The sequence below is a fragment of the Condylostylus longicornis genome, unplaced genomic scaffold (assembly GCF_029603195.1).
Source record: "Condylostylus longicornis isolate FDR11 unplaced genomic scaffold, ASM2960319v2 ptg000038l, whole genome shotgun sequence".
Classification (NCBI taxonomy): domain Eukaryota; kingdom Metazoa; phylum Arthropoda; class Insecta; order Diptera; family Dolichopodidae; genus Condylostylus; species Condylostylus longicornis.
Window position 1 is genome coordinate 14,258,509 of NW_026578007.1, and position 144,179 is coordinate 14,402,687.

Consider the following 144,179-nt stretch of genomic DNA (forward strand, 5'->3'; position numbering starts at 1 on the left):
CATATTATATAACTTACAATATAATACATATATTTTAGATATATATGTATGTATACTATTCATTTATAAAATATATGTATATATATGTATATGTATATATATATATATATATTATATTAACGAGTAATTATATATAAGTAACCCTTATAGTAGCATTTACAGAAAGAAAAAATATTGCATCAACTATCTATACATTTCTATTTTAATACCTACATAAATACAATATTAATTTTTCAACTATATTTAAAACTTTTAAAAAATTTACATAATTTATTTCAAAAATATTTAATCTTGTCTAAATTTTAATTATGTATATTTGTGCAAAATTTCTATTAATTATATTTTCCTACATAAATTCCATTTAAATTTTATTATATAAAACGAGAATAAAAAGAAATAAATAACTAAATACATAAAAATTAAATCAATAATTCAAGTCGTTACGAAAAATAATAATTAATTGTTTAAAATACTTTCAATATTTATCAAGTATATAAAGAGTTTTATCTATATTTATATATAAATTTATGAAAATTTCCCAGCCACACATTAATATTTTCTTGTTTAATAATTTTATAAAAATTTTTTATGCTATAAAATTTTAAATTGCAAATATAAATAATTCTCGAGAAAATTTTATTTTTATTAAAAAAAAAAATAATTAAAAATTTGTTCAAAATAACTTTTTTACATACATATTAAATATTAATTATTTTTTAACACATGATGACAAATACCTAAAATATTTCGTAGATTAATGGTTTCATTTTCCAAATACATACTATACGACAAATTAAAATTAAACCTGGCATATGTACATATATTGCAAAATATGTTATTTTTCTTCTTATACTAACAAAAAAAAATTTTTTGGCACAGATTTTAAAAATGCGTCGAACGAAATTGGCTTTAAACAGCATTTCAAATAATTCTATGATTACACTGAGAGAAAATTTGTTAGTCATATTCTTTTAAAATTGTACGGAAAAGAATTTATATTATTTTTCATTATGCATTTGATTATTTCATGCACCGAATCTAAAATATTCGAAATTTTTGAAAAGATTTTCAAGTTTCAAAGTATAAAATTTTGAAAGGACTTACAATATATACAATTGTAAAGGAAACTCATGTTTTTTCAATAACACGAGTTATTTAATTTTTGGTCAAATAAAATAAAATTTTCTCGGTAACCATAAAAGATAAAACCAAAAAATTTTTTAAAAATATAAAGAAATTTAAAGGAAAATTTTACAAAACTATATATAACACAAAAATTGCTATTTAATCCAAGCATAACATGTTTATTAATTTTTTAATAGTTCGCATATATAAATAAACATAGCATTGAATCATGTACTATATAAACATATAGGTATATATATGATATATATTTCAAAAATTATAATTATACATAAATATATATACATATATATATATATATATATATATATATATATCTACATATATACAACCATACATATACCGTATATATTTATGACATAGCAGAATAATAAAATTGTAAAATCATATACAACGGTCCAATCTAAACTTTATACTTAAAAAAAAAAGAAAAAGAGAAAAAACAAAAATATAATATACATTACATACTTATATATAAATATAGGAAGAAATTCTAAAAAATAATTATTTACATACATATTCTACATTCGATACATACTTCTAAAAAATATATATATATATATATAAAACAAGCAAGAAAATATAATTCTACACATAACATTTATATATATATATAATATATATATATATATATATATATATATATATATATATATATATATATATATATATATATATTTATATAAATGTTATATATATATGTATATATGTATATACATATAAATACATATATTTATATATTTGCAAACTATAACTAAATATATCAACATATACATATGAATACATATGTATGTATTCATTTCTGAAAAGAAGAAAACAAAATATTGCAAAGGTTCCTTTTTAGAGTATTTCTAATGCTTTTCTTCTCTCAAATAACAATAGGTATATCTGATATAAAATTACCTAAAAAAATGAAAAGAAAAATATTATTTTTTTTTTAAATTATATATAAAAAGTTTTTAAACTGTATACATATTTTCACAAACATACATATATACTTGTGTGTGCTTATATATAAATATATATAAGTATTAATATATTAAATATTAATGTAATCAAACTTTAAAATACTTTCAGTATATAATTTAAATTACATTACCAAAAAACAAAAAATAATTTCATATTTCAACTTTTTGTAATATGGAAGTAAAACTTCAAAATTAAAATTATATTTCGTATCAAATAATAAAATATCGACAAAATTAAATTAGTACACTAGCTAATAGTCACGAAAACTAATTTTTAATAACCTTAATTTTGCTTTCCTTTTAATTAAAAATGCACCACCGTTTCTATATCTTACAACTAAAAGTGAGCATGATTTTCATAATATTACGTTTTTCTAATTTGGTAAACTATTTTTTTATTTAGTACATGATTATTAATGAATTGAATCAAAACCACATACAAATGATATAATAAACAAAAACTCCATGTTTCTTTTTTATTTATTTACAAATACATAAATAATATCAAACTAACCAGAACACCGAAATTTTGAAATATTGTGAAAAATAAAAAGCCCACCGCGTAAATTTTTCATATTTTCTTAATCTTGTAAAAACATCAATTGATTTATTTAATTCTATGAAACTACAAATTTATCAATTAAAATTTTTCGAAAATATCCTTAGCATATATAAATTATAAATAAAAAATCAATACAAAGAACACAAAAACTTCAAAGAACATTTATTAAAATTTTAATTTAAATCTTACATATTGAATATTGACAAAAGCAATTCAGAGTAATTGCCCTGAGCAAATTAAATTAAGAAATTTATGGTTTATTATAACAATTAAAATATTTCACCAGATATTAAAATATAAAAACAAAGTTATTATATGCGTGATATGAAATTTATCACAATATTTAGCCTTTTTTACTTTCAATTGTACTTAAAAAAAAAGTACAATTTGTATAAATGATTAAGCGTAATATGTGGCATCTAAAATTACTTTCAATATTTTTGTCATGAATTATCCATTGAAATGCAAAATATTTTCAAAAATCGACAGAATAGAGATGATCAATCGAATGAGTCATAACTAAATGGTCATTGTAGTTATGAAATTTTATCTAAATAAAAGCTATTTTTAAATATGTAAAATAATATGCAGAAAAAAATTGGTAACATTATCACCAATTTCAACTTATGTACATGAAATAAAACGAATTTAAAAAAAAAATATTTTGCAAGAGAAACTAAACAAATGATCTAAATGGATCATTATCACGCCTTAGATCTATCAAAACATTTCGTATTTAAACTTCATTTTGTAAAACCTTAAGTTGCATAGTTTCTAATACAACTTTCGACAACAACATTTAAATAAATTACAATGTCATATTGTTAATAGAAATTTTATAATTAAATGAATTTTGTTCCTGATTTTATCGTAAACTACAAACTACATTGTATGATTACACATTTTTAAATTAAAAGAGGAAAACAATATATTCACGCATAACATTTTCAAAATCAATTAAATAAAAATTGATTTTTTTTTTAATTACCGAATTCAAAAATATATAATATAAATATTAAAAACTAAATAAAACTTTAAGAAAACAAATAGTATATAGTATATTGAAGAAATAAATTATATTTACTATAATGGTAATCAAAAAACAAAAACAAGAAATTTTCATGAAAAATAAAGAACGCTTAACTAAAAAAAACTCTTTAAATATTTTTTTTATAGTTTTCTTTTTGAAATTTTTAATATATTATCTTCATTTTTCACAAAACTTCACCAAAGATTTAATTGTTTAATTATTAAAAACCAAAACAAAAAAAAAAACTGAAAGATTTTGCATAACTATATCGTACATAAAAATGAATACAAAGTAAATTTGAAATACGAACGGATTCATATTTAAAAGTAAAATAAAAATAATATATATATATATATATATATAGCAGTTAAACTAAAATTTTCAATAAAATACAATATAAATGTTGAAATAAATGAAAAAATGTTGACTAAGAAATTAAAACAAATAATATTTTAATAAAAGGCATACTTGTCGGTATTAAATTTAAATTAAAGAAAACAAAAGAAATCTTATAATTTATTATTGTCAATATCCATACGAACACATGTATGTTATAATTAAGACATAAATGTAAACTAAATCATTTTATCTGATATCCTTTTCCAACTGATTACTTGTTTTACTTTAATTACTATACTAAAATAGAAATTACTTTGTTCGTTTCTATATTTTATTATATAATATATAAAATCATTATATATTATATAAATTATATAATTATATTATTTAATTAAATATAATTATTATTGTATTTATACAATTATATAAAATAATTTATATAATATATTGTAATAGATTATATAAATTATTTTATATAATTTATCAAAAATTAATTTTATTAAAACATGTATTAAAATTACTTTAAGAAAATGTTAAACATCACTTTTCAAAATCTTTTATATCTTTTATTATAAATTTTGAGACCGCTTTAAAACTGTATTTAAATTCAAAATTATAAATACAATCTCATTGAATTATCGAACGAAAACAAATTTTTTTTTATACATTTCGAGTTACAAATTTTGATTTTTTAACGTTGACATTCCTTTTTCCGTAAGCATTCTATTGTTATAATTCCTTAAAATTTCGAGCCTATTACAAATTTTCTATACCAAAGTCAACTCAAAAAGCCAAAAGTTATAGCGCTATGTAAATTTAAATTTGTACATAATATTTATCGTCAAAAGTTTACAAATAGAATCCAGAATTTTTTTTAGGTGCACAATTTTTTTTCTCTTAGTTTTTCAAAAACATATTTCATACAATCCGGATTTTTTTTTAAGATACAATGCGGAACATAATACATCGTCAAAAATTGCGGTTCTTTTACAATACGGAATACAACCATACATATAAAAAAATTTAGTAAATTGTTAACTTTACTCGAAATTTATTTTAATAAAATTTTTTCTTATTTTATATCCTTAATAAAAAACCGAAATTAAAAAAAAAATTTTTTTTCTACTTATACTAATTCAATAAAATCAAAATCATTAAATATAATGTAAAATAATAAAAATAATAATAATAATAATAATAATAATAATAATAATAATAAGTAATAATAATAATAATAATAATAATAATAATAATAATAATAATAATAATAATAATAATAATAACAATAATAATAATAATAATAATAATAATAATAATAAATAATAATAAATCTACGTGTACACTTCTTTTTAATTACAAAGTATATACCTAATATAAAACATAAATGTGCACGGGTGTCCACCAAAATGCAGATCTATAAAAGTCAATTTGACTTACTCAACAATTGAAATTGTATATTTTGCTGAATAAATCAAATTGGCATTAGATCCGCATTTTGATAAAGATGCCCATATATTACACGTAAATACATGACATTAAAATACGAAAATATATAATGTACTGAAATATTTATTTATGTAACATAATCTTTTATAAATATATACTTATATATATATTTACAATATATGTATTCAAATTAAAAATAAAATTAAATTTGAAAATAAAGGAATGAGGATAAGAAAATTAAAAAAAAAAAATTTTAATTAAAAAAAAATTAAATAAATAAAAAAATTTTCAATGAGCGAATTTATACTGTAAATAAAAAAAATGATATATTATTAAATAAACTATATTATTAAATTCATATTATCTACAAAAGAAAAAAAAATCGATATAATATATATGATAATAATTATATAGTTAAAAAAAAAAAGAAAAAATAAATTGAAAAATTTAAAAAACAAATCCAGATTTTTTTTACATAAAAATAAAAAACTTTACACATTTTTTTTGTGAAAAGTTAAAAAATTCAGTATAAAATCTGGGAAAAAAATTGACTTTTTATTTATAAAATAAAAATTAAAAAAAAAAATACTTACAAAAAAAAACTGATAATGTATAAAATAAAAAAATTACTAATAATCAATTCAAAAAAAAATTTAGTTAAGACAAAGAACATGTTATCTGCTTTTAAGCAAACCAAAAAAAAAAGAAAAAAAAAACTAGGGAATATTAAAAAAATTGTAACAAGTTTTAAAAAATTAACAAAAAAAAAAAACACAAAAAAAATAAGAAGATTATTGTAGCAGTTGTAGTAAAAAATTTAAAAATGATACTATTATGGAAATCCATAATTATATAAATTCATAAAAAATAAACAAATAGAACGTACAATATAGTTTAATAATGTACATATATGTACGAGTATAAAATGTATTCTATATATAGTATAAAATTAATATAATAATATTAACAAATATTTATATTCAATATATATAAATATAGTATATAAACCTATTCATAGAAAGTATAACTACCCTTTTTTTAAAGGCAAACATGAATATTTATAGAAAAATAACAAAACCAAATATTGAAAATATTGTAAAACATGGTAAAAAAGATTTAAATTAATAAAAATAATTAAAATATAGATAAAAAAAAATAACATTAAATACCTTGCGCCGCCACGTAGTATCATTTTTATTTTCAAATTATATACTCTACAAGAACAGAAAAAAAAAAAACAAAAAAAAAATAAAAATTAAAAAAAACACTATTTATATTAAGTATATTAAAAAGAATAATTTAATTGAAATATTACAATAAAGTTAAATTTAAATAACAATAAAACTTGATTTTTTTGTATTATTTTAAAAGACATTTAAATTACCGGTACGTTTAAAAGTTTTTCAGAGTCTCTACCCTTTGAAACCTTTTAATTTTAATTTTAATTGCTAGGACTTTATTCGTTTAAGGCAAGCCAAGGCTTTTTGTTTAATACGATTGGAATCAATCTAAACTAAACTACAACAAAAAAAGTTCAATTTATGTATTTCTCTTCCTTTTAATCTTTTTCAAATAAACCGCGGCAAAAATTAATTTCAGTCAATTGGCTTTTATTTAAACAAATTTTAGTTTCAAAATTCCATTTTTGTATAATTAAACACAAAAATGAATATTGTATATTAATAACTCGTAATTTTGCTTTAATAACATTAATTTCATTTTATATATAGACATATCCATCTCGATTTTTCTATTAATTCATTCAAACCAATTCATTCAATTTACTTACATCGTATGATACACATATACCTCTTAATGAAGATACAAATGAATATTATCCCATATTTGAGATTTCTATTTGAAATCTGATTTTATTACTTGTAGGTAGGTAGACAACTGTTTATTTAGTTGATTAATTGGCAATTGTTCTTGTGTAGTCCAAATAAAATTGTTAAATTTTCATAATTGCTATGCCAACGTATGTATGTATATCTTTTTTCCTTTTATATACTGACTTGCCTTTAAACAATATCGTAATTATATGTATGTTTGTGTGTAGGCTGACAAGTGATGCTGGTTCTGTAATAAAGCCTTTCTGTCCAATAATTCGTTAAGCCGGATCTTATTTATATTATGTATGTATAAGCCATGGACCGAACATTATAATCTTCAATAACACCGAATATGTGCACACATATTACATACATATATATGTATGTATATGATAAATGGAAAGCCATACAGCACCAACCTCATTAATTTCACCTTTTTAAAATGCGAAAATTAAATTGTGCAACGAAATATTATTTAATAAACTCCTTCAATTTGCAACAGATATTAAGTAATTACTTATTTAAAATATACTTAATAATTCTAGTACTAAGCGATTTTGCTACGCTTTAAATTTTAAATAATAGTTGTTCACTCTTCAAGCTGGTGGCGCTTGTGTAGGATGAATGTAAAATGAGGTATGTTTGCAAGACGACTCTTTTATGAATGGTTGAAATACGTTTCATTGGCCATCTTGTGGGTATGGAGTGAATCGCATGTCAATCATACGTCCAAGACGTATTAAGGGTTGTTACCCTTTTCAAAATTAGACCACTTTCATACGAAAAATAAAGCAAGACTCATGACCTCTTTTTAAAATAAGTCCTTAATGTACTCTTTTTTATATTTCTTTCATATTTCTTCCATTTTCTTGTTATTAAATTTGGGAAAAAAAATAAGTTTTCCAAATAAAACGCTAATACCGTAATGCTAAGAAATAATGGTCTGAGATATAAACTGAAGTGTATGTTTTTGATCAGCGTCGAATTCAGAGTCGATTTAGCTTTGTCTGCCTGTCCGTTCCAACGATAACTCAAAAACTAATTGAGCTAAGTTCACCAAATTTTCACAAACGATTTATTATCATTTAAAGATTAATAATGCCAGAACCGTATTTAAATTGGATATGATCGGCGTACTGGTTGGAGCAGCTGCAAACATACGATAACAAATTCGTCCGGATAACACAGAGTTGACACGGTCAACTATATTTTTTCTCGTTTTCTTTCAAAGTATATTTAATATGAAAAAAATATCAATAAAATTATATTCTCATTGAAATTTCTTTTTTCCTTTCTTTAATAATATAAAAAAAATGATAAATATGAAAAAAAAACTATAAAAAATTTTTTCATACTATTTCTTATTACGTTAATTATAATAGTTACCAGGTATGAATGAATAGTAAATATTGAATCTTAGAGTTAAGATATGAAATGTTTATATCTAAAGTTTTTTCTGTTTCTTTTATAATTATGTAAATTATGTATGTATAAATAAATTCTATATTAGCCCCGCGCGGACTAAGTTTATGTGACTCAGTAAAAATGGCAATCTTATCGAAATTAATTTTTATTAGAAACCAAAATGTATTTACAACAGTATTTCCTTTAAATAAAAAACAAATGCAATATTAATTAAATTTTTATCTAAATCTCAGATAAAAATTTTTAATTGAAAAGTTAATTCTGCCTTCCTGCTTGTTGATTTTGTTGGGGTTGTTGTGGCGGTGATTGGTATTGAGGCTGTTGCTGAGGTGGTTGTTGATATTGTTGTTGTTGTGGTTGTTGATTTTGTTGCTGAGGTGGTTGTTTATATTGTTGTTGTTGTGGTTGCTGATTTTGTTGTGAGGATGGTTGTTGGTTTTGCTGTTGTTGTGGTTGCTGATTTTGTTGCTGAGGTTGTTGTCCAGCATTTGGATTATATTGCTGGGCAAACTGTTGACCTTGTTGTTGTGCTTGTGGTTGGTTAAATTGCTGATTTTGTTGAGGATATTGCTGCTGGCCCTGCTGGGGAAATTGTGGATTTTGCTGAACAAATTGTTGATTTGGCTGAGCAAATTGCTGATTTGGCTGAGCAAATTGTTGATTTGGCTGAGCAAATTGTTGTGGTTGATTTTGAACAACATATTGCTGATTTGGATTAAATTGAACTGGTTGAGGAATCTGCATTTGTTGCGGATGACCTTGTTGATATCCCTGGTTAATTGGGGGCTGGCCTTGCGGATATGGCCTTGGATGATACCCATGTGGAAGATTCGGATGTGGTGGCAACTTAAAAAAATAAGTTAATTTAAAAATTATAAATACATGTACTTATGTATAGTATTTTATGTAATACTAACTTGTCCTTGCGCAATCAAGCGCTGGATTTCTTCTTGGCGTCTTCTTTCAAATTCTAAATATTCTTCATGGGTAAACTGTGGTACTTTATCTACAGTATCCCATTCCGGATCCTTCTGAAACTCAGACTTTTTTGTTTGCGCCAAAAACTCTTCAAAACTAATAAGTCCATCCCGATTTGTATCTGTTTGCGCAAAGACATGCTCTCTCATCCTCTCCATTTCTTCAGCTCTTTCTCTCATATCATCTTCCGGCAGTCCAGATTGGTATAATTTATCTAACTCTCTTACAAAAAGTGCTTTAAGCTCATTTTGGTCCCATACTCTATTACTATCAACATCTGAATTTCAATTTGAAAATGAAAAAAAAATAACTAACATTCTTTATTAAAAAATATATCTTACCATGCATCATAAAGAATGTTTTTGGATCAAAGTCAACTCCTTCCATGTGATCCTGTTTCTCCCAAACCTCTTCCAATTGAGCCCTATTACCGGGATGATGTATTTTTTCGTGCTTATCATGTTTTTCTTTCTGTTTTCTGATTTCTTCTTCATATTTCTTTCTATCTTCTTCTTCAAGTTCATTTAAAACAGATTGCTTTTCAAATTCTTTTTGCATTTCATATTGTTTAAATTCTTCTCGCCTTTGTTTATCTACCTCTGCTAAATCCTGTGTCGTTTTAAAAATTAATTTTCTTAAATCCTCAATTTCAAATGTATGTTCATTCCTATGGTCCACATGTTCTGGTACTTTTAAATGATTTCTATCAATGTCATTTGATAATTCAAACTAAACATATTTAAAATTAAATTGATGAAATACATTTAATAGTCATTATACTTTACCTGTTTAGTTGCTAGAGCTCTTAATCTTTCTAATTCTTTTCGTTTGATTTCATCCAATTTTGAGCGTACATGATGACTAACATATTCTAATTCTTGAGCTATTTTCCCACTCTTATTTTAAAACGAAAATTAGAAAGAAAAATTAATTTTAATTGAAATGAAATAGTTTTTTTTATTTTACTCTTATATCTGCTTCTGGTGCTTTATCTAATTTTTTCCTAAACTCTTGATCACTTTCTAACGCTTGCACAACTTCTTTCAAATACCTTTCGTATTCCAATACACTCTAAGAGATATAGTAACTTGTTATTAGATAATTGAAGAATATTAATTTGTATATTATATTAAAATTTACCTCAATGTCATCTGCTGATGTTTCATTTTGATGCTCCTCTTCACTTTTTTTCACTTGTTGAACCGGCAGGCACAAAACAGATCCAATCAGCAATACACAAATCGCAGTTATTTTAATTAATTCAACCATTTTGGTTGAAACTTATTCGTGAATGCCTAAAAAAAAAGAAAAATCAAATGGGAATTGAAAATTACACACAAATTCCTTAAATTTAAAAAAAAAATCTGAAAAAAAAAAAAAAAAAATTTCAAAAAAAACATTGAATAATGATGTGGACCTTAGTGGCATCAGAAAACTCAAAAAAAAAAATTCAAGTTAAAAATGTAATTATCCACGAGTAAAATTCAGCCTACATGCATATATAAAGTTAAGTAATCCTCAATAGTTCTAATAAGAAAACCTGAGCGACAATGTATAATGATTGAATTTTATATTTACTTATGAAATATATATCTATCACTTTTATTTTACCGCATTTAATAATACTTAGTCACAGGTGGTCTGGCCACGTAATTTACAAAGCTTTTGCTGTGAAAAAACGGATTAAAAATCTAATTTAATGTTTTTCCTCCTTCGACAATAAATTATCATTAAAACATTTATACGATATGTATGTAAATTATTATCTCAAATTCTTAAGTTTTTTACAAAATTAATTAATTTTATTTCCGAACTTTAATAAATTTATAGCATACTTTAAGAATTTGTAAACAAAGTGTGTGAACCACTAACTCACCTTAAATTTTTCTAAATATTTTCCTTTTTTATACAACAATTTTTTTTTTGAAACTATTTAGAACGCTTTGATATTAAAGTAAAAATTTAAAATTTCAAAAAGAAATTTTACACAAATAAAGCTGATTATAATTTACACGTCTTTCTTAGGGATTACTGATATTTATAACTTTTTATAGCTAAGCTGTGTTTCTTTATAAATAAAATAAAAATGAGGTTGACATTTCTTCTCCGATTTTCGGATTTTTATAATGTGGTGCCATCTAAAACAATAGTTACCAAACTAATAAGTAATACAAAAAAAACGCAGCCTTTTATTATTTGCGTTCGTTCCAATTATGTGTTCTCGCTACCAATATGCTCATATGCGTATTTTGTAAATGAAGACATTTTAATTAGTTTTATAATTTTTATTTTTAAATATTAAAAATTATAATATTTTTGATTTAATTTATAATTTTTATTTTATTATAATGAAATGTCAAAATAACTTTGAAAAAACACAATAATTTGTTGTAAATTAGAAATACTACTTCCATCTACCGAAAAAAAAAACGTAAAAAACAAAACATGGCTAAATAATTTTTGTTTTTTCAAAATTATCTTTCTTCTATTTCATTTACATCAAAATGTATCCAAATTTTTATATGAGACTTGTTTTTGTAATTTTCTTTTACATGCGGCGTAGCTTTCTCAGCAGAGTAAAATTTTTGAACAATCAGAACGAAATGTCAGGAATTAAAATGTAGCTAAGTTATTTTTTGGTTTTTATCCTGCGTAGAGACCTGATGTTTTGATATGCATACTAGTCTTTTTATGGATATCAAAATTTTCATTTTTGGAAAATAAGTGTCATTTTAATGTGCTGTTAAAATTGTATTGAGTTCGTAATGTAACTGCACTAGATTATTATAGCGATTATCTGGCCACATTTTTTTGTTTGCTTAACACGCAACTGTCAATTGTGCTGAGTACCAAATTCTCAAAAAATTTAAGAACATACGAAAGTTTTTGAAAATTTATAAGAATTTAACTAAATATTTTAAAAGGTCTAAAATCAAATTCTCTATTTTATAGTGAATATGCCAGTTACACCATTTCCTCCAGCAATACAAGTAAGTAAAAATTAATAGGAACTATTATAACTTTTTTAATGTATAGATGTTGATACAGAATGCCATCGAGCCAATGCAAGTTGATTTACAGCCAGAAGATAACGAAAACAATGAAGAAGAAACATTTATTGTTGAAAATCCAACTATCGATTTAGAAAGCTATGCCAATTCTTTTACAGGTTTAGCTAAATTAGAACGCCTTATATTTATAGCTGATGTTTGTCCTTCTCTACGTCTCGAAGCGCTTAAAATGGCCATTAGTTATGTATCAACAACGTATAATGTAAACTTATACCAGTTATTGCATAAGAAATTAGCCGATATAACAGCTGGAGCTCAACTTCCCGATGTTGCAGCTCAGACAAGTCCACAAGAATTACCGGCATTTGACCCAATTTGGGTTGAAACCAAAAGCAAAAAGGCTGCATTGAAATTAGAAAAATTGGATAGTGATTTGAAAAACTATAAGTCAAACTCTATAAAGGAAAGTATTCGTCGTGGTCACGATGATCTTGGTGACCATTATTTAAGTTGCGGTGATTTAGCAAATGCTTTGAAATGCTATTCAAGAGCAAGAGATTATTGTACAAGTGGAAAGCATGTCGTAAACATGTGTTTAAACGTAATCAAAGTATCAATATACTTACAAAATTGGTCGCATGTATTAAGTTATGTTTCAAAAGCAGTCAGCACACCAGATTTTGCTGAAGGTGCTGTTCTTACCAAATTAAAATGTGCGGCTGGCCTTGCCGAATTAGCAACAAAAAAATATAAGATGGCTGCAAAACAATTTTTGCAAGCTAATTTTGACCATTGTGACTTCCCAGAAATGATGTCTACAAGTAATATAGCAAATTATGGTGGTCTTTGTGCTTTGGCTACTTTTGATCGTCAAGAGCTTCAAAAACATGTAATTTCAAGTAGTTCTTTCAAGCTATTTTTAGAACTAGAGCCTCAATTACGCGATATTATTTTTAAATTTTATGAATCAAAATATGCATCATGTTTGAAGTTACTTGATGAAATACGCGATAATCTTTTATTAGATAAATATATAGCACCACATGTTAACACATTATACACCAAAATCAGAAATCGAGCATTGATTCAATACTTTAGTCCATATTTATCCGCTGATATGAATAAAATGGCAACTGCTTTCAATAGAACTGTTTCTGCATTAGAGAATGAATTAATGCAATTGATTCTAGATGGGCAAATACAAGCAAGAATTGATTCTCATAATAAAATATTATATGCAAAAGATGTTGATCAAAGAAGTACGACCTTTCGAAAAGCTATAGAAATTGGTAAGGAATATCAAAGAAGAACGAAAATGCTTGTATTAAGAACAGCTATGCTTAAAAGCCATATTCATGTTAAGGTATTTTATACATAATATAATCTCAAAATCAATAATTCTAATCTATATATTCTTTTTAGAATGTGCCTAGAGAAGGAGGCACACATGCTACTGAATTATGTGTAGCTACTGGATCTAATAGCACTTCGGGGACGGCAAGAAACTGATCTTGATATTTTTTATAAAGAAGTTAAATTAATGTAATATAAAAATTAAAACTGATATACACAATAAAATATAGTAATAACTTAAACAGATCTTAAATAAAAATTAATAAGTGCATAATTCACAAAACGCTAATTTAAAAATATGTATGCATCTTAAAGGAAAACTGAAATTGCGGTTGTATGATATGTTCATATGCATATACAATTTTTAATGAATATACAATTATATATACATAGTTAATCTGCAAATTCAACTATTTAAAAATCTTTAATTCTTTAGAGCTTTGATTGTCTCAGTTTAGTATTAAATATTTATTAAAAAAAAACATAAAGATACTGGTCCAAATATAAAAATCAAAATTTATGTAATGTGAGAAAATAATTGTTTTCGGAATTCTTTTTATTTCCCAATTTAAGAAATTTAAAATTTGAAATTTTTTTTTTTATTAAAATTTAAATATATTTTATTTAATCGTCTCATATTTTACATTCATATTAACACGTTTACTAAACCTTTTTTCCATCAATTAAAACAAAAAATCAGGAAAAAAAAAAATAAAAAAAAGTTTTCTTAAAAAATTAAAATAGGATTTGAAATTTTTCTATAGTTTTGATAAGAGTATATAAAAATAAAATGTTATACATTTGGAATTTAAAATTCAACAAAAACATGTAAAAAATTTATCTATAACCACTAAATTAATAAAAATTTATGGTGTTAAAAAAATTAAGGAAAACATAAATACATATTTAATATTTTCTTCATACATTTTTTAGTATTTTTTTATTCGTTTAACAAATTCCATGCATCATCCTCAAGTTTATTAATTTTTCCTGTTGATGTTTTACTTTTTGCTGTTCTAATATCTAATCCTTCTAAGCTATCCTTTTGTGGTAATTTCATACTGCTTTTCGTTTTATATTCTGATGAAATTTTGTTATTTTGTTGACGCGTTATTTGCTGTTCATCTAATTTATTTGTGTCAAAACCCTGCCATTCCTCTTCTATTGCTATTGGTTTTACATCACCGACATATTTTGTAAATTTATCATTTTGGTAAGAATAACCACTACAATATTCATCATTCCAACCCCAATCATTATTATCATTATTACAGGACTTTGGTGATGATAATTTACTATTAGATTGAACGCTTTGATAAACATTATTATCGCTATTTTGGTAGCTTTCATTGAAACCTGAATATCCACCTCCACTTCCAGTTGGTGATGTTGCAGCACTTCCTCCTAAACTTCCCCATCCGCGTTTTCCAATATCACCAACCTAAATTTTTACGAATACATATTAATATAAAATCTATTAATAATTAACATAATATAATATAAATCTAAAGCCGGATAAATGATTAATTTTGTAATCTTATCCTTAAATTCTATACCACACATTATTGTACTTTAAATTAAAACTAAAGCAATAAAAAAAATAATAAAAAAAAAAACGAACACACCTTACTAGCAAATGAACTAACTGAATCTGACACAGTGTTCACTAACTGTGGATCAATCAAATTTCCATCTTTAATCTTAATAAATTATAAAATAAAAAAATTAAAAATCAAAATCACAAAAAAAAGTACGAATATCTAAATATCTAATACCAAGAAATGAGTGATTTCTTACTTTCGAACTTGCCAGGTTTCCATAAGCCGAAGCTTTTTCTTTTGCAGTTAGGGCTATTTTCGAGGCTCCAGAGGACAATAAACTCCAACCCTAAATTATAATTAGTCAAAACAAAATTTCAAAGCTTTAGTAAGTATAAAAATAAAAAACTTACAGATGCCAAGGAAGATAAAGTGGTATCAATAATTTCTTGTGATTGACTTTTAGGTGGAGGTTCTTTTGTGTATCCGAAACCAGAATATTTCCCGCCTTGATTTGGTGGAATGTTACTTAAAATAGAGATAAAATAGAAAAAGATTTCAATATCTTATCCACTTTTAAAAAATCTTTCAATTCAATATTAGTAAAATTATTAAAAATAGATTTATATTATTCTCATGTTTATATTCCCAGATAAAATATATTTATAGCTACTTACTCAGGTCTCATTGAGTTTTCTTCTTGTCTTTTCATAAAAAAAGCTTCCTTTGTATCACGGAATTCTTGGCTATTAAAATTCTGGTATCCGCCGTCTGAATAATTATTACCGTCATTTTGATAACCTCCTGAATAGGCCTGGGAATTAGAAATAGACCCACTGCTTTTAGAATGTGATATTCCGCCATTTCCACCATAAGATTTTGAATTCATGGAACTTAACGATGTTGTACTAGAGGATGTTTGAAAATTGGTACCAGATGACACACGTTTTTCAGCTTCCTTCAAATTCCAAGTTTTTCCTTGAGCTAAGGTTGAGATTTTATCACGATATAATGCTGCACCTTTTGTATTATATTTTTGTTGTATTGGTAAACGTTCATTCCAATCTGGTTGATCTTCAAAAAAATCTTTTGCTTTTTTATTACCACCAACTTTCATTTTTTCTAATTCAATATCTTTCCATTTATCCATTGTAACTGACCTAACAAAAGATAAATGAACACCAAGGCCACGATGTTTTCCTGAACATTCAAGGCATATCCAAATACCATAGGTTACAGAAACCCATTGTGGATTATGTGCTCCACATTCAAAACATCTCTATAATAAAAATCAAAGAAAACATTTCGTTTTTTTCAATTAAAAAAAAACTTTCACTTTCATTACTTACACTATTTTCTATGTTTTCTATGTTAGCTTTTAAGTAACTAATGATAAACTATACTTAAGCACGGCTATAACAATTAGATGAAATATCTAAATTTTACTTACCCCGTTGTCGTCACTTGGTCTTAACTCTTGTAAAACTCTTCTTGTACGTGGGCTTGCCATGTTTTATTATCTTTTTGGATCAATGTTTCCTTACTTTTGTTATTTATAATGTATGTACATAAATATTTTGAAAAACCATAGAATAGGTATTGAAACATGGACTTTTACAACTTAAATTATATTAAAAACATTATTAATTTTATTATTTAGCTCAAGAAAAATCTTAAAATTAAACGGAAAAATGTCTCGTCGTCAATTTTCGTCAGCCAGATATTTTCAATGACGTTTTTAAATATCGAAAAATTGACAGCAATGATTTCTTTCGAAATTATTAAATGAACAAATTCGTTTAACACATTAGTTTCTGTTCGATAACCACAGAGTCATTTAGGAGAAAAAATTAAATTTACTTGTTATATTTGAAAATTGCATTAGCAATGTTAAATGTCAATATTAATAATTTAACCCTGATTTTTTCTCCAATTTATATGCTAGATACCCTGTATGCCAGAAATGAACCTATAAACCTTTAAAAAAGATATGTACATACATATGTTCATCATTTCTAATAGCAATTCAAAAATATCAATTCTATCACTCACTGCTATTCTGGTAGCAGAAAGAAAATAAAAAACCCCACAATAAAGGAAAGAAAAAAACAAGTAGTTTATATTGGTTTACACAAGTTGTTTTTGTAAACCCGACTTGATATCAGGTATCGTTGATGGAATCTAGTTCTATCAGATATTATGTTAAATAATGGCGACAGTTAATTTTTGCTGGTAATTTGACTCAGCGATTAGCTGGGTCTAAATTGTCATGGTTATAATATTCGTAGCAAAATTATTAAAGTAATTTCCTTTAAAATTTTATTACAGATTCAATTTCCGTACGCACTTTATTACAGCCAATAGTTTCAGTGTATGTAGTGTTAATTTTCGGACGTACTACAAGCTAGAACCATACTAGTACTTATAAAAAACACCTTTAGTTTGTCTTGCTATTTCCGCATTTTACATAAGCCCTGATATGTCAATAATTCTGATCTGATATGATCCATTATTTGGACAAAAAGACACCAAAACCCACTACATTTCGAATTTATATTTCAAATGTTAAAGATACAACAATTTTTAGAACAAAGTCAAAATAACACCATATAGGAACAATAATTTAATATAAGCTACATACATACATATGTATGTGATATTGTGTATTGTAGAGCTTCAAAAATCAAAACTATTGTTTCAAGTATAGTTTTAAATAAAAATTAAATTATATCAAATATTAGTCATTTTAAACCTGAGGTGATGTAAGAAGTTCTTCATTTTCTTTTGTATTTCTCTTATTTTCTTTGCTATGATTAAGTCGAGCATCAGAAATTTTTAAATTTCTTTTATCTTTAAATTTTCGGTGGTGACTTTTATGTTTTCTAGCTGGAGGTTGCATGGGCGGCTTTGTTGGATCATAATGAGCATCAAGCAAATTAATTAACTCATCCTTCTCCGCATTTTTTAGTAAAGGAATTGTCTGAATAACTTCTGTTAAGCCTTCTCTTCTTTTTTCAGTCCAAATAGCTTTTAAATTTTCATAATCATAGCCACTTTCGGATAATATTATTCTAAATTTAACAGCCCTTACTCTGTGATATAACGCCGCTTCAAAATATCTTAAAAAAACAGGACGGAACGAGTTTTGACGGTCAAGACTCTTTTTTTCTTTATCGAGTTCATTAAAATCATCGGTTATTGGTTTTGCAATATCTACTATATATTTTAGCATGGCTTGTAAAGCGTTAACATTAAATTCCAAAATACCGTTTATATCATCATCTGATACATTATGTTTTTGTAAGTTACGCTCCCCTCCAGGGCAGTTCGAAACGGCTAAATATTGATATATTTCGAAAGCTAGTTTAGCCCGTACGCTTGCGCATCCTTCAAAGTAAAGTTTTTTGCCATTCCTACTTTGTTTTGGAGAATTTCTGTAGTTGGAGTGATATATAATTTCATTTTTATTTAACAATGTTTTAGATAACCTCCGAATTGAATATATTTTAAGATTACCGGAGCATTTTAATTTAGCAAATTCATACCCATTGGCAAAAGCTTTTACAATAGTCAAAAATCTTTCTGTTAAGTTATATCTCTTTATAGCTTCAATAATCATATATGGCACAAATTTCCTTTCCTCGTGGTATATTAATATTACACCGCTTGAATTTGGATCAGTTTTTACTAACACATGTAGCCAGTCTAAGAAATCGTTTAATGAGGCAATTTCAGACTTTGATTTAACTATTTTATTAGTTCTGGTGCATTGCAACATTCTGTAATATCCAATTGTTACGACTCTCAGTTGGTGCCTTTGCCTTGCAGCTGCATTAAGATTCATGTATGGCATTATATATTGCGAATACTGTGATTTGGGATTATATGCGGAAAGTTGGACGATTTCATTTATTAAACGACGGCCAGTAGCGTCAATGTCGATTCCCACTAAAGTGTACTTTTCAGCTTCTTTTATCATATTTGTAACCAGTTCAGGTTTTTGATTAACTGATTGCATCCGCACGTCTGTGCTTATTTTAATGTACTTTTTTATTTAAAAGCTCCACTTAAAATTACTCTTCGTAGCTTCCTTGAATTTTTCAAAATGAATTTTTATTGATATTAAATTTTTATAAAATTAAGCAAAGCCAACTAAGTAAATATTTTTTATTATCCCTAAAAAATCAAGAAAAATGTAAGTATGTATGTATGTGCTGAACACTGCTGCATATCCATTTGTTTTTGTCGGAAATGCTCTTTGTTTTTCTTCAAAAGTTGAACAAATATCCCCCTGCGATTTTTTCATGAAACTTGCATAAAATCTTCAATGCACAGTATTAACTTGTACCTCATGTAAGGAAATACATATGTTTGTACGTATGTATAGGTGTGTCTAGTAGCAGCACGGTTGACTAAAATTTTTGTTATAATTATGTACTTATCAAAATATTTTTATTTCAAAAGTATCATTATAATGGTATTTTACTAGAAAGGGAATTTACCAATTTTGTAAAAAAATAGGACTGTCGGAAAAAATCAAGCGTTCCCATCGCGAATTTCAACCTCGGTTGTAAAATAGCCTTAATTACATTATCTGTTTCCATGTTTGCGTAACATTATATGCGAAATACCGAACAGCTCACTTTTTCGTTCCGCAGTTGTTCTGCGTTTAATACGGGAAAAGCTCGTCGTTTTGGTTTTCCACTTTTGCTCTTCTCTTATACCTAAAGGAGAATATAACTATTTTTGACAATTTCAAAAGCACATTCCCTGAGATTTAATATGTAATTCCAAAAGCATGGCGAAAATACAGAAATTTAGTATATACAAATACATATATACCTTTTTAGACCCATTCTACCGTTTTGGTTCGAGTATGTACATACATAACATTTTAGGAAAGAGCGATTTGTATTAATATGTATGAGTCGCGTGTGGAGCCCCGTTTGGACCAATCTATGACCCTGCTTCGGGAGTATCATCGAATTATAAAAATCATATTGAATCATAAAAATGTACATATGTATGTATGTATAATACTCCTATAAAACAACATTGTACGTTAATTCTTGTCTTTTATTGCTTATTCCAATTATTTCATGGGTTAATTGCCCTTTCTATTTCTTGAAAAATGGTCACCATAATATTGTTTCCTACGTTCATTATAAAAATTATAAACATACATAAGTACATATGTAAATTTAGAAGATTCATTTATTTTCACCACTCATTATTAATATCGCCTTTGAAATTATAACCAAAAACCGTTTTTAGGTTACAATCAAAGGGTATAAGTTTGTTTATGATCTCTGTTTAATCAAAATATTAGATTTAATTAAAGTTTTCAAACCATGACAGAAAAAAGTGTAATAAAATAACCATATGCTCGTCTAACACCATAGGTATAAAAAAATTTTGTACTTGAATTAAAAATCAATTTAAACGTCACGAAAAATTTTTATTTTTTTCCAAAAATGTAATTTATCAATTTTTAATCATTTTCAAGAGAAATGTTACTTCCGAAACGGCTGTAAAGTTGAGCTTTTAATTCAGCCATTACTTTGGTAAGTTCCTGACATTTTAATTCGATCTCATTCATTTCTTGTTTAGTTTTTTTCTTTTCCGCTTCCAAAAGTTCTTGTGTTACAGATAAATTGTTCCAAATAAAAATTTCACCAAATAGAAAAGGTACAACCTCATCACTATCACAAAGTTCTAATTCTTCACTTCCATCTTCCAAATTTTGCAAAATATTTTTATTTAAATCCAATTCAATTTTGTAATCTTCTAATCGAGCATTATGTTTAGCAAATTTGTTTATTTTCTGTTGATCTTCAAAAGTGATATGCACATCAGAATCTGGTTGAAATCCTTTAGATGGTCTTTGATTTATATTTCCAGCCATGTTTACCGATCTCTTGAAAAAAATTAGGAAAAATTATAAGTCCACTCTGGAAGTCTGGACTGGTTTTGGACTCTTTAGTCATCTGCCATATGAAATTAAGCTGTCAAATAAATGTTGTCATATTTTGTCGATAAATAAATTAAATACTTTAGCACGTTTGTTTTATATCGATAAGTTTTACAATTCGGATACAATATGAGAATTGCCGTTTTACTTTAATAAAAGTAATAAGATGAACATTAAGAGATATATACATATATATAAAATTTAAAATAGCAGTGAAATATAATTTTATTTAATGTCTTGTGTGGATGATAATTGTGTTGTATTTTATTATGTGTACAAATGTTGTAAAAGGCAAGACTCGCAACTACTTTTCCCGAAGTAGTTGAAAAAATTTTTAAAATGGATTGGTTTTCTGTATTGAACTTCAGTTACATATTTTTAAAATGCAATTTATACGATAAATTAAAAAGATTTCTTATTTATCTTCATATAAATGTGTAAAGTCATCTTTCCAGTTAAAGAGGATTTCATTACGTCCCTCAATCACTTGTTTATAGCCAGATATAATTATGACAGTTTAATCAATGTAAAAACACTTAGTGGAAATTTTTAATGGAGGTTTCAATTATTAACACAAAAAAAAGATTTTTTGTATCAAAATCTCTTATCGTATTCTACAAATAATTTTTAAATGAATGCATATTATAATTTTATTGAATTGCCAGTTTTCTTCTACATTTGCATTCAATATTTTCATCAACAAGTACTAACTCTAATCACATCGCGACAGAGGCATAATAGAGCATCCTTACTTGCTGTCAACATAGCTGTCAAATGCAAACTTTATTTAGAATTTTTGTGGCGTACAAAGTATATACTATTTTTGTTCCTTTATTTAAAAAAAAAATATAAATTTTAATTGCAAAAACTAAGTATTAATTAGAAAAGTGGCATTTTAAAAATGCCACCCCAACCACACGAGCTTGTTGCTGCCAATGCTGGTGGCTTTATAAAGGAAGTTCCAAGAAGTAATTCGATCTCATTGGCTATGTTGATTGATTTCATCATACAAAAAACGTATCATGATTTAACCGTGCTAGCAGAATTGTAAAGTTTTGTTTAAAAGATTCTTTTTTAAAATGATATAATCTCAAAAATTTTCAGGCTGCCGCGAAAAACTGATATGGAACGAAAAATTGAAATCTATAATTTTTCTGCAAGAACTCGGCAATTATTTATACGACTTTTAGCTTTAGTTAAATGGGCCAATTCTGCTTCGAAAGTTGATAAATCTGCGGTAAAACTTATATTTCGAATACAATTTCAATAAAATCATTTTCATATATTTTAGCATATAATGAGCTTTTTAGACAAGCAATCTATGCTTTTTATTGAAACTGCTGACATGTTAGCTCGCATGTCGAGAGAAACTTTAGTTCGTGCACGTCTTCCTAATTTTCAAATTCCTGCTGCAATTGAAATATTGACAACTGGAACTTATAATCGTTTGCCAGCGATAATAAGGGAAAAACTTGTTCCATCGGATCCAATTACTGTTTTAGAAAAGAAACAAACCTTATTAAGGTTGAATCAAGTTATTCGTCATCGTTTAGTTACGAAAAAGTTATTCCCTCAAATGAGGAAATTCAAAATAAAAAGTGGTAGAGTAACATTTCATGTTGATCACGAATTTGAAGTATCTTTGACTGTTATGGGAGATGGAGGAACTGTACCATGGCGTTTGTTAGACATTGATATTTTGGTAGAAGACAAGGAGACTGGAGGTAATGTACAAGAATAGATGAAATTCAATAAATTTGAAAACGAAAAGATAAAGAATTTTAAAGTTAAACATAAACGAAATTGTAGTTCATAGAGCTGCGTTTTTTATTTAAAAACATTTGTAAAAAGTATCTTTTTGTCACAATTCAATATTGCTTCAAATGACCATTTGTTGCCACTAAATGAATTTTTATATCATGCGTATTTTATTTAACTTTTTTTTTTTTCAGATGGGAAAGCATTAATTCATTCTTTGCAAGTAAATTATATTCACCAATTAATACAATCTCGACTAGTTGAAAATCAAAACGCTTTAGAAGAAGTATATAACTGTTTACATTACTTTTGTCAATCTTTGCAACTGGAAGTTTTATACACTCAAACTCTTCGCTTAATAATGGATAGGCTAGATGATAACATAAAAATAGATGAATATGTGCCCGGATCCAAATTAACAGTGTCTTATTGGAGGGAATTATCGAAGCATGATCCAAAATCAGAGTTAGGATACAGATTGACAATATCAACGGATCCAAATGAAACGGCGCGACCTTTAGCGGTCATTCATATACCATCTATAGGAGCAAAAGAATCCTCTGAAGTAGCTGATCGAGCTGTCCGTTCTGATCATCTATCTATGGAACGTTTATTGGTCCACACCGTCTATATTCGATCAGTAGGACGTTTAAATGATTTAAAATTAGAATTTCAAGCATTTCTTAAAGATGTCGACTGTAAGTGTAGATTTCAACGCAAGGCATTTTAAAATATTAAAAAAAAAAATGACTTTTTTGCAGTTCATTTACAAGGGACGCCTGCTGTTCTAACGATTCCAGTTTTAAACCCTTGTTTACGAGCAGAACAAATACATATAACTGTTGATACTCATACCGGCATGCTAAAAAGTCACGTTCCAAAGCATTTAGACTGTCCAATAATGACAGAACTTCAGTCATCTTTAAACGGTAATCGTTCGAAATTACCGCAGTTAGTTTCTGAATTAAGGTAAAAATTTTATTTTTAATCAAAACTTATAACAGAATAAAATTTTATTAAAAGGTTTTGGATCACGCATAAACGATGTGAAAAGACACTTCAACATCTGCCAGCAGTAGCTGTTGAAAATCTTACTTTTTTGAATACACCAAACAATTCTTTATTACAACAAGGAAGGCAAAAAATATTTGTTAAACTTCACCGACATCCAAATGTTATTTTGGTACTTTCATATAAAATTTTCAAAAATAAGTTTAATGAATTGAGACTTAAATATTTCTTTCTTTATTCAAGGTGGTACAATTAAAAGAAAAAGACAATTCTCCTAGTGAAATGGAATATATATTTCATTTGGGATTTATTAAAACACTGGCATCTGAAACTGAACAAGCCGAAGAAAAGTCAAACCGAACTCCTAACACAAGTTCAGGCGAGGTTCCAAAAATGTATGTTGAAATTTTGCAATTGATTGAATTGGACACTTTTGTAGCCACCCACGGACCTGGAACTTATATAGAAGGTAAAAGTTTTTCATATAAAATTTACGAATTGAAAAGTTTAATGAACGATATCACAGATTTACCCCTACATAAAAGAAAATCAAATTCGGCTGATTCAGGCCCACCCTCTAAGCAAGCTAAAACAATCTTTCCTGCATATATTATTCCAGAGCTTGCTCATGTTGTTGCGATGTGTGATGAAAAAATTCCATTTTTAACTCTGGCTAGAGAATTTTCAAAACGAGGTATACCACATAGTGGTTTGCAAATAGAATCAAATGCCACATCACTAGTGTTAAAACTTTTGACATTGCCATTGCCGACAGAGTTTCCTTTGCCAGCTGAGCAAACGTCAGCTTCTCAAAAGGTATAAAAATTAAAAAAGTTTGACCTTAGATAATTGTATTAATTTTAAACTTTGTTCAATTAGAATATTCAAACGTCGATTCCACCAATAGAAAAACATGTCTGGAAAGATATGCTTAAACGTTTACTTTCTGTGTCAATTAGATCTCAAATCAATAAGATTAACCAAAATCGAACATGGATGGTTGAATTTGTTTTTTATAGCACACCTCTACCATCAACAAATCATAAAGAACAGGGATGTCGAAGAACTGTTTATTTGACATATGACCAGTCAACAAATGGGTGTGCAAAAACCGTCGATGAACTTCTTAAAGACTGGGCTAAAATTGTGTTTTTGTATACTTTAGTGTATGATTTTGCTGCTTTATATAAAACTGGTAAGAATTTTTCACTTCTACTCAATGATTATCAACCATCACCATTTTTATTGCCCTTGCAGAAAAATATAACCTTCATAACATGGTAAATATAAAATCTTATAGTTATAAGAACCTATTAATGAGCTATGGTCCAAATAAAGAAGTAATTTGTAATATTTATTGGTCTTCTCAAACTCGTGGTTTTAAAATGGTAAGCTTTATTTAACAATACGTGTGATATTTTTCTTTAAAATTATTTATTTTAGACTTTTGTCGGAGGAGCTTCTGCTATAAATGCCCATTCAATGATGAGGGAACAACTTCAATCTCATCTTAATCGGCATTATAATTTAGCAACTATTGTAAACATACTACATGAAACTTATCAACCACTCAGTTCCATTGCAAAACTACCACAAATACCACAATTGGGTGTACCCGTATGTATTTTATTGTTCAAAACCCAAGATCAAATTCATATTTAATATGTTTTCGTATATTTACAGAGACCTAATATTCCGGTTTTATCATTTTGCATTCTTCCACAATCCCCAACTTTACTACGTTTAGCTTATCAAGGTTTTTATTGTTTGGAAATACGCTTTAGAGCTGGTGGACTAGTGTCAATTAGAGATGGCGCTTATCATCGCTTTGATCGAAGTCATGTTGTAGATGAATTCACTCCTACTCAAGGGTTAAAAGGATTTCTATCAAAATATGTTGATGAAAACGCAGTATATCGTCGTCGTTCGCAGAGTGAAGATGACAATCCGCCATCCCCAATGCAAATGGAAGAATCACATAACCCAGGGGGATCTTCACCTTTCCTAAACTCAAGTATGAGGGGTCCTCAAAGTCCACGTGATGGAGGACTAAGGTTTCCCGCCCCTATTACCCCACCATCTATATCAAATCCTCATACTCCCGCAAGCCCCGCACATCCTATGGGGGGAGGCAGCTCAACAGGACCGGGTTCAGTTGGCGGTGGCAACCAGTCAAACCATCCTAGCTTTAATAGTATGACTTCACCACCTGCACCACATATGCCACATCCTTCCCCAGGAGGAGGTTTAATGCCAGCTTCTCCATTAAATCCAAGTCCGATGACAGCACATTCTCCTGGTCCTAATAGTTTATCTTACATGCAGGGTCATACAGATAGTCCATTTGCAGCTATGTCTCCAGCAACTTCAAATTGGCCTGGTTCACCCAGTATGCCAAGACCATCACCACGACCTGGTCAATCGCCAGATAATAAATCTCAAGCTATTCCCACTCCGCACTTTAATAGAGTTCTGCCAGCAAGATCATGGGCTGGAGCCGTTCCAACTTTATTAACACATGAAGCTTTAGAGACTTTATGTAGACCAAGTCCTCATCCAAATAAAGATGTCAGTTGCGCTGATATGAGCCCCTTAGAAAGGTTTTTAGGTTGTGCTTTCATTAGAAGATTATTACAAAGGAATATAAATCAAGAAGATGCGGTTAGTAATCTTAATATTAGTTTTTACATTCATTTTTAAATGAACTTTTTTTTAGTTAACTGCTATTAATTCCAACGAGCCGGGTGTCGTACTTTTCAAAATAAATAACCTTCAATATCAGGTTCACTTGAATCCAACCCACATGCAAACACTACATTTAAAAGTAAGTCCAATTATGCCTCCTGCACCATCACCCGATGGAAAACCACCTACACAGTGGAATCCCGAGGATATACAAATTTTAGAGCAATTTTTTGAACATAGGGTTGCTTTACCACCATATCGTCCGAACGCTGTTGCTGGTTTCTGTAAAGCTGTAAATGTTCCACCAGCTGTTTTAAAAGATTTTATTCAAATTATGAGGCTTGAATTAATGCCTGAACTAACTCAAGGAATGAAATGGGCTGTGCAATTTTGTATGCGTGTACCACCGTCAGCGGGCCAAATTGTTCCTATAGGACATCCTGCTGTAATGTTTGGTCGACCAAAAATATTATTCTTTGTAAGTTTAATATAATTTCATAAATTTTTTTTTTTTTGCAACGATGTATAAAATTTATATATTTCAGTTACAAATAACAAGAATACCGTATCCAAATATGGATTGGAAAGATAGTCCAAATTTAGTTTTACCAATGCTTTACGATATTTCTTCAAATTTGACGCAATTAGCTGAACGTCGTGAAGTTCTTTCATTAAATTCAAATGCAGTTAATATGCAATTAAGAAGATATGCTGAATATGCAGTTCAGCATAATCAGCATGGTGAATGTACATTATTTCCGGCCGTACGTGATTTATTAACGAATTTAGTTTTACCAAATGATGCTCCACCTCCAGCACAATCAAATCAAATAGGTGGAACAATGGGTGGAAATGCGGTATGTTTAAAAAAAAAATTCTTTTAAATATTTAGCCTTTAGTTTTCTTTCATACTTTAATTTTGTTTCTTTATTAAAGATTGCACCATCACCCGTGCAAATGGGAAACAGTCCTGGCCAAATGATTCATTCACCAATGCAAATGGGTCAAGTTAGTACTGGTGCTAATCAAGGCTATCAAATGGGCTCAAATCAAGGTCCAAATTAATTTGTACAGAAAAATATTAAGACCATTAGAATGTTAAAATGTTTTGAATATATACAAAAAAAATTGAATAATTAAAGTATTGTTTAGAGAGAAAGTTATTTGTAAAGCTTTAGTTTTTTACTTTGACGTAATTTTTATTCTTTTTAGGTTAACTTATTATGGATTTTTAAAATAAATTTTTTTTATTATAGTTCTGGTGTTGTAAAAAATAAAAGTAATCAAATTTATATTAGAAAAAAGAATCTAAACTATATTCATATACATATTTGTTATTTTTATTATTAGAAAAATGCACCAAACATCTTTTTTAAAAATAGAAATTATTGTTTCAAAAAAAATATATTTATTCTAAGATCATGCATTTTAATTTCATTTATCTTGAACAATTAATATAAATTGAATATTTTGCAAAAGTTTATCATCATATTATATGAGATTTGAGGTGTAATTGAACTTCCTCATTGACTACAAATATATTCCATGCATTCATTTGAACTAAATTGGAGTTGTGTTAGTTGGAATTGATATGAAAATTTTTCTTAAATGTCAATTAAGTTTTCTCGATTAGGATATTTGGAAAAAAATATAACGGAGGACTTTTAAATGCATCTACAAATTAAATTTAGAGTTTGTGAAATGCAGATAAGACTGCATTTCAACAAGTAAAAAACAATGTTAGAACTAAAGTAGTTCCCTAGTTTTTTTTTTTTTTTGAATTTAAGAAGGTATAAAGAAGGATTTAGAACTAGAAATTCTGCTCAAATTTTATCTCTAAAATTTATAAAAAAAAAAACACAAATTAAATTTTGTAACTTAATTTTTCTTTTATAATTTTTTTTATATTTTTAACAAAAGTTTTTTATATTTATTTAACAGTTTTATTTTACTTTAATGGATAAAACACAACCAACCATTTATTTTATATTTACATTATTTTTTTGCTTTTTTTTTTAAATTAACAATTCTCAATTAAAAAACGAAATAAAGAAAGTTTTTTTTAATAAATTTTATATCACATAATTTTTTTTATAATTGTGTTGTTAACATTTCTTCACTTATTTGTTCGATTTCTTCTAAACCTCTTGTTAAATCTACATTATATCTTATTTTTTTTGATTTTAAGTAGCTGTAAGAATTATCGAATACAACAATATCTAAAAAAAAACAAAAAATAGAATAAAAAAACATTTCAGATTTAAGTTATCAAGCATAGTTGTCAGGGATTATACTCGTATTATATTTGTTATATTAATTTCCTTACATTTTGTATTAGGACGGCAATTAATAAAACCAATTTCATCGATTTCATGTGATGACACCCTACCCAAGGGAACTTCATCTAATTTTTCTTGAGTTTTATTATCAATACTACGAATTCCAAATTTAATATCATGTTCAAATGTTCTAAATTCCCATCTTAAAATTGTACCATTTTCATTTTCAGTCATAAATTCCAATTTAATTTTTCCACCTTTATTAATTGTAGCATCAACAAAATTTTCATTATCATTTTGTTCATCATCATCACGTTTATTATAAAGTTCTTTTGGTATTTTACCAGCCCAACATATCTTAATAAAATATAAAAAAAAATTTAAATTTTGCAAAATTTCAAGTATCGAAATTTAATATTTTTTTTAATATTGAATAAAATATAAATATTTTATATATTTATTAAAATTTTCACCTTTGATTTACATTTCGGATCACCATCTTCATCGGTTAATGTACCACCATAATATTTTGGTATTTGTGAAGAATCACAGTGACTAAATAAATTTTTTTGCCATTTTTCAGAACCTTGTTTATGTATTTGAATTTTACTCATAGTATTTTCATCCAAGAATTTCTTAACAAAATTAAAAGCTACCGAGAATATTTTCGGAGCTGAAAATAAAATTAATAGAAGATAAAATTTTTTTTTAAGGTTTTAGATTATTAATAATATAAAATTTTATTACCATTTATAATATAACAGATTTTCAATATTTCCGGATAATTTAATTCATAATTTTTGACTAGAAATAGGACAAGTTCTGCTGCAGGCCTCCATGCATATTGTTTAAGATTAAAATGTTCCATATCAAAAATAACAACAAATTGTCTTGCTTGTGGTCCATAAATTTTACTTTGTTCAAAAGCAACTTTCATATAACGCTCTAAATAAAGAACGGTGGATCGCATAAAATCAAATCTTGTAACACAATGTAACATTCCATACATATCCATTCCAGCAAATGGAATTATAACAACTGTAAAATAAATATAAAGAAAAATATTAAAGGTCTTTTGTATAAAATTCCAATATATTTAACACATATAATGTATATTTACTAAACTTGTAACATACTTGGTGATCCTTCATTATCAAAACCAGTTAATCCATGTGGACAATAATCAACAAGAACTTGTGGTCTATTCCATTTCTCTAGATTATCAACATCCCACATAATACGATTTTTATGAGCCTATACAAAGAGATAAGATACATTTCTTTATACATCTAAATTTAATTACAATTTTTTTTAAAACTAATTTAAACTTACATCTCTTAACATTTTCTCAGCTGCTTCCGCATTCCATTTCCTTGCTATGATTGAATTTAAATATGTATGTAAATAACATAAAAAAAAAAACAAATTATTTATGTATATTTCAAATTGTCGATAATTCAGATATAAATTTGAAATTCTAACTTAAATCTTAAAAATTTTTATTTGAATACAGGCAAATTTACAGACCTACATTAATTTTTTTACATTTTAAAAACCAATTAGTTTACATTCTCAGATCTTTACATTACAGAAGTTTTACATTTGGCTATGTGATTTTTTTTTTTCAAATTTAAAATAATTTTACAGTAATAAGCATGTTACGATTTTTTAAAATGATTATTTTGTACGAATGATTTATCGAATATGCTACATTTGAAGATTTTGTAATTTTGATCTATTTATATTAAGATATAAATTGTAAATTAATTTTCAAAAATCTCCATATAAAAATTAAGACTCAGCATGACAATTTTCTACAACTGTTATTATGCTTTATGTATAGTGAAAATTCAAGAGAAAATTAAAGAAAATGTAAAAATGTTTGGAAAAATTTTTAAATATTTTATGCACACACAACTGTTTTCTGAGGAAAAATGAGAAAAATTCAAATTTTAACAATTACCATTAAAAATAAATTACAATTCACTTCTAGCGAAATTGTAAGAATAATGCCTAATTGTAGGAATAATGCCTAATTAGTAATTGTTATATAAGTAATTAGTAATTGTTTGTATAATAAATATACTAAAACCTACTTAGCTATTATCAATTTATAAATTTGTATATAATATGAATGTAGTTTAAATTGTAAATAATTAAGTGTTTAAATTAAATTTACAATAATTACTGAAAATTAATAAAATTAAATTTGTAAATTAATTGAAAATGAAATTTCGATAACTAAAATATAAAAATACGAAAATTTACGCTCATTCAATTGAAAAATAATTTTTTTTTTACCTCTTAACCATCTTAGTAGAAAATAATCATCATGTTCCGGTCTCAAAATATCGGCAACACTACGTCTAAACTATAATTAAAAAATTATTATATTATCAAATAAATTTTTAAATTTAAACAAAACAAAATTAATAAATAATAAATTAAAAACTAAAAATTTATGAAAATAAATTTAATATAATCAAATAAATGCGTTCATAATTAAAATTATATGAATTTTAAACATCAAAACATAAAAAAATATTTTCAGTAGACTACAGCGCCATCAAAATAAATATTCATTTTAACATTAATTTAATTAAAGAAAAATATTTTGTTGATTGGAAAATTTTAATTTTAAAATATTTTCAGTTCAGTTCTAAAGTGTTCAGTAATTAAAATAAGTATTATTGAACAAGGAGACAAGATGATGATAGACAAACTATGTATATTTTAAAACAAAAAACAAGTTTCTCGCTTATGTTTTTCGATTAATTTTGTTTTATTAAAGCCCGAAATTTGTTGCATTAAAACCCAAACTTCTTTACATAATGTATATGCAAAAATTTAAAATATCGCCTGAATTCTTTATATTCAAAAACAAAACAACTGAATGCTAACTGAACCTTGAAAACACTTTTTGGGAAGATTCTTCTCACTTGAAAATTACAAAAAGTGTTTCAAAAAAAAAAAAAAAATGTGAAACTCACTTGTTCATTTTCTCATTCAGTAACTGAAGTGTAAATTACATGTATTTTCTTCTCATTCAGTGAGTAAAGAGATAAGATTAAAAATGGGACCCCATAAATCGCATCCCAAATTGCAATATAAATTTTGTTCATTCCTCACGTAATTTATTGATTTTCCAACACATAACCGGTATTTCTAGTAAGAAAATTGGCAAATTTTTATTTTCTTCAGTTTCACTTAAAGCACACAAATGTCAAATTTCTGTAATAAAAATGTACCATCTATTTAATTCTTGACAATTAGTAATTAAACAAAACAAAAAAACATTTTTAAAAATTGAACTCTAAAAATATTACAATGGTATTTTAAAAAATGAAAAATTATTTATGGTTAGAGTAAAAGAAAGTGAAATTTTATAATTAAATTAAACTGGAAGATAACCACTTTGGGAAGCAGAACATAATAAAATACTTGAAAAAAAAAAATTGAATGAATGAACGAATCTAAATTAAAATTGTATAAAAATTTAATAGGAAAAAGTAAACCGGTTATAAAACTTTTAAATTTTAGGTAGATAAACCAAAAAATATACATGTATGTATATAGAAATTGAATAGAAAACTGAATTAATTAATAATTTTATGAATTATAAAAAAATAATACGTAATTTCTTTTTTTAGGTACGACAGATAACCCACAAAAATAGAAAATCAAAAAAATTTGGATTGAAACTTGAAAATACATTATTAGCCTTCATTTACATAAGTACAAATTAATTATATGAATATTATGTAAATATGTAGGTACATATATCCCGTATAAGTAGGTATACTAATATTTTAAGTATACCTATAGTAAGGAGATGTTTTTTTTAAAATTTTGAGTGTTATTTTTTATGTTTGAAATTTTAAAATGAATAATTTTTATTGTTTAGACCACTACCCTGATTAGTATAAGATCACTGTGTACAGAGAGAAACTCTCATTCTCTCTTTATGCTTTTAAAATTTTCATACAGTAAATTTAACAAAATCTATAAATATTTTCGTTTAATTACAAAACTTTACTAAACAATAATTTCATCGAAATTATGGAAAATGAATTGAGAAAAAAATATACGAATTATACCGAAGTTGACTCGATTGAAGTAATTCGGAAAAAATTTTTGTTTTTTAAGTTTGAATGCGGTGCCCTTATATATCATTTAGTTGTACATATCTAAAGTGATAATAGGTATGGTCTTTAATGTAAAGATAATTTTTTTCTTTACATTAAAGACCATACCTAGGATAAGCGTGAAGTTGATATTAAAATGTGATATATCTCGCCTTTACCTGATCAAGCTTTTGATTATGTACAATATTAACGTTTAATTATTAAAATAGTGGTCAGACAGTTGTTTAAATATTTTAAAAAGAAAATTTCTTTGTTATAAGTTTAATATTTTTAAAAGGTGCCATTTTTTTTGTTTTAAAATTCGTGAGCATATTTTAAATATCATATTAGTAAGTAAGTAAGTAAGTAAGTAAATAAACTTTATTCATTCTAGTTACAATAGTAATACAATTATCATCTTAAAACTAAATACAAAACTAAATTACAAGCATATAAATTTTGATTAATAATATACATACAAATTTTTAAATTCAAATTCTTACAAAATCTTATATATGAAAAAAAAAAAAGCAATTTTGATTTAATTGTAAAAATATACATACTAACTAGAAGAATAAGAAAAAGCATTAAATAGTTCATGGAACCAGTGTTTAATGCCATATATGTTTAAAAAAAAAAACCAAGAAATAATGGAAACTGAACAAAAGTATAATACATATATGAATAATATATGATTATATTGCAATCGTTTATTTCCCGAAATAATAATTCATAATCGAAACAAACACAACCAAAAAAATATCTAGTGAACAAGAAATATGCAATAAGGCTTCGAATTTTATTGAATTTGAGTTGATTACGAAAAAGCTATAAAAGTTTTTGAAAAATTTCTAAATTCCAAAAACCTAAAAATATGTGTTACCTACAATTATTATACCTTTCAAACAATATATATAAATTATTAACCTAAAACATTTGTACATTTAAAAGATTAAATTTAAATTTGAAATTACAACCACATTTAAATTTTTTCCATATTTATAGTTTTTCTCATATTTATCTATACATTTTTAGCATTTCCTGAATTAAATTACTCTTAAAAATTATTTAAAAGTAATTTTACTACACTATTTTTTTATTTTCTTACCTTCAATTATAGTAAAAGTTTACCAAAACCTTTTCAATCAAAATTTAAATTTTAAAAATCTTTACAAAGTTATTGTAGCTGTATGTAATGAATTTGTCTTGTACATAATTACCAAATTCTCGGTATGAACTTGTATCAAAAATTTTTCCTCATTACTTTTTTATTTTCTTTTCTTTAAGATTAAATATAAAGGCGTTCAATGCACGCAAATACCTTGACCATCATAAAAATTTTTTAACAAAACCTACAATATACTTTTGTTTTTTGCTCGGTTCTGGTTTTTTGTACTTTATTATCTTCACCTCGAATTTCCCATTATAAGATCATTTTATTATTAATTTTTTTTTTCGTAAACAATATACGTAACCTTGACTTGTAGTATTTATAAGCCAAAAATTAAAAAAACGAAACGAAATCAAATTAAGAAACAAAGCTTTCAATAAAAAAAAATTAAGAATTCAATGAAATAAAATAAAACAAAGACACTACATTTTTACGATAAGAGGAACAAAACAAGAAGGTTTTGAATGTGTTTCTTGTATAAATAATTTGCAGAATATATTTTAAGTTTCGAATGAATGTGAAATGAAGTTTAAAAACCTTTAAAATATTTGTGAATTTTACTTTATCAAGGAGAAAAATGGTTCCACTTGATTTTATGTACGTACATTCTAATCATTTAATTAAAAAAAAAAATGTATACATCAATGCACAATTGTAATTTTTATGGCATGCAATTATCCCATACAAGTATAGGTATACACCATTCCAAAATAATTATAATTAATAAAATAAAAAAAATTTTGATACTAAAATAAAAAATTTCAACAATATTTAATAATTTATTTAAAAATTTCAAATAATTTTTTAAAATAGTTTAATGAAAAATTATTAAGAAGTTACTAAATTATTTCGATATCGTTGTTAACACGTTTGCTATACCAAGGTTCTCTCACAGTAACAAAAAAAAAGCCTTATCTCATTTATCGGATACCCTATAAATTACTGTAAATTATCCCGAATCAATATCATTAATTATCAATACCCCATATTTGTGAATTTGTGGCTTGCTTACATAGTTTACGAGCATTCTAATGCAATGAATCACCCATTGGGATCGAAAAGAATAAAAAATGGAATGTTCACTTATCACCGCAGATACCTTAGTCTTTAATATTTTTATTCTAATTCATTAAACATCCACTTCAAATTAAAAATATAAATTTTTACAAAAGAAAAGCAAAGCCGAAAATTTTATTTAAAAACTGACCATAAAACTTTATGAATATTTTTTATTTTCATATGATCTAAAAAGTATATACAACCTTTTCTAAAAGCTCATTTTGGAAAAAAGAAATATCATGGACGCGTTCAAATGAGAGTTCCCTTAAGTTTGGGAGAATCCCAGCGGCTATATCGCGGAAATTACATAATATTAGATTTATAATGACATCACCGGCGTGTGAATTTGAGGGAAAGGGATGTTTGACCGATTATTAATTATATTTATAATTATTAATTTTGCGCTATTTCTTTAACTTTTGTTGCTTTTCATATACAAAAAAAAAAATCAAAAGAAAAACTATTAATGAACATTTTAGGTTAACGTCAATTTTCCGAATATTTTTTTAAGAATATGCACTGCAAAATTTAATATTCTAGCATTATTAATAAAATATAATATTATGAGCTCAAAATAAAAACTAAACGGAATTTCAATAAAATCATAAATAAAATACCTTAAAATATCATTTTATATTTTTTAATACATTAGAAGCTAGAAATATTAGAGCACTTATGTTATTAGATAAGGGTTAAGAAATTAACATTATTTTGTGCCACAAAGGGTTAAAATAATTATATTTCTCTTGCATTATTTAAAAAAATGAAAAATTTTCAATTTATTTTTTATTTTTCTCACTAGTTTTACAGAGTGTAATTATACAATTTAATACAAAAGAAGTAAGACTAAGGAAATTGTTCTCCATATTACAATAGATCACATAATAATTACATTTAAGTATAATAATTATAAATATAAATAATTTAATTGAATATTTTGTAATATTGTGTTTAAAATGAACAATAGCTGTTACCGGTTAACCTTATGTATATATTTACCGGTAATATATATGATGTAAAAAGCATATAAATATCAATCATAACTGTAAAAATCATAGATATTAAATCCAAACTAGTTGCAAAGCATGCAGACTTGTTATAATTATAAGCATAAAGTGTCTATAACAATATAAAGTAATGAAATACTTAGTTTCAATTTCATAGATTCAACTTTTTTCATTATTAAGTATTTTATTTTTATTTTCTATTAGAAACCGGATTAAGCAATCAACCTTACGAAAAAAAAAAAAAAATATAAAAATAAATAAAAATTAATATGTTTTTCACTTTTATTTTCTACTTTGTATTATAAAACTTGTTTTTGATATGGAAGTTGTATAAAATTATGTTACTGATTTAAAAATAGACCATAAAAAATTTGATGTTCCTTTAAAACATAATTAAATTGTGTTTAATTAAATGAATTTTCTTCAAAATAATGAGGATCTTTTGTTTAAGTGATTTCAGTAAAAAAGTTTTAATTGTCGGAGTATTGTTTTCTCTGAAATGCCCTTCCGGTAACCTCATAAACTGTTATAAAATTAATTTTATTTTAAATAAGAAAAAAAAACTATAGTTGATCGTGTCAGCTCTGCGATACTCGTGCGAATATTTTTGAAAAGTTATTTGACACTTAACAAAAAACAATATAATGATAACAATTTTCAGAATAGTTCTCAGAACAGTTTTCAGAATAATACGTATTGTCATTTATATATGGGTTGTATCACAGACATCTTTATATAAGACTCCACATAAATTCCTATAACGTACCAAGTTATCTTAATATTTTTGCATTTGTGTGTATAGAAAATTTTTAACAAATTAAAGGGACTATTGAATCTCTTTAGTCAACATATAAACTCGTTACATTTTTAGGTGTTTATGGTTGTATGCAAAATATTTTTCAAATTGTATGACAGCTGTTGCAAACACTCGCATAACTATACAAATATCATTCCACTCATTTATATGAAATTTTAATATTGTTAGTTTTACTAATTCTGAAATATGATGAAATTATTTTTAGAGTTGTATGGCAGATATTCGAACCACTGCTTTTGATTGGATATGGTTCTTGTAGCATAACAAACAATGACGGACACACAGATCTTTCAAAAATAAGATTAATTTTTTTTATGACAAAACACATTAACTAGAGGCCAAATATTTTTTTAAAACTTATATATTTAGAAAAAATTTGCAAAGTAACATTTAATGTTATTGTACATTTGTTTGCAATGTATATGTATAAGCAATTTAAAAAATATTTCAGAAGTAGAACTTTAAATAAAATTCATTTTTTTTGGATTTAAAGAATTTTAGTTATTTAATGGAATATTACAGTAAAAAAAAAACCACCGAATATAATATACTGCCATCAAGTATATACAAAAGCCTAGTTTAACATATTCCATTTAAATAATAAAATTAGATAATCTGTAAAAACTGAAACTATGTATATAAACGATTTCATAAATTACAGTACTATTTTTTATTGTAGATAAAATTATACATGCGTTAAAAATTTATTTATGATATTCACCTAGAAATTAAAAAAAATTTTATTCGTATAATAAAATATTGAATCTTATACAGTATAATAATTTAAGCGTAATTTCCATTTTTGGTTTTCATAATTAAATGTAGGTCATGAAAATTATAGTTTTTATACATTTTTCTACTCATTTTATTTATTAATACTATACAGGCTGTATTAAAAAGATTTAAATCATGAAAATTAATAAAAATTTTATTAATAAATTTTATATAGTAAAAGTATATAAACAGCAAGATACTTTATATACCATCGAAAAAAGACGTAAAATACATTCGATAGGCGTAAAATAAATTTGATTATTGATAGGCACTTGTGCGAATTAAAAAATTTATTGTAAACAGAATGGATTTTTAATTAAAAATTTATCAAATATTAAAAATTAATAATTATTTCTTAGAAGCACGATTCGTAGTTCAATCTCTCCCTTGGGAAATTGGAAGCCAAAATGGAGTTCTTTGACATTTCACAATTATTATAGCGAATTTTCAGTTATTCAAAATAAAAACACGAAATACCATAAAAGTATAACTCAACGATATAATTGCGAACCACCCTGTAAAAGATTTTTGAAGTTTTATAAGAATAATTATACTTAATATATAAAAATACTGAATATAAATGTACATATTAATTTTGAATATATGCACCTGATGAATAAATTGTGAATTTATTTAAATTTTTATTATTACTCTTAAATATTTATAAGTTTAAACAGAAAATTTCAATTTTAAATAAACTAGTAAAATTATTTTGTTTTGAAGTAAATTTTTCGCTTTAATTATTTCTAAGTTAAGTTGTGTAAAATTACTGGGCGGTAGATATGCATTTTAATGAAGTGTTTACGTGAATTGTAGGTTGCTATCAAAGATGTGTTTACACGACCACTTTAACATCAATTGTTGATAGATTCTTAGGTAATTATTTTGAACTTTAAAGTGGCATCATTTTTAACTTTTTTTTTTTTATATTTTTTATTTACAATCGACTTATTCTAGTCATAATTAAATGTTATGTTAATGTTAAAATATATCACATATAGTAACATAGCGTCCAATTGATCTACCATCTTCAAATACAATTTAAATTTTTACATTTTTACTTTACAGTTTAGTTTCTATTATCTAGATTAAGAATTTACCATCGTTTTAGGCCTGATATGTCCTGACTTGTGTCGTCTGTCAGTTTTTTGGCTAATTGATTGGGATGGTTTTCTATATTTGTTTTATATTTTCTATAGTGACTTCGTATTTCATCTTTTATAGTAGGCATTTTGAGATATTTATGTAAATCTGTGTTTTTAGTGAACCAAGGAGAATTCGCAATTGCTCTTAGTGCCATATTTTGATATTTTTGTAATATTTCAACATTGAAATTGCTAGCAGACCACCACAATTCTATTCCAAAAGTCCAAATTAGTTTAGTAAAACTGAACTTCTTCTGACCAGCCAGTATAAGCATTTCCCTTGAAGAGAACATTCTTTCTTTTTGCATTTAATATGGTAAAGCATTTCTCTCAATATAAACAGGTGCGCAATCATCTTTTTTAAGTGTAAAAGTTATGTGACTTGATTTTGGTAAGCTATATTTTATTCTCCACATCTTCAACCATATATAGCAAAAATTTATAATTGATTAAGAGTTTATACAATATCAATTAAATATAAATAAAATTAATTTCCCGAAGAGGCTTACGACATAAATAATAGTGAACATTATTAAAAGAGGTGCGCTTATGCATAGGAACAGTTTTCAAAAATATTAAACAAAAAAAAAATATTAAAGTCATAATTACCATAGCTTTATTTTCACAATTATGTCCAAACTAGATCATCTATAGTTATAGTTTGTGATTAGGAAGGAAAAATTAAAACAAAAAAAGATCTATATTAAAAATGATGTGATTTTGGAAAATCACTCTAAAATTCAGGAAATATTAAAGTGTTATGTGGTCCGTGTTTTATGCAGCAAGTTTTTTTTTAGCAGAATTAATTTGGATATTTTTCTATTCTTTGTCAATATCAATAGAATCAATATAGATTCCAATAAATATCTGATAGAAGAGGTATTAATACAATTTTAAAACGGGAATTTCTTTATATACTTTGATATTTTTATTTAAAATATAAAATTGTAAAATATTTATAATCATTTTTTGTTATTTAAGAATATTATAAGTACAAACTTTGAATCCAAAATTGCACTAATAAAATTTTTATATACAATTCAGCCTATAAACTTTAATATTACTGAATTTTGTAATCAATAAATTGTAATTTTTAGGTTATAGAGTTTCTCCAGTTTTATTAACTTTCGATATCATATTACCTCACCTCCTAATAAACTAATGTATTTTAAAATTAATTCATTATACACGTCTGTTAGTATAAAACTTGCAAATCTAGTGCTATAAACATTTTAATAATCAATTTAATTTGAATTTACAGTTGGCCTCGAATTATAAGCAACTCGTATCAAAACAAAATTCCTTAACAGAACTAAATTGATTTTATACATTTTTCAAATTTTTTGTTTGTAATTATGACACGCTTATGTGCTACATTAGTTAAAAAATCTTTTAGAACCAAATTTTTTTTTTAATTTAATCCAAAAATTCAATTCTGACATTATAGTTGTCATAAATTATACTTTAAGAACCATAAACAAAATTGTTTATTATTTACTATTTGAAATTTTTGTCATGCCATGTAAATGATCGAGTTTTCTAGTTCGCAGAAGCAAAATTTATGCTTATTTAATTAAACTCGTTTAAATAAGAAAAGAAAAAACGAAACGAAATATGAGCAAACAAAAATCGTGCAAATTTTCGATGAACTTATTAACCAGTTTGACTGCACTATACATACTTTTATTCAGTATGAATTTTAATAATTTTATTAATTAATAAAATATCAATTAAAGTTAATAATAGCGTATGTAAAATGTTATTTTGTATTACGAAATTTATTACTTTTTATTAATTTGCATAAGATCAAACAATTTAAGTAAAAAAAAAAACTTAATTAAATTTTTAATTTGTTAGAATAGCAACAAGATTTTCGTTTATAGCGTGATCTTTACTATAAAGATTAATGTTTTGTTTAGAAAAACTAAAAAAAAAAAATCTGATGTGATCAGCACATAACCGACCGCATTGTGTATTGTCTAGTTAAGTGAAAATCTTAGAGAATATTATAAAAATGCCTGTTAAATACTTCTTTCCAATTTTTAGGGTATTAGCAAGCTTATAGTTAACATACCTAGAAAAATGTCAATTTGACTCTTAGTATAGAGTTTCACTTTATGCTACCCGAATTCCCTGAAATGCTCGCCAGTTAGTTTCGATAACAACCAGAACTCAAATATCAAATTTCAAGAAATTCCATGTAAATATGGTAAAAAATGTAAAATCGGCCTTCAAATCAATTTCCGTGCCCTGATCTTTCCAAAAAAATTAAAATGTTCATTGTTTTAAAACGAAGTATTTAAATATTAAAATTCAATGAAGTCGGTTGATTATTTCTAAACGTCCAGTTGCTGACGCTTGATTTCTTTCAAAAAGTTAGGTGGTTTCGCGGACGCTTGAACGAATCTTATATATGAAATTTCAAGAAAATCTATTAACTTACATATAAAATTTCATCAAAATCAGTTCCGCCGAACTTGACATACACGCGTGCACACAAAATCAGACAGACCGATAGGATGAAAAAAATAGCTTATTTAAACTTCTCTATATACCATGGAAACACCGAAAACTCGATATGCAAAATTTGTTGCCATTACATCACCTACCTATTGTATACATAATACGGTCGGTAAAAACCGGCTTTAAAATTATAATTTTTATTATTATATTTTGAGCTTAATATAGTTTTTTCTTGAGTCATACATATTTTATTCACAATTTCTGTAAAATCAATTTTAAAGCCTTTATTTTTTCTATTTTACAATTTTATGGATCCAAATGGAATTTATAGATGTTAAAGCTTAAACACGAATCGAATTTGAAATGTAATTTAAAACTTAACAAATTTTCTCTGTTACTTAATCTAATAAATTTTCTGAAATAATGATGGGCAATTCAAAATGATATTGTTGTAACTTTCACGAAATTTAGGCAAAATTTTTTTTTATTAAATTAAAAATAATAAATTTGAAATTTCACACCTTTGAGAAAAATTTAAAAAAGTCCAAAAACGAAATCAAATCTTAAATATAAAATTTTTAAGGAAAAATTTACAATTTTTAGATACTTATTTAAAAAAAAAAAAAAACAAAAATTGCAAAAATAAGACTCAAAAATTTCACATAACAAATCAGATTGAGCGTGTTAATTAAGAAAGTAAACCCAAAAAATGAAACAAAGAAATCTCAAAACCTTACACTTAAATTTATTTTTAATTTTATTTTTTCATTTGTCTTGTTTTCTTTTTTAGTGTTTAAAATGAAATTAGTTTAAATTAAACCTTTTAAAGCGTTAAATTTAATTCAGAAATAATTAACTAGAAAATTCGAAATTTTTGAAAGTTTTATTTTTGGATTTATTGGTAAGATTTTGTTTGTTTTTCATTTTTCTTTTTAAATTTCATAAACTAGTATTTTGTTAACAATATTACAAAATATAAGTATATTTTTATTTAACCATGCGTTTAATTTATTGTTATTAAGTAAGATTTATTTATGAAATATATGTTTGTATGTATATAGAAATCTTATTCATTAACATTAAATTTTGGTTAAAAATTTAATTAGATGTAATCGGTGTCAGATTTACCAATTGATTGACAAAACTGTACAGTTGTAGCCTGCAAAGCCCTACATTTAAGTAACAAATGATAGAATATTCGCTTTCAATATTACTTTTAATCACAAAGTTATAAAATTTTGTTAAAAATCAAAAATACTAAATATATGTATTATACTCGTATTATATTGTGTTACTTATAATTTACACAATATGTACACATGCGAGCCCTATTGCATAAACCATTTTTTACTTTTTTTTTAATTAAAAAATTTGCAACGTTTTTGTTGCATCAAGAGTCAAGTTATTAATAAACTATATTAATAAAAAGAGTTAAAAATTTAAAGGACAAGCAAAAATGTGATTGAGGAGGTTAAGGCCTTAACCCAATAGGTTTTCTTATCAAAATAGGTGTGTAAAAATAAATATTAATACTCGTATGTATGTAAATTTTTTTTCATGAAAATTTGTAATTTATGTGGATTTTTTTTTAAAATTTGCTAAGTAAAGAAGTTAATGCTATTTAATTAAAAGAAATTTTATTATTACAAAAGGGCAACATTGAAAGTATGCTTAAATATCATACACAATTAAGTGTATAGTAACACAATTAAGTGTAAGAATTTAAATCACATTTACGATTAAACTAAAAATTAGCTTACTACCATATATGTAGCCATAATTTGATCAGAATTTATTTGAAATTTCGTATTTTTTTAAAATTATACCTATACCTACACAGCTAAGACTATAGAATTGTACTTTAATTAAGCTCTAATATTATTGTGTTTTCATTTTAAATTATCAATGTTCAGTTTCCTTCTAAATCTATATTATTTAATCAAGTCTAAATTAAACCTTTGTTCATAAGAATATTTACGAACAATAAAATGAATTTATACAGTAGAAAACTGTTATACGTAGCCTCAAGGAACGAGAAAAATGAACGATCTGGTTATATTTTCGCTAAAACCGGTTTCAATATAAACAACTTTTTTCTCGTACATATATATCATATATATCTCGTATATAGGAACCAAACTTTGTTGGAATCGTTTTTGTGCGGTATAAACGATATTATGTTATAACGATATACTTATATATTGTCGGTATTCAGTATTGTCACGATACTGCGTTTTTGTGTGTTTTAAGTTATATGTACAGAAAAAATCCGAATTTTCTAAAATATCTTTATAAAAAACCCACATAACTCTAAATTTAGTATGTTCAGAAAAATAACGTCGTAAATTTTACACTTATCTGCAAATGGACACTAGTGTGTATATTTTAAAATGCATTTTTCTCGAAGCACAAAAAAAAAGCAGTTTCGTAACTCTTCCATAATACCGACGATATTATTTTATATGGATATTATTTAAAAATTTTTAGTTTTTTCCTAATTTTTTTTTAAAATAGCATTCTTGGATAAAATTAACACGTTCCCTGTTCGCTGAGCCACATATGGTTCAGGAAACGTGCGCTTGATAAGCACTGATACCGTCAGGGGGTATATGAAACTTCTAAAGCAAATTATTCGACTGAACGTAACGGAACTGTACAGTTTCTGCACTGGACGTGCTGGTACGATATAATAAAGTAAAGAAAAACGCCGGGACATACGAAAAAATATTTTTGTTTTACGCAGAAATCACAAATTATTATATTCCTGGACCACATGGAAATATGGACCATATGTGTTTCAGGTAGAAATACCCTACATCCGTTTTTTTTTTTTAAATTATTATTATTACTAAAGCTATCTTATGACTACAAAAAAAAAAAAACAAATTATTCCAAAAAACCCTATTGGATTTGTCGGTCAATTTTGGATTTTTATATTGGAACTGGGAACTTGTTAAACCATTTTAATAATAATGAGCTATTTACAGTTAGAATTTAGTTTTTGAATATTATGAATATTTGTTTTCAATTCGTAATTAATAATTATAAAATTTAAAATTAATTCACGTATAAAACTTAAAAAATAAGTTCTATGTTATTAGAAAATTTAATGCAATAAATCAAATAATTGTATTATGAAAATTAATTTTGCAATTTAAAACCATTTCAATTTTGAAAATCCAATTTCTGCATATCAAAACGAAAATAATAAATAAATAAATTTTTTGGAAAATTATAAACAAATAAATTTTTTTTTTATTAAAAATAAATTTAAATAATACAAAGATTGACCTTGACTTGTGTTCAATTTATGGCAGAATTAAAAAAATTATAAATTATCATAATTAATTTTTTATCATTTCAAAAATAAGTAGATATACATTTGGTTGCCTTGCTTAATAAAGCATATTTAAGTACACAAACACTATAAATATTATTAATAAAAGTTTATCTTGTTTATTTAGATTAGATAAGAATTTGAAGTGTTATATGATTATTTCATATTTGTATTAATATTAAATTATCAAAATAAATTTTTTTTTGGCAATAAATGAAGCTTTGCTGAAAATGAATTAAAAATATACACATGATGTATGAATATTTTAAGTTCCAAAATATATAAACATTGCATGTAACAGCAAATTTTACCAATTGAATAACTTATTATTAAATATTAATTTCTTAATCAAAAATTTTCAACTACAATTAATATGAATATAAGTTCAAGCTGAAGTTTAAGGCATTAACTCTTTCAATCCATCTCCAAACTATTACTTGCAATTAAAATTCTGCATTTATTTATATCTTAGAATCTAAAATAATATATTCTTTAATAGAATCTAAATTACTGCAGTTCATAATATAAAGAAGTTAAATTCAGTAAAATAATTTGGAAAATATCTTCAAATTATCTGTAAATTTAGAATTAAACTATTTTATGGCTTTTAATTCCAATAATTTAAAAACTGATTTTATTTATCAAAATATCCTAAAATTATAAAGTCTAATCATACAAATTTGTGTTGTGTACTTATACGGACTATAGATTGCAAAGTACAAGTTTGTGTACTTAAATGCAATCTATAGTCTGCAATCTATTTTACTGAGTAATTGAAATTGTATAGCATATACAAATTTGCAAATTACGAAAATTTAAACCAAAATTCGACTTATTCATTCGGATCATACATGGCAGGGTAGCAAAACTCTAATATTGTTGAATAAAACCAAAAATCTTGTTGATTAGTTTGTATTTCGGTAAGGAACTATAGTTTTTTCTTAATATTTTTCAAATAAATTTTTTTAAAATTTCAGATGCAATTACCTACAGATACCAGATCACAGCTATTTCGTATTATAATTTTAGCTCAACGCACAAATCTCTAATTTTAATTTTGTGTATTTTTTCTACATATGTATACATATGTACATATTTAGAAAATCTCATTAATTTTTAAAATTAACAATAAAAACATTTTCAGTTCAGACTGTTTTCACTTTTTGATTGTAAAAATAAGTAATAAATAAAATCTATATTAAAATTGAGGCACTCAACGTATTAGCGACCTATACTTGCAAAAATGATATTTTAAATAAATTGCAATTGAAATTTTAAATTTTTAATTTTTAAGAAAATTTTTAAAAGGTAAAAGTAAACTTATGTCAAAATAGAGTGAAACGTGAAGTATGTTAAACTAAGTATTTTGAAAAAAAATAGAACAATTCTTTAGGTCTTCGATTTTTGGCCTATTGAACATAATAACTCATTTTTACAAAAATATTGTATAGACCACTAATGCGTTGAGCGCGTTAATTGTAATAAATGAATCCTAATATATTTATAAAATTGTATAATTACATTAATTTATTTCAAGTTAAGAAAAGTGCTATTAAAATATTGTTACTTATTTTATGTACATAAATAATACAAAAATAATTAATTCATTGGGTTATTCCGCGTTTACGTTTTTCAAATACGCAAAACATCTAAGAAATTCATTAAGATGCCTAGTATCTGTACAACATGCCTACATATCTAATTTTTACATCACGTTTTCAATTGTTTTATCGTAATTTCTATAATATGTATCTATCATGAACTTTATGCCTTTAGCTTTTTTAATTTAAAGATGATTAATTAACTTTGTTTTTGAAAAAAAAATTGATTAGCTTTCGATTTGATTAGTCATTAAAAGAAAAAAAAAAATTCATTGCCAAATTTATAATTTTTCAATTTCTCAAAGTCAACAAAAAAACATTTTTTTATGGTTTGGTTTCTTTTATACCCAATTTTATTTTTATTTTCGTATTCGAGTGTAAAAGAAAAAATAAGTTAGCGTATTGTTTAAAAAAAATATTTTGACTCGAAAGATTTGAACAAAAAATGTCGTAAGTTGAAGACATGGGAAGATGATAATAATCTATACTTTACAAGAAAAATTAAATTAAAACCCCAATATTTTTCCTTAAAAAAATGTTAATTTTTATAATTATTTCCGTTTCAATTTCCCTTCTTAAAGTTATATTTTCGGATTTTATATCCAAAAATAGTATTCCAAAATTAAACAAATAAAGAAATCATTAATCCATCTATTTTATTTAATCAAATTTCTAAGTGAAACTATTACACCTATTCAATTTTATTCAAACAAACAAGTTATTAATTAATGGAAAATACTTAAACGCTAAGAATTAAATTAGATAATAATAGGAGTATGTCATAACTTATATACTATTATAATACATATAATAGTTATTTTAGCAAACCTACATTGTATAGGTGCATACATATAAAAATTATTAAAATTTTATAATAGGCAATTACACTTACGATTATTAAGTTTACGAAAATTGTAAATTAAATATCACAGCAACCATAGAATTTTGTATTCTTATACAAAAATTATACAAAATATTATAAAATATTATAAAAGAAATTTTAAATAAAAGCTATTATTGCTTTCTTATACCCAAATTCATATATGTGCATACATATACATATGTACATATAATTTGTATCTTTAGAAACTGCTGCGGGAATCAGTATCATATAGGAACATAGATATTTTGGACACAATAAATTCAAAAAAAAAATTTGTGTGAATCCCAATTGCAATAACCTACATATGTATGTATGTAATTTAAGGAGAAAAACCAATGAGCAACAATTTTTATGTATGTATGTATGTATAAGCATAAAAGAAATATCAATGAGCAATAATTACATAATAAGAAAACAAGCTAAATGAAGGATATGTGTATCTTATCAAGGATTAACACAGGATATTAAAATAAATTTTGGAAAGTATGCATAATAGGTAAGCCATTTAAAAACTTTTTATAAAATTTTATCTACATTTTATATTCGAATGTATATTGATAAGTATATAGCGATATCAAGAACGACGACCAACTTAATCTTTAAAAAAAGGCAATGAAAAAACTAATTGACAACTACACAATGTAATATATGTACATACATATAAAAATATTGTACGTTTAATAATAATTTTCTAAACTAATGTGATTTAATATTTAATGTAAATTGAAATGTTAAACACCTTAGAATATTGTCGTTATTCAAATATTGCTAAAATTCATTATTTCTTAGTGCCTTAAGAATAAGCTATTACCTAGATAAAATAATAATATTCGCTTTTTTCATAGGCATGTAAATAACCTATAATATTTGCTTTCTTTTATGATTTCTTGTTTTCTTTTATGGAAATCTCAATCATTTCTGCAAAAATGACTTACTAAGTTTTCATGAAGGAATAAGGAATGGTTCTAATGTAGAAGATTACCCGATATATAAAACTAGCGTTTCCATAGCGCTGTTAGACCTTTCTTATAAGTATATTTGTAATTCAAAAATAAGGGCAGGTAGGTTCCAATACTTATTATGAATATTATATTTTTTTATTCCATTATTTTATTGCATTTAGTTTTACGTCTCCCATTAAAATGGGGAACTAAAAAAACAATCTTATATAAACGAATAATGTTATATAAATTAATTCTAATGTTAGGTAGACAAATAATGTATATTTACCTTCATTAAAGCAAATTTTTGATCATCTTCTAAATCAGGAGTTTTCTTAAAAGTTGCCATCTTTTCTATATTCCAAATTATTCAAAAATTTAATTTTAAATTTGTATAAAACAAAAAATTATTTGTTACTTCAATTCAATTTATCCGTAAAACGCTAATTAAGAAAAAAATTTTAATTTAAATAAACTTTTCTTTCCGATTTTAATTAAATTTCAATTAACTTGTTAACACATAAATCTTTTATTTTCTATTAAACATTTAAAATTAACAAAAATATTTAAAAAAAAAAAATATATAAAAATAAACTGGTTTATTTATTTAAAAATAGGTAAGATGCCTAGTTATCTACAATATTTGTGTTTTCATTCAGTTTTTCTCCAAAGCAAATGTTGTTAATGGTGTAATTTTTTTTCTTAAATAAAAAAATCTTCACTTTCTTAATGGAATTATGGCAACGAAATCATCTGGCTTTAACGATCATTTCACTCTTTATAAAAATTAATTATGCCTGAAGAAGATTGCGTGTCGCACTTAATTTTTTTTTGCTGGTTTTTTTTTTTATTTCTCTCACTTTTATGTTATGGTCTTGCACTTCTTCAAATTTTCACAAAAATTTTTAAAACCATTAAAATTTCACATAAAAACTATTTTTAAATTTTAGATTTTTATTCTCTTGTTTTTTTGTGGTGTGGTGGTAAATGAACCTTAAATATAAAGAATAAGTAGGTAAGGTAGGTTTACCAATATTTTGTTGAAATATATATATATATATTTATGTATGTATGTAGTTTATTCTAAATATGCTTGTTCTCTTAAATAACTAAAGGTAATCTATACTATTACGGATTAGTTAATTATTCTTAAATTAAAAAAAAAATATTATAATTTTTGATAAAAAACGTTTTACATATAAAATATTCACGTATACGTCCACTCTGCTCTATAGATTCTTATAAACTGATGAATTTTAAATTAACTAACATAGAAATACAAAAATATAACGATCATGTAATAATCAAGCACAAGTAAAAAGTAAAAAAAAAAAATTTAGTGTCGATTTTGTTTTACTACTTTTATTTTATTTTATTTTTTTCTTTTATTACTATATTAGTATAGTTTTAAAGGTTATTTTAATAAATAGACGAACTTTTTAAGCTGTTCTACTCGTTCAAAGTCAGATAAAATATAAAAAAAAAAAATTTAAATATATAAAATCTCCGTCGATTTAATTTCTCTTTCAATACACTAAGTCCTCAAGATACGACATTTTTGGTTCCAGAAATTTATGTAGTAAATCGAATTGTAGTTTGGGGAGAAAAATAAAAATGTATTAAACAAAAAGTGAATTAGACAAACTATTTTATAATATAATTCATCTGTTTTTAAAAAAAAAAAAAAGTTAACAAACGTTAAAAAACAACAATATATAGTAACGAAACCAAAAAAATTAAATTTTGTAACAAAAGTAAATAGAATAAAATCTGATTAAGTTAAAGATTAAGTAAATCATTTAACCCGTGAACTTCAAGAATGCGCTTAATACGTAAACTTTACAAAGTATCACATCCCAAAAAGTTTAGTAAAAACTGTTGACATTGCACACTTTTCCTAAATGCGCTCTATACGTAGTGGATAAGTAAAATAAAAGTAAATTGGGTAACGAAAAAATTGAGCACGCTTTTCTTATACATGTCATATAAATATTTCCAGAAATAACTAACTAAATAAAGTAGAGCATATATTTTCAGCAATAAGTTTTTTCCCAAAATACTCGTACTATGTTTTTAATGAAGTGGTAACGTTTGTTAAAAATTAACATTAACACAGAGCTTTAAATTGAAATTTTCAAGCAAAAACCAAGTATATACGTATTAATATTTGTAAAAATTGTATTTCAAAATGTATCAAAAGCTATAGGTAGCAATTTTTTGTACAATGTAAAAGTATTGGAAGCTCTGAGACGGTAATACAATCGTATTAATACCGTACTTAAACTTTTTATAAAGCATTATTGAAGTCGCAGTACATATGTGCTTTACATTTGTCTCATAATTAAATTCGGTACAGATTTTTATTCAAAAATCAGCAAAATCTGTAAAAAAAAAAAAAACAAATTTTAAATTCCGAATCAGGAACAATATCGCAAGCTGAATAAAAATGGCTTAAATTTATATAATGTCATAACTTGAAATGTCGTATCTTTGAGACTTAGTGTACATGTATGAAATACTTTTACGTTTCAAATATATATATATATATGGGTAGTACCTACATAACAGTTTTATCCTCTCAGACGCATCATTTGAATTGTATGGTACAAATTATCAGGGCTATCATTTTGCAATTTGAAAAACTAACCGATTTGTAATATGATAAAATACTCTTACTATTTTACTCTTTTATCTTACTATTTTATAAAGGTTATTATTCTGATACTTCAAGAATAAATTCATTTATAAGATACACATTACAACTTTAATTAAAAGATACACAAACACAAATAAAACGATGCTTGAATCCAATTAACATTTACTTAATAGCTTTTAAATATATCATTACATCATTAATTAATATTGGTATTTATAACAGAATCTTTGAACGTGAAATTATAATAGAACCTTTATAATAGAACGTGAAATCCTTGCGAATAAGATTACATATTAATTTTTATATTTGCTTAATTTTTATATTTATTGCATTTTTGCATTTTTTCTCAAACTATCAACTGAACCTATTTACAGTCAAAAGGAAATTGAATAAAAATAATGATTAAATTTTAAATGAGGGTAAATGGTGTCATTATTCCTTCTTGTACGAATCTAAATATACTAAAAAGTTAAAAGAAAACATTACGTAAGTTTTTATGATCTGAGTCTAAACCAGGGATCTAAAAATCTGAACTTTTTATCGAATAGATAGTTGAGGCAGGTTGAGGTATACATAAATAAAAAGCTTCATTCAGAGCCCAAACTCTAACCCTGGATATTATTCAAAAATTTGCATGATTTCATTACAGAGTTTCGAATTTATAAAAAATTTAATAAAATAAAAATTAATATTATTTCTTATAGAACATTAATTTTTTTATTCATATTTTAACTTCATTAAAACAAAAAAAAACTTTTGCAATTCAAATAACATATAACATAATAATTGGTAAGAAAAAAAGTGAAATAACAAAAAAATATTAAGAAAATTATTAACTTATTCTATTATAATGAAAATTATTAAATTCGCATTAAATTCTTATTTTTTTGTGTTTTTGTTTTGCGAAAATAAATAATGTATTAATTTTTAAATTAGCGGTACTTTAATTTTTAGCAAGTAAAACATTAAGAAGATTGTATGCTTCTTTTTCAACAATAAATATGTTAACATTAAAGTTATTTCTTTTTGAATATTTTGATAAATATTGAAAAATTTTAATTAGAAATTTTTCGGCCGACTGTAAACTTTTATGATTTAAAAGAAAATCTGAGTAGATTGTTAAAAATTCATATTGTTCTTTCCTATCACGGCATGGTGGTAAAGTATCTATATTATTAATACATGCCATACATTGACATAAAAAATCATGTTCATTCCATAATTTATATTTTCGTTCTAAAGTTGTTTCAAAAATTATTTCTGGGCTATTAAAGAAAAAAAAAAACACTATTAAAATTATATAAAGAAATTTAAATATAAATAATACAATTTATAAAGTTTTTTAAAATTAATAAATATTTAAGGTAGGAGATTTTACAGCCTGATCGTGTATCTCGCTTTTCTACTCACTTTTTATTCACTGTCAAATCTGAATTATAAGTATTTTGTAATGGATGTTTTATTTTTTCCAATATAATTACTAATTTTTTTAATCGGATTTTTGCATAACAACAAATGAAAAACTTTTGTATACAATTAAAAACAAAAATTTGATACGCAATTGGAATAATTCTTTTCTCTCGAAAATTATATTATACAAGTATATGACAGTTACTCACTTTCTTCTCTCTTTCCTAGTAAAATAGCAAGATAGACGATCAGGCCTAAGTAACTACATAAATATAACTACATAGTTGAATTACTGTTATATTTTGTATAGAATATGTATATGTATGTAGGTATAGGTTTGTTATTTAGTTATACAAGTACAAAATGCTACTAAGAAGTACTGTGACTTCAAAATTACAAAATCAGAAATACTGTATCATAAATACAGTAATTTAACAATATTAAAACTTATAAGTTGAATTTATTATGTATTAATACAATATTAATGAAATTTTGCAATAAGTATAATCATGTTATACAGATATACATATCTACATGCATATACATTATTAATACATATTATTAAATGAAAAAGAAATAATATTACCCATAAGTTATATTTAGTTGTTCATCCTTTTCAATATTTTTAAATGCAAAAAAATATGCTATTTTGTCCTTCCATATAATTTTGCAATTGGGTGCACATGAATGATTCATCCGACTTCCAAAATTTAATAATGCAACAACTCCATTTGCTGAAAATGCGTTGGCTTCCATTATTCCAAAATATTTCAAAAGCAATTCATATAACATATTGTCAAATTCATTATTTTTAATTGCTATCTTTTTTGTGAAACAAGTTTTTTCAATTAAAAAATGCTTCAAAATTACAATAACCAAATAAAATGCATTATATTTTGGTTTTGTAATATCTATTTCCTGTAAATCAGCTATTCCAAGGCAACCATTTCTTTTAATTAAAATATTTTCAAGATATTCTTCATTATTTTTCTTTGAGACTTTTTTTTCTTTAATATTATCTTGATAACATTTTGCAATATCAAAATTATATTCTTTCAAAAATTTCATTAGCATTTTAAATGGCATGGTAAATTTTTCTCGAAAAAAATTTACGAGTATATGAATTATTGAACATTCAATTTTATGAAAATTTTCATCTTCTTTCATGCATTCTTCACTACAATACATTGTTAAAGTACAATTAGTACATGGAAATAGGCAATATGGTTTTTTCTTAAAACAATTATGGCATCGTAAATACGATTGCGTTTTAGTATCGCATAAGTGCCCTACAAACAAATCCTCAATCAAAATTAAATCACCTGGATGTAGAGGTATCTTTGTAAAAATTCCTCTACCGGTATTAGGTGTATCACGAACTTCCAGACCATCAATAACATAATCAACTTTTGGATTTGGAGAATAAGATAATTTGTTGAATTTTGATTGAAAAATAGTTTTTCGGTTGTTTTTGCGAATTTTTATGGCCTCCAAACATCTTTTTTCTCTTGTGATGAGTATACCTAAAGTCTTTGGTGGTAATTCTATATTTATAGATTTTACATTTTCAATATCTTTTAAACACATATCATAATTTTTTAATTGCATCAAAATAGCTGATCTATTTAAATATCCTTGCGCAATATTTATTGAGTTAGTTTTGGCATAGCATATGCTTTTGTTGTAAAATTCGATTGCCTTTTTAAAATCATGTTGTTTATAATATTCATTTCCAATTTTTCTAAAGTTTTCAGATGCTACTTCATCTTTTCTATAATTAGGACCACCCCAATTTGCTACATCCTCAAAAAAATTTTCCTCTAAGCACAATTCCTCCAAAACTTTCAGGTCAAGATTGTTAAAAAAAATTGTGTCAATGAATGTTTCAAACATCCCGTTAAAAAATTATTAACCAATTATGTATATGTTAGTGATTTTGAAATTTTTTTCTTTACTTTCGTATATTTTAATAATTTTATAATTTCAGTTTAATTAATTTAACAACACGCGGTCGAAGTGTAAGGTCCAACCACTTAAATGAGAATTTTAGTAAACTAACAGTTTTGGTTTTAAAAGGGAAGTTACCAATTTCAGTACATATTGCATTCAATAAATGGTGAATACCAGTGTTGCCGTCACAAAAAGTATTATTAAGATTATAAGCCTAATTGCCATAACATATTGTTTGAGAAAAATAAGAATTCATGTCAGAATGAAATGAAAATTCAATGAATATATAATTTTTCCAATGAGATAGATATCAATTTCTTTAATTGGATCTTTGCACTTTTTTTCAAACTATCAAAGTGAAATATCATTTATTCATTTTGTTTGTTTTTCTCTAAACAAAAAAGGATTAATAAGACTTGCATAAATTTTAGAAAAAATTAAATACGCGATACGAAAACATTCTTCTCACACGAAATTTTATTTTCTTTTTACTCATCAAGTAAAATACCGAGATAGACAATCACATCTGAAAATTTTTTTATATTCATATAAAATATAAACTGGTAGAAATATGATTATGAAAAGATCAAAAATTTTGAATTCATAATGCGTCTGTCTGGTATAGAAGGCGTTTTTAAATTTTATAAAACTTGAAAAAAGTTTATAAAGTTTAAGTATGCAAAGCCATTGGTATAATACTTTGTGAGAAAAACCAAGAGAAAATTGTTAGATTAGCATTTTCTCAATTTTTGAAATTTTTTCAGCAGGATTTTTGAAGTAAAATCTTTACTTAAATCTTTAAAAACTTTTAAGGTGATAAAGCTGTCAAAACATGCATGTGTACTTCTTGAATATGTCAAAAAGTTCTATTTTTCAAAAAACTTTTTTTTTAACAGACAATAAGTTTTTTCGCTGGATAAAATTTCAACAATTGAATTCAAAATTTATTTTTTCGCCCGACATGTTTGTTTTTGCTGCAATGTAAATAATTGATGCAATTTATCAAATGACAAAAAAGGAAGAATTTTCGATAATTCTACGTATGCGCTTAAAGTTCTAACTTAAGTTTTAAGAATCTTTTGCTTCATTAACTAACTAGTTTAAATTTTAAGATTTTTAATATTTAACATTCTTTTACGTGATTTTTCTCAAATTTAAAATAATTTTTATAGTTTGAGTATGGCTCCGACCAAAGGTTAATGCCTTCTAATGAAGGTGAAGGCTCAAAAAATTGTTTATGGGCATATGTATGTATATCATTGAACTACAATCTCAGACAATACTCAGTGAGAAGAGGGAATTATTTGGGAATGGGGTGCTTAAGGGAAATGGTTGTTAAATGATGGTTATTTTTAATAAAATTTATTCTTGATTTTTGTTCTATACAAATATTCGTCCATATATGTATGTACTTTTATTTTTGTTTTTAACATGCATAGTTTCTTATATTAACATACTATTCTAAATGTTTGAAAAATTTAAGCACACTTTGTAAAATTTTTATGAAAAGTTTCATTTTAATTCAAACAAAACTTTTTCGAACATTTCTTTCTACAATCATTGGTAAGCTTTCATCTGCACTCAAAGAAATTAAACAATTATACACTTCATTTTCCGTTATAAATACATACATATTTAAATTGTTCTTTCTTGAATATTTACGCAAATGCTGAAAACATTTGAAAAGTAGTTCCTTGGTCATTTTTGGATTTTTTGTTTTGTTATTTGTGTAAAAATTGGAATAAATTTTCATGAAATCAATTTTTTCCTGTTCATTTCGACATGCTGGGAGGCTATTAATATGTTGAACGCATGATTCGCAATTGCATATAAAATCATGACCCGACAGTAAACTATGTCTTCGCTGTAAAGTTGGCGTATCAAATACCTCGGGGCTAAAAAACCAAAAAAAAGAAACAAAAAATATATTGTATGTATTTAGGTTATATCTAAAATATTAAACTTTGTATGTATTATTTTTGATTGACAATATAATTTTAATTGAGTTTAATACTCTCAATCAATGGTATCGACTTATGTAAGTCTATTTTGAAAGTTTACTAGAACTAAATTACTTTAATTCAGGTAAGTAGGTGGCCCTACCTAATCTTGGAATTGAACCTTTTCAGATTACCAGCCAATCTGAAAAGGTTCAATTCCAAGTATACCTAATTAGATACACATGCATACACATATATATGTACTATTTTTTAGAAATCTTACCCATAAGTTATATTTATTTGCTCATCTTTTTTTATATTTTTAATTACAAAACAATATTCTTTTCTGTCTTTGTATAGTAATAAGCAATTAGGTGCACAGGAATGATTAATGCGGCTACCAAAATTCAATAATATTTCAATGCTCTTATCAAAACGGAAAGCATTGGTTTTTATTTGTAGTACGCACTTTAGAAGTAGCTCATATATCATTTTATCAAAAAGTTTATTATTACTAATATTTTCTTTTAAAGTTTCTTCTATTAAAACATATCCCAAAATTACAACAGCCATAAAAAACTTGTAATATTTTGCCTTTGTTATATCTGCTTGTTGTAAATCACTTACTCCCAGACAACCATTTCTTTTAATTATAATATTTTCTAGATAATCTTCACTGTTTTGTTTAAAAGTGTTAGTTTCTTTTACTATATTTTCTCTATAACATTTTTTGATATTAAAATTATATTCATTTAAAATTTTCATTAACATTTTGATTGGCAATGTAAATTCATCTTGAAAAAAATTTACGAGTATATGAATTATTGAACATTCAATTTTATGAAAATTTTCATCTTCTTTCATGCATTCTTCACTACAATACATTGTTAAAGTACAATTAGTACATGGAAATAGGCAATATGGTTTTTTCTTAAAACAATTATGGCATCGTAAATACGATTGCGTTTTAGTATCGCATAAGTGCCCTACAAACAAATCCTCAATCAAAATTAAATCACCTGGATGTAGAGGTATCTTTGTAAAAATTCCTCTACCGGTATTAGGTGTATCACGAACTTCCAGTCCATCAATAATACAATCAACTTTTGGATTTGGAGGATAAGATAATTTGAAATTAAACAGAAAATCATGTTTTTTGTTAGTTTTACTGCTATTTATGATTTCCAAACATTTTTTTTCTCTTGTAATAAGAATTTCTAAAATCTTTGGAGGCAATTCTACTTTTATAAATTTTGCTTTTTCAATATCTTTTAAACATTTATCATAATCTTTAATTTGCATCAAAATTGCTGATCTATTTAAATATCCTTGTGCAAGATTTTTTGAATTTGCTTTAGCATAGCATATACTTTTGTTGTATAATTCAATTGCATTTTTGAAATCTTGCTGTTGATAATATTGATTCCCTTTTAGTCTGAGTTTTTCCGACACTTCATTATCTTTCCGATTTCCAATTACCGATCTAGTTATATCTTCTAAAATATTGTTGTCAGCACAAATTTTGCCAAAAAAGGCTATTTTTTCATTTTTTGTTAAATCTGTTAACATGTGCATATAATTTTCCAATTTAATTGCATTTATAAGTAATTCGAAGTTAACCATTGTTAGCAATTTGATATAGATAAAATTGGTTTTCCAAAAAATTTTTTTAAATACTTATAGACATAAAAAATTCCACTACAATGTTTTTGAAAATTATTTTTCGAGTTTTTCTACTTTAACCGAATATCAGTCGTTTACGCCCGTTTTCCCAGTTTATTAAGTAAATTTGTGAAAACTGAACACAAAAAATTCAAATTAATTGCAAGGGAAATAACCAACTTCGGAAATCTAATTTAATAGCATAGTAGCAGTATTACCAGCTAATCGCAGTATGTTTGCAAAAACGCTGTGTAACAAAAATATAGGTCAAGAAAATTTTTGGTCATTCTAACAAAAATATAGGTCGAGAATATTATTTCACGAACTGTTATTCTAACTTTATGTTCGTGGAAAACAAAACAAGTCTTGCCGATTTTTGTTTGACAAAGTATAGAAAACCTTTTTTAAAATCAAATATCTGTAATAATATCGATTTTTTTAGATTTATTTTTAGAATTCTACAAAAGGTGGATGAAAATGGGATACCTCTATTTTAATTCTTTTTCTTTTTAAGAAAACCGCGAACATATTTTGTTTTTTTTTCTTTAAAATACCAATAAGATACAGACATATTCTTTCGCATTTTACATGTCATTAAAATAGTATAGTATCCCAACATATTGCAACACTAAATATCTTATCTAAAAGTGGTTAATTCTACAAATCTCGACAAAACAAAAAATTATTTTCGCTATTTTGAGAGCTGATAACTAATTTTATAAATAATTGTAGTGGTTTTTAACAAACTATAAGAACTGCGTTTAGTCTAATTTTGTTTTAGTCAAGCTGCCTAGGTTACAAACTCAATATTCAAATATTAATTTAAATGTATAAAATTACAAAAAATGTTGATTAAAAATAAATTTGATTATTTTTGGTCCGCAGTCTTATCTTTACGTAAAAAGAAATTTGAAACAATTTTTATGATAAAAAAAATTATGCCAAATGTAATTTTCGCTTATGTTATAAAATATAAATAAAGAGCTTGTTTTGATAAATTTGCTTTTTAAATAAAAGAAAAATAATAATCGACAAAATTTCAAAAATGTATTGAATGCATCGAAACACTTAATCGATTATCGATAAACTGGTTATGTATCACTTGAAGCGTTTCTTTAAACCTTCATCTGGAACTGGGATTAGATTTTAAATGAAAAATTATTTTATATATTATTATGAAAGTAAGTAGAAACCAAAGCAGAATGTTGTAGATAAGTATGTCCTTAAATAGAAGGCTATACTTGAAAAATAGTAGTATAGTTGATGGAGTAATTACGCACATTTATTTCAATAGATTTCTCAAAATGCTTAGTTAAAATTCTAAACATAATTCTTTTAATTTAGGAAGATTACTTTTAACTTCTGGATAAAAAGGTTTTTATATAAAGCTTTATTTCGTTTATAAACTGCTCTCAATAACTCCTAATTATTTTAAAGTCTGAATTATTTTAAAGTATGTATCATAATTTTTGTTAAAAAAACATAAGCTTCAAAGTTATGGCTAAGATATTTATTTTAAATATTATGTACATACTCGTATGTAGGTTAATATGAAAATAAAATTTAAATTACCATAAAACTTTTTCGATATCTTTTCTTAAAAATATAGTAACCAGTATAAAAGAAAAATATATGAATATTGAAATATCGATATTTTAGTATCGAAAATTTAGATATTAGCGCCTGTCATGTTTGAGTATATGTATTTATATGTATGAGCATACTTCTATTGTTCATTAAGCAGTAGGGACATGATGATCTTATCTTTTCTACAATTCGAAGTTTAGTTTTGGGCTAATATGTAAATACATACGAATCACATACATATAAGGTATGTTTAATATAAGAAAGTTTTTTAAAATTTTTAAAAACTATAAAGTTTTTGCGTAATTATGTTTGTGTGTAAATGCATATGTATACTTTTTTCCGTTGTCAAAACTGAAAAAAAAATTTCGTTTACTTTTTGAAAAACAATTCATTATTTTTTATTATATAAATTGTATTAAATATTTTTTAACAAAAAGTAGTATAATAACATTCCTCATTTAAAAAATATTTTTTTTTTATATAATACTATATATTATATTGTGTGTTATATTATGTACATGTAACAATCTAAAATAAGATGAAAAATGAACCAAAAAAAAAAATAATATTTTCTTAAAAATATCAGCAAATCTCAGCTCAATTTAAGCTCTTGTTCGTCAATTCTGCATTCTAATCGTTCTAATCGCATTTTGTATTCTTCATTTTCTATACGTGTTAGTTCAAGTTCTTTTTTTAAAGCATCATGACTTCTTTTCAATTCTTGCAATTGGCGGCATATTTCTGGTATGTCTAATAATTGAACAACATTACTTCTAAATGTTTGTTGATTTAAATTTACATGCAATGGAGAGTTGTTTGAAGATGAAGGAACCATACCTTCATTATTTGCCATAAAATTTGAAGATAAATTATTAGAACTAACTGGATCTGATATTTGCTTAATATTGCTATTACTATCATTAGATGTGTCATATATTTCTTGATCGCTATCATTTTCAGTACATATTTCAATTATACTAGATAAATCATCTTCTTTTTCTTCTAATCTGCTTCTAATTTGTGTATTAATTGCTGTTTTACTTGCCTAAAAAATAAAATTTGTTTTATGTGTTTTTTATGGTTTTTAAAATACTTACACTAACTATATTTGAACTATTCAAAGGTACTGGTGAATCGTATTTTATTTTTTTTTTGATTATTTCATTTGAGTTGGCAACCTTTGTTAATTTTGTGAAATGCATCCCTGGTTTAATACTGTAAAAATATAAGTTAATTATTTTAATTGCACTAATTAATATTTTCATTGGATCACCTTTTCGTTAACCCATACATTTTTTTAAATGCATCCATTGAAAGTATTTTAACATTCTGTAAAAACAATCGGAAATACATTTTACATTTCAAATCTTAAATTGTTTTATAATAGGTATTTATATATCAATAATAAAATAATTAAATCGTTTATATTTATATATTAAAAATGTATAAATAGTGAAATTTTTATATAAATTTTGATATATAATAATTCTTATATAAGATAAGATAATAATTCTTATATAAGAAGACTTCCTTCTGGTAATTATTTTGGTAAGTTGTTTTCATTTTTAAAGATCACACTTATATTTAAACATTATAAAACAGTGTTATACAATTGATTGTGTTAAAAATAAAGGCATACAACTATGCATTAATTTAGTAGCTCAGAAAACTTAACATTAGATATTTGTGATCTCAAAATATGTTTTTAAAAATGAAAAAACAAAATATATATTCCGGTTTCCAAAATATATATTCACTAGAAGGACTTCAATTCAATTAAATTAAAAAAACAAAATGAAATTCAATAAGATATTAATTCAAATATGTTTAACCATACTTTTGATGGTGTTTTAAGTGATACAGGTTTAGCTTTTAAAGCCAACTGCTTTTTATGATGTTCATTCTGAACAAATGTTCTTCTAGAATTTTCAAAAGAAGTATTTTGTTCTTGCTTATTTTTGAGATTATTTAATGCAAGTTTTCCTCCTTCGGTTAAAACTAATTGTCTTCCATTTTGCAAAGCGGATGTTAATATTGTATCATCGGAATCATCAGCAGCCATCATTGATTTCAATTTCTTTATCATGTCAAAAGTTGATAAATTGGCAGGGTAATCTGCAAAATTTATTACAATAATAGTTTTAGTTTAATTCACTTTATTAAAACTAAGTTTAATAAAAATCGTGCCTTCTGTTATATCTCCATTTTCTTCCGAAGGTATTTCATCTTTTACCTTTATGTCACCATCATTATCAACATCAAAAACATCTTCTTCATTATTTTCTAACATTATAGAATGCACAGCTGCATTGGTTTCGGTCTGTATTAAAAAAAAATATTATATTTTAATTTGAAAAATAAAATACATTTGATTACTTCATTTTGATCTGTTATCTGTGGTTTATTTCTCATAAGATCTCGTGCAATCTGTAATTCTTTCAATAATTCTGTTTGTCCGGTTTGAATCGCTATAGATAAGGGTGTTCTTTCAAATTTACAAATAGCGTCCACATCAGCGCCGTATTTTAAAAGTAACTTTACTACTTCTGCGTGTCCATGCTCAACTGCCCAGTGTAGCGGTGTCATTCTCAGCTGGAAACCATATATTCAATGTAGTTTTCTATAATCAAATGTATGTGCTTAGGTTAGATATAATTACCATATCTCTAGCATTAACATCACAATCAACTTTTAGTAAGACTTCTATTATTTCTGCATGTCCATGAAGGGCAGCTATGTGCATAGCTGTACGATCAACTTTGGTTCGCGTGTCTTTATTATGACCGCTTTTAAGTAAAAGTTCAAGAACTTCGCGGTGGTTACACATTGCAGCAAAGTGAAGAGCAGACATTCCAAGCTATAATAAAAATCAAATATTAAAGCGATTTTAAATCAATATAATAATTTTATAAATACCCAATCGCTTATAAATGGGGCACCTTCCTGTATTAATTTAAATATTTTCTCAGCATTCCCTTCTCTAGAATAGTTTAATAACATTTTCCCAAGCTCATTAACTGGAAGGGAATTAGTTGTTGACGATGAAGATGAAGAGCCATCACCATCAATCTAGAAATTGTATTTAGCAATGTATAAAGAATTTTATTAGTTTAAAGAAAATTTTCCTTTCTACCTTTGATTTATTTAAGTTATTCATTACAGCTGACAGTTTATTATTCTTAGATAGAACAAATTTTATTTGGTTCTCAGTTAAAATTGTTTTAGCTTCTATATTCATAGGATTCCTAATTATCTTTTTATCTATATCCATTATTTTGTCTTCATCTGTTTAAACTTAAAAATAGTGGATAAAAAGTTTTTATTTTTTGACATTTCATATAACGTTTGAACCGGAAATTATATTGCAAAAAAAATATTTACATTGTATTTTTGGAGACAACTTAATAGAAATGTAAATAATTTAAATTTTAAAAAAAAATTGAAATTCAAATAAACAGAAGGATAAGGATATATCAACCATATTATTTAAAAATTACTTGTAGTGCCTTTCCAGTTCCGGACAAATCAAATAGATTAGCTCATCCGCTTTTTAATTTAGCGGAAATTAACGGAAAATTTGTTTTAATTAATAGTAAGTTAAATTTGTAATAAAACTTGTAAATGAAAAAATATACTTATATATTTAAAACTTCAAATTGATCTTTTAATTGTTTTGTTTGGTAAATAAATAAATATTACACCAAAATAATTAAAATTTTCACTTTTTGCTGTCATTAAAACTGACATTTATATGAAGAACGCGCGTACTTTCCAAAGATAATTACAAGAATCCCTCTCGCGGCAAGTATGAATAAAATATAAAGCTTAAAGACTACGTAAAAGATTTAATTTTTGTATATTTAAATCTTTAGATGACAAAAATACAGACGAAACTTGTAAGTGGTAATGCTTACCACATGATTAAATAAATTGTTAAATAATTAACTAAAGATAAATTAGCAATGATTGAGTTAGTTTGATTGCATTTTAATAAATTGTATTACTACGCAAAATATAAGTTAAAATCAACAGTGGTTTTCGAGTTAAAATTTTATATTTTGATATGGGATTTGGATACACATATATATAATTTTTTTCAATACTGTCATTTTTGACAGTAGGTATGTTATTTCAACATAAATATGTCACAATGACATAAGTATGTTATTTCAATTATAAATTTATTGTTTTAAAATAATTGCTATGTATTTATTGACATTTTTTTACCAAATAAGTAGCATGTAGGGGCAAGTGGTGTAATTGTGCGCAGCAGTATATCTTCACTAATAAAACTTTTTATATTCCAACTTATGTACAAAAACAAAATTAGCAAATATGTCTGTCAAAAGAGGTAAACGAAAAAACTACTCCATGTATCCTTTTTATTAAAAAATATTTTTTTTCTTTTTGTCTTATAATTTTTCTCTCTCAGAGTGTACAGTATTTGTATTTCTAATTGGTCATACTTGGTTTTTTTTTTCATTAACTGTTCCTTGAATCTTAAATTTGTGTTTTTGTTTCAAGTGAAAATCAATTATTTTAAAAATTTATTGAATATTTTTGAGGCAAGTAAAAAAAAAATGTAATATGCATAATTACCTCAGAAAAGTAAATGTGCGGTGCGCATAATTGCCCTAATTTATATTAAAAGTACTGCCAAATAAATTAAATGCATTGTACAGAGTGCATTGAAATGTTTTGGGAATTTGTTCGCAAATAAAAATCGATATGAAAAATATCGAGCTAGTATTCTTTATTAACGTTTAAATTTTGTATTTGTTTTCAAAGTTACAATTGTAAATTTTTTGTATTTATTCCCTCATTCGGTTATGAAACACATATTTTCTCCCAAAAAATTCATTCAATTTTCTATAGGTATAAATATTTTTTGTACCCAGAACAACTCCAGAACAAAGTTAATACATTTATTTGCCAAATTAGTTAAAACACAAAAATTACCCTGTAAACGTCAAATTCGTTGTGATCTCGCTTTTGTTTTAATGTTTTGATTATATTTTTGACACAATAGAAATTTCTTCACGTGTGTAGCCTTTTCTCATCTAATTTAGTATAGAAGAACTTTAAAAGAATTCTAAAGTCAAAATGGGAAAATTCAGAACAAAACTTAAGCGTCACGAAAAAGGAAAAACATGGAAAAAAGGGCACTCATCAACATCTAACCCTGAGAATATGAAATATCGCTCTAGAGCTAAATCAAGATTTTTCCAAGCAAATTTGAATGCTGGCAATGAAGTTAACAAACCCCAAGGACTTACTGTGGAAGCCCTTATGAAACATGAAGCAAAATTACAATATGCAACTGGATTGCAAGATCCAACTGTTAACGAAATTTGTGGCAGTATAAAGTCTCTTAGCTTTGATGGAAGCATGCAATCCGAATCTGAATTGGGAACATTTAAAACTTTTCAGACTTTTGCGTCCAGCTACAGCTCGTGCTCAAATATGAGTTTCAAAAAATTGTTGAACGGTTTTAGATCCAATTCTCAAAGTCACAAAGAAATGCTAGCAATTTTAACGGCACTTACTGAAATAATTAAAGAACGTGGTGGTAAAGAAACGTCAACGGAATATTTTATTTTACTAATGGAAACAATAGAAGCAAGTACAGGTGATTCTGAAACTATTGCAGGAATTTCACTTCTTGCAATGGGAATTAAATCTGTTCCTTTGCCAGTGCTAAGAAAAAAATTTTCTGAAACTGCGAAAACTTTATTAGATTTATTGGAGCACTTTATGAATGGCAACAACCCCGCAGTTATTAGGCAGATAATAGGATGTCTTTCAGTTTTGCTACGGGCACAAGATTTTTCGACTTGGAGCTATTCTTCAACAATGAGGTACCTGGATGCGATTCTTTCTTTTACAATTTATTCGAAACCAAAAATTCGTAAAGCTGCTCAACATGCAGTGGTTTCTATTATTCACGGGAGCTCATTTATGATTCAACCTACCACAGATCAAAATAGTACTAATGATTCACATGCAAAGATTTTTCATCCAGGTGGAGGTCGTGTTGCCAAGTTTTGCTTAAATCAGTTCAAACCAGAAGTGTTAGCTACTTCTGAAACAATCGTTCTTCATTGCTTACAATTACTAAAAGATACGATTAGTGGGCTTAAAACAGAAGATGCTAGAGAAATTTGTGAAAGTGTGTTATCAATTATGACAACACCAAACGTTTTATTACGGACTAGCTGCTTCCAAGTTTTACACTCATTATTTTCATCACGGCAAACAAATCTAACAGGGGTTCTCTGTGGCAAGTTAATAACTGCAATTTTTGATTACAGACCTGATAAAAATGATATAAGGCAAACTCTTGCTTGGTTAACAGTGCTTAAACAAGGCCACATTCACATGATGAACTTAGATAAAAATATTGGTTTAAGTTCTTTGACAAAACTAGTGGATATCTGTTCTTCAGATTTATGGATGTCAGACAGGCAGGAAATTGTTGCTGGTGCGTCAAATTGCTTGAAAGAAGTGCTGTATGAATGCGTTAAACCAATATGTTCATCTACAAAATTTGCAGACATAAATCGACATAGAATTACGGAAATTATTAACTTATTAGGACGGGCATTATCTTCACCATTTGGAGATGTTGCAAAATATGTTATTTTAACATTCTCTATTTTATTTGAAGTTGTAGGTGAAAATTTTACAGTAGAATTACTGCCATATGTTCAAGCTTTAGGTAAACGTTATGACTCTCATAATTCATTAAGTGTACACATTGAACATTCAATTATTTCGGCTATTAAGGCTCTTGGGCCTGAAAATGTCCTTGAAGCAATTCCATTAACGAATGCTAAAGGCGAAGTTGTTTTGGAAAAATCTTGGTTACTACCACTTTTGCGTGAAGGCATAAATAATGCATCATTAAAATTTTTTGCAACATATATTCTTGAAAAGGCTTTTGATTGCAATAAAAAATGGAAGAAATTCGCAGAAGAAGGTCAAAAATCGCCTGCACATATACATGAATTACTGTGTTGTCAATTATGGGGACTTTTACCTGGATTTTGCCGAAATCCAAAAGACCCAGAGAATTTCAGTTTAATAGCAAAAACACTTGGTAATGCTGTTGTAAGTAACGTGGAATTTAGGGCTCCAATTTTGGATGGAATATGTGAACTGATTGCTAGCCCAGAGGAAGTTAATAAGGAGCTAGCTAAATTTGCCAAAAATTTTCTCCCGAGATTATTTAATGTTTACAGTGCTAAACCATCTGGCTCATATGAAGCTGATTTAAGGAAAAAAACATTAGAAACAATAAAACAATTTTTAACTATTACTAACGTTACAATTTTAGAAGAACTATTTCAAACTGCTTTCAATCAATTTATCGGTCTTCAAGGTGGAGCTTTCGAAAGCGATTCGGTTTTAGATTTATTAGTTCTTCTTCTCATATATCAGAAAGAAGAAAATATAAAATTATTTTATGATGATATTATAGTACCTATTATGAAGAATGAAAAGAAAAAGTTTATACCTAAAGATGAACAAAAATTTAAATATCAACAAAGAAAATCTTATGAAATGCTCAAAAATATTTTAGCAGAAGAACGAAAAAATTGCAAAGATTTCGTAAAACATAATTCAACAACTATTCAAAAATTACTTTTGGACACGTTGACAACAAGTTGTTTGATTTGCCAGGCTTCTAGGCTTAAGTGTTTAAAGTTGTTAATTGAAACTCGAAAAAGTTTAAGCACAAATGATAAACTTATTGCCAAAACAATTCCTGAAGCAGTGGTTTCTTTTAGAGAATTTTCAACAAAACAGGAAAATATCTCTTATGAACTGATAAATCTTATAGGCGGGAAATTTAAGGAGGCAGATAAATTAAACTACTTTGTTGATATAATATTAGCTGGATTTGGTGGTGATCAAGCTCTTATATCTAATACTATTCTTGCATTACGTACTGTCATACACAGTTTTTCCGGCAATTTAACCATAAAAACCATTGAGTTTATTTTAGATCAAGTATTAGTTTTCTTGGTGCAAAAAAGCCGCTTACAAGCAGAATCAGGTATATCATTTTTGATAACATATATAAAAGTTTTGCAATCTCCTTTGATTGCAAATCATTTAGAGAAAATAATTAAATCATTGTCATCTATGGTACCGGATACAAAACGATATTGCCGTTTGCAACTCGGTTATTTATTACGAAAATTATGTAAAAAATTTACTGCTGATGAAATCATCAAACTAGTCCCAGGTGACGATGAACTTACACATCGAAGATTGAAAAAAATTAGAAAAACTTTAAGCAGAGAAAGTCGCCAAAAGTCACATGAAAAAGACACCGCAGAACAAGATTCGGAAGAAGAACCATTCGTAGAAGGACTTGAAAAGAGAGTTTTAACTATTGACGATATTTTAGCAGAAAGTGAAACAGATTCAATGGATGAGGATGCTGAAAACAAAAAAGGTAAATCGAGCAAAAAATCGAATAGAAACGAGACTTTCATTCAAGAAGATCCAGAGGAAATTGTTGACTTAGCAGATTTGAAATATATGGGTAACATTTTATCAAATGCTCCTAAGTTGAATGATAAAAACCAGAAAAAAGAGAAAAAGAAAGACAGTAATCGTGGTTTCAAGACTGCCGAAGATGGTCGCCTTATTATAACTGATAATCCGAGTGATTCAAATGAAAGTGATAGTGAAGATAACGATATGGAAATCGAAGGTGTTGATAAAGCTAAAGGTAAAAGCTTTATGCAAAATGATAGCAGCGATGAAGAGGAAACTATTACAAAATCAAATCGTAAACGAAAAGCAACTGAAAGTATGAAATCTGGTTATTCAAATTTAAGTAAATATACAGCTGGTGGTAAAGGTATACATAGAAAATTAGATTCATTATCAACTAAATCAGGTTATTCTCGTACATCTACAACAACAGCGAAATCAACAATAAGGCAGCCTAAAATTAAAAAATTAAAATCTGATACAAAGAATAAATCGAAACTAGATCCTTATACTTATATTCCACTAAGTCGAAATTTATTAAATAAAAGAAATAAAAAAAAACATTCAGGACAATTTAAAAGCATTGTAAAAGGTAGTCGCAAGACAATAATGAAAAAGAAAGTTAAAAGAATGAAATAAATAATATTTAAAAAAAAATTAAGTTTCAAACTTTTCTAAAAACAAAAAAATACTGATATACATATTATTGTTAAAAATAAAATGAATCTTTCGAAAATAACTTTTTTTTTTTGTTTTATAATTCCTATAAAATGCTATTATACAATAATTACTGTAGCTGCGAAATGTAGTTGCAGTATGTTTTAAATTTCAGTATAGTAGAGTTAATACTGTGTAAAGATTTAAAGATTTTACAGACCATGAGTACAATACTATAAATTCTAATGCTATAAATTCGATACATATTCGATAGAGATAAATTTCTTAATTTAAAAAGAAGGAATTTTGTTTACATATCGGGACTATCGTGCATTTTAAAACTTGAAAATGTCTCAAGAAATTCCGGAAAAATCGGTTTATACACATTTTCTTTTTGTCTTAGACTTTAGGGACCCTGATGTACAGATTTCAAATTTCATGTTATATAATTGGTCTTATAAAACATGACACGATTTATGGTTAATTTGGACTTGGATAAGCTTTTGATTTAAAAAATGAGTTTCCCAGAAATGGACAAGATATTGATGATAATAAAAAATCATGTCTGAAATTGAATTTTACAATTATTAAATAAAATTGATAAAAATATTTTGTTATATAATTTAAACATAATTTATTATTATATCATTAAAATAAACTATTGTGTACTTAAATTTCAAATAACTTTCATAAAGGACAATTCTACAACTAAAAACATATTTAAAGTATTTTACTTTTTTGTAATAAACAGATTATTTTCTGAATTTTCTTCAATGCTTAACCATTTTTTGTTTTTTTTTTATTTTTATTTATTTAAAAAGCTTATATTTAACATAATATTATTTTTTTTTTTAAATAATTAAATTTTATTTAAGTTCAATATAATTAATTCAATAATAAAATTTTCAATTTTAAAATTTTAAATTATTTTTCTTCATATTTTTTTAAATAAAGTCTAATTTGCATCAGTCGATATATTTGTTACAGATTTACAAGTCTCAATTAAAAGACCTCCATCTAAGGCTGGACTACTATTCGTATGATGTAATAAATTGTTGTCAGTATTTATAGTTAATGGATTATTACTAATTGGATTATGAGTTGGTGATTGATTTGGGGTTGTATTTGTGCTTTTTGATTTACGGAACCAACTTCCAATTTTACGTCTTCCTAATGAACCATTTTGATTATTATTACTATGACTATTACTATTCATTGCAGTACTATTATTACTATATTGTTGATAATTCATACCAAATGTACTTGAAATACCATGTTTTTTAAATTTTTTTGATTTTTTTGGTAATGTTTCATAATATTTTTCGATCATAATCTGTTGATCATTATTACCACCATTACCGCCACCACTACCATTATTAAATATATTCTGTTTCCAATTTAATGAACTTAAATTTGTTTCAGAATTATGTGTTGGTGTATCATAATCACTATGATATTCACGATCAGATAAATTATCATCTTCATTAGGATCATTGCCGCCAACAAGCTCAGAAACAAATAAATTTGTACCACAAAATTGTCTTTCAATTGCTAATGTACTTAAAAAACGTAGTTTTCTACTTGAACTACGAAAACAAAAATCAAACCATTTATTTAATGTTTCACAATATATTCGTAAAGCATTTTTTAATGATACACCAAATATTTTACCATCTGGTAAATTTAATATACGACAACTATCTAAGAATATTCTTCCTTTATACATATAATGATTACGTTTAAGAATATCCTTTTTACAATAAATCAATTGATGATCAAATAAAAATAATGTATATGTATTATTCCATAAATTTGGTGAAATTCTAGTGGCATCGGTTTGCATAAAAAATCTTGTACTATGACAAGCAATCGGTGGTCCTTGAAAATTTTCGAAACTTGATTGAAAACGATTCAAATTCTCACTATGTCGTTTACCTAAAATGATAACAAAATAAAAATATTTAATTTATTGTTGAAAATGTTTGTATTTTAAGAGCTTATATTTTTAAAGTTAGTAAACAAAATTGAAAAATAATAATTTTAATAAAATAAGAGAAATGTAGAACTTTAAGTGCATATCTGAATTATGTAAAATCAGCATTTGCAAAATTCTAAATTTTAATTTACGGTATAGTTCCTAAACTTATTCTAAAAAAAATTTTGAAGAAACTTGTTTCTTAACCAGCATATTCAGTTTTTACAATCGAATGAAACAGATTAATGGTCTTCATGTAAAAGTACAAATTCGTCTAAGTCTCTAAAATATAGTCGACTTAAATCCTAAACCAGAGTCCATGATTTAAATATTTTCTCGTACATAGATAATAGATCTATTCACGAGCATCATTATAAATTAAAAGCTCGTGCTTTTGTCTATTTCAACAATTCGGCAGACATTTTTTTTTCGAAATACATACCAGCAAATGTTTCTCAAAAGTAACGATTAAACATTTATTTAAACACCGTTTGACATTGCAATTATCTGGTAATTTTTTAATTTGCAATTTAAATTTTTGCACTAGCTCGTACACGTAAGAATTATTTTTTTGATTTTATTTTAAACCAACACACACAATTGCAATTTGGAATAGTCAATTTTGTCAATAATTAATTTTTCCCTTTTAAATCAAAGATATATGAGGTATACATGCATACATACAATAATAAAGATAGGAATTTGAAATTGTTGCCTACTTTCAGGATAGCAGAAAAATCACGCTACATACATAAGAATGAATAAAAAATTGGAACAATATTTTGAATTTATTATAATCTAATATTCATTTTTGGCTATTCTCTTCCAAATATTTTAGAAATAAAGATAGAAAAGAGATTGGATATCGACCAAAAATTCAATTTGGTTAAGTCAATAATAAAATTTATTAAAAATCGCTGCATATCTAGTCAAATTTATATTGGGCCAACTTTTTAATAGACGCTTATTGTCAGTATGGAAAAGTCCCTTAGGGATATCTCCGGTTTTGTGGTTGGGACGGGGACATTATAGATGGGAGCGTGGGGAGGCTACAATAAGTCAAGAATGGCTGTGGTAGCTTTGGGGATTACTCCTGTCCCACTCGGTTCCCTTGAAATCTAAAATCTATCTACAATCTACAGTATGGAAAAGAATAATAGTTAATTTGAGTTGTTGAATTTAAAATATTGTTAATTTTTAGAAACCTGTCAGATCGATAATTTAAATTTGGAAGCCATTCTTTGCAAATGTTTGGTATTTATTAAAAATTATAATTGTTGCAGAACACCTCATATTTATTGTTGTTCCCATATTTATATTATAAACTATTTAAAGTTATTGTTTTGAAAATATTAAAAATATTATTTTTCATATATATCCATGAAACTCATGGGAGCGGGGGGGTTCGCAATAGATTTTTATACGTGGTCGCGGTGCACTGTTACCCCCGATGTACAAGTCTACAATCTACAAAATGAATTGTTTTGAAACTTAATTGAAATGGTTAAACTTTAAAAATTTTATTCAATCATTAGTTGTATGGACTAATAGTTAACCAAATAAATTGCCTAAAATAGGTAAAAGCTCTTATAAAATAGTGGTAGATTTAGTGTTAGAAATAGGAATTAGTAGATTTTGTGAAGGAGTTAATCAGTAATTTTAATATTAGTAAACTAAATTAGAGTATGTAATTTTTGTTCGTTAATTTGTATTAATAATAAGTATTTAGTATTCAAATTACTGGTTCAATAGAATTAATTAATGAAATAAATTCAATAACAAAAAAAAAAACCCAAAAGAAATATACGTTCAGCATGCACATATATTTAAAATTTAGGAAAAAATATAAAATATTATAAAATTTTAATATTAAGTACTACAATTTATGTTTTATATTAAAATAATAAAAAATACAATTTAATAACAATTTAATCCCAAAATTAAAATAAAACAATATAATATTATTTTTATTAAAATATATTTTTAAAATTATTACTTAATGTTAAAATAATATTAGTTTTTATTTGTATAAATTATAATTAATATTATAATATTTTAAATGCATCTACATAATTTTAAATGTCTATGATATTTTAAATTTAAATTACCTTCATTAACATTTTCTGTAACTTTTTTCATAACATTAAGGGCAGCTTCAAAATTTTCTTTATTATCACAATAATTTCCACATACAATTGTTGATTGACCAGAATTATATAATTGACTTTGAATTATTCCTGTATTTACATTTGTATTTTTATCATTTTTATTTAATTTTTCATTATTAATATCAATATCTCCTCCTTTGGATGGATAATGTTTGACTATTTCAGTTAAATGTAAAGGATAACGACATATCCTTTGAATTGGTGCTAATAAATGAGCAGATAATGGTAAATGAGATAAATTTTGAGCAACTCGAATGCTAAAACAAAACAAAAAAAAAAATTAGTTTAAATCCTAGATTTAATAATATTAAATTCAAAATTACTTTTCAAATATACATTTTGCTTCCTTACTACTAGAATATGTTTCTAATTCCATTAATGCACGTGGATATGAATTACAGTATGTTGAATAAACTGAAAATCCATTTTGCTGTTACAAAAAAAAAATATATATATATATATATTATTTTATTATTTAATAATTTATTTATTTAAAATAATAAAACTTACATAATTAATAAAAGTTTGGGCGATACTATCCTTTTCAACGCCTTTTTTTAATGCTTCTAGAAATGTTTTCTGAAATTCCCAAACAACTTCAATATTAGAGAAAATTATTTTTAAACTATCCGGTGAGAATATATCTATTCTCTTTCGCATTTCTTTCAAATATCTAAAATAAATAATATATAATAAAATATATTTATTTAATATTAAAAAAATTAAAATTAATTGATGGCTTATTTTAAAAATGACCTAAGTATATTAAAAATCCAAAAATTCTCTATTTCCAAAGCAATAGTAATGACAATAATTGGAATTGCAACTTGAATATTGTTAGATAGAAAAATAAATATACTACAATATTAACAAAATTTTCGGGTTACTTTAAACCCGAACGCATTAATATTTCATTTTGATTTGAAAATGGACTTAGATCATTTTCACGGATTCCTTTATTTAATTTCTTCTTACCCTAAACAAAGTGTTGACAATAAATTAACATAATTTATTTCAGTTTCCAATAATTCTTTAATAGCATTTTGTCTTAAATTCTCATTTATATTCGAGACTAAATTTTTATGTTGTATATTAAATGGATTAATAGTACATGATGATGATGATGTTGATTCCATATTTATTTTATTTGTTTCATTTTGAATTATTTGTTCATTATTAATAAAATTGTTGCCCTCTAATAATGTAATTGATTGTTGACTAGATGATGAATTTGATATAATAGAATTTTGTTGATCTTGGTGTTGTTGTTGTTGTTGCTGATGTTGTTGTGATGATGATGATATTGATGATAATGATGATGTTTGTTCAATATTTAATTGGTCTCTTATAAATTTTTCATTATCATTACAATTATTTTGAGATAATTCTTGAAATGTTGAATTTATTTGGCTTGAAGATATATTTGAATTTGTAATAGTAGTAGTATTAGTAGTTGTAATAGTGGAATCTGATGAATTTTTATCCTCTGAATTTATATTATTATCACAGCAATTAATAACCGATGTATTATTATATTCAACAACTGATGTTAAAGATGTTTTATGATTTAATTGATTTTGACTAAAATCATTTTCAGTTTCTGATGTTTGCATAAATGGATTTAAAAGACGTACAAAATCTTTTGGAAACCAACCTTGTTGTGGTTCTAAAATTTTTTCAATAATTTCATCATGTTTTATTTTACCATACCACCATGGACCATCATCTTGACGTATTATTTCTACTAATGCACCTGGTTCAAGTGCTAACTCTTGTGGTCCAGCTGGTGTAAATTGATTAAGAACTTCAGCAAATAATGGCCGTTTATCTGTTTAATATATAAATAGAAAAATATTATTGAAAATTAAAAAATTATTTTAATTTTTTTTTTTTTAAAAATTACCATCTGGATGGGATGAAATACTATCAGTATCACTATCATCTGCATATTTAGTCATTTGATCTAAACCTGGATGACTTAATGATCTTTTTGGTTTTGGTGATGTTTTATGTGAACCATTTTCGGAATTTTGAACTTTTTTAAGTGCTTTTGATTTTGCTGATGCTGAACCAGATTGTGGATTATTGTAATACATATTATTACGTTTATTTGGTGTACGAAAACTTTCAGATGAAAGAATTACATTACAATTACCATTAGATAAATTTGATGTTATAGTTGTTGATCGAGCTGAATTACTTCTTCTAACACTTATATTTGGTATAGAATTTGTATCAATTTCCTAAAATTAAAAAATTTTCATTAATAAAATTTTATTATTAATATTAAAAAAAAAAAAAAAATTCTTACAAAATCTTCATCATCACCAATATTTCCAATGAAATTTTCATCATTTTCAGCTTCAATTTGTATACCAGAATCACCAGAATTACATTTATCTCTACGATTAAATTTAGTTTTACGACGTTCTTGACTATTACGCCAAATTGATGCACCAAAACGATTTTTAAAACTACCGTTACTGCTATTACTACTATTACCACCGTTATTTATATTTGTATTTAATTCTGTTGTCAATTGATTTGAATTATTTAATAAATTTGTTGTGGTACCTTGTGTTGCGGTTATTATTGTTGGTATTATATTAATTTTATCTTCTAATAAATTTTTTTGCGTAAAATTTTTTCCAATTATATTATTATCATTATTATATTTATTATTAATATTTTTATTATCATTTATTGTTGTTGCTGTTGTAACTGTTCCAGATGTTGATGTATGGATGGATGTTGGTGGACATTGTTTAAAATGTTCAAATGTTTTACGAAATTTATAAAAAACACCATTTTGATTATTACCATTTACACTAATTGTTGTTGTATAAGGACTAACATCAGATTTCTTTGCATTTGTATTTTCTAAGGAGGATTCATTTAAGGATGGACTGGATATGGCACGATATCGATTTAACTGGAAGGAGAAAAGAAAAGAAAAAAAATTAATTAAAAATTTTCTCTAATAAAATTAATAATTTTAAAATTTAATAATTATGATACCAATATATTTTCAATAGGGGGAAAATCGGGTAATTTTACAGTACATATATTACTCGTAATTATTAAAATTATCTTTGTCAGTGCTGAAATCATTTAGAAACAGCCTCAAAATTAGAAATTAATTTTTTTTTTTAATTTAATAAGTATAATAAATAATTAATATATAAAAATCTCGAGTCCCGCCCCTCCTCTAGTATATCTTACGTCCCACCACCCTCTCCTAATATAGTCAAATACTCGATCAATAAAATATTCTATTTCAATGAACATGAATGTGAATTCACATTGTACACGTGTACTAGAATGTTTATTTTCGCATTGCACACTCTTTTTACAAGAAATTCGATTCTATGTGGGCGATAGTAGTAAACACTAAAACTAATCTAATATAAAATTCGATTATTAAATAAAATCACTACTAGACCCACACTAAAAATGAATTAAATTTTATAATTTAAAATAAAATTAAAATTTTTCAATATTATTATAAAAATTAGCATAAAATTTTTATATTAAATACAATATTGATCTAGTTGCTATCACAAGTTAATTATCGATAAATTTTATCGAAAAAAAAGAACTTATAAAGTTTTTTTATAACCCTTAAAGATAACCCTTAAATTTACATCATTTTAATGTTGTAATAATAAGGTCCCCCCCATTCCCCTTCCCCTTCCCCTTCCCCTTCCCCTTCCCCTACGCTCTTCTAATAAGCTATATATGAGCTGATATAATTATATGGTCTAATTTTTATTTACATTTGAATTTAATGATTTTTTAAAGCGAGTTTCGTTTTTCTGTCAAATTTTTTTTAAATAAAATAAAATTGCAAACCTCATTGCAAATAAATCGAAATTTTCCATCGATTGAATCGGATTTTTCTTTCATTATTTTTAATAATACAAAAAACAACAATTTTCTTAATTTTAAATATTTTTTTTTTTTTTTAAATTTACAATACGATTTTGAAAAAATAAATTTTTGTGACCGATTGAAACGCTTATTAATAATTTACTAATGATTTTAAATTTTTTTCTTTCTTTTGTATTTAGTCATTCATTTAAAATATAATAAAAGTCAGTTTGGTTATCATTATTTATTATAAAAATTCTGTATAAATATTTTTTTTTATAAATGTACTTAATAAAAATACAGGGTGTTTTTTTCGGTTTGTTTATTTGAGATTTTATTTTTCATATTTCATACGTCAATTTTCTTCAATTTCACGCGTTTGACATTGACAATCTCCATGTTATGTGATTGTCAATGTCAAGTTGACTCAGTTTAGGTTGTAATTTTTAAATAGATATACTGATTTCCCAAAAGTGCTACTGAATTATAATTTTAATAAATTTAAAGAATATACATTCAATGAGCAATTAAATTTCATGTTTTGATCTGTTTTAATTAATCGCCTATATTACTTGATCTGACAGCTCTTAATTATTTTTCTATTTTGAATTGGATTCGTTTGATCTCCTCTTTGTACTGACCATTAAATTTCAATGGTATGCTTTGGAAAATAATTTTAAGCCTATAATTAGTGATATATTTATTCATTTGTTAAAAATAAAACGTTTTTCTAAGACGTATACGCTGCCAACGTTAATATGAAATTATATTTGAAAAATAAATGTCAAAATATTGATTTATATTTGATATTTACATTAAAATTTTATAATTTAGTTCTTTGAATTAGAAAAAAATCAAATTCTTAAAAATAAAACACCCATCACAGTTATTAAGAATACTGAAAAAATTTTAATCAATTTGTATATATACGTATATACTTATCAAAGAACAAAAAAATGTGAAGTGTAACTAAACGACTAGTTCAATTCATAATCAATAAATTGTATACGTATAATACTAGTTTGCAGATTATAAAAATCGCCTGATAAGAGATAACCGTATTCACATATTAAAATTTTGAAATAAAAAATTCTTTATTATATACAACCTTGGGAATTTTATATTTATTTACTTTTATATTATTTAATATTATAATTATAATAAAAATGTAATATTATCGATTAACAAAATTTAGGCTGTCTGTCATATTTAATTTTAATATTAAGCATATAAGAGGAAGAAAATGATTTCTTTATTACATAATACGATATTGTCACTCTGCTTTTAATTAAGTATGTATTTATTACAATTTTGCTCTACATCAGGAATTTCCATGCCAGCAGAAGCAAAAATAAAGAGTAGAGCAATTGGGCTTATTTTGAATATCGAATGATTGAGTGATAGCAATATTTATCGTAAAAATTTTAAAAACTTTATCAAGGACACGAATCATTTGTATGAATTAGTTTGTTTTTACAATAATAATATCGAATTTTTTACGATAATTTTATTACTACACTTAGTAATTCGATATTTAGAATAACCCTTAATATTATAATTATTATATTCTTCTCAATAATAATTTTAATATTAAAAATGTATAAGTTTATAAGATCATAAATTGCAATAATGCATAGGAATATCTGCAGAAACGTAATACTGCACAAACATAATAATAATGATATACAAAACAGTTAACATGATTTAACTGCGCTACTAATACTGACTTCGCTATACTGTTAAAAAATTTGCCATGTTTATGAACAGATTAGTAAGCAATCTGTATTTACGTATTAGCGTAGTTTTCATTATATATTGCGATATACTGCGTTTATGAAAAGGCCTATTGTTAGCGTTTATGAAAACTCTACATAAAGTTAGAATATATTTGAATAACTTTTGTTTAGTAAGTAAGATTTAATACGATTGTATAAAATTTTATGTTATACAGTTAATTTGAAAGATCTACCTGATATTGCATATATTAAATGTATACTGCAATATTAGGACCTTAAGATATAATATGAATATAAAACGATATTACTGTATTAAACATTTAAGATATCACTGTATTGAACAGTGATTTGAAAATTTAAACAATAGCATTCATAAATAAAATTTCCAACATATTTATATATTAAAAATTTATATAAAATATTTTAACAAATTATTAAAAAATAGCTGAAAGTATGAAATTATTTTTAAAAATTATGACAATTTGAATTGAGGTTTTTAAGAAAACTTTTATTTAAATTTAAAATTTGCATAAATTTTTCCTATGAATTTGTTGATTATTTACATCGATTATCAAAAACATACACATACATACGGACCAAATGAATGTATATATATGTATAAAAACGTACAAGTATTTGAATTAGAAATAAAAAGAAAAAATAATGTCAATAATCTAAATCGGGTCATAATAAAACTTTTGCAGATATAAAGTCAAGTTAACGTAAATTTTTTTTGAAAATTTTAATATACGCACATACATATTAGATATAAATGAGTTGGGAATCCCATAAAAAATTAAACCAAATTCCAAAAAATGACTTATTTTTTGCTTCTATTTTTCAAAATGAGGAGTCGCACTTGCACAGAGTGTATGATAATTATAAACTAAAAATAATGTAAGAAAAATGTAATTCGACTATTTTGACTGTTCTTAGTTTACGCCACTTAGTTATATATCTACATATATTTTTCTTTCTTCCTTCTTTACTCTTCGACGATAGTAAAAAAGGAAGGGTACAAAGCTTCACCATGGCAATTTGTTTTGGAACATATTTTTGATTCTTACCGATTTTTACCGACTTTTTTACCGATTAGCAACTTTTTTACCGATTTAAGTACGTTTAACCAACTTCCTTACTGATTGTTTTTCGTCATGAATTTTTAGGAAACCCGAAACTTTTTCTTTCTTAAGGGTCTCTTAATTTCTTAAGGTTTTTGGCAATTATTTTAAGCGGATACCTCAAGATATGCCAAATCCAACTCCATAGTTCATGATTTGTAAGAATGCGTTCGGAATAATCATTCATAAATAAGAAAAAAATCGGGAACAAACACAACGTTCCTAGTATTCTGAATGAATGAAAAAATGCAGCTTAATGTATTCACAATATTTTGAATAGTCATGGTGAATAAACGAAAACGCCCTATACGGGTCTACTTATAAATCATTAAGGTATACATTGTATTTCTAAAGAAATTTTTGGATTTGTTTACACTTTAAACCATAAATTTTGTATTAAGATATATACTAGATGTATATCATGTATATACTAGATGTATATACTAATTAACTTGAGGTATAAGTTGAAAGTTATCAAATTTTTTGATTTTTTAACTTATGGTTACAAGTTTATTTTGACGGCAACATTCGCATAATCAATTCAAATTTATTTTGATTTCCTTAGAACTACTTAAATATATGTACAAATATGTTAATTTGAATTTGTTTATTTATTTTAGCAATTATAATTATTTTCCTACTTTAAAATTGAACTTGTAACCGTACATTAAATAATTTATATTATTCATTTTATTGATAACAATTTTAATTAAATCAAAATATTTTGTTCCGTTAGATTTTTCAACAATTATTGTTATTGTTAAGTATATATTAAAGTGAAGACATTTAAAATAATTCTAATGTCATTGATTAAAGGGGCTATTAAAGTAAAAAATGTGCGTAGATGTTCATATTATATACAAACATAATGTAATTAAGGAAATAACGTAACAACGTATGTATAACAGTACTTTTATTTGAAGTGAATAATTTATATTGTCATTTTAATAGATTCAGATTTAATTGACAAAATCTAATTATTTTGTAATATGTAGTATATTTTAATTTAAGAAATTAGGATGCGGGTCTATAGCTAATTTTTGTTGAATAATCGATTAATAAATTAATATAGGAATATTAAAATGTTTTGGTATTAAAAGAGGGAGTGATTTAAAACAGTTAACGCTAATGTATACATAGGTAAGATTAAAGAATTTTAAAGAGAAAATAATTAACATTACAAATTATAGAAACCCTTAGAAGAAGGATTAGATAATAATTTAGAGAATGAATAAAGTACACTAGTCAAATATGAGTAACAAATGAAAAATTATTTTGGGATTCTAACTTTTTTTTAAGAAGTTTAGGGTAGTTTTATTTAAAAATCTAATTTTTTTGCAAAACTTTTGAAATTGAATAACAAAAATGTGAAGCATATGTAAGCTTAAATGTGTATGTATATAAGTATGTATGTATACAGGGTGATTCAAAAACAAGTTAGGAGCCGTATACCACCGGGTATAGGGTCGAAAATGAGTAAAATTTTTCTTCGGAACATAGCGTCGAATCGAAACTGTTTCTTAGCTACAAAAATTTTAAGAAAATTTGGCGACTTTTTAACATATTTAAGTTTTTTTTTTTTGCTTATAACTTCCATTTTTATACGACAACTATTATTCCCATGCGAAAGCATATGAACATTTCCGTGTGAACGTATTATAAATTCACCAAATTGGATAAAAAATTTGTAGGGGTATCACAGAGTTGACATGATCTATTTCGCCTCGTTTTTGTTTTAGATTTGATGCAATTGACAATACTATTAGTTTACTTTCATGTGATCATTTTGTGCATGTTTCAGTATTATAATACCACAATGCTATAGGGTGTCACAATCTATAAAACGTTGAGTATTACTGAAATAAATCCTCAATAAATTATTTATTCAATTATTTTTATTTTGATTGATAATTAATAATATTAAAAAAAATTGCTTTAGGCGTTGATTATAAAAAATTTTTACGATTGATAATTTAAAATCCTTTTGCAATCCAAATCGTTTCCAGTGTATTATTTAAAATAAATATCATAAACTTAATTGAAAGTGGAAATTTTTGCTTTCATAAAAAAATTTAATTGTTATATTTACCCACCACCACTATTTGTTATAAGTATCCACTTGTGTCAACTAAAATTTATGGTATTTATTTCGCGTATACAGAGTAACATTTTGAATTGTCATACAATATATAGAATAATATGATAATAGACAAGCGAATTATATCTACATATGCACATATTTTAGTAACATAAAAATTAAATTAAAATTCTAATTGCCTACATTTTATATAGGTAGTTGAACAAACCCCAAAAACACATTATATCAAACATTTAATTCTATTTTCATATTGGTATTATTCAAGTTACACAAAACTGTAATAGATTAACTTTTTTTCTATTTGTTACAAAAATAATAAATTTGTTTGGCAATAATGACATAATTGACATTGTTTTGGGTGTCGCCACCTCTATTCTGAATTTTATACTATTTCTTCACAAATAATGTTAAATAATTTATAGAAAATACAAGGAATGTGACACGAAGAATAAAATATTTGTTTTGAGAAAAAATGGTTTACAAAACCAAAACAGGACTTTCTGAAAATTCGATTTTTTTAAGTATGAAAACTCACGCGAAACTTATTGCATATTTGTGAGATATATTTGATTCCCTTTTACCAAATCGCAGAAGTAATTACTAAAATTAGAATCTATACTTTTGTTTTGCATTTTGTCATAATATTTTAAAAAATTGACATTTTTAAACATTCCCACAGAAAGGAAGGGGTTTCTTAAAAATTCTTAACATAATTTTGTTCCCTCGCTGTTCTGAGCGCGTGTTAAAATTTTATTTTGCCAAAATATATCCAATTGACTTAAATTTGATATTTTGGTAAGCATTAAAATCAATTCTACTTTCAGTAAATGCTACTAAAATTCAAAAGAGTTAAATTGACGTCAATTTTATATAGACATATAGCGTCTTCTAAATAGTAAAATTGATGTTGAATAAAAATGACTCTGTTTTTAACCAAGCCAATATAAATTTTTAAAAATAATAAGAAAAAATAAGAACTTAATGAATAAAAATAATGACTTAATTTTGCGATTCAACTCCTTTCAAAACTTTACAAAATATTAAAAAAGAAAAAATTCAGGTGCATTAACACAAATTTACACTGCAGCAGAATTTATGACAAATAATATTGTAAATTTTTCATTGTTAAACAAAAACAATTAAAATTTAACATTTTTTTGTTTTTGAAAATTCAACAAACTAAATTTTTGTTTTGTAACAAAACTTGCATTTTTTGTTCTAAAACATCAACATGCTTTCATAAAATACACAACTATATGTATAAAGTTTTTTAAAATCAAGATAATTTAAACAATTTATGAACAAGTATATGCAGTGAGTACATAATTAAAGGGAATTTGCTTTTTAGAAATTCATGTAGCATGTTAATCCATTAAGTAGGCAAAAACAGAAGAAAAAAATGAAAAACTGCAACAAAATAATGAAATTTTTTACACAATTACACAAGCCATATACACAGCTACAAAATAAAAATTCATTGTAAAATTTTAAAAAATGTTAAAAACAAAAATGGCATAACATAGGTAAATAAAAGGTAGGTAGGTAGGTAAATGGTGTTTGTCCTAATTTCTCCATTTTTTTTTTTTATTTAAAAAGTGGTAATGTACCTAGGTGCTATCCTTACATATGCTTAGTTTAATGTGTGTGAGAAAAAAATAAAAATGTAAAAATACTTTCTTGTTAAATAAAGAATTGAGAAAAAAAAAATTGTTCCAATGTTAAGGTACTTTAAGATAAGTTTTTGTACTTTAACACGTTTTCGTCCTAGAAAAGACCAAGAATGAAAAAAAAATAAAATGAGAAAATAAATGCAAAAGAGGATAAAAACATTAAAGTTTTTCCTTTCTACAAACTATTTTTTTTCTATATTTTCTTTTTCGCATAATGTAGGCAAACAAAAGGAAACTTAAGTAGCTAAAAAAAAAAAAATTTAAAAGAAAAATAACGCAAACTGTTAAAAATATCTACATATGTTAAAAAAGGACAAACTATAGGATATTTGATATTATACATAATCGTTTTTTCAATTAAAAGTCATTTGTAGGTTATAGGAAACTCGTATTTAATGACAGATATAAGCATATTTAGTGTAGAACTTGATAAAAAAAAACCTTGACTCCATCTTGTTTTTCATATTTTGCTTTTTAAATTAATAAATAAAAGTCGTTCGGATTTCATTCGGAATAAATTTAGAATACGAACATTATGGCCAGAAATCGTAAATCAAGTGTTAGTCAGAGTTCATTGTAATACAAGAATTTTAGAGTAAGACTAATGCAGTTATTAACTATTAAAATTTCAAATTACATGTATTAGAATAGTGTCATTAATTTTCGAACCATTTAATAAATTTCGACTAAAAATTAATTTTAATATAATTTATTAAAATTAAAGAAGGAAATTTTTTTTGGACAATCATATGTTATAATAGGGAGTTTTCGTTTATTCAAATTTAGAATATATCTAACTTATAATACGTTCGAAAATTCACGCTACATACACTGAAAATATAGATCGTTGAGAAACTACTGGCTGCAATTAAGTGTCCAAACGCACTATGCTATAAAAAAAATCTGCTTCAATCTGCTATAAAAAAATGTTAGAAAAGAAAATTTTGTCGCTGCTTCATGAAATTCCTTCTTTTTTTTTTTAAATTTAAAATTAAGAAAAAAATTTGAATTTCAAAATGACAGATTCAGATGTTGAAGGGTTATTATAGTAAGTTGTCTTTAACTTTTCAAATCTTGTTAAAATTTCCTTATTTTGCAACGAATTGGAAGGCGAAAAGTATTGGGATACAATTTCATAAACAATGTAATTTCTATTTTTTTTCGAGCGACTGATTATTTAAAAGTTTCAGAATTTGTAGACTGCGTAAACAAAAAATTAATAAGCTAAAGTTTTTGCATACTGTTAATATGATGCGACTTAAAAATTTTAGTTCTAATATAGAACTTTACAGCGCACCGTACCCGAAAATCCCCATTGTTAAAAGTGATTGATTTTGATGTAGAAAAGGAAACGAGATAAAAAAAAAGAGATAAATACAAAAATATCAGCTGACACCTTCAGTTTAGTTTGCATTTTGACAGTCAACTGTCATTTACAAATGAAAGATCGTTGGAATGATGATTTTATTGGGAAATTACATGTTATTTTGTGAAACATCTCTTTGTATTTTTTTTCCTGGAGAATGAATATCGAATTAAAAATGAATATCGGTTCAAAAATTGCTAAAAACTTAAAACTTTTGTTCTACTATATAGTTCACTTTTAAGATTTATGCAGAAAAATGCTCCTAAAAGTATTCTATATTCAATAATACTAAACGTTTTCTAAAATTGCCATGGAATTTCTTAAAATCTTTATAATTTCATTTAATTACATAATATTTTCAAAATATCTTTATTACATAAATGAAAATTCTATAGCAAAAAAAAATGTATATAACAAAACTTTTTACCAGATTTGATGTTGCAAATCGGTCACGTTCGTCTCCAACATCCTCTGCTAAAGTTGATGATGAAAATCTGAAAAAAAATGTTTAAAAATATCAGGTTAGCATAGAAATAAATATTATGTTCTTGTTCTATGTTTTATATAATATAAATAATTTTGTTATATACATAAGTAAATTGTATATAAAACAGGAGATTATAATAACATGTATGTATATAGTTTTATAATATAGTTATGTCATTTTCATTTTATATGAAAAATGTTAAAATTATTTCAAGTATAAGCAGCCATTTATAAAGCAGATATACTTAGTATAAGAATATTAAATTTATAAATATTACCAGATTTACGAAATATCAGTTAATATTATGTTCTCTCTTCAAGGATGTACATATATATCTATATGATATATTTATGAGAGAAAAACGTAGAGATATAGCAGAAACTATCATTAATGGATTACTTAAATATAAAAATTAAAGCAAAAGAGGTGAAAATAAGTTGAAATATGAAAAGAATTTGCATTGCATTTCAAGTATAACAGAATATGTTAGAAAATTTTTAATAAATAACATTAAATTCCTGAGATTAATGGTATTTTTGGGTCTTCTTTGTTGTATTATACATATATACATATGTACGAATAGAACCGCGAATTAAACATAAGCTATGTGTAATCAATTCCATGGTAGACCTAATTTGTATAACAGTGCATATAAATAATGAAAAGTATAACAGAGACATTTAAAATTTAAAATAAAAATATTACACTATTTAAGGAACGTATGTAACAGAAAAAAAATTTCGGTTGACACCCTTTAAAATTTAATAGACATTTCTTTTATAGATATTCACATTTTGTGGTATGTACAGTGAAGACACTATTTTTCAATTTTGATTTACAATTTTCCACCTTAAAAACCGATTTCTTTAAACAAATATTGAATATCTATCAATGACAATACTTAACATTTTGTTAGGGCTTGAAAATATCTGACAAAAATGTGGTTACACTCAATTAAAACATCGTTTATTTCTAGTTTTATTGATTAAATTATATTATAAACATATAGGAGCAATAAAGTGAGACTATGGATAGAGCAATTTTCTACCCTGGCTCTTCTTGAAAATCAATATATTGGATCTTCTTTTTTCATATATTGATTTCAATCGTCATTATTTGTTTCGTTAAAATTAATTCCTGAATTTTGAAAAAAAAAATTTAATAATTTAAATAAATGCCAAATTTTGCACAATAAATCTTTAAAATAATTAATTACATAGTTACAGATGTCATAAACAGACTTGACAATTAAATTTTTTAAATTTATTTTTTTAACTTTAAAGATGTTAACGAAGAGGAAGAATTGTCGCTAACATATATTGCTTATCACTCATAATTTTATTTAGTATGCTAAGTCAAATTCGACGCGAACATTGTGTTATACCATCCTAAAACCCATACATTAGATTAGATTGCAGATTGACAGGGGTTAACCTTAGACCAGGTCACTGAAGCCTCAAAGACTTATTGTAACATCCTGCCACCTATAAAGCGCCAGTCAGGTCTATAATTCCCACAAAATTGCAGATTCACCCAAGCGACATCTCTCACGAGTCCGAGGGTGTCACCACATATCCGCCCAAGTGAACTAATCGCTTCCTGGCAAGTGCTTCACAAAAGCAGATAATGTGCTCAGTCGTCTCATTTTCATCATGGCAAAATTTGCACAAACAGTCCCCGAGGTAAAACCCATACATACTAATATTTTAAAATTAAGCATATAAGTTAAATGTTCATAAATGCATAAAAAATTATTTTGAATACAACAAATAGAACAAATAAAATTGGAATACACTCTAAAATTTAAATTATAGTATATAATATCTATACATACATACATACATACATGTATGAGATTATCAAAATTTTTCTTGTCCATTTTCCATTTTTGCACCAAATTATTTTAATTTACAGTTGAAAAAATTTAAAATATCACAAAAATTTTCAATTTCATAAATAAACTCATGTATCACTTTGAACAGCATTTAACCATAATCAAAAATTTACATATGTATATACATATGTGTATAACATTAAGAATAATTATTTCAAAATTAAAAAAAAAAAAATAATGGTTATTTTTATAATATAAATTTTGATAAAATATTTAAAAAGGTCAATGCTTATAAAAAAATCATTGAATACTAACATAAAAAGTTTAAAATAAATTTTTCCTTTTTGAAAAATTAAAAGTCCTCTTTGCCATAACAGTAAGCGTATGTATGTGGAATGAAATAAAAGTTATAAATAATGCTTTGTATTGCAAAGAAATAAATAAAAGCACAGGCCAATTAACATTTATTAAAATTAAATGTAGCCAGTTCATTACAGTCGAACCTCCATAACACAAATTTAGAATCCATAAAACGCAAAAAAAATTTAGTTCTTGTTAGAGAAAATTTGCGTTATGGGATACGACTAAGAAAAAATTAAGGAATAAAACAATTCTAAGCTAAGAAAATTTCGTCAAATGAAAATTCATGCTACAAGGGTTTAATAGAAGCGATAAGGTTTAATAAAACGCTTCTATTTTAATTTGATATTTATGTGAATTCAATTAACTTTTGAAAATTAATTATAATTAATGCTAAATTACCTTACTTTTAATATAAAATTCTCGTATTTTTTCCCATACGATATCCAAAAACGGATTCAATAACATTTAACATAAGTTGGAAGTAATGAAAAAAGTAAAAGTTCGGAACTATTAGAATAGTTCAAAAATGTACATTTTATATAGTCGCCCACCATTAATTTTGTTAACTTTAATTTGCAGCTTACAGGCTTCGGTATATTAAGCGATTTCTGGCCAATAATACAATTTTTTTTGCTGCAATGGGAATACGAGTATGTACACAATTTCAATTTGATTGACATAATCCTATATCTTATAAATTAATTATTATTTTTTTTATAATTTTGTTAATTAATAAAAAATAAATAAAAACTAGAACTTTTAATTGTTCTACATCCAAAAGATAATTCATAAAATTCGTGCAAACTTATTAAGTATAAATAAGCATCAAAAATATAGTCATAGCATCAATAACAAAAGTATCAATACTATAGAAAATCGATTACTAATTGATTACTTTTATATATATAAAAGATAACTGTGTCTACAATAATATTAAAAATTAATTAGGTTAAAGAGATGTTAAAGAGAAAAAAAAAAACAAAAAAAAAATTGATGTGGTCAGCACATAACTGACCGCAATGTGTATTGTCTAGTTAAGTGAAAGTGTTACAGAATATTATAAAAATGTCTGTTAAATACTTCTTTCCAATTTTTAGGACATTAGTAAGCTTATAGTTAACATATCTAGAAAAATGTAAATTTGGCTCTTAGTAGAGTTTCGCTTTGTGCTACCCGAATTCACTGAAATGCTCGCCAGTTAGTTTCGGTAACAACCAGAACTCAATTATCAAATTTCAATTCCATCAATTCGTTCTGGAGATAATGGTAAAAAATGTAAAATCGGCCCGCAGATCAGTTTCCGAGCCCTGATCTTTCCAAAAGATTTATATGTTTATTGTTTTAATACTAAGAATTTAAATATTAAATTTCAGTGAAATCGGTTGGTTATTTCTCTTTATATACACAAAAATGTATATTTGGCCCGTAGTAAACGTCCAGTTGCTGACGCCTGATTTCTAACATAAATTACGAGGTTTCGAAGACGGCCGAGCGAAGTTTATATATGAAATTTCAAGCAAATCGGTTGAATATTTTCTTCAAAATGGTCAAAAATGTAAAACAGGCCCGCTAAAGAGTATCCCAAAGTTGATCAATTCGTGCCATAGTCGAAATAAACTTACATATAAAATTTCATCAAAATCGGTTCAACCGAACTTGAGATACACCGACAGGTTGCTAAAAATAGTTTATTTACACTTCCCCACCATGGAGAAGAGCGTTCCCAGTGAAAACTCGATATGCAAAATTTATTGCCATCACATAACCTAGCTATTGTATGTACACAATGCGGTCGGTAATAATTTCAAGACTCTATTCTCAAACGTTAAAATTGATTACATTAATTTTTGCCTTTTTTTCTCTTTTTGTTTTTTCTTAATATTTAATTCTTTTAATTGATGATCTTGACATTGAAGTTTTCTTATAATATGATTAATAAAGTTCTCAAAATATTTAATATACTCGTACATGATTTGTCTGTACATGATATCTGGATTTTATATTATAGATATCAAGTCTAAAATGAAACAACCAACGCATATGAATTATTTTCGAATTAAAATACCAAAAGTTCATTAATTTTATAAGATTTGACATGAATAAAAATATGTAGGTACGCTATGTGTTTGTTTGTATACGAATATATATTTATACGAGTATAACATATTTTATTCCTTTCTAATAATTTTCGTGTTATTGAATTTTTCTACTTTAATTCAGTTTTTTTTTTTTGCAGTCAATCAATAATGATATTTAAAATAAACCATGTACTATTTACTATAGGCCGTCTCGGTATCTGTTATATTTATAAATATGTAAGCATATACTCGTATTTATATCTGTTATATAATCAATAGTGAATATAAATATTTTGAGTTCGTATGTACAACATCGATTTAAAGTTAAAAACAAAATATCGAAAATTTTTCTTTGTTAAATCAATAAAATTTTTTTAAAAATTAAGTTAGTAATTAAAACAAAAGTTTGGTGCCAGTCCCAGAATTTAATATGCATATGAAAACGTAATACATAACATATTAATTTCATCTTACAAAGTAAATTTATCAACAAATGGAACAACTTTAGAAGCTTTAGAAATGCGTCTCTTTAAAACCTTAAAATTTATTGTGAGGTGATGTGAGGTATTTTTTCAAAATTCTTCTCGACTGTGCTATATACGACTATGCGATACGATATTGGATATTGAAGTAAGATATTAATTTACGCAACTTAGCACCTAAGTGGGAATTACTGAATTGTTTATTAACCTTTGGTCGAAAAAGTGGTAGTAAACTTTACACCTTCCGATTTTTCGTTTGTAACTACTTCCTCATATTTCTCTCTCACATTTTTTTATTCTATGTACCTTAAAACTGTTTTATGCTCTCTTATTCAGTGTTAATTTTTTTATCCTGCTCGGGCGTAAATTAGTAACGAAAAAGTTGGGATGAAAATGAAATAATTAATATCAACTGCACGAATTTGCTAAAAATTTTACCTCCTACTTTAAAGATTTTTAAATTTATTATTGCATTTTGAAAGTCAAAGTCTCAGTTAACTGCCGTATCTCTCGCACAAACTGAAATTAAAATTTTTATTTTCCTCTTACTTTTATGAAACTTTACTGTAACTATCGAGACAGTCAGTGTAGAATTGACATATTGATCTATTCAGAATCTTAATTCATATTCAAATTTGTGTCAAGATTAAAGTGACGTATACAATATAACATATTACAAGACATTTTATATGGCTTACACCCTAATTTGCAGATAGAAAGTCATAAAAGAAAGACTATTAATTGAATCTCTAATTTAAATTTGAGTTCCAAATAATAAAATAATTATTTACGTTTATAAGTCAAATATGATAATATCTCGGTTAATACTGAAGTAATCTCTAAGACATTTGACAATATTTTGAGCTACTTATTAAAATTTTTTGACAGATGGTTGAAATAACTAAATTAGTTTTAATTTTGAATGAAAATTTTCATTTTTTTAAATTAAACAAATCTTTATTATTATTATTGTCAGATGAATTGCTAAGGATAAGTGTCAACTATAAAACAAATATTAACATTGCACGAAAGAGTTAAAACAATCATCATTTAGACGCACAAATTGCGGTTTTCTTGCCAACATTTTTAAGATATGTTTCAAGGTTTTTTAATAGATTATTGCGATATTTTAATACTTCAAAGATTTTATGGTAAAAATTTCTAAAGTTTAAATAATAAAATTTTTAATATTTTTATTTGAAATTCGTATAGGAAGTGTCAAAATTTCTTTTCTATAAATATATACATAGTTGATTGATTGGTTGTGGTTTCTTTTTAAATGTTCATTAACATAAAAATAATATAATACTCCCATAAATAGTGTTAAATAAAGCTCAACAACACCTACATATATATACAGATACATATATATTTTTGTTTTAATTTTTATGAGCTCCACTAATTCTATTTTGGCGTTCATTGTTCTCTTTTAAATATAAAATGTATTTAATACCAAAAATTTACTAAAACAAAAAATAATTTATTAAATTTTGTAATAGATTACAAATACATTGTAGTAGAAGATTTTTTTTTTGGAAAGTAGATCAGAAATTTCACTGCATTCTATACTTGTTAATAAATTTGTAATAATTTTAAATTATTCCAAAATAAAATTTATTAAAAATTCGAAAATATTTTAAAATTACTTAAAATTTTTTTAAGAATTTCTTCTTTAATTGTTACCGAAGCATATAATTATTATTATTGTTAATAAGTAGCTATCATGTATTCAACTTAAATATTAGATATAATTGAATTAGAGCAAAATTAAATTAAAAATTACAAATAAAAATCAAATTTAATGTGCAATTTCTTATAAAAGAGAACAAATAAAATGTAAAAAAGAAAATTGTCTATTTTTGGTTTTTCCGTTTTTAACTATAGACACGAACATTTTAATTTCATTTTTTGTATATTACAAGCTGTCTGCTTAATATTCATAAATTTTAAAAATATTTACTATATATTATTGTTTGTGTTCTGTTTTCATATTATTATTTTCGTAATATACAGGGCATTTGAGAGTCGTAAGTATTCTCGAAGCAAGGTGATAACAGTATGCCTTCAAACGAACCAAAAACACTTAGTGAAGTTTTGCTTTTTCAGCCTCTCCTTCCTCAGTTATGAGGCCAGAAAGATTTTCATTATATTTTTAGAATAATAACGAAATACACAAAATGGTCAATATCACTTGGATTATAATTAAGTTGTTGTAAAAAATTTGCACAATTTCAAATGGCGCGTTTTTTCAAATTTAATTTTAAATTTCCGTTCACAGGCACGATCTTCCTGAAATTTTATAAAAAATATTTAGTAGTGAAATATAGTAATGAAATAAAATGAGGCAAAATGTCTTTCACTTTGGAAATATGAACAGTTACTTATTAATAATAAACAATTTTTCAAAAGGCACTGTCTCCTGATAGTAATGCTTATACTTATAAGTAAATGAGAATTAAAACAAAATTAATTGGAAAATTTCGGAAATATATATCTGAAATTAAAAAAATCTTCGACACCACTAACACACCGTTAGGAACTTGAAAATCTTCAAAAGGAATATACAAAGTTAACTTGGTATGCTTTGTTTGCCTGAAGGCATTCTATTACCTTGCCTCTGGAGTATCATCGAGTTTTAAACACCCTGTATATAATATATATAAATTATATTATTATTACCAGTGAGTGTTTTAAAAGAAAGTTAAATAAAATATGATTTTGACATTCATTTCATACCGATCAAAATCGGATAGGGTCTATTAAAGTTTTAATTAATATAAAAACGACATCATTTCCTTATTAATGTTTTTTTTTTTTTGCTGTATTTCTTTTTTTATTCATAATAATTACCAAATACATTAAAAATTTCTTTTTCCTATATTTTAAATCACACGATATTAATACATTTATCACATGCAATAAATTTATATCATGACATTGTTTTTGATTGAAATAAAACTAATAAAATGACATGATAAATTACACCTATTTTTTTTGCTTTTTTTATGCTTTTTAGAAATTAAATTATCGAATATAAAATTTATGATGAAAGAGTATTGTAAATTGTACATAAATGTTATATTTAATATATACAATAAATGAATTTGTATTATACATATGTATAGAAAAGGCGTTGATCCATATAATTTAGACTAATATCCTTAAAATATAACATGAAATATAAATACATATAATATAACAATAATATAATATTTCAAATTAGACAATAAATTATAGAAATACTATAAAAAGTAATATATAAAATATGGGAAAGGTAGGGATTGTTTTCATTGATATTATAATTGAATCAATGATGATATGTAAAAATGACGATGCCAAGTATATTTGTGAAAATTCAATTTGTTATATTTATACTTACAGGCCATTTAATCGTGATTTCGATTAATTAGTCTCAATGTAATAAGAAGGAATGCTACCGTTATGCCAGTAAAATAATGCAATCTATCAAAAAATATAAACAAACCTTGGTATAAAACAATAACTAATTGCCGGTATACGGGTATTCTAATTCATTCCAGTAAAATTCGAAAATTTACAACATTAAAATTTAAACACATTTTACAATTGAAGTGTTAAGTGGACAGAGGGGTTAACTTTTTCATTAACAAATCGTAAAAATATTAATTTTTTTGTTACTTAAGTGCTATGTGCACTGTAAATCTCAACTTTCTAGCTATAAGAGTAATCACAGTTTTAAATATATAAAATTTAATGATTTTATATTCGAAAAGCTCGATTTTCGTCAAAATGTTAGTTAATCCCTTTGTCCACTTACCTCTTCAGTTGTAATAAGTTCAAAATTTTACGGTATGCCATAGATATGTCAAGCAACTTTTTTAAAAATATGTCAAATTAGAGACTTTTTTGCGAACTTTCATAATTCGCTTGGAACTACAGGCTTATTATTTGAAAAAACGCATTCAATTTCTTAAAAAATTCTAAATCGGAAAATAATCAAATTCATGAAAATAATTTCAATTTTTTTACCCAAATCAATATGTTACAAAATAAATCAAAAAATTATAATCGATTCTTTCTATTGATACTTCCCGGGAAAGCAGTAAAATTAGATCATTTATTAGACCTTAAAAATTTTGCACATGAAAGTTTACAAATGATTCAATTGTATTATTCTTACAAATTGAATTTCAAATGCGTTCACAAATAAATTTCAATAGTGGCATGACAGCACATATGAAAATCTGCAATTCTATTTAAAGTATTAGTTGCATGCGTGACATCACTAAGTGTAATGTCAATAAAATTTTATAAAAATGTCAACGAAATTCAGGTACAAATTTTTACTTTTAAAATCTCAAGTCCCAACTCAAATGCGTAAATGTATTCCAGCAATTTTTATTAAATATTCAAATTTAACATTATGGTGCCGTTGTACTTTAAAAAATTTAATTACTTTGTATCTCAATTATTACAAAAAAACAAAAAATCTTTTATACTTAAATTATCGCATTAGGTTGTCGTTTACATTTTGTACTTACACCTCTACAATATTTACACAAATATTTAAATACACGGAATGCATGTCGTAAATATTTTTTATATTAAAAAATTGCATTAAAAATTTACAATTTTTTTTTAGTCAATGCGTGTTTTTGTTAAAAAAAAAAAAAATTTATTCATAATTGAATTGCAATGTGCTTTTTTTTTTAATAATTTTTTTTCTTCTGCAATATTTAAGTAATTTTGGCGTCAATAATTGCATTTTTTTTACCATTAATATATTAAGGGGTACACCATATACAAACATGTGTGTTTGTAATAAGTGTTATTGCATTTTTTAAAAAGAAATATTTTGGTTCAAAAGAAATTGGTTTTTTGATGAATTAATTAATTTAGAAAGTTCATAGCAGAAAAACTCGGGTTTTTTTTTTTATTGAATAAAGTGTTGTTGCAATATTCATTTGAAATAATGGTACTTTTTTTTTTGTCTGTTTTGCATCATTTATACTGCAATAATTTGCATGAATACTTGCAATAATTTATAAACAAAAAAAAATGAATCAGTAGTATTGCTTGCTACATTATTATCTTATTTTTTTTTTTGTTATACTTGTTTAATAATTAAATTATTAAGTATGTTTAATGATCTTGTTAAATTGTATACGTTATATGCATTGTATATATGAGTTATAATTTATAACTATACTATGTATTTGATAAACAATATTAAATTTGAAATTAATCTAGCATATACATTTGTATAGAGAATGTATGCATATTTAAATTTTAATTTCAACACTGTATTCCATTTATTACAATTACAGCATATTTTTCACTTGCGAATATTATTAAAATTTTAAAATGGTATAGGTTTTACATTAAATATAAATTAAATATGAAAATAATATTAAAGATTACTTATTATATTCATTTACTTCATTCATTTTAAAATTTAATTTCAATTCAAATGGTTTAGAAAAATGGAGTTGAATATCTTATGTATGTATTTAAAAATAGTACAAGATTAAATTATATAGGAAAATTAATTGAATTATTAAGAGAAAAACAATTTCCCTATATATATTTTACACTTGAAAGACATGTTCAAGTGTAAAGAATAATTTTCACACGCACTTTTTTTTTTTTATAACATACAAGCATTTTAACAATATTTTAATTTTTTTCTTTAAATAGGAAAATAAAGGTTATTGTAATAATGGATAACATTTATGTATTTTGAATTTGATTTAAATATATCATTTATACCGTTATAGAAAACAAGTGATTGACTTCTTTTTTCGTAGAAATCCGAAATTTCAACATTTGTAGCTTTTAGAAAAAAAAAATGATTTAATTCGTTAGAAGAAATTTTTTTTCAATCTCGATCTCCTCTCAAATTATTGCCTCTCGAAATTTCTTATGTTTTATATTTCCGAAACTGCAAGCTTTCCAAAATTTTTATAAATGCAGAAAGCTAAAGCTAACGGTAAATTCCATGCCATTAAAAAATATAATTATTTATTTTAACTCACGGAATTAACTCTTGATAAATTCGACCATTATATTTTTTTTTTTTTCTTATGCTTATCCTAAATGTATGCAATCTTTGAAATATTTTGGTATATGAATGAAAGTAATTTAAAATTTATGTATTATACAGACAGGGTCGGTCATATACATATGTACATATATAAATTTAAGGTTATATACCTGCTTTAATATAACAGAAAAATTTTAAAAGATCTAATATCGACTTATTTAAATTGGAATATTTGTTTAGAGGTTAGGTAAACGTCTGTAGAATTCTGTGATTTTTACAAGTTGTACGAAATTGATTTACAAATATCAGACTTCGATTCACGTATTGTTTTCTTTTCTTTTTAATTACAAACCATTTGCGAAACCCGATTCTGACCATATTCTCACTCATAAATTTTTTTAAATTTACGAATTTTGACTATTCGAACCAGTTCCTCTTAAATTTTTAAAAATTTTTTTGCATAATTTTTGACTTTAATTATGGTGATGTGCTTAAATTTAAGGCATCCTAAAATTTTAAAATAATGTTATTTAACGTAAATAAATACAAAAGATGAGAATTTAAAATAAAATTTCAATAATCCTAAATTCGACTCTGATATTTTTTGTGACTAATTACAAAATAATTTTTACTCTCTTAATGTAAATAATTTAATGAAAAGTTAAATTTGCTGCAATTACTCTTATATTCTTTAAATTATGTAATGAACTTTTATATAGTTAGAAACTTTTTTAATATATGTACGATATAAAAGAAAGTCAAAAAATAAATTTTCGTATTTCCTCCCTATATAAAAAAAAATTTTAATAAAACCAAGAATTTGATTGTGTTTTTAACATTTTTAATAAAAATTTTAAATGAGTGCATTTGTATGCAATACACTTATAGAGAATGTATTTATGTATACGAATATGTAAAAGTAAATAGTGTGTACTCGTAGTAACAAGAATTTTGATACATGTGCATGTATATACATATATTATGTGTATACGTTTACGTTGATGCTTTAACAGAATAAATTGTGACGGGCTGGGAAGAAATACTCAAAATGAGAAAATTTTTTAAAATTAAAAAGTAAATAGAATTGTTTTTCCCCCTCGCTGGCTTAATGAACGCAAAAGAATAAACAAGCCAGTTAGATATAAGAGACAAGACACAAAAAAGACCATAAAATAATGTCATAATTATACTGACGTAATACTTACGTTTGTCGGGGAATTATGACATTATAAGAGAGTCAAGGGGAAAATTTAGAGTCTCATACTTATTCATTCTATTCTCTTTTGCTTTTTCTCAAATTTTTAAAGTTTAAAATTAGAAATTTTTTCTTGCTTTTATTCTTTTATTTTTTTTGGATTCAAATCATTACAAAGTGATAAAGACCTAAGATGATGCTACATTTTTTGATAGTGAAATGGCAGTGATAATGATAACAATAACAATGGTTATGATTGTGATAATGGGTGGAACTAAGAACTTGACAAAATGAAAATGAAGCCGAAACAAAAAAAAAAAAAAACTGAAATTTGGGTAAAAGAAAAAAAAAAACAAGCAATTCATGAAAAATATTTTTTTTACTTTAATTTTTCTTGTTTTTCTGTTAAAGGTTCAATGACTTCGCGTGTTACAATAATGAATGCACAATATGTAAAAAAAAAAAAAGAAAAATAATAAAGACAAGAGAAAGAACAAAAAGAGAAAGAAGAAACACCAAACAAAAAGTGTTAAAAATTTTTTTTATACCCGAATGAATTTTCTTTACGCTTTTCTCTTTTTCTCTTCTTTTCTTTTTTATTGTTTTCTTTTTTTTTTTTCATTTTGAAAAAATAACAAATTTTCAAAGAAGGTAGGAGAAAAATAATAAACAGGAGAAGAAAAACGCATTATTATTATTACATTGAAGACGTTACTTATTATTCTTGAAGGTACAATAAGGTGCGAGATTGGATTACCAGACGCACAATACATATTTTTGAGTAATTTTAAAGTTTAAGGTCAAATAAAACGAAGTATGTAGACGAATCAGAATTTTAGAAGAAGAAGAATTTTTGATAATTAAAATGAGAATTTGAAATATGGTTATTCAACAGGAAACAGGCAGAGATGGGAATATGTTACTGTTTTTAACATATAATATGGTTGAAGAAGAGCGGTTATTATTCTTGTTCATTGTACAGTCAAATTTATTTAGTTTGTTCTCTCATGAGAGAAATTAATTAGCATTTTAAAATACTTACTTTAATTCATCAAACTCGAATATCTCTTTATAGAATAAGAGTATACACTCTGTAGATAGAAATTTCACTATATTTTCCATGTAAATATGTATATTTACCATATTGGTAAGACTGTAAGAACTACATAAACAACACAATTTAGTTTTTAATTGAATATGACCGTTTTTTTGATACTCGTATTTATGGTTTAACAATGAAAAAAATATGCAGACGATTTAAATTAGCCCTTTAGGATTATTCACATATTATTTACGTATATAATGTTATTCCTAGAGTTCTTTAATTACTCCATCCACCTTACCGTAATGAACATTTTCGCAAAAATATGAATCGTAACATATTGTCGAACTCCTTTCTTTATCCCAATGGATCATGTTATAATTAATTATTTGCTAAACCACATCAAAAAGAATGAATTGCTTAGTTTTACCTTATTGGCTTTCACTTTAATATTTTATTTACCCTATATTGCTTTTCATTTATGGGCCGTGTAAAATTATTTAAAGTATATTTAATATCAAAAAGTTTTATTATCATTTCGGCGTTGCGATCAACATAAATTTTTTCAGTTTTTTTGTAAGCAAATGCAGTGTTGAATCAATTGGAACTGTGGAAGGAATTCAGAATTACTTCCTATTATATAAAGTTTTTGGAAAAATTTGAATACCATACCATTCTGACAGAGAGAGTTTAATATAATAGAAAAATTCAAGTGTAAGTTTCACCAAACACTTCAAGTCACTGTCGCCATAAATGCACACATATTGCATTTTTAAATTAAATTTTATTTTTTTTATTTTGACACTCACTTTCACATTTTTCTTCCGTACCTTAAAATTTTAAGTTCTAACCTCAATTTTGTAATTCTATATAAAAAATTGAAATTTTAAAATTTTATAAAATTTAATAATAATTGGTAATCTTTATTTCTAAGGCGTTAAATATATTATTAGATGGCAAAACCAACACACAAAAAAAAAACAAAAACGAAAACAAAAAAATAAATAAGAATTTCTTAAATAATAAACTGTCTAAGAACTTAAGCAATCATATACATATTGTTGTTTGTGTAAAATTAACAAACCAAGAATAACAAAAACAAAAAAAAAAAATTATACATTTGAAAGTTGTTATCATCATCGTCAGAGAGTTGAAAAACTGTTGTGTACAAAAAAAGAGAATAGAGTTTTGACAGTAAAAGTAAAAGAACAATCGGAGTGATGGTGTCTGTCGGTATGTGCTATACATTCATAGCACACATATATCACATATACATTTTCTAAATACAAACACGTGTGTTTGCTTATGCGGTAATGATTTTTCATGGTGGATTACCATGCCACTATAAAATTCTATTCTTAAATATTTACATGCCATATGATAATGGCATTTAAAGGTCGTGAAACTCTAATGAAATTGGATGTGTTAGGTAAAGGTTTTTTCTATTAAGTATGATGATTGCAAATGTTTTTTTTTTTCTTCCTCTCTTTTTTTAAATTAATTCAAAGTTTACTTATTCACTTTAAGATTTTTGGTGTTTTTTTTTTAAGCTTTTCTTAACCATCATCTGTGGTATGGTTAAATTGTTGGCATTTTTTTGTTCTTATCATAATGTCAACGCAATGTTATTCTATTGGAATTCGAAGAAATGACAGATTTGTTAAACAGAGATTATTATAGGAATAAAGAAAATGATGGAGCATTCATTTTGCTTTTTTATGTTTGCTATTGTTTTTATTCTTATGCGTTTAGAGTTACGAGTGAGCATTCTTGTTTGGATACAATAAAAAAGACAAGTTTTTCCCCGCATGTTATTTTTCTCCTGAAAAATTTTTCTCTGAAAAAATACAAAAATATTTTTTTTTTCGAAATCATTATAATTTTTAAGTTACAAAATACCCTTTTTTTATTTTTTTTGTGGGAGGTTCACAAAATCCATTTTTTTCCTTTGAAATTGAAAAAAAAAAAATAATAGCTATGTAAGAATATAGAAAATTTAAATCACGTTTTCATGTTAATAATTTTCATTTCAAAAATTTTCTCTAAATAGGTACAAAATATTTTTTTGGAAAAAATTATATACATACATATGTACATACATACTACATTGGTAAAATTTATTTTTTTTTTTGTAATAAAATTGAAAAAGGTTTCCTTTTTTTATTTTAAAAGAATATTAAAGAGCTGTCAATCCAAAAGAATTTTGATTGGCATTTAAAAGGTTATGAACTTACCGAAAAAGTGTAAAAAGAATGCCTTAGTAATGTAAGCATATGTGTGCAAGCGTATGTATGTATGTATTCAAAAAATTATATTGCAAAATATGATTTAGAACCTGTTTAAATTGATTTCGGATCTCTAAAAGTGTTTAATAGAATTTTGATTATACAAATCGAATATTGTGGGTAATATGAGATTTTATTAAAAAATTGCTTGTTTTTAGGAGTTGATTTTGTATTTTGTGCAAAATTTTTGCCGAACATGAATAAATTTTGGAACTACTAGTACTAGTACATAATAAGTAATCATAATCAGCAAACTAGTAAAATACTGAAGAATTTGATAAGTAATGTAAAAGAATTTCTTAAAAAAAATAATGAAATTGAACGATTTCAGTTCGAAATCTTGAATTCAGTGCCGGAAAATAGCGAGATAGGGCAATGATCTCTTTATAATTTAGTTAGAAAACGAATTTAACTTAAAGATTTTTAAAAATTTTCAATAGAATTTTCACCAATCAATCAAATATAATATAAATATGTAAACTAAAATATTCGGGTTATCATATTCAAATCAGAAATAGCAACCAAAATAATTTTTGCAACCAAAAATAAATTACAAATTTAAATTGGTTTCTTAAACACTAGTATAGTGTTTAAATGATTGTTGTAAATAAGATTTTGTTTCACATCGACCCATAAGATTTTTTGTAATTCGCAATCCATTGACAAAAGCACTATTTATTCAGTGGACTGACAAATTTAAATAATACTCGCACAGCAAATGCTCTGCCATTTCATTCTCTTCCAAGCAGAGATAATAGAGTACTTTCTCGTCATTCCCCATATTCTTTTCAGGTGAACTATGGATGGACAACATTCACTAACCGTCTTAAATCTGAATTGATTATCATCCAAAAAATCATATCTGTTATTAAAATTTAGCATCTTTTAAAAAAAAGTCAAATTGGTGTATATAGGCACTTAAAAATGTATAGTGCACCTATAATGTTACACGTTGCATATCACAATAAAAACTATATGTATAATGTGCAAAATATTAAGAAAACAATGATAGATCTTAGATATTCTAAATTTTTTCTTTCCATTTCATTTCTGGTTTTTTTTGTTTTTTTTTTGTAAATAACAAGAATTCAATATTTGCCAGCATATTAAAGAAATTCATTTAGCACTTGTGCAATTTATATTTTGTTTTCTTTTTTTTTTAGTTTAATGGCTGCAATATTTACATTTGATTTCTGGAAATTTAAGAATTTTTCAAATAAGCATCGGTAATTCACTGTTTATAAATTTATTCTTCAGTATGAAAAGAAACGCTATATACATAGATATGTATGTATGTTTAAGCAAGTGGAATATATTTACAAAAGTAAAATACTGATTAACATTTTCCTTTTTAGATGTATACGAAAAATGTGACAATCATGGCGAATAAAGTGTATTACAGATTTGAAATTGAAACCACAAAGATTACGAACTTTAAAATGTGGTGTATATACACATTTGGTTACTGTGGATGACATTCGTATAAAATTCAGAATATAAACCAAGGATAAAATGAAGGATATCGTATTTTGAAGGTAATTGTTTTCCGATTGTCAAGATATTTCATGAAAAAATTTACTAAATTGGGAAAATCGATTTCTCGAACTCGAATATCTCTTATTATTATTTAAACTATATGATCCAGTAAATTTCATTTTCGAAAATATTGCACATTTTATTGTTTTTGGAAGGCAAACAATATTTATACTTTAGGATCTAATTTCAGATATGTACACATTTTTGTTACGTACATATTAGAAAACATATCTGGGCAAGGAAAACGAAAACTAATAGGTGTGGGTAGTAGATAAGCTCTTAAAATAGAAATTAAATATTTGCTTGATTTTGCTTTCTTGACAACTTGCATTATTTAATAAGAGATCCTACGTCTCCTGAAATATAGAATCAGTAGGAATCGAATCAACAAGATGTTTAAATTATTCATCATTTTGTCGTAGACGAACACCGTTATCATTATACAAAGAAGAAATAAAAATTATTTGAACTTTATTTCAAATCCTTAAAGAAATTTCCTTAAAAATCCATTTTCTATTTTTAAAAGACTTTTTCTATTTCATAGAAATAAAGAATTCCAACAGTTCTAATAGGAGGATTTACCGTTAAAATTAGTTAAATGTAGGTTATTTATTAATACAGTTATTATTAGGTTTACAAACTTAATAATTTTATTTGACATTATTTTTTCTTATTTTTTAATTTCTACACTCTCAATATTTGAAGGATCAACTTTTTAAACTACCTCGGTGTGATTTCTGATTTTCAATTTTTACGAATATTGATTATAGATGCTGATAATGTAATATAAACGCATATAATATGTATGCTCTCACGTTTATAAAAATAGCTGTTTAATTGGCGTAAAATATTTGAAATGCGACACTCTTAAAATTGAAAAAATAAAAAAAAATTTCCAGTACTCCTTGCCTGATTCTTTTCGTACATTTTATAAATTGTTATATATACAAACATATGTACGTAATGTCCTCTGTATATAATACAAAGTGTTATATAAAAACGGCTAAAATTATGTGGGTGAAATATTTGACAGATTAGTTTAAGTTGGAGAGAAAAAAAAATTTAATGTCTATTTTTGGAATAAATTTACTTTTTTTTTGGTGTGAATGTAGGTAGTAGTCGTGTAGAGAAGAGTGTTAAAATGTCAATTTAGAGAAACAAACTTTATTTTTTTCTATTTTTAGGGGAAAGAAAGAAAAAGTGGCACATAAGAATAAACTTTTAAAATAATTTTTTTTTTTGTGTTCGCTTTTGCTGTCTGTTGTCAAAAGTTTAAAAGTTTAAGATTGATTGCAATATATTTTTCTCTTTTTCTCTTTCTCTCTCTTTACTTCTATGCTTAGTTGCTTCTTATATTATAGAAGGCGATGATACACGTGGAATAAATTGAATTAAATGTGAATGAATATTAGTTACAATGTTAAAAATAGTAGGTGAATAGGTGTATGTATGTATATGCATGTACATAAATAGCAAAAAAGTTTTTCTTATTCAATTTCGCTTTTGCAAAAAGTTTTGATCAAAAATATTTTTTAATTCTAAATTTATGAACATTCTTTCGAAGTAAATTTTTTTAATAAATTTTTTTTTATTTTTAGAAAGCTCTTAAGCCAAAATTTAAAATAAATATATTGCATTTAATGAAAATTTCTTTTGTTAACATGTAAAATTCTATACTAAAATTATACCTTGAAATTCCTATAAAAGTATCTATTATAAAATTAAATTTGAATTTGTTTACGTACATTTATTAAAATTAATTGCACTTGAGTAAATTAGAAATTAGAGTAAATGCACTTTAATAAAAATTAAATAAAACCGAAAATTTCTACTTCTTTAAACACAATAAAGTCACCATTTCGACACTCATTGTTGTCACACACAATATTTAATAATAATAATAGTTATACTGTTTACATATGCAACAAAATTTAATATTTAAACTGAGTCTAATGAAAGTCGTATATACATATGTAAACACTGTTTGGCGTTAGATTTTGTTTCACTCAAATAGCAGAAATTACTCTATTCTCATCAGATTATTACTGTCAGATTGCTTGAAATTAAAATTCAAACGGCGATTAGCTGTTGTTTTTATTTTGTATATATAAGTAATTGTTTTTTGCAAGACTATTAAATTTTGACGTAAAGTGTGAATTCTATTAAATAATTTCAGTCTTGAGTCTAATATGTAAAAAATCGTCAGATTTTATTGTAGATTTAATCCTGAATTTTGTCGTGTATGTATAAACAGTACCTTATATATCTGTTCTTAATTGAACAATTCAGCTTATTTTATTGTATAAGTAAAACAATTCGGATTTCAAGAACAATTTATATAATATGTATGTACGTACATAGTTGATCTCTTAAAGAATATAGTTGCTGCATAAATCAAGTTGATCTTAGTTCTTGGATTCTTGAATAAGCTCAACTACAGTCTAGTCTTGTTATTATGTTTATAAACATCTATAACTTCGATTTCTTTACAATCTACGTAATTATTTTATACTTTCGAATATATTATAGAACTTTTATATTTAATTAGAACGAGACTGTTATTCTTAGAGACGAGGATAAAAAAAGGTGAAATTAGTTACAACTGAATTTTGTATTGATGACAAGTAGGACGTCATACAATTCTCATCGAACATGTATGTATGTATGTACATTACCAACAAAAAAGTAAAATTATTCACGGAATACATCAAGGTTTTCCGACTAAATTTTAATACATTTTAAATCTAAATTATCTACATTGTACATATATTTGTAACTTTATATATGTACATATATAACTATATATTACGTGCTATGCATATTATACGTACATATACATAAATATAATTACTTTTGGAATATAAAACTTCCGATTTCAATTTGTTTTAGTTCATTTTGTTTAATTATAAGTAAGCATATACATATTTGCAAATTGCACATAAATGTACAATATACAATGTTAAGTACATACATACTAGCATACATATATATACATATAAAATATTTTTTACGTAATTAAATTCTCATAATTTATAATTTCATACTTGGACGCTTTTTTACTTTCATTTTTTTCTTATTTATTTAGCGGTAAATTAAAAAACTTGATATACATATTTATGGTATCCATATACATACATATGTATATGTATGTACATTTTCTTTATACATATCTTGACCTGACAATATAAAAAATTTTATATTTTGTCTTTATTGCAAATAAAGTATGTATGCAAGTGATTAAAGTTCAAAATTTTTAATTAAATTAAGTTCTCATATACTAAAATCTAGAAAAGGCCGAGCTACATTTATGTATATATGTATATGCAAGTATAATTGCATGAAATACACAATATACTTATGTATATTATGTATAATGCAAGTTTACAAGCCTTCATATGTAAGTATGTACAAGCAATGCAATGTGATATACTTAGATACCTAATAAAATTTTCATTTTTATTAAAATTTATTCAATATTAAATAAAATATAAAGTTATTCCATCTAGCATGGGATAAAAATAAAAGATGAGTATATGTATGTATGTATATTAAAAAATTATCAATATGAAAACTTTGTTATTTTATTAAATAAGAAATTAAATTTAATAACTAATTTAATATAGTTTAATAATATTTTAAATGAATTACTGTAACAAGTTGCAGTTTACAATGTTACGAGTCTACGCGTTCTTCAAAATGTAATAAATTTAAACAGTATCAATTCACAATAATCACTCCTATCAATTATAATATTTTATTTACTATATATGAATGCATATGTACATATAAACAACAAGATATTAATGAAGTTATTGTGTTCTTCCAATAATTTTAACTGCATTATTTAATAAACAATTTGGCTACATCTAAACATTTTCGAATAACTATTGAAAAATATTAAATTTACACTATTCTTATAATTTATAATTGAAAGTAAGAGTGTTATAAATTCAGGCTAGCACAAATTTTTTTTATTAGAAAATTTTATACTAAAATATTAGGACAAATTAACACAGTAATTATTTTAATTTTTAAATTTTCTCTACAGTTTTTGATGTTAAATGGTCTGTTGCTTTTAGAGCTTGTATACACAATTATGAACTTTAATGTTAAAATTTCATTTACCATACAATAAGATTTGGTTCGTTTCTTTATTCATTCGTTTTATTTTTATTTCATTCGTTTAATTTTCAAAATTTTCCGATTCAATTATAAAATTATAATGAATGATTGCATTCACTTTCACACTTGGACGAAATATTTTTTTTGATTTCTTTTTTTTTTTTATTTTTTTACATGCAAATTATTATTTTAATCATTTGATTCTTTTATACCCTACATTTTAGTGAAGAACATATCATATTAGAAGAAGCCGCTGCGTCCTAAAATTCTGCGTTAAAATGGAGATCCTCATCCGATCGAACGATAACTTAAAAATGAACAAAATCAAACGCATCATAAAGCTTTTAGAAGTTAGTTTTTTGCTGCCAATTACGGTTCCTACTCTGGTGGGACCAATAGGACAACTCAATGAGAATATTTTGAATAGTTAAATATGTATTGAAGATATTAATATGAAATTTTGTAAACGTATGTCTAATAACATACATATTCATCCATATTCTGTTAGTCACATCACTTGAGGTGATCAGGTATTATTCAAAAACATTTTGTTTTCATGTAAGAATTCCGAATTTCGGAATTAATTTTATTCGGAAAATTATAAGGATTTTTGAGTAACAACTCAACTGCGCCTAACAGAATGTGCGTAATTATATACATACTCGATTTTGTAATTGGAATGGCTGCATTGGTTGTCTTAGCTACCATACAACAATAAAAGCTTGAAGATGATTCTTAAGATGTAGGGTACATTCAGTCAGTTAAGATCAAATATAACGTTTTTTTTAGTTGTCTTTATTTTTAATATTTGCAAATTTATTTTGATCAATTGATGTTATTAAAAAAAAAAACAAAAAGAAAAAGTCTCCGCTGACTGATGTTAGTATGTAGATGTAAAAAAGAGATAAAAAATAATAATAAGAAAAGGAAAAGAGAAGCAAAAAATTAATACCGTCCATTCATGGCTTCTTTTATTTTTTTATGAATAAAAAAAAGAGAAGAAAATTAAACCATAAAGATTTTTATGGTTTTGTCTCAATTTTTTCTTTTTAATCGGTTTTGATTTTTTCACCGAGTTTTTTTTTTTATAAAAAAATTCTATATAAAAAAATAAATATTATTAATTTGCAAGTGGTAGTGGTTTGTGTGTTGATTTGGTATGATTTTGTAATTTTAGTTCGGCTAGTATGTATGTATGTATGTATATGCTTGTGTTGTAACGGAGCTGTTAAAAATATAGGCGAACTTAATTTAAGAATATGTATTAAGAAATAAAGCAGCTTACTTTTATTATTTAAGAGTTTAATGCTTAAATTGGAAAATATTGTTTTCGATATCATTAAAGGATTTTTATGATATTCATTTTTTAATACATAAACCTGTTATGAACACAATTTACAGTCTTAAATTATGCCCTTACATTTACGTAACAATTTGTTTTTCTTTTTTAATCTTCATGAATTTTCAAGTATTGCTTCATCTCTTTTATCCTGCTGTAGTAGAATCTTCGTGCAGCACATGTAAGCATACATATGTTTCTGTATATGCCTATGTAAACAATATTTTGCTGTAATTAATTAAACTTTCATTCAATAGCTTTTTAACCAACAAAGATTCGACAATTTGTTATCAATTTCCATTATTAAATGAAATTGATCGAAAATAGGGTTATGGAGTTATCGGATTTAGGGAAATTTTCATATGTATATAAACTCATACTTGCATATGTGCGTACGTCTTTTATTTCAATATCTTTTGATAGCCCTATTAAGTACTTGTAATGTTACTGTTAAAATTCAATGTAGGGAAAAAATTAATTTCCGCTGACTTACAAGCTTTCACATTATTTTATAAATAACCCGACTTGTCAATAACGCGTCCTATCCTAATCCACGTAATTTTAGTAAGGGTTATTTTGACTTAGAAGGCATACTGCGAAATACATAAATTTATAGCCCTAGCCCATAGTGGGTCATTAGTTTAATATAATATGTAAATACATAATTGTTACTTGACTTCAGATATTAGCCAACACTTATAAAATTCAGGTTTATTTAAGTGGAATCTTTTTTTTGGTTTTTATATTAATTTAAAGAATTTTGTTTTTTAATATTCCTTTTTTATGTGTCTGATATTTTTATTATTATCTTTATTATTCCATTCCCCAAAGGTCTTCTTAGATGACACATTCCATTCAAGTTATATTATAATATTTATTCCACCTCATTTATGGTTTCTTCTTATGTCACCGGCATTTTTTTATTTTTTGTTCTTTTTTTATTTATTACGGTTCATATTATTATGTATATTATTTAGAACTTCAAAATAATATTGTATTGGATTGAAAAAAAAAAAAAAATGTTAAAGAAAAAATAAGCAAAAAAAAAATTCAAGAAATTATTTTTTATGTTTATGTTAATGCCAATATGTACTGACATACATAATTATGTAATCTACTATAAGGCAAGAAGAAGAATGACAATATTATTGTATTTTATATGGCGTTTGCAACCATTCTAGGTCTGTTGACAGTGTAAATAAGCAGAAAGATTGTACGGGCCGGAGTTCGAAGTACGGTAGTATAGCATATAGTAGACAGCGCTTGCATAGTTTTATGAGTGTGTACATATGTATATATTGAAGACAAAATGTTTAATCTGCGCGAAACTTCATGAGAAATCGGTGTTCAATAAAGTTTCAAAAATAATTCTGAAAAGTGAGTAAGGAGTAATGTGTAAGTTTGGATTTGTTAGTTTGGAACTTGCATGCTATTCGAAAAATTTTCAACAATTGCTAATTAATTAAGTTATAGTGGGTTTGAGTACCAAATGTACCCAAATGTACGACAGGAATCGTGCTAGTTGATCTTCAGCACGTATTATCATAATCCTAATTGATCAGATTCAATTATTTTGTGAAAAATTTACGAGGGCCGCATAAAATAACTAGAATTAAAACAACATAGACCAAATGTTGTACATACCAGATATATGTAGATATTTGTACGTATGTAAGTACATATAAGTGTGATGTGATTGTAATGCGGTTCGATATCAATTTGATTTCCCTGGGAATAATATTTTTTCTTTCAATTCTTCTTTTGAATTTGAATTAATATTGTATGTATGCGTGTGTTTGTATGTTAACGTGTGATAAACCACCAATATCCCAACCATCATTGTATTATACCAACATTTCAACTATTGTACCGTATACATATATACCATTTGTATTTTTTTAAATTCCTAAGTGTTTTGTCTTTTTTTTTTTTGAGGCATCATGGATATGGTTGATGCATGGTATGCATATTTAATGATATTTCATAACTATGTATATATATATATATGTACATGTATAGTTATATATGTATTTTTTATGCTGAACAAGCTACATAATAATGTACAGACACATGTTTTAGTATATTAATTTTTATGAATTCTTTAAAAAGAAAGCAAATCATTTTTGGAGTGCCACAGTACATCAATAATATATTAGAAGACATTTAAAGGAATATGTTTGAGTGTATCTGCATATTATAAATGCGTTTTATATACATATACAAATTGAGAAATATTAAAAATGTAAATTTTTTTGTAAATTGAAGAATCTAAAGCCGTTATAGTTAATGACCCTCTTGTAAAGTTTAACGTTGTATTCCATACTTTGTTTAAAAAATATAAATTTGAACTTTAAAAATTAATAAACGCATATATACATACATATGTATATATCAATGTATACACGTATAGCATAATATGTGAGTGGGTAAATATGCAACGTGTTGAATAAATTTTCTGAAAAAAATTAATGCATATAATTTAGAGTTACATTGTGTGTATTGAAATTAAAGAATTTGTTTTTAACCCTTTCTTTTCTTTGAAATTTAAAACATAAAATTTAAGATTCAATTACTTATCTACTTAACAATAGATAAGTAATTGATTTATTAAGAGTGTTATTCGCCAAATCATCATATTGCTAGTTAAATTTTCTAAGAGACTATGAGATAGTTTTAAAATTTAGTTTCTAGATTGAAAATTAAATGACTAAATGCATATAATATAAAACTATTTTATTATCTTTACGATATAACATTAAATAATTTTCACATTTTGTTCGTAAAAGGGCAAAATTGCCAAAAAAATAAATCCAAATTCACCATATGCGTCAGTTGTCACCATTATTATAATTGCTTAGTGCTAAACAAATGGCGACAATTGAAAATCAAAAGTTTATTTTTGAAAATAGATATGAGTTTGTGTGTCGAAAGTGCTTGTGATGTGCATCTTGATGCAAAGGTTGTAGCGTAACTATATACAAACACAATTCAATTTATATAAGTGCTATCGTAACAAGGTATTCTATAATTAGTGTTCTAGTTAATTCTAAAAATTTTAGTTAGTGTTCAAAGTCCTTAAGTCTAATATAATTTTTGAACATTTAATTTCTTTAAAATATGTTTGTAATTTAGTTTCTCCCAGTATGAAGAAATTTTTAGATCAATTTTCTATCTAAAAAGGTTTAAAGAAGTAGTTAACTACTGTAGTATTCTCTAATATTTAATTGAAACTGAGACATACATAAATTAATTAAACTACAAGTTTTATATGCATTTGCATTGAAACCTTCTTTTATCTCACCAAATTTAATGGGTTAAAATGACAAAAAAAGCAGAATGATAACAAATTTAACAAAGGGTAAAATTATTTAAGAATGATTCATTAAATTCAATTTTAATAAACAGGATTTTTTTCTTTGTTTTCTTTTGATAATTTTTTTTCTTTTCTTATTTTTTTTTTGTTATTTGCTGTCTTATGCATATTTTTATTCCGCTTCCGCTAACTTATTCCGTTCTTTTTAAAAAGAATTGGGACTTGAAAATTTTGTACAGTCGAACGAATTTAGAGTTAAAACTTAATTACTCTAATTTAAGTGAAAGAGTGTTACACTATTATTTAGCTGCACAATTTAGAATAAATGTACATAGCAATTACGGTATTTAAAGCATAAAGTCATGAGCGTATTTCAATTAAATATGAAAACTCTTGGTGGCTTTTGTATCTACTCTTATCGTAAATGTAGTGATTACACTCTTTGTTACCTATAATAAGTGTTTATTTTTAAAAAATTTAAGAGATTTCTAGTTATACTGAATATTAAGTGATCCGGAGTATAAAATATTATTTTTTTATTTATTTATTGTTTTATCGTTTTCTTGCCAGCCATCATTAAGATAAATTTTATATTAAATTAATAAACTAATTAAAGCTGCATAATATATAATTACCAATGATAAATAAAAATATCGCAAAACAGCATCCGAATACCAAGCGGGAATGAGTCAAATTATTTCTCTTAAATGCTAAAAGGCCAGAAAATTACAAGGAATGAAGCGAATTAAAATTATTTGAAATGTATTTATGAAAAGCATTTATGCTGTTACTCTTCTTAATTAATAAACTTGATTCTATCCATTAATTTAAAATTGCATAGTTTTAGGGGATTTTAAATTAAAAATATTTCTTTTCAATAATAACGAACTTTGAGTACTAAATTTGAAACTGTAATCAAATAATGAAATTACTATGCGTTTGTTTTGAATTTTTTTAGTGAGTGTGTTCGTATAAATAATAACACTTCCACGAAATCTCTTGTATTTAAAAAAAATTCTTAAAATTTTATTTCATAATTTTATTATTAAATAATAGCCGCATTTAAATTAACAAGCCTGACTGAATAATACTAATGAATCATTCTTAAATATTTCATTTTGATTCACAGCACAATATTTAGTGTAAAAATTGTTTTCCCAACTATGTGTATGCCTTGTAAAATGTTCATTGACCTTATATAATTAAAAAAAATGTATGTATGTCAAGATTATTAAGTCTTAAAGAAAAAAAATTAGAAATTAGAGTGCATCATTTTATAAAATTCTGTCCTCGACTGTGTATAAAAATTATTTCTGTTTCAAATGCAACAAAAAAACAAAATCTTATATTGTACTTATTGCATATATGATACAAATTATTAGAATGATGATAGATAAAATGAAATTTATTCAAGTTTACGGTCTAATTATTTAATTTACAAAAATGTCATTTTCAATAATTAGCAAAAATTTTTTTGTTTTATGCTAATTTTTTTTTCTCTTTATATTTAAAATTTTTAAGCATAGAAGCCATGCATTTGTGCATATATGTATGTATGCATCTAGAAATCTAAAGAATTTTTTTTTTTCAAATTGATTCGTTCAGGAAATTCTTAATTTAAAATATCAATGTTTAATTAAATGTTTAAGCCTTTAAAAAATTTTAAAATTTTTTTACTATTTTTTCTTTATTAAATAAAGTTGGGTCAAACCAATGGTTTGTATTGTAGCACTTTTCCCTTCAACAAGTAAAAATACTGCTTTTAAAAACAGTCTATGTATATCCACCACACTATTAAAATTATTTTCATTCATAAACGAAACTATTTCTAGCATTGCATATATTTAGGATGAACCATTTATGCAGTCTTTGAAATAAAGCAAAAATTAATATAAACAGGGGTTAACATAATGCTCGATTTTAAGGGTTAATTGCGTGAGTTAAGAAAAATAATTATATTTTTTAATGTCGTGGAATTTACCGTTCAATTTTTGCGTTTATAGAAATTTGAAAAAGCTTGCGGTTTCAGAAATATAAGGTGTCAAAAATGCAAATTTTACAAATTTCAAGAGGCCATAACTTGAGAGGGGGTGGAGATGGAAAAAAATTTTCTTCTAAAGAAATGAACTACTTGTTAATGTCTAAAAGCTCCTAAAATTTCAAGCTTCTACAGGCTGGGGTCTAGAAGAAAAACGACATCAAAAATTTGGAAAAAAAGGACTGTAGATAACGGTAAATTTGAACGGCCATTTTGTTTTTCTAAAGTTTAACTATAGTATACCGCGGTAGGGGAAGCAAGCCACTGCCTTTCTGCGTTTGCAAAATTTCAAAAATGCTTATGGTTTCATTGCAACAAATATTTAAAATAGGCCATTTTTAGTGCTTTGGGGGGGTATAACTTCTGGAGGGGGGGAGATAGGTAAAAATTTTGTTCTACAAAAATAAGTTTCTAGTAAAGATCTATGTTCATATTAAATTTCAGCTTTCTATCTTTAAGAATGTAGAAGTTTTGTAAACAGACACACGGACAGAGTGAAACTAATAAGCACTTTTTTTCAAAAAATTTTTGGAAAAGTGCTAAAAAGAAAAAAAGGAGTAAAATAAATATTGATATTTGCATCAATTTTGCATCAGTGTATAATCTTTACAGTTATATATCAATAAAATTCCTGTTAATTAAGTAACGATGTTATGTAAATAAATATGTAAAATATTTGAAGTTTATTGAGGCCTAAGCATAAGTACATAGGTATTATTGAGTTGAAAATTTTGATTTGAAATATCAAAAACAAAAAAAAAAAAATTAAAGTTTTGATGAAATAAAGGGAGTAGTTTGTGCCTCAAAGTTGGATTTATTTCCTCTAAAAATCTTAGAATTTACAAAAAAAAAAAATTGGGTATAATTGCGTTTATTGGTATGTGAAGATCTCGTTTTAAGTCAATCTTAATGATATTTGTAATCATCATCATTCTTTTTCAACAAGAGCACGCTCTCATAATGATATGCATATACGTACATAGAATAAAATCATTAATACCGATTTTGATTCATGCTTAAACAGAACGCCTGTCTTGTGATTACTCACGGAATTTGTAATTTTTGGCTGCCTTCCAATAATTGATGATAATTGAACTGTACAAGAATAGTTAAATAGTAATAATTATTTTATTCATATATCATATGAATTTATTTTAATTATCAATATTGTAAAGTGTTAAAGAATATTTCTAATTTATTAATAAATGAAAAATCAATAAATTATATACGAGGTTTCTAAATTTCGAAGTCACAAAATAAAAAATTTATTTTGAAGAATTTCAATAAAGTTTCTTTGTCATTATATTCTATCCATTCTAAAAACCATAGACGGAATTATTCGCTTATAGCTTGAAATAAAAAAATGTAGAAGAAGAAATAAAAATTAACCTCTCTCATTGTATGCAATGCGCTCTGTAATCATTACTGCAAGAAAATAGCGAGTATAACGCAGTATACAGAAAGTATCCTGTTTATGTACAAAATACAAACAATAAAATTATATTTAAAAACAACTCTGTGATTAATTTATATGCATTAAAATAATTGCAAGTAAAGGACCCAACTTTAAGTCATTTCAATAATTAAGTTAAATCTGGCCGAAAGGAAGAGGTAATTTTTAATTGATATAAAATGCTCTACTGTGAGAAATGACACAATTAATATACTTCGATTTTCTTTTTCCAATTTTCCGGGAATTTCTTCGATTCTGGAGCAATTTTTTTTTAATTATAGTGAGAAATCACTTTGCCGAAGTACATAATCTATATAGCGCCCATTTTATAAATAATGTTCAAATAAATTTGTACATAACTACAATATTAATTCAGTAAATATTACGGGCTATATTTTCCATTCAATGCCTGAAATATTTTGAAAATTGAATCAAATATGACATTTAAAGTACCCTATTATAAACTTAAATTTTTTTAATTTTTTTCTCTGTTTATCCCAATTTTTTAAATTACATTTTATACAAATTTGTTTAAATTAAAAAAAAAAGCCATAAAGCCCCTTTCCAACACTTAATTTTCATTTCAATTTCATATTCCTTTATACTTATACGTGAAATATGAAAAATGTTCACAAACGTATAAGGTTTGTAATGTACACATTCAAACGACTGACTTAATTAAAAATTTATCTTGTAAATGAAAATTCAAAAGGATACAAAAAAACAGAAATTCATCCTGTTTATAAAAAAGAAAATGCACAAAAAATCTTTTGTAAATATTTACATTATACATTTTAACTGAATTGCTGACGAGGTAGGATCAGGGATTGGGGAAAAAAAGAAAATCAAACGGGAATAATATTAAAAAAAAAAAGGTAGGTTGGAAAAGTTTATTAAATTTTTACTTTATGAATTTACCAAAAAAAAAAAAATTGTTTTTTTTTCCTTTATGACATTTAAAGTTATTAATATTGCGTTTATTGTACTTTGTGTTTGAATATGAAACGTTTTTGGTCATAAATTTTTACTCATATGAATGGGTTTTCTTTTTCTGAATTGAATTTGAACAAAAAAAAAATGGTATATTAAAAAAGAATTGTCCTTTTTTAAAATGACCAACATTTGAACCCTTTTTTTTAAAAATTGGTTTATTAAAAATTGTATGCTATGTGTACCATACACCAATGCGCTCATATATGTGAGATTTTTGAATTTCATTCTACACGAAGTTCTTTCAGTTAAAAATCATTTCAATTTCTTATATGTGTATTAATAAGGCTATCTGTCTCCGTTTAAATGCCTTGATTATTATTTTATTTAAAGATAATGATGAGATTTAAAGAGCACATTTTGCTTAAACAATTTAAAGCACTTTTCCAGCAATGGACAATTTCCTTGTCTCTTAATTTATTGTCGCTTAATTAAATAATATTCTCTTTTGTAATACTTTTAGAAAAAGAGCTAAAACTATAATCGAAACATTAACATTTTGATGGAATATTCAAAATTAACAGTTATTTTTTCCGCTTTTTAGAATTTTCATAAAATTTGCAATTTCAAGTTCTTGAACAAATGAGCTGCTGAAAACTGAAATTTTGATGATTTGTTTGTGCGATAGTAATGCAAAAAAGAGTAAAGAAAAAACGGACTCTAGAGCTTAATAAAACGTTTCTTAACTTCTAATCGTAAAACATTAGATTTCTATGCAATTTACGGTCTAAAAGTAATATAAACATAAGTTCAAAGCATTTGAGGTTAATTTGAGTGGCGATTTTTACATTGTGACGTTTATGATATTTCACGATAAACGAATCATGTTACAGTAAATTCGATGCAGTATACTGTGTGAAACGATGTCATTTGTAGAATTTTGAGGGGGCTATAAATTTTACATGAATGACGATAGATAAATAACAAGGTGACTAAAGAAATGAGTTTCTCGTTATTATTTTTACAAAATTTTCAATTTTCAATCTTAATGGATGAAACGTGTTTATAAGTATTACAGATGTAGAAGGTTCAGGTTCAGTATTCATTACATTATTGGTGTATTTCAGTATTTCTTAAATTATTTACCGTATTTGAATTATAAATAATTTCAAAACACGTTCATATTTCAATACAATAATATTAACTTATTCATTTCAATAAGGATATCATATTTTATTAGCCGAAAATTATTTAAAAATAATGTTCAATTTCATATAAAAATTTATGTAACACCATCTTCATATGTTTACACATATTCCCTGAAACTATAAATTTCTACCTCAAATAACATATAACATAACATTTCTACTAACATAAAATTTCTACCTCAATACAAGTGCCGGAAGATACAATATATAAAAAAAAAAATAAAATATTATGATTGTTGCCAAAAATGATGTCCACACACATACACAAAGAGTAAATATTGTAAATATGTAATAATCATATACCCGTAAGCATTTCATCACTTACTTTCCTTGTATTATACGTATTCTTAATGGATTTAATTGTCAAATTAAGAAATATGAATATAAGAGCTTGTAAAGATACAATCAATTTTGATTATTCAAAAACAATAATCGATTTTTCCCCTAAAATTCCTTTCGATTATAATCGAATAAATCGAAACCATTTTGTGTAATATTTTTAACAATTCACAAGGTATTGAGTAATCGCAATCAATTGATCTGTTTGAATCTTTTGTATAACAATTAATATTTGTAGCTCGTATGACCACATACTCTGTGCCTATATCGAACACTATAAACCCAAAATAAAGTTATTATATCACAAATAAATTTAAAATTACCAAAGATTTTCATAAATTTTCTGAAATTTTTCATTTTTTTTTGTATTTTTTGAAAAATATCAATCAAAAAGTACATACAAATGATATAGAAAGAAACCTTGAAATTAGCAAATCTTAATGCCAATTATTATTATCTTATACGGTATGTATACTTATTTCTTTCTAAAATGGCCAATTTTTGTTTAATAATAAATAAGTTAGTCACGAGTTATAGGGGAATAAAAACGTGGTTAATATCATTCAAAATTTTCGCTCCATTGTTATAAATTGTGGGATTATTTTTTTTTTATATTTTGTATAACATTATTTCATAATAAATAATAGAGAAAACAAGAAAAATCATAATAATTTTTTGACTTACATGTTTTTTTTTTTGGTTTAATTGTAAAAAAAATTGAAGAAAAAAATCAAGTAATTTTTGGAATTTCAAAAAATTGCAATTTCTAATATAATTTATATGTAAGTTAGAGAGAGAACAAAGAAAAATTACAAATTGTACATTTAATATTAAAAAAATATGTAAAGAAAAGAATGTGAGAGTAAATGAAATAGAAGAAATGAATTCATTCGTATTACAATTTTTACTTTTTTTGGTTTGAATTGGAAAATATATGAGCTCAAATTATAATTATGTACTATGTATATGTTTCTATTTTCGGGAAATTCAAATTTGTTGTCGTAGGGTGGTTTCTGATATAGTTTTCATTCATCAATTCGCGGATAACGTGGTTGCCCCGGTTTTTTTTGGGTTGAATTTCTTACAAGGAGAATCGTAGTAAGTAATTTAAAGTCGGTCGAGCTTTCCAATGTTACATGTCGCAGTAAGAATTATGAGATTAACTTGTATTAATTGGTTGTTTCTACGAATACAAATAAGAAAGTGCTTAAGGTCAGGTTCTACACTAGCACTTATTCAGTTTACTTAGTTTATGTTTTAGCCTTGCAATACAAAGTTGTATAACATTGATTTTGGTTGTTTAATTTTTATAATTTATAACATTTTACAAATATTACTAATATAATTTTTCTCCCTTCCCCTTTCCTTTTCTATCAATAAATGATGACGATTTTTGATACAATAACAGTTTTGGTAGCCACATCTTTTTTTTTGCTATAGGTGACTATTATTTTGCTATATACTAAATACTTGTGCTAAGCAGTCATCTGACACATATTACAAATAACCTTTCCATCTCTTTCTATTTATCGAATTTCAGTTAAACTTCAAAATACATACTCTATCATTAATTTAATTACGTTCTTGTAAATGAATTATGCATATTCACTCATTTACAATTTCGGAAAACGTAGGGTAAATGCGGTCAACTTATTCAGTTGAAAGTTAGTTGCATGATGTTTAATTAAAATGTCCGATTTTAGGTTTCAGCCGGATATTAGGTGTTCTCACCCGGTATTATTTTTCACTTAATTATGGAAACAAATGAAATACATAATGATTTTTTATAAATTAACTCAAAATTTTCGATATCGAATGTGAGTGAAAAACAATATTTTTGTTAATTTTATAAAGTAATGTACCTCCTAACTATGTGTCCCATTTAAACAAACGGTATTGACACCATATTTACAATTCTGGTGTGTGTTTTAAGAAACTCTTTTTTTTTTTAAATATCACATTAAAATTTTATAAAAATTAAAATTCAAAACTTATAGAACACACACAATATAATTTCAAGAATACATATAAAATTTCTCTACTGGCACCACCTTGGCCCAAAATATTTAAACAGATGCAGTGCATACAAATTTCATTTCTGTAATATACAATTACTTTAAACAAAATATTTATAAAATAACTATAAAACAAAAAAAAAATATAGTACTTTAACTTGGAATAACCTTCTCAATGAAAACTATTAATGCATGGTACAAGTAAAATTTCAAATATTTCAAGGTAATAGATCAAAATAATAGTGATAAATGATAGTGAAAACAGGTAAAAAACCGAGAGAGAGAGAGAGAAAAAAAAAACAATAATTTAATTTTATTTCTATTTTTCCTTCATCTTAGCAGCAGTGATGATTAATAACGATGATGAGTGCTTTAATTACATTATTAAATTTGTGCCATATTTTTTTTCCTCTATAGAGTCTATTCCAAAAAATAGATTGTTTCGATCTTGTAATATAAAGTAAATTTTGTATAGGTTAGTAATGTAAGAGAAAAAATATTTTCGCAATACTAACAACTACATACATAATGTACTTTTAAATAGATTTTTAGTTTTAATTTAACAATAAAAGCATGAAGAAATAAATGAAATATTTATTAAAAAATTTTAATTTTACAAGATTCAATTATTGAAAGATGACCAAATATTTTATATGGAATAGATTTGAAATGTCTGTTATGTGAAAATATGAGTTAGAAATGCTGTAATATCCATGATTTTGATAAATAGTTCAATATTTTATATAGTGTAGGCGCATATTGTAATGAATTTTTTCTTTAGCATTTACGTAATTTTGTATAACAAATTAATTGTAAGAAGAAAAAATATTTAAAGAGTTTATATACCTTAAATTCCGTAGGTTGAATAAAACTATATACGCTTGTTTTGTTATAGATCAGTCAGAGCTGATCTATAGTTTCAATAGCTCAAATTACATTAAAGTATTACATTCGACACTATTGTGCTAATCTTGTATTAACTGACGCAAATCAAGTATATATAATAAATTTTTTTTTAAATTTTTACTCAATGCTTTTAAATATTTAAAAATGCAATTAATTTGAATTTGATTGAAATGTCATATGTGTACAGTGTGGTGCCAAAATACTTGCGCAAGTAAATTCTAAAATCTGCTCCTTTAATAGAAATTGAGTGTTATAATGTGCCAAATTATAGGCAAAAATTTAAAGTAAAAAATGCAGAGAATTGATAAAAATTTTAGATGTCACAAATTAGGCTGGTGAAGAAGATTGGATATTTTTCATTACTATCTACATTATCATAAGCAAATTTATATAAAAATTTTCATCCTACACAAATTGAAATTTTTCCATAATTTGTTTGTGAGTAATTTTAAGTGTTGTTAATATTCCCTATTGAAAATACCTAAAATAAACTTTTTTTTTCCATTAATTCAAGAGTAATTTAAAATTTATTTATGGTCATAAACTATACTTTACTGCTGTGAGATGGAATTCAAAGTTAATTATATGCAGCTAACTTAAAGCTTCATTGTGTACTTAACACACATTTACATATTCAAACACATTCCCTATTTCAATCGATTTTATATTCTCCTTTTTTTTATACCTAAAAATGCTATATAGTATATAAAATATTAAAATCTGGGATAAGTTATAAAATATTTATTGAATTTTTTAACGCAAATTTTCATTCACGCAGAATGTTTACGTTATAAAAAAATTAACTTTTATAATCATTTTGACAATGACATTTTGAGAGAGAACAAAAAAAATGACATTCTTTTAACTTTTATAACTCGCCTGTGCGTGTGTGTATTTGCTCGTATTAAATAAAAGTATAAAAAAATGTAATATTATACACACATTCCATCCGACACCTATATGTGTATAAAGACATTATTCCTTTTTCTGTTACCAAATATGACCCATTTTCGTCGTTTTTTTATGTTAATGCATTTTTATTTCAGGCATGAGATTTTTCAATATTTTGACTTTATACCTCTTGAATATTTTATGATGATCAATATATTATGTACATAATATGCATATGTATGTATAGGCATGTACTTATAGTATGAACGAATTTAATAAAAAAAGGCAAAAATATCCTGGACAGATTGCTTTTAAGAATTGACATTTAAGGGGAAAACAAATTTTATGCTGATATGATCATCTTATATATTTGAATTAAAAAAAAAAGAACAACAACAATTTTATGTATATTAGTGTAGCCATATACATACCTTTTTTTATGTATTATAGTGTAGCCTTATACCGAATTTTTTTGAACCTTTTCATAATATCGTACATTAAGAAATATTGTGTAAACTGTACTATTTTAGTGTTAGTTAACAAATGTTGCAAGTAAAATCAGTTCACAAACATTGCTACACTACCAGTATTATAGTGAAATTGTTGTGAGTAGCGCAGTTGCATCATATTAACTGTTTTCCCTTAGGTTTTTTCTTATGAAAATTTTAATTTTAATTTTTTATTTTAATAAATTTTTCTTCTTCTCGTTTTATTGTACAAGATCAACAGTTTTGTTTTAATAAGTACAATATTTGGCTCTAGTTTGATATTATTTAATGTTTGATCGAACAAAACTTATTGGATCAAATTCAACTTTGTGCTTTAATAATGTGCTAAATGTATGGAGTTAGTAAGAAACCTTTAAAATAGACATTAAGAAATAACAAAATTTTGATACATTTTTTATAATTTTTGATAGTCCAGAAATATCTTCTGTGTTTTGCTCCTCAAATATATTACAATTCTTATTTCTAAGTCATAATACACTATATGATAATGGAAATTGGGACAAAACTAACATGCAAATTGGTAACTATGGTAACTTTTAAACTAAAAAGTTTTATGAAATCAGAAATTTCTTATACATAACAACATCAGTGTGTATTTATGTACATACATGTTAGTATATAATTTGTTTAAGACATAAAAAAATGTTTATGTAAATTTGAAGAACGGAAGAAAATCCGTGCATTCTTAAAATTTAATAACAATGTTAAAAAACCAATCATTTTTCTATATGTAATTCAATTTTAGCTTCATCTTTTATTAAAACAATGAAAAAAGTAAATTTATAAATTGGAATGTGATAAATTTTTATTTATACGGGAAATAAAATTAATGAATTTATATATACATGCATCAAATTTATATATTATTATATACGTACATATATACAAACATTTGTTTGGAATACATTCACATTCATATTACATACAGTATGTATAATTAAAATTTATGATGCTGGAAATAATTAAAAATTTTAATTAAAATCAATTCAAAAAATAAAATGTTTTCTATGTATAACAGAATTAATTTAAGTTTAAAGTAATGAGAAATAATTGTATATACAAGTCATGACTACAAGTTATTAATTGTTATACATATTATTATGTTATACAATAATATGTTAGTTATCTTTTACATTACAGTCATTCAATGACTTACTTAATTACTTTGTAACTGAGATCTTTCTTAACAATTTTAACTGTGTCTTTGATAGACAATACTTTTCGAAATATTTAATATTACAATTCAACTTAATAATATGGTTAAACTAATTTAGCTAATTGAGCTTGATTTTTTTTTTTATTCACAATGACATTTGATTTATGCTTTTATTGCATGTTTTATAACTTTAAAGAGTCCCATTTAATTTTATAAATTTAAAAAAAAATTAAATCTCTTCCTAATTTCAATTGTAAACACTATGTACAAATAACGGTATTTCATTCTGTTATTACTATTATTATTGTATTTCATTTTGTTTTGATCACTGCAGGTTGCCTATTAAATAAATTTTCTTTTGCAATGCAATAACATTTAAAATTTTCGAAATGTCAATGTTATTGTTATGATTCTAAACTACATTTCTGAATTTACCTACATATATAATGTATAATTTTTTAATACAATTACAATAAAAAAGAAATTTATAATTAAAAATAGGAAATATATGTGAGCGAATGTGCGTTATACATATTAATAAATATAATTTTAAATTAAAATTTCAAATTTTCTCTATAATTAAATCAATTGTAATTAGATTATTATATTTGAAATTGTATAATAGATAATAATTTAAAAAATAATTACTATTATACAATATAATAATTCCAATTTAATAGTATACATGTATACTAATAATATCTGTATGGTAAGATTTACTTTCGACTTATCACTGAGAAGGAAAAAAAAAAGATTATAATTTAGATGTTATGAATTTTAATTCACCTTAATTGGTGATTATTAAAAGATTTTAATGAAATTAGAGAAATTTAATTTTAAGTATGTATATATAAAATATTCAAGGGTAAAAATATATGGAAGCAAATCAAATAATAATAAATTGGAGAAATTTTTCATATTTATTTGCTATACTCTCTGATATCGAAAGTCTAAAGTAGTTTAACATTTTTTGTTTTGTTTCCCCGTTTATATTTAAATTAGAAGAAAAATAACAAAATTATCGAAAATATTTTAAAATGCCAAAAAAAAATTTTAGAAAATCAAGTTATTAAAATTCCCAGCGTGTTTTTTTTTTTTATTAGTATATTCAAATATTAATACATACATACTCGTAATAATGATCGTAAAAGATCATTTCATTTATAATGACACTAAAATTTTTGGAGTAAATTGTGTGAAAACAAAAAAGAAAAGATAAACACTATAAGTTGAATATATTATGAGAGAAAAGAAAAATGTAATTTAGACTCTAGAGTCTAGGTAGAGAGAGCATATTAAAATGTCATTCAAAATCATAATTTAAGGTATTTCTTTAACAGTAAATGAATATATGGCGTGTATTTATTTATTCAAATATAAGTAGATCTGTATTTTTGATGGAAATTATAAATTCAAAAATTATAATTGTCTAAAATTATTAAGTCAAATTTTAAACCAAAAATCTAGGAATTTTAAGAAATATACCTATACTTACGTGTTTAAATTAAATATTTAAAAATCTGGAATTTATTGAAATTACGAGTTTAATTTTAAAATGATTTATTTTCTTGTAAATATGTAGGGAGAACGTACATTTATTATAATAAATAGATGAATTAAGAATAAACCCAGAGTATTTAGCCAAAATGAAAATCTTAAGGCAAGTTAACTTATTCAACAATGTAATGTTAATTGCCGAATAAATTTGATTGTAAATTAATTTTTCTTAAGGTAAGTGTCCTCATATTTATTTATTGTATACGTAATTGTTGCCAATTTAAAGTAAATATGATGTAAATTTTATTCAGTATTTGCATGATTAATTAAGTGAATTAAAAATTTTCACCTCTCTATTCAAAGAAATATAATAAATTATTAAAAATTTCAAAGAAAATTTTTGATTACTTTTTTAAACGTTTAATAGGAATCAAAAGCTATTGTTGTAATTAACTGTAGTAATGACATTTTGTTTATACACAAAATATCACTTAAAATTTTAGGAATATATAACACTTTTTTTTTTATTGTTGTTCTATATAATAAATTGTATCCTAATTAGCAAGATAATAATTTTCATACATTTCATATACATATGCAAATTTTTTAATTAATTCAATTTAATTTATATTGTTTCCCTTAATTATGGCAGTCTTTGTTTAACACGATTTGTATATACATATAAGTAGATATATACGCGATTATATGTATGTGCATTTTGTTTCATCTCAGATATTTTAATTTAAATTTTAATTGTATATACTAAAATAAATGATGTATATAGATTAAGATGAATTCTAAATATCAAAAGAATAAAATTATTTTATAATAACAAAATGGATTCATGCAGAAAAATTTAAATAATATAAAATGTCTAGAAAATTCAATGAATAAGTATATTAATTGTTTTTTTTTTAATTTGAGGATACATAAAGTACTTATAAGAGATTATTACAGAAATTATATGGGATGAGGATTAAATGCAATGTAATTAATTTTAGATGTAATTAAAAAAATTTTTTTGAATAATAAAGTTAATAACCTCGGAATTTAATTAAAAATATAAAGATAAACTCTGAGACTTGTAAAGGTTTGAACAATTTTATTATAAGAGTTTATCGCTTCTACGCGTATTCAATTTAAATATTAAAATAATACGTTAATTATCCCAATTTACTGGCGAGAACAAATTAATATTGTTAATTTTAGATTACTAAAATTATGGAAAAAAATGGTGTGATATGGGCTAATTTAACATTGTACAAAATTTAACATTCAAGATTCAAGGGGGGTAGATTTGAACTTGTTTTCAGAATTTTTCGAAAAATTTAATCCAAAAATTCTAAATAAATTATGCCCTTTTATTCAAAACTATTACTTACGTTAAATAAGTTGTATTGAAAATTTTATTTTAAATCGTTTATTTAGGACTGTTGTCCTGTGTTTCAAAAATTCTCAATTGTTAATACAGAAAAAGTACGTAAAATATTTCTGTTTTGTGAAAAAAAATACAATTTCTCTTATTTGAAAATTGTCACTTACAATAAATATTGTTATAAGGAGGATTGTTATAACTGTATGAGCTCCAAAATTTTAAGATTTAATTTCTTCAATTTAAATGTGTAAATTTTGAGTTACCTCGCAGTGTTGCATTTGCACAAGCGAGAAAATTTTTCTGAAAATTTTAATCAAAATTTTAACGATACTTATAGAAAGGAAGCATTGCTCATTTATATATATACATATGTATGATCATCAATAAGCTATTTAATTTTCTATGAACGTAGCGTAGGCTTTATGAATATGCTACTCGCATCAATTACAATATGTATATGTATGATGGGTCTTGCTAATTAATTAATTCTATTAACGTATGTACATACATACCTACATATGTATGTACATATTCTGAAAAGTAAAATAAAAGGCTGCTTACATATACATTTGCTTAAAATATTTACCCTTTCATAGTTCATTTCTTTTATAGTTTAAAAACTTACCTGAAAAGAAAGGAAAAAATAAAAAAATAATTAATTAAATGCAAATAAATTTGTCAAAATTTTGTCATATTTTGATTAAAAAATTTTTTTGAAATTTTAGATATTGAGCATTAAAATATCTACATACAAACACACACATTAGGATATTACCTAAGAAGGGAAATCCCTTTAGTAAATGAGATAATAAGTAAACGTAAATAGTTTGATAATATTACTTTGGACACAAACCAATTGTTGTTAAAAATGATTTGTGTCTATAATAAAAATTTTTTAAATCAAAAATATCAACTCACTGTCATGTCAGTAATTCAATTTTCGGAATAATATTATCTCTATAATTTTAATTATTCAATGTTTTTAAAAGTAGGACAGTAGCCTGCATTTAAATTCAGATAAATCGAATGTAAGTATGTATGTATGTAACACCTTTAAATTTTCAATGTATAAGAATAATTGAAAATCAAATAATAATGAAACTTTAATTTTCCATATATACCTATAGTGTTTAAATAAATAATTGTTAAATGGAATGGTGTCAGCAATTTAAACTATAATAACAATAAATTTTTTTTTATCTCTTTTAATAATGATGCATACTGAAGTACAATATATACCTTCACAACATACATACAAACTTAAATATAAATATACCCGCATTATGTATGCATGTATACACAAATGCATGTGTATAGATTTAAGAGAACATAAAAAAATCTATTTAAAAATAATTTAATTTTATGTTAGTGTGTCACTAAGTTAATAGGGCTTATAATAAATTCCCGTTATTTATAATGATTCTGCTCACTTCTGTAACTTCTTTCAATCTTCTTTAATAGTTTAAAAAATGACTTTTTTTTTTTTTTGAATAAATTATATTTTTTCATTTTAACAATTTCTTATCAGTAAACAAATACCGGATTTATAATATTAAAAAAAAAAAATTAATGTATATAAAAAAAAAAAATAAAACAAGAAAACTTTTCATTTCTTTTTTGTTTTGTTTGTTTGACAGTCGCTTTAATAAAATCGTTGGAATACGCGAAACACGCGGAAAAAGCATAAAACGAGAGAACATAAGCTTTCATTACCTTTCTTTTTCTTCTTGTTTTTTTTTTTCTTTTTCTTATAAAATATGTAATTGTTTACTTTCGTTTAGACATTATTTTCTAATTATTTATACATGAAATTCAATTGAAGTTTTCAATTTGAAATTTTTTATTTATTTTATAGCGTTCAGATTATTTTTTCTTGACTACTGAATACTGCCATGCGATTAAAGTATGTATACACGCATATCTATAAGCATATTATTGTGCTGCTATTCAAAATAATAACGAGAAAAAGAAATTGGGCAGTTTAATACAATTTCAGTGAGATTTCAGTGAGTATTCTTTGATGGCGCTGTTGATTTTAAAAAAAAAAATATGGTAATCATTGTGCGTCACGACGGCGAATAAAATAGAAAGTTTTTGTTTGTTATGTTTTTTTTATTTCTTGGACGAATTTTAATTTGACGTTTTGTTTTTTTTTTAATATTCTGTTTTCTTTTTGTTTTTTTTTTTTCTTTAGTGTTGTTATAATTATTATTGTATGTAATTTTTTTTAGCTTTTTCTTTCTCTTTATATAACATATGTATGTATTAGCGTGTGTTTGTATTCACATATTTAAATATAGAATGGGTGGTTTTTTTTTCGTATTTCGTTTCTTGGATTTTGATTTTTGACATTTAACTTGGGATTCATTATAATTGTCAATGTCGAATTGATTTAGTTTGGTTAGCGTTTTCACAGCGGTGATACTGGTCCCCAAACGACACCTTAAATTATTAATTTTTGTTTGGTGAGCAATTATATTCACGTTTTGAATCAGTTTAGTTGCCGTGGTCGTGCAATTTAATCCTTTAACACATTATATTTTTGAGATGTATGAAAATTGTTTATTTTGACCATTCGGCAGCAGTTCGAACTTTGGAAAACAACTTTTAATATGCAATAGGTGATATTCTGACCGAAACGTGAGCGAAAAAGTACTCACTTTTAAATTTTTCCTGATCATGTGAGTGTCCTGAATTGTGTTCGGTGTTTATTTTATAAATTTAAAAATCAAATTCCGAATAAATCACCCATTATTTAAGTATAACAAAATATTTACGTATATTTTTTAATTAAATTAATTCGTTCTTGTTTTTTTTATTTTTCCGCTTCTTTTTTTTTTTACAAGACTGTTATTAAAACTTTCAATTTCTTTTTATTTAAATATACAGACTTTTTGTTTCTATATTAATTTAAGTCATTCGTTTTTTGTATGTAGGTATAAAAAAGTATGCTTGAATTATACAAAATCAAGCTTAAGAAATTTCTAGACAATATGGTAACAACAGTGTCGAAATAAAATGAAGAATAATAAAATGAAAAATAAACAAGAAAAAAAAAAATAGAATAAAAAAATTAATTTTGAAAAACAATACTGTCAAAATTTTCTAATTAAATTTGAAATATTCAAGTAGATCAAATTTTTTGTATGACCTTTTACGGAAAGGCATGTACAGAATAAAATATGTATACAAAATTTTCCACAATCTCTGCGAAAATTGAAGAAATTTTATTTCACATAAATTTATTTTAATTCACTTTAAAGAGAATACAAAGCCAAATAAACCAAATAGTAGTGAAAAGTATACCATAGAATTTTTCTGAAATTCATTATAGATACATACATGTGTACATTTATTTAAATCAAGGTATCACTAAGAAAAACTATGATTACAATGACATAAAAAACTGGATGAGTTATTCCACACTAATTATTATGTTTCTGGTCGCATAAGGAGCGTAGATAAACTGATTTAATGTAATGCAGGAGTCAAATTAAAATTGAGAATATTAATATCATTTTAGAAAATTTAACACGCAAATTAATAATGCCATATTTCTGCATTAGAGACATTGCCTCATATTCTTGTCAACTTGCCATTTAAATTAATTTCACTGCCACAAATAGCAAAATTATAATGAATTAATGTTAAAACATCATGATACAAAAATAATTATGCATTAACAATTTTTTAAAAACATTTTAATACCACTTATTGTATGTATGTACTTACATTTAATTGGATTTAACCCGTACAGGCTCGACGCGGTTGAAAAATAATGCAAGTTCTAAAATTCCTTTAGTTTTACACTGATGTCAAACTAAATGTAATGCTTGTTAAAGCCAGTTTTAAACTATCTTGACAGTGGCTAACACGTGAAAGTAAGTGTAGTTAGGTATTTAATAGGACCCAGTAATTGTTGTTATTCATATAAAAATTCGAAAAAATATAATTATATTGTATAAAATATGTTCATGCCCTCTTGTTTCACCTCGCAATTGCATTCTTAGTCAAATAAATTATAATTGGGATATTTAAATTTAAAAAAACAATACTTATAACTTAAAAATTCTTTAATTTTGCAATATGCTGTTAATTTTTATTTAATATGTCAGACATTTAGTTATTGTTACCATGTTTACATATTTCTTTATACGTTAAAGGTAACAATAACTTGAAATTGTACATGTACATTTGCATGTAAGTATGTATATTGGAAAAAATTTTCTCTTTTACCATAAATTATAAAAAAAATTATTTATATTCGTACATATAACATTTATATATATAACATATACATAATGTCAGAGAGTAGCCTACAAACAATGCATACATTACTGCATTTTATTGCTATAAATTATGCATAAATAATTGTTTGTTTCAAGAGTTCCGAATTGTTTTCATTTTATTCAAAAACAAAAAAACAATATTTAAATAATTTTGTACAAAAGTATGTAATTTTAAATTGTAAAATATACCTATACATACATACTTAGATAATAATGGACATTATCAATTTTATACAATCAACATCTATGTAAATGTGTACATTCATATATTTTTAAGTTATGAAAGCAAGAGAACAAAAATCACATATGGAATTCTTTTGGATTTCGGATTTTGGCTATTGTACTTCTCATTGTATTGCATACAAATTTGAGCTATTTACAATATAAAACAGGTAGTTGCACTCATCTGTTTCGCCCATTGCTATATAATACTAATTACAAATTTCAATTTACTAATCCCAAAAATATTGGAGTGAAAAATATTGGGAATTTTTTGTTGTAATTACTTTTATCAAAATTATCGATCATTTCCAAATTAATTTTTATAAAAAAAGATTTTCTTAAAAGCTGAAAATTGATAGGGGTCAAATTAATTGCATTGTAGAATAATTTTTAACTTTATGAAAGTACCATTAATATTTGTAACTACAAATTAAAACGATTAACAAAACATTAAAATTATTGTAATTTATTTGGTTCTTTATTTGATATAATTCATATGCCCTAGCATTGAAATGACACATTGTTATTGCTCATAAAGGTAAATAGATTGAACCATTGGCAGTTTGTAAAGAAGCACCTTTTCCTTGAACAAATGATTAACTGCTTTTAAAAATGCTCAACTGAAAATTAAATTTAAACTACTTTTATTCATATACCAAAATATTTCAAAAGATTGCATACTTTAAGGATGAAAGAAGCGTTAAAATAATAGATGAATTGAACAATTAAGCAAGTGATTAAGAAAAATAATTATATTTTTTGATAGCATGGAATTCGCCACTACCTTTTCGCTTTTATAGAAATTTGAAAAAGCTTGCAATTTTGGAAATGTGAATCACCGAAAAATCAAATTTTACGAATTTTGTGATTTGATAACTTGGGAGGGAGAGGATGTGCAAAAAATTTTTCTTCAAACGAAATAAATTATTTATTATATTGTCTAAAAATTGACAAAATATCAGGCTAGTAGAAGTTGCCGTCAATAAGAAAAACTATTTATCGAAATTTACTATAATTGCGTTTTCCTTCCCGAAAAAAACAAATTAATTATGTCACCAAAATTTTTTTTATTAAACTCTTGTGATGACATTCCAAAAAATAATATCGTTCGGTCGATTACAGTTTGCTAAGAATTTTTGTTCTAATTTTGTACCACAACTTTATGCAAATTAAAATAACATACACTAAAAATGCAAATTTATAATGTTTAACAATAATTCGTATACGTATATATATACATACTTATAGTTAAGGCACTTCCATTATCTTATTTTTAAAACTTTTTGTATTAAATTTTTAGGCTGACGTAATACGATATTATCTCATATTGCAAAATTTTTATTTAATAAGACAAAAAAATTAAAAAAAATTGAATGTGTATTGCATGTATACAAGTAGATAAGAGCAATAGAATCAAAATATAAAGTATTAACAGTTTTGGGAAAATTTAAGTGTCAAAAACTTTAAAGAGCAAATGTATGTATTATGTACCTATAACCTACCAATAGTCTCTATAAAATTTTGTATATACATAACACATAATATTATAAATGAACACATTCAGGTACATATGAATAATAAAAATTGCCTTTAGCTATGTATTAAAATTAAATACACAATTGAGTAAGTAATGTACAAGTTCTAATTAAATAATGATTATTTTATAATGCATGTATATGCAAATATAACGTATACCTAAATACATTTGAGTACTCGTATAAAAATGTGTTACATATGGGTTGTGTACATACAGAAAAAATAAAGTTTAATTTTATTGTCGCAAGAGTATTTCATTGATATTTTGTTTCAATTTTAGAACAAAATTTATAAAAATAAATAAATTAAAATATTTTTTTTGTTTTGTTTTATAAATGGAAAATAATTATATTATTCTATCTATTTTTTGTATATGTATAATATTTCGAAACCAGCGATTCCAAATATGTAAATTTAAAAATGCAATTTAGAATTAAGGGAACACAAAATATTATTGATATTATAGCCTGAAACCTGACGGAAACACTTTTAACAAACCATAAATTTAAAGATTATTTGAAATTGTTATACATTTTCTGTATTAAAACAAAAAAAAGGAGCTTAATGAGTTTAGGATTCCCAGAGGCCCAATTGTATTTTTCAAAGCAGAGTAACAAAATGGTTCCAAAACCACAAAATACAATACAAATTCTCAGTTTTTTTCTTTTGAAATCTTCCTCGAATAATTGGTATATCTTTTCCACAAAATTGTTTTTCCACAAAACCATCTCCTTTTTGCATTTTCGTTATAATTCTTATGACGTAAAACATAAAGACATTTTGATAAATTCATTTTAAAGCTCGTGAAATTCTGTTTTTGCAGTGAAGAGTAGAGAACAATAACACTATATATACTTTATGAGACCTTTTATGTGTAAAATCAAAATTTTGTCAGATTAATACGCCATTATAAATTATTAATTTTTTTTCGGGTAAATAATTATGTGGAATTAATTTCGATATTCCATTAAGAGAGAATATTTCATTTCTTTTCAGAAAATTTTTGTATGTGAATATTAGAACCGTTCACGTAAAAATTGTGGCTACAATGTATTCACTATCTAAGTTTACGCATTAAGTACATATGGACTTCATTTTTGTTTATAAGCTATGTAGTTGTGATTTACCTCAAATACTAAGCAATAAGCACATTAACTACATTTTTCACTTAAGCATATGGTTCTAATTTCACCGTTGAAGAAACACTCTTAATACACTGAGTTATAATAAAAATAATTGATCCAATTATATATTTTGTTACAATAAAATTTATATAATATAAATCAGTATATAAATAGAAATGAACAATTAAATATACATATAGAAATTTCAAATTCCCTTACGGAAATAAAATGCAAAACTTTTCGAAAATTTTTAAGTGAAATTCAAAAAAAGTTTTTTTTTTTAATTTTCATTAATTGAATCAAAAAAAAAATAATTGTTTTGGATTATAATGAAATATGATTGAGGTTAGATAAAATATTTAAGTAGGTTTTTAGAAAAATTCTAACACAAACGAGTGCAATAATCTTTTAGTGCATGTACATATAAGATATGTACCCGCATGTATACTACTAGAAACCCATAATGCAATTACTAACATGAACCACTTACTAATAATAATGTGATACGTTGATGGTACAATAATATTAATCAATGTATAAAATATTTAATTTGCTTTTGTAACTGAATCGTAATTTTCGGTAAAGATCAGCTGGTTTTAAATGGTAGGCGTAACACAATTGTATAAACTCAGCAAAATATTCAAAAGTTTAACAATTCGTGTCTATCTGGAAACTTTTTTTTTCTGAAAGTTATCGAAAATTAAAAATTTATCTGTCTTGAACGCTGTTGTTATATGCTATTACACAGAGAGGAAAGCGCATTTTACATAACATTCTAACAGTCTTAGCCCGTATTGTTGAAACGGTCCTTTTCCTTCCAAATCAGGTTTCGGTAGAATTGAAAAAATACGACATAACACCTTCTCTGGTAACAAATAACTGGTAAACTGTTATACATAATTAACTTCAATAATTTATGTATAAATGAAACATGTGCATATGCTTATATTAATTCCAAATATAATAAATTTCAAATTAAACGATGTCTGCGTTGTATTTTATAGAGTACACTTAAATATACATAGAAAAAATACCAAGTTCTTGCGATTATATTGGACCAAATAACGATTAATAATTTTTTTCATATCAAAAAATTCTATTAAATTCTCTTGTCATTTCCATTTTCAAATAGCATATTTTATTACGTACACAACATTATTATATAGATGGCATAATATGTCAATGTATAAAAACAAAACATCTTTCCCTTTAAAAGTACGAGCATAACATCAAAATCATTTTCAATTTATTTACGGAAAAGATACCATGATATAAAGTCAAATATAATCACACTGATGATGACATTGACTCTAATTAAAATAAGAAAATATATGTGGCGCTCAAAAGTTGGAAAATAACAAAAAAGAATGGTAAAACTATACACTAACAATATCCATAGATAGATGAATCAAGATTTTCATAAACATTTTATGAATTTATATATGAGGCTATGTATATACACAAGAATCATAAAAAATATAAGAAATCTTGAAAACCATTTATATGTATTAAATTTATCTTTGTATAAAAAATTAAACATAACGTAAATATTTATTGTTTTAATTTGTAATGTACCCTAAAATACGATATTTATTTTTCTCCTAATTAAAAATTTTTACCATAAATTTTGTAAATGAAATAAGAAGAACAAAAATTCGTCTGAAATGATGATGATTCCTCCACACAGACGTGTACATTATGAAAACAAAACAGAGCAAAAAAAAAAAAAACCTGCGTTAACGTAACGTAAAAATGTTTCAATAATTGTCAAAATTATTACAGTGGGATGACAGCCTACTCAAATGACATTCAGAGTTCAGCCAGACTCAGCCATTCAAAAATTATTTCTATTTGTTTTTTTTTTTTTGCCTTTTTTATTGCGTTTTTCTTTTTCATCTGTCAAATTGATATATTGATGATTATTTTAAGTATTTTATATAATTTGAATGATGGTTTTTGTTCAGCTCATTCTTATGTTAAATGTAACATAATTTTGATATTAGAACATTTTTATTAAATTTTATACACGTATGTATGTATGTATACACCTATGCATGCATATGTAAAATTATGATTTTGTGTGTCAAAATATATTTATTTATGTGAAAATGTGTGCGTTACTCAATTTAGAATTGAATTTTTTTATTTTGATTAAGGTTGCCAGGGAGATTCAGTAGAAATTGCAGTTAAAATAATTATTTTTCAAATATCCCAAATTTGCCATTGTTCAATTTGGAAAATTTTAGATCTATTCAAAGTTAAATATTAGAGGCAAATTCTAAAATTTCCATATTTTAATCTATGCTTATTTGATATAATTCAAAGAATTTATTTTTTAAGCAAGTAGTTGAAAATTATATACTGAAATATATACAGAAAGATTCAGTAATCAATGTTTCAACATGCGCCACCGTTTAGCACAATAAAAATTGATTAATTTGTTTTGTTTATTTTAGATTTCTAATTGTCTAATCTAGTATCAATCTATGATCTAGTCTACCGATATACAGTGATTGTGGGGGGATATTAATGAATTTTTACGAAATTTTTACTTATCTAAGTTTTACCTTGTTTGTAACTTCTCTTCAAAAAAAGATAGACATTTCAAACAAAGAATTTTTAAAAGGACTATAGTAAAAGGCTTGGGTATTTCATTTACTTTCGGAATACCAAACATTGTACTTTTAGAAATAATTAAATTTTTCACTTTTTTTGAATATTTTTTAAGTTTTTTTTAAACCCATAGTTACGCATGAAATTTTTTGAAAATTTTGAACATTTTTTTGGAGAATTTTGCCCAGTTTCTTAAGCTTTAAGTCATTACAGAAATCCTTAATTTTTCCGGTTTTCTTTTTATGTACATACTTAAGTCATTAAGGTAACCCTATTCTTACGTCGATATTATGCAATATTCATTGAAATTTATAATATGGTTAAACTATATTAAAAATATTATATAATAAATATTATAATAGCAAAAAATTATTTTATTGTGTGAGTATCAAAATTCGATTTCTTACTAGCACATTATTGCACATTTATTTATACAAATTGTATGTTTTATACCAATGTTGTACTATTAGAAAATTAATAACATTTTATGTGATGATACTTTTATGTTTTTACTGTTCTGTAATTTTTTTTTTCTACTGTTAACTCTTAATGATTCTTCTTTTAATACGTTATTGTCATTATAATTATTATTATTGCTATTATTATTTACCATTATCATCATTATTTTCAATGTTAATGTTAAATATTTCCGAAAATAAATAAAATTAAAACGTCGTGGCACACAAATTACAATAAAAACACAACCACCACAACCACCACCACCAACTATGAATACCAAAACTAAATGGATTATTGCTATATAAAGTAATAATTTTTTTTTTCTTCTTTAGACGGGATTAATTTAACCGACATTTTTATTAATGTATAAATGTGGGTAGTTCTTTTTTTTTTAGCTAACCTATTACGGTTCTTAAAAAAGCAATACGAAATGACTTAAATGAATGAATGAATCGTTTCACCACTTTAAGCTTTAATTTGTAAATTTTATTTTTTTCTTTTCTTCATAAAATGAAACTGGGATCATAATTAATTTAGTGTCTCAGAAGACACAATTAGAAAAAATAAAACAGAAAAAGTAAAATGAATGAAAATGGAAAAGTTTAGTAGGTTTTTAATTTTGTCGGTCTAAAAATTTGTCTATTTTTTTTTTCCTCCATTTTTGGTATTTATTGTTTATAGTACGTACATTCGCACATACCATAATCTACTATTTGGTATTATTGTTATGCGTTTTCATTACGGTTTCAATCAACGTGACTCAAATGGGAACATTTGTAAAATAAAACAAAAAATTGTTCGTAAGAAAACGGAATATTATGATTTTTAGTGTTAGTACGAGTACGTTAGTGAAGTGAAAACGAAAACGAAAATTAACAGAAAAACATAAAAAAATATACTTGAGTTTTTTAACAAAAAATGCGATTTACTTTTGGCATTATTATTTTTGTCGTCTTTAAAAGTATTTTATGGTTTTTTGTTTGTCCAGCTTTGTATAAATATTTATACTAAGTATGGAATTTTCTGACTGATTGGCAAATATACAATGCGATAGTTATGTAAGAATTTTAAATGTTTTCTGTACTCGTATGAACGAATATTAGAAGAGTATTATAAATTTACGTCCCCATTTGAAATGTTAAGAAATAGATGTCTGATATATAGACACAAACATATGTTCCCGAGTATGTAAAATAATCAAATTTTTACAAACTAAAAAAAGTGATCAATTGAAGCAGGCTCTTTATTTAATTAAGATTCAATCTATTGTAACGTTCCAATAATAATTTGATCATATTTTAAGAACTGTAGAGCTAACAGTATTAAAATTTTTGCATAAATGAATGAAGTAAAAGGGTTACAATTCCATTAAAATTTGATTGCAGTCGGAATAAATGCTTGCAATATATGCTATACGACTATAGAAATAATCTTCTCCTTAAATTTCTTCGAAATCTATATAAACGAACTGTTCTAATCTTCTTGGAATCACTGTATAAAATTCATAATAAAAAATTTTTTTTTTAATTTCTTAGAAAAAATTGTTTGTGTGCGAGATTCTCTCTTTGTTATGCAATTAAAATTGGATCTCTATAACATGAATCCTCTATGGTTTTAAAGGATATGAAAAACAAAATCCGAATTAATACTCGTAATTTATATTACTATTCGAGTACTTCATTTGTATTAAATAATTAGAAAAGGGAGAATTAAAATTCAATTTTATATAAAATTGTGTGTAAAATTTAAAAAGTATTATGGAGTCAATTAGGATAATAGTCAATTAAAAATTTCGTCTTAAAGAGATTGTTTATATATCAAAAATTGTATGATTCGGAGAAAAATGTTCGGCTTGAACAGAATTTGTATATAGAGGCGATTGTATCAAATTAACGCAGTAACGCGTATTATAGAGACGATTATAATCAAAATATAAAGCAAAAAATTTTTTGAATTAGATAGAAAGAGATTTCGGTTGAAGCAGGTTTTGTATTAAAGGATTCAAAATGCAAGAAAATTCAGTTTATGATGCAAAATTTAATAAAACAGGTTGTGTCGTCTGAAGGAGAATTTTTCTTATGAAAATTTGTGCTTGACTGTATTTCATTATTAAAAATATTTCATTATTTTTCATAAAAATTCTGAGTAATAATTAAATAAACATTATTTTACACTAATGATTTAGTGAAGCTTAATACAAAACTAATTCAAATGAAATTTGAACTAAGTAATTTTTCATTAATAATTTCCATATAATTTCATGTACCAGCAAACATAGCACACCATAATTACATATTTAAATTTTATATGTGAATTAAAATTAATGCTTAACGATTAGGTTAATGCACCGGGGTAACACAAGACCGCACACACAAAGTTTATGAAAATTTTAGGTTGAAATATAAAATTTTTATTTTTATTTTAAAAATTCTTCAAATCTTTCCGAAAAAAAAAAAAATTTTAATTTTTTTTTTTACTTTCAAAATCCAAAAAAAAAAAACAAGTAAACCACATAAAAAAAAATCTGCATTCCATTCAATTATAAGAAAAAAATTTTTGTCGTTTCTCGATTTTTTTCTTTTTTTTTTCACAAAATTTCTCAACAGTCTATTAAATTTCAATATTCTGCACGTTACAGATTTATTTTTACTAAAATTTTCTTTTCTTAAACAAAACTGTTTTAAGATTTTTTAATTTTTCTTTTCTTATTTTTCATGTTTCGCTGGGTTTTATGATTATAAATTCCGCCGTTTTGATAAATAACAATTCCGTTGCCGTCGTCTGAATTTTTTTTTAATAAAAATTTACACAGACAAAATAAATTATGTTTTGTTTAATATATTATGTCAAATCGCTTAAAGCTAAATAAAAATGCAAAAGCTACTTGTAAAAAAAAAATGTTGTCAAATTATTGATTTCAATTGAATTGGGCTGTTCGGTCGTTGTTACAATAATGTGAGTAGGTTTAAAAAGACAAGAAAAATAAACTAAATAAAACTCCTGAATTTTTTTGTTTAAAAGCATTTACAATAAATCTCTTTTTTTGAAACAAAACAGAGAAAAACACAACAAACTTTTCAATTAAGGTAGGAGTTTAAAAAAATCGGTTTTAGTCAGTATAAATCAACTGAATATACCCTGCACTGTGATAATCTTAGTATAAATATTTTTTATTGAAAGATTTAGAATTAACTTTCATTATTCTATGGCAATTACTTGAACCTGCGAAACTATTCTATAGAAACTTCTCGGATATGTCTGACATATAATTGGACACACGACTACCAAGTTTCATGAATCTGACTTTATTATTTTTCCAAATATTTAAAATTAGCTTTAGCAGTTGTATGACAGCTGCCCAAATAAATTGTCCGAATTAGTTCAATTACAATAGAAACCGTCATTGGCAGAACACAAACAACTTGTAAAAGTTTATATTTAGGAAGAATATATATACATATCCATACTGGAAACGACAGCTTCAAGTGGTTACAAACTCCATATTTAATTTAATGTACTCTTTACAAGGGTGCAGGGTTTAAAAACATAGTATACTAAAGGTATAGTTAAATTGAATGCATGTTTGTATCTATTTATACATATTATGTATGAACCTATGTAAAATAAATTAATAATAATTTTTTTTTAAAAAAATTTGGTAGCAAAAGAATTTAATAAATACGCCTATACACACATACTCTTTGAAATTCCAATGAACAAGTAGCACAATAAGTAGCAATCAAACCACATACACATATAAAAAATTTTCAATGCAAGTTTTTTTTTTTCTCATAAGTCCTTAATGACAAGAGGAGTTTTTAAACTCAAAATTTATTCATTCGATTTGATTGCCTTAAAATATTGGCGCTTGTATATCACAGTATACATATTATACATACTCTCTATAAGCAACAGCCTTCAACTTTTGCAATATGATATAGGAATAAAAGTAATTTTTCGTTATTACTTACTTAAAAAAAACACCTGTTAAAAAATAATGTTTTTCTTTCTTTTATGCTTGTTTGTTTTTGCTTATTTTTTGCAATTATTTCTTTATGCTTTCCCGACACAATATTTGCATATACACATGTAAGTGTAATTACATTTGTATACATACAGTTTTGAAAAAAAAAAAAAAAAAAAATTTCGAATGTTGTTTTTGGATTTTTTTTTTGTTTTTGCAAATTGTGTGCAAATTATGCAATAATACAATAAAATTATTATTAAGTAGATAAGATATGCGAAGAGAAAAATTGTGAGAATAATAAAATAAATGAGAAATTGCAGGAAAGTTGCTTTTACTCAATTTTATCTGACTCAAATTTCAATAGGGTTTTATTTCAAAATCATTCCGGGGCCTTACCATGAAATTCGATTTTTGTATTCGAAAACAGTGGTAAGGTAATACCAATCAATTTGTCTGGCAATACCATTCTATTTCTGCAATTACTAAAATCGTTTTACAAAAATCGAATTATATACGTAATAAGACCCCTAATATGGTAGTAAACGGCGGGCTACGAACGAATTGAAAGTTGGATACAGCACTACCCTCGCTATATTCATATTAACGTAATAAGAGTTTATGAAGTTAAAACTGTGAAATATTAAGGCATGTAAAGTTAAAAGTTTTGTTCTACAACATATCTGTGTATGACAGTGTGAGTTATGTGGTTTCAATCTTGGCAACATTTTACATGAAATATTTTTTTGTATAATTGTTATTTAAATTAATAATACAGAATAAAACCAATTTTTATAATTAATTGTGAGTTAAAATTTAATACACATTTGTGAGAACAAATTGTATAGTATGAAGGTTTGATTGCAACAAGGAACAATGAGGAAGAATAAAAATTATATGAGAACAGCATAAGTAGTACAAAGAGAAGGAAAATATAAAACTTTCTGCAACCAATTTTTGAAGTAAATTTTATATAAACAGAGAGCATCTTTTATTGTCATATAAAAATTTTACAGGTAAATAACCTACATACATGAAGATAATAAAGTGGAATAATAAATTTTTATGATTTACACTGTGTTTACACTGTGCTCTAAATTGCTTATAACTAATATGCACTTGTACTTGACTATTATTTCAAATATTTTACAATACCTTTTATTTTTACATATTTCGTTCATCTTTTTCAATGTTCCAAAAATTTTATGTAATCTTTATAATGAAATTATTATTGTACTATTGTACTTATGTTTCAAGTTACAAACATTAACGGGCAACAATTGAAATTTATTGTACAAACCGTATTTCTATTTACAATTCTTTCATCATAATATTGTCATTTATGAGATGAAATTTTTTGGGAAAAATCTTGAATTAATTTTTTTTTTGAAAACTTTTTGACATTATTTAATTGTAATTATAATGACATTTGGTAATTTAAGACAATGGAAAAAGTTGAAAAATAAAAATGCAATGGGGAAAAAAACCCAAACTCTTTAAAATTGACACTATTGTGAATGAAATTGCATCATTAAAATTATTCTACTTTCTTTTCCTACTATTGTCACATGTTTTAATTTAAAAAAATGAAATAAAATAATTAGAAAATTTTATTATAAATATATAGCAACTTAATAATAGAAGAGATTATAACACTGATAATAATTGTGTTAGTATGACAGTAGAACAATTAAATTTTCTATTGTGATTCTAATATTGAGTTTTATTATAAAATACAATATTTAATTAAAATTTTATATTTTGAATTACCGTAAAGTGATTATTAGCATAATTAAGTGCTTTCGTTGTAAGTGATTTAGTTTTATTTAGCTATAGATGACATTGTATTTTTGTATACCATATACACGCAAATAAATAGCATATTTCCTATATAGTCAAATTGTTGATTAGTTTCTACTTTTATGTATATGTATGGTGATAGGATTTCCACCGAAAATTATTACCGACTCCATTACAGACTACCATTAATTAGTCCGGAATATTTAAGAGTGTTATATACAGGGCGATTCAGTAATGAGTATACAATATTACAATATAATAATTTCGTGCATTTAAAACGGGTAAATTTTTTATTTTTATTTCCCGGGACAAGGCGGTGTACCAGTAAGCTCCTTATATTTAATTCTAGTTAGCATATTTCGCTTTTGGAATGTCTGAGCAGCTTAAGGAATTGAGCATTTGTAAGAAAATGTTGAAAAAAAGGTAAAACTATGGGAATTCTCCACTAAAATTTCAAAGGAAAGGAAACAAAATAGCAATTTCAAATTATTTTTAAGCTTATTTTTTTTAAAAATTCAATTAATTAATTAAATTATTTTACGGAAATACGAAATTTTAATTGATCGAATAGTTTTCCTAATGATGACAGTCTATATTTACATCCTATATACTTTTATGGAACTATAATAAATATTCATATATTGTAAAATTATTAAGAAACTAAAAGTAAAGCATAAAGAGCTGAAAAAAAACAAACTACTTATAAGTAATGTTGTAAATAATTTATAAATGCTTTTCTAATTAAAAGCTTCTTAAATTATATTTATAGTTTATTTTTTTAAATTGAAAAACCACATTATTAAATTTCGTAACCGCAAGAAAATCGAAAAAAAAAATTATTATGTATAGAATAATAATGCTAGAAACCCGTGCAAATTCTTTTTATGTTTTGAAAAAATAATATATAAGAATTGACTATGTGAACACGTGAATTTTGTGGTGGACATTTTAAAATATTTAAACGTTTGACATATGCATATTGCTATTAATATATTTAGATTTCATATGCATAGTATGACGTATTTGTATTTAGAAATTTGAAGTATATACAAATTGAAAGCCGATTACATTCAGGATAGGAAAACTTCAGAGATAAATTTACAAAGAGTGTTTATTAAAACACGTCTAAGATAGTGATTTCAAGGTTTTACTTAACAATGATCGTAGTAAGACCCTTAAATTCTATCATATATCGTTGTAACGAAAGGACGAGCCCTCTGAATTAGTATTGGAGAATAATTGAAATATGTTTAATCAAACTATGTACTAAAGAGCTGCAATAAACTTAATTGCCAGAACAAAATTAATTTTTGATTTTAACTTTAATTTTGCCAAAAAACAATTTATATTTTAAAGATTATGCTGTGGAAAGACTCTTACTATGCCACCTACACATAAATTTCAAAAATTGTTATACTAAGCGTTGAACAATAATTTTTCATTAAAAATTTTTAATAAATTTTCGTTAGTTTTGCTGTATAAGAAAGACACTGTATAAATGGAAAAAATGTATACAATAAATAATTAAATTAGCTTTTCAATGATCCGGGTAATTAAGTTTTTCAAATTATTTATTTATTATTATTTTTTTACCAATAATCAATTGACTATAAAATTTCATTTATTAAAGAATAATAAAATATTGTGTTACGTTTATCAAAATAATTATATTATGTGGGGAATATTGAATTGGCGGTTTTATAATATTAAAAATGATATTTTTTTTTAATTAAATATTTATTACGTGTATTTTGTTGTACTTTTATGAGAGCAAAAAATTTGACAAATGTTTTGAATATTCGTTGTAATCTATCTACTTATGTTTCGATATGAAATATTGAGGACAACTTTATTACCGACTATCCTCTATAAGACGAATGCTCATAGAATGAAATTCTCATTTACGCGAAATGTTTTCAATATTCGCCACTGTTTTCAATATTCCCACTAATAAAACCCCTTAAAACAAATGCTTTCCAGTACAAACTAATTTTGTTTCAAAATTGTGATTCGTGCTATGAAGGTCTGACCGTAATTGTAAGGTCGTATGACTATACTTTCGAAAAATACTCATAATATGCAGATTTCTCTTAGAAAACTCAATGCCAAATTATTTTGATAAATAATTCATGGACAACAAAATAATTTAATATAGAAAAAATTGCATAGTTTATGGCGTTTGATTTATTTATTTATGAATTAGTAAAAATAATAAATATAAATAAAAAATATGACGATCTTGTACTTAAAATAAAGCGGAAACAGTAGAAAATCGCGACGTAATTTAGTGTCATGTTAAACAAAACAAAAAAAAATGCAACGTAATATGAGGCGCCATTTAGACTGTGATGCGTTTTTTTTTTAAATTTTCCGAAATAATATAAGTAAATATATTTGTCTTTTTTGTTTTTGCTTTTATAATATTTGCCAAAATATTATTCAAATTTTTATAGTTAGTCTGCCAAAAACGTATGCCACGTGAAATGAATGAAATGTAATTTTTGGCATTTAAATAACAGTTTATGTTTGCTTCAAATTTTTAAGGATCCAAGTTCATTTTTTATGAAAATTTTTAAGTTTTTCTGTTCTATTAAAAAAGAAAGATAAACAATGAGAATGTGTAAAATTTATTGTTAATTTTTATTTATTTTTTATTTAAATTATTTATTTTAAAATGCTGCGGTTTCCGTTTGGCAGATGGTAAATGAATGACGGTATACAAGAATATTCTA

General features: G+C 24.9%; 11 protein-coding genes across 18 annotated transcripts; 3 read left to right on the top strand and 8 right to left on the bottom strand.

Moving 5' to 3' along the window:
• Window positions 1-8,874: 8,874 nt before the first annotated feature.
• On the bottom strand, window positions 8,875-11,777 carry LOC129609077 (nucleobindin-2). Of its 2 annotated transcripts, none has more exons than XM_055520938.1 (7): window positions 11,600-11,777; window positions 10,864-11,018; window positions 10,690-10,794; window positions 10,509-10,619; window positions 10,065-10,452; window positions 9,663-10,000; window positions 8,875-9,591 (listed from the first exon to the last, which is right to left on the bottom strand). In XM_055520938.1, the coding sequence occupies exons 2-7, from the start codon at window positions 10,990-10,992 to the stop codon at window positions 9,001-9,003; spliced, it is 1,662 nt and encodes a 553-aa protein (XP_055376913.1). In that variant the 5' UTR covers window positions 10,993-11,018; window positions 11,600-11,777; the 3' UTR covers window positions 8,875-9,000. The 2 variants fall into 2 exon arrangements, with proteins under 2 accessions (XP_055376913.1, XP_055376914.1); XM_055520939.1 differs by having other exon boundaries at window positions 11,736-11,767.
• A 791-nt stretch (window positions 11,778-12,568) lies between these two features.
• Window positions 12,569-14,403, top strand: LOC129608934 (COP9 signalosome complex subunit 1b). 2 transcript variants are annotated; one of them, XM_055520739.1, is made up of 3 exons: window positions 12,569-12,713; window positions 12,760-14,097; window positions 14,157-14,403. In XM_055520739.1, exons 1-3 carry the CDS (start codon window positions 12,681-12,683, stop codon window positions 14,241-14,243), a joined length of 1,458 nt encoding a protein of 485 aa, XP_055376714.1. In that variant the 5' UTR covers window positions 12,569-12,680; the 3' UTR covers window positions 14,244-14,403. The 2 variants fall into 2 exon arrangements, with proteins under 2 accessions (XP_055376714.1, XP_055376715.1); XM_055520740.1 differs by having other exon boundaries at window positions 12,772-14,097.
• Window positions 14,404-14,848: 445 nt separating this feature from the next.
• Window positions 14,849-17,340, bottom strand: LOC129608935 (ADP-ribosylation factor GTPase-activating protein 1). 2 transcript variants are annotated; one of them, XM_055520742.1, is made up of 6 exons: window positions 17,076-17,340; window positions 16,303-16,904; window positions 16,039-16,153; window positions 15,885-15,974; window positions 15,713-15,787; window positions 14,849-15,528 (listed from the first exon to the last, which is right to left on the bottom strand). In XM_055520742.1, the coding sequence occupies exons 1-6, from the start codon at window positions 17,133-17,135 to the stop codon at window positions 15,028-15,030; spliced, it is 1,443 nt and encodes a 480-aa protein (XP_055376717.1). In that variant the 5' UTR covers window positions 17,136-17,340; the 3' UTR covers window positions 14,849-15,027. The 2 variants fall into 2 exon arrangements, with proteins under 2 accessions (XP_055376717.1, XP_055376718.1); XM_055520743.1 differs by lacking the exon at window positions 15,713-15,787 and having other exon boundaries at window positions 14,851-15,528.
• Window positions 17,341-18,371: 1,031 nt separating this feature from the next.
• LOC129608946 (maternal protein exuperantia-1) lies at window positions 18,372-19,643 on the bottom strand. Its single transcript, XM_055520753.1, has one exon. The coding sequence runs from the start codon at window positions 19,641-19,643 to the stop codon at window positions 18,372-18,374; it is 1,272 nt and encodes a 423-aa protein (XP_055376728.1).
• Window positions 19,644-21,062: 1,419 nt separating this feature from the next.
• Window positions 21,063-21,624, bottom strand: LOC129609201 (probable prefoldin subunit 4). Its single transcript, XM_055521127.1, has one exon. It carries the CDS (start codon window positions 21,528-21,530, stop codon window positions 21,117-21,119), a length of 414 nt encoding a protein of 137 aa, XP_055377102.1. The 5' UTR covers window positions 21,531-21,624; the 3' UTR covers window positions 21,063-21,116.
• A 759-nt stretch (window positions 21,625-22,383) lies between these two features.
• LOC129608963 (mediator of RNA polymerase II transcription subunit 14) lies at window positions 22,384-28,323 on the top strand. Its single transcript, XM_055520769.1, has 15 exons — window positions 22,384-22,643; window positions 22,701-22,833; window positions 22,888-23,320; window positions 23,549-24,052; window positions 24,116-24,323; window positions 24,378-24,537; window positions 24,609-24,834; window positions 24,892-25,181; window positions 25,245-25,560; window positions 25,623-25,753; window positions 25,809-25,982; window positions 26,049-27,026; window positions 27,082-27,528; window positions 27,596-27,907; window positions 27,987-28,323. Exons 1-15 carry the CDS (start codon window positions 22,498-22,500, stop codon window positions 28,113-28,115), a joined length of 4,587 nt encoding a protein of 1,528 aa, XP_055376744.1. The 5' UTR covers window positions 22,384-22,497; the 3' UTR covers window positions 28,116-28,323.
• Window positions 28,324-29,067: 744 nt separating this feature from the next.
• Window positions 29,068-49,887, bottom strand: LOC129609146 (SEC14-like protein 2). Of its 3 annotated transcripts, XM_055521043.1 has the most exons (10): window positions 49,848-49,887; window positions 49,070-49,644; window positions 48,941-49,005; window positions 31,631-31,700; window positions 30,662-30,705; window positions 30,466-30,583; window positions 30,077-30,367; window positions 29,803-30,002; window positions 29,377-29,686; window positions 29,068-29,269 (listed from the first exon to the last, which is right to left on the bottom strand). In XM_055521043.1, exons 3-10 carry the CDS (start codon window positions 48,998-49,000, stop codon window positions 29,142-29,144), a joined length of 1,221 nt encoding a protein of 406 aa, XP_055377018.1. In that variant the 5' UTR covers window positions 49,001-49,005; window positions 49,070-49,644; window positions 49,848-49,887; the 3' UTR covers window positions 29,068-29,141. The 3 variants fall into 3 exon arrangements, with proteins under 3 accessions (XP_055377018.1, XP_055377016.1, XP_055377017.1); XM_055521041.1 differs by having other exon boundaries at window positions 48,941-49,644; XM_055521042.1 differs by lacking the exon at window positions 49,848-49,887 and having other exon boundaries at window positions 48,941-49,651.
• Window positions 49,888-56,144: 6,257 nt separating this feature from the next.
• LOC129609208 (N-lysine methyltransferase SMYD2-like) lies at window positions 56,145-58,360 on the bottom strand. The gene is made up of 2 exons (XM_055521133.1): window positions 56,891-58,360; window positions 56,145-56,562 (listed from the first exon to the last, which is right to left on the bottom strand). The coding sequence occupies exons 1-2, from the start codon at window positions 58,228-58,230 to the stop codon at window positions 56,190-56,192; spliced, it is 1,713 nt and encodes a 570-aa protein (XP_055377108.1). The 5' UTR covers window positions 58,231-58,360; the 3' UTR covers window positions 56,145-56,189.
• A 1,926-nt stretch (window positions 58,361-60,286) lies between these two features.
• LOC129609165 (ankyrin-2) lies at window positions 60,287-63,547 on the bottom strand. Of its 3 annotated transcripts, XM_055521077.1 has the most exons (11): window positions 63,354-63,547; window positions 62,990-63,150; window positions 62,773-62,925; window positions 62,516-62,713; window positions 62,233-62,448; window positions 62,044-62,176; window positions 61,694-61,971; window positions 61,130-61,185; window positions 60,954-61,071; window positions 60,694-60,901; window positions 60,287-60,606 (listed from the first exon to the last, which is right to left on the bottom strand). In XM_055521077.1, exons 2-11 carry the CDS (start codon window positions 63,125-63,127, stop codon window positions 60,449-60,451), a joined length of 1,656 nt encoding a protein of 551 aa, XP_055377052.1. In that variant the 5' UTR covers window positions 63,128-63,150; window positions 63,354-63,547; the 3' UTR covers window positions 60,287-60,448. The 3 variants fall into 3 exon arrangements, with proteins under 3 accessions (XP_055377052.1, XP_055377051.1, XP_055377050.1); XM_055521076.1 differs by lacking the exon at window positions 63,354-63,547 and adding an exon at window positions 63,238-63,257 and having other exon boundaries at window positions 60,287-60,901; XM_055521075.1 differs by having other exon boundaries at window positions 60,288-60,901.
• A 1,343-nt stretch (window positions 63,548-64,890) lies between these two features.
• Window positions 64,891-69,088, top strand: LOC129608961 (RRP12-like protein). Its single transcript, XM_055520767.1, has one exon. It carries the CDS (start codon window positions 64,960-64,962, stop codon window positions 69,001-69,003), a length of 4,044 nt encoding a protein of 1,347 aa, XP_055376742.1. The 5' UTR covers window positions 64,891-64,959; the 3' UTR covers window positions 69,004-69,088.
• Window positions 69,089-69,880: 792 nt separating this feature from the next.
• Window positions 69,881-77,149, bottom strand: LOC129609059 (putative uncharacterized protein DDB_G0282133). Its single transcript, XM_055520916.1, has 8 exons — window positions 77,017-77,149; window positions 75,476-76,096; window positions 75,068-75,407; window positions 74,140-74,992; window positions 73,675-73,837; window positions 73,488-73,594; window positions 73,105-73,421; window positions 69,881-70,956 (listed from the first exon to the last, which is right to left on the bottom strand). The coding sequence occupies exons 1-8, from the start codon at window positions 77,068-77,070 to the stop codon at window positions 69,977-69,979; spliced, it is 3,435 nt and encodes a 1,144-aa protein (XP_055376891.1). The 5' UTR covers window positions 77,071-77,149; the 3' UTR covers window positions 69,881-69,976.
• Window positions 77,150-144,179: the final 67,030 nt, after the last annotated feature.

Coding starts and splice junctions, on each gene's coding strand:
- LOC129609077 (XM_055520938.1), bottom strand. CDS start 10,992: ATGGTTGAATTAATTAAAATAACTGCGATTTGTGTATTGCTGATTGGA. Junction 10,620..10,689: donor CACCAGAAGCAGATATAAGA/GTAAAATAAAAA, acceptor TTTTAAAATAAG/AGTGGGAAAATAGCTCAAGA. Junction 10,453..10,508: donor GAGCTCTAGCAACTAAACAG/GTAAAGTATAAT, acceptor AAATATGTTTAG/TTTGAATTATCAAATGACAT.
- LOC129608934 (XM_055520739.1), top strand. CDS start 12,681: ATGCCAGTTACACCATTTCCTCCAGCAATACAA. Junction 12,714..12,759: donor CATTTCCTCCAGCAATACAA/GTAAGTAAAAAT, acceptor TTTAATGTATAG/ATGTTGATACAGAATGCCAT. Junction 14,098..14,156: donor AAAGCCATATTCATGTTAAG/GTATTTTATACA, acceptor TATTCTTTTTAG/AATGTGCCTAGAGAAGGAGG.
- LOC129608935 (XM_055520742.1), bottom strand. CDS start 17,135: ATGGCAAGCCCACGTACAAGAAGAGTTTTACAAGAGTTAAGACCAAGT. Junction 16,905..17,075: donor GACCAAGTGACGACAACGGG/GTAAGTAAAATT, acceptor TTTTTATTATAG/AGATGTTTTGAATGTGGAGC. Junction 15,975..16,038: donor CTTTATCTTCCTTGGCATCT/GTAAGTTTTTTA, acceptor ATTATAATTTAG/GGTTGGAGTTTATTGTCCTC.
- LOC129608946 (XM_055520753.1), bottom strand. CDS start 19,643: ATGCAATCAGTTAATCAAAAACCTGAACTGGTTACAAATATGATAAAA.
- LOC129609201 (XM_055521127.1), bottom strand. CDS start 21,530: ATGGCTGGAAATATAAATCAAAGACCATCTAAAGGATTTCAACCAGAT.
- LOC129608963 (XM_055520769.1), top strand. CDS start 22,498: ATGCCACCCCAACCACACGAGCTTGTTGCTGCCAATGCTGGTGGCTTT. Junction 25,182..25,244: donor AAACGTCAGCTTCTCAAAAG/GTATAAAAATTA, acceptor TTGTTCAATTAG/AATATTCAAACGTCGATTCC. Junction 27,529..27,595: donor GACCAAAAATATTATTCTTT/GTAAGTTTAATA, acceptor TATATATTTCAG/TTACAAATAACAAGAATACC.
- LOC129609146 (XM_055521043.1), bottom strand. CDS start 49,000: ATGGCAACTTTTAAGAAAACTCCTGATTTAGAAGATGATCAAAAATTT. Junction 30,584..30,661: donor CTGAGAAAATGTTAAGAGAT/GTAAGTTTAAAT, acceptor CTCTTTGTATAG/GCTCATAAAAATCGTATTAT. Junction 29,270..29,376: donor TTGCCGTCCTAATACAAAAT/GTAAGGAAATTA, acceptor GTTTTTTTTTAG/ATATTGTTGTATTCGATAAT.
- LOC129609208 (XM_055521133.1), bottom strand. CDS start 58,230: ATGGTTAACTTCGAATTACTTATAAATGCAATTAAATTGGAAAATTAT. Junction 56,563..56,890: donor CAAATAAATATAACTTATGG/GTAAGATTTCTA, acceptor TTGGTTTTTTAG/CCCCGAGGTATTTGATACGC.
- LOC129609165 (XM_055521076.1), bottom strand. CDS start 63,127: ATGGATATAGATAAAAAGATAATTAGGAATCCTATGAATATAGAAGCT. Junction 62,177..62,232: donor AGATAACAGATCAAAATGAA/GTAATCAAATGT, acceptor TTTTTAATACAG/ACCGAAACCAATGCAGCTGT. Junction 61,972..62,043: donor AAATGGAGATATAACAGAAG/GCACGATTTTTA, acceptor TAAATTTTGCAG/ATTACCCTGCCAATTTATCA.
- LOC129608961 (XM_055520767.1), top strand. CDS start 64,960: ATGGGAAAATTCAGAACAAAACTTAAGCGTCACGAAAAAGGAAAAACA.
- LOC129609059 (XM_055520916.1), bottom strand. CDS start 77,070: ATGAAAGAAAAATCCGATTCAATCGATGGAAAATTTCGATTTATTTGC. Junction 75,408..75,475: donor TTGGTGATGATGAAGATTTT/GTAAGAATTTTT, acceptor TTTTAATTTTAG/GAAATTGATACAAATTCTAT. Junction 73,838..74,139: donor TTGTCAACACTTTGTTTAGG/GTAAGAAGAAAT, acceptor TATTTATTTTAG/ATATTTGAAAGAAATGCGAA.